We start from the raw sequence: 139,744 nt of genomic DNA on the forward strand, positions 1-139,744 counted from the left end.
TGGTTGTGTCGGTGCTGTTGTTGGTCCTTTAGCTTTGCTCTGCTCTTGGTTGTGTCGGTGCTGTTGTTGGTCCTTTAGCTTTGCTCAGCTCTTGGTTGTGTCGGTGCTGTTGTTGGTCCTTTAGCTTTGCTCTGTCCTTGGTTGTGTCGGTGCTGTTGTTGGTCCTTTAGCTTTGCTCTGTCCTTGGTTGTGTCGGTGCTGTTGTTGGTCCTTTAGCTTTGCTCTGTTCTTGGTTGTGTCGGTGCTGTTGTTGGTCCTTTAGCTTTGCTCTGTTCTTGGTTGTGTCGGTGCTGTTGTTGGTCCTTTAGCTTTGCTCTGTTCTTGGTTGTGTCGGTGCTGTTGTTGGTCCTTTAGCTTTGCTCAGCTCTTGGTTGTGTCGGTGCTGTTGTTGGTCCTTTAGCTTTGCTCTGCTCTTGGTTGTGTCGGTGCTGTTGTTGGTCCTTTAGCTTTGCTCAGCTCTTGGTTGTGTCGGTGCTGTTGTTGGTCCTTTAGCTTTGCTCTGTTCTTGGTTGTGTCGGTGCTGTTGTTGGTCCTTTAGCTTTGCTCTGTTCTTGGTTGTGTCGGTGCTGTTGTTGGTCCTTTAGCTTTGCTCTGTTCTGTTATTGGTTGCACCTTTTTATAGGTAAAAAAAAAAAAAAAAACATCCAAAAGGTTAAAAAAAAAGCATCCTTGTCAAACAACTGCTTTTACTCCTCGTAATTTACACATGCCAGTAAGAACAAGTGTTACACGGTTTTGTTTTCTACCTTGTTTGTACAAATTATTCTTGTCTTTTGCACTTTATTTTACTTTTTGTTGCTGTTTAAAGAGATTTAACTCTAAGTATCCCGTCTCTCAGGGTTCCATACCTGCCTCACGCTCACCTGGCTATACCTGACAAGTTGTTATCTGACTGGAATACCAAGATGGAGGACAGTGGGGGGAAGAAATCGAGTCAGATTGAAGGAGGGGAGGAAGTAATGAAGTCCACCATGATGGAGCACAACACCCTGAAGTGGCTCGGAGAAACGCAGGCAGGTGATCGCATGAGTATTAGGTCAGATCTGTCCCTCCGTGAGGCGTCCAGTTGGACAGAAAGCAAACAAGAGCTGAAGGCAGAGGGGGAGAGGAGAGGGGGAGGGGAAGCAGAAGATAAGGGGGTGGGGCTTACAGGTGAGGGGGTGGGACTGAACCCACACCGGAAGGAGGAGGAAGAGGTAGAAACTGGAGAGAACCACCTGCCAGAGAGAGCAGCTCAGGTGTTCAGTCCAGCACAAACCATCCTCCCCTGCTCCCCCACCACACCCAGAGAGGCTGAGGCATTCTGGGAAATGGAGTCAGAGAAGAGTCCTTTCATGGGTTCTCATGGAGTGGACTACAACCAACATGGCTACGAGTACAAGTGGACCGAAAACAGGCCCTCCGGCAGATGTAAATACACCTGTTTCTCACCTTCCTACGATCTGACTCAGGTTGCGGGACTCTACAGCTGGTAGAGACTCACCTGTCTGTGCTTCACCTGTCTGTGCTTCACCTGTCTCTCATCTGTCTGTTGCAGGCGGCCAGGGCTGCCCTGCCAGGGATACGCTGAAGGTAGGTGTGTCCTTGATGACATCAGCACTCCTCTTCCCCATCCTGGTGTGGGGGGGGTTTGTCTTCCTGCCATTTGATGCCCCCTTGTGTGATGGCGCCCCCCTCAGGCTGGTTTACACTCTGCGCTGCTCCGTGTTCGCTGCTGCCCCCGTCATCCTGGGTGAGTCCCACCTGTCTGTGTCCCACCTGTCTCTGTCCCACCTGTCTGTGTCTCACCTGTCTGTGTCCCACCTGTCTCTGTCTCACCTGTCTGTGTCTCACCTGTCTGTGTCTCACCTGTCTGTGTCCCACCTGTCTCTGTCCCACCTGTCTGTGTCTCACCTGTCTGTGTCCCACCTGTCTCTGTCCCACCTGTCCCACCTGTCTCTGTCTCACCCGTCTGTGTCCCACCTGTCTGTGTCCCACCTGTCTGTGTCCCACCTGTGTGTGTCTCACCTGTCTGTGTCCCACCTGTCTCTGTCCCACCTGTCCCACCTGTCTGTGTCCCACCTGTCTCTGTCCCACCTGTCTGTGTCTCACCTGTCTGTGTCCCACCTGTCTGTGTCCCACCTGTCTCTTTCACCTGTCTCTTTCTCACCTGTCTTTGTCTCACCTGTCTGTGTCCCACCTGTCTCACCTGTCTGTGTCCCACCTGTCCCACCTGTCTGTGTCCCACCTGTCTCTTTCACCTGTCTGTGTCTCACCTGTCTGTGTCCCACCTGTCTCACCTGTCCCACCTGTCTGTGTCCCACCTGTCTCTGTCTCACCTGTCTGTGTCCCACCTGTCTCACCTGTCTGTGTCTCACCTGTCTGTGTCCCACCTGTCTCACCTGTCTCACCTGTCTGTGTCCCACCTGTCTCACCTGTCTCTGTCCCACCTGTCTGTGTCCCACCTGTGTGTGTCTCACCTGTCTGTGTCTCACCTGTCTGTGTCCCACCTGTCTCACCTGTCTGTGTCCCACCTGTCTCACCTGTCTGTGTCTCACCTGTCTGTGTCCCACCTGTCTCACCTGTCTGTGTCCCACCTGTCTCACCTGTCTGTGTCTCACCTGTCTTTGTCTCACCTGTCTGTGTCCCACCTGTCTCACCTGTCTGTGTCCCACCTGTCCCACCTGTCCCACCTGTCTGTGTCTCACCTGTCTGTGTCCCACCTGTCTCACCTGTCTCACCTGTCTGTGTCCCACCTGTCTCACCTGTCTCTGTCCCACCTGTCTGTGTCCCACCTGTGTGTGTCTCACCTGTCTGTGTCTCACCTGTCTGTGTCCCACCTGTCTCACCTGTCTGTGTCCCACCTGTCTCACCTGTCTGTGTCTCACCTGTCTGTGTCCCACCTGTCTCACCTGTCTGTGTCCCACCTGTCTCACCTGTCTGTGTCTCACCTGTCTTTGTCTCACCTGTCTGTGTCCCACCTGTCTCACCTGTCTGTGTCCCACCTGTCCCACCTGTCCCACCTGTCTGTGTCTCACCTGTCTGTGTCCCACCTGTCTCACCTGTCTCACCTGTCTGTGTCCCACCTGTCTCACCTGTCTCTGTCCCACCTGTCTGTGTCCCACCTGTGTGTGTCTCACCTGTCTGTGTCTCACCTGTCTGTGTCCCACCTGTCTCACCTGTCTGTGTCCCACCTGTCCCACCTGTCTGTGTCTCACCTGTCTGTGTCCCACCTGTCTCACCTGTCTGTGTCTCACCTGTCTGTGTCCCACCTGTCTCACCTGTCTGTGTCTCACCTGTCTGTCTCCCACCTGTCTCACCTGTCTGTGTCCCACCTGTCTCACCTGTCCCACCTGTCTCTTTCACCTGCCTCTGTCCCACCTGTCTGTGTCCCACCTGTCTGTGTCTCACCTGTCTCTTTCACCTGTCTCTGTCCCACCTGTCTGTGTCTCATCTGTCTGTGTCCCACCTGTCTCTTTCACCTGTCTGTGTCCCACCTGTCTGTGTCCCACCTAGCTGTGTCTCACCTGGCTGTCTCACCTGTCTGTGTCCCACCTGTCTCACCTGTCTGTGTCTCACCTGTCTCACCTGTCTGTGTCTCAGGTTGGCTTGTGCTCGGTGTCAGCCGGCTGAGGTCAGGTGCGACTCGGCCTCTGTTTGATGATGACATGAAGGAGGTGGAGCTTCAGGAGGTTGCTGTCCACCGGCGCTTCATCTCTGATTCCACCTCCCTGTTCCTGATCTACTTCCTGCAGCTGGTTGTCATGGCGATGTACCTCAGCCAGGATCAGCTGAAGCTCATCCCACTGCTGACCATCCTCTTCGCCTTCGGACGGTGAGATTATCCAGGACAGCAGATACATGATGATCAGATCTATTGATCATGGAAGTGATTGATGATCAGAATGATTGATTATGTAAGCGAATGATGGTCGAGACGAACCCTTTGGCGTGTTTCCTTCCTCTTCAGACTGGCCTACTGGGTGGCGGCAGCCTTTGGCAGCAGCGTTCGTGGTTTTGGTTTCGGCGTCTCCTTCCTGCCCAGCGTTGCCATGACGGTGGCCAACTTTTACTTCATCTTCACTGTGGAGGCGGCGGGCTCCATCTTCAGCCTCTCGCCTCCTCCTGAGGAGGTGCCGACTCCACCCGCCGGCCGACAGAGATTCTGGGGATGAGACCTGATAAATAATCATTAACCAGAGTGAATTTTCTTTGTTTTTATCGTTTTATTGATCAAACCTGAAATCAAAGTTTGATCCAGGTGTAAAGTCTCAGTCTGTCGTAGCCCCCCCTCCTTTATGTTTTTAATGAATTTTAAACTGTTTTTAAAGCCGTTTTCTGTACTTTTTAAACTACTTTCTGCTCTTTTTCTTTATTTGTTGTTGATTTTTGTTAAATATTTAAATTTATATATCAAAAAATTAATTTTGATAAAAACATTTGTAATAAAAGCATAAAATGCATCTGAAATCTTATTCATGTTCTTCTCTCATAACTGACCCAAGAAGATGACATCATTTCCTGTCAGTTGAGCACATGGAAAATGGTGTGATTACGCTTGTTAAACATTTAAATACAAATGTGTGGCTGGAGCTGCAGGTTTGGGGGCTGGAAGTCCTCGTTGCAACAGGTCTGGGTTCTGGTTCTGACCCGTGGCAGGAGCAGTCGATGATATTAACGTGCTGAAACAGCTGCTTTAAAAGAAAAAACTCAGAAAAGGTCACTGAATACATAAATGTTGTGAGGACGCTCCTGTGGTTACTAAGGTTACAACAGCTGGACCCAAGGCAGCTCGGTTCAGTGTCGAGGTGCGAACTTTGGCGCTCGTCTGTGTTCAGGATCTCACCTGTGAGCCTGATTGGTGCTGACGTTTCGCAGTAAGACTGATTGCGTCGCTGCCTGTAACCTTGTTTGTGTTCTTTGTTTGTAGCCAAGCTGGTGAAAGTTCCCAATGATCTCCTCTTAGCCTCTTCTTTTCTCTTTATACATGCTTCCATTAGGTAACATTATCAGACAGCATGGCATAAAGTCCATTGTTATGCTGATGATACTCAGCTGAACTTATCTATGAAACCAGATGAAACCAACAGGTTGGTCAGAATAAAAGCCTGTCTTAAAGACATAAAGACCTGGATGACTCAGAACTTTCTGCTTCTAAATTCAGACCAGCTGAAGTCATTGCTTCAGATAAGATGAGACACCAGGCTGAACAGCAGCAGTCAGAGCCTCAGAGCTTCATGTCTGAAGCAACCAGAGCAGAAGCCTCATCTTCATCCTCACACACAAACATTTCACTGTGTGTTGCCTGGTTGTTCCACAGTTTCTGTACATTTTTATTGTAGCTTAAAATGTTTTCACGATATCAGCAAAAAGCTTCCATCTTGTGTGTTTTAATGAGGTAGAAAGCTGTGTGTCACCGTGGGAACGCTTCTGCAGGAATTCAGCACATCAGTTACCATGGAAACTGTGTTTCCATAATAGCAACAGAGTGTGTGTGTGTTCTGCAGTACTTTATTTTTGACATAAGATGTTGAACCACTGATGACAATGATAACAATAAAAATATATAATAATAATATGAAGAATAACAGGAATTATGATGATAATAATATCAATATTAATAATAGTAATACTGATAATGATCAAATTAATGGGTAATGTCACTAGACTCATCAACCCTTCCAGTATTTATAGCCTTCCGGTCACCTCGGGCAGTTTGTAGTTTATTATTCAATAAAACGCAGACTCAGACTCAGACTCAGACTCAGACTCAGTCTCAGACTCAGACTCAGACTCAGTCTCAGTCTCAGTCTCAGTCTCAGGCTCAGTCTCAGTCCCAGACTCAGACTCAGACTCAGACTCAGACTCAGACTCAGTCTCAGTCTCAGTCTCAGACTCAGTCTCAGACTCAGACTCAGACTCAGTCTCAGTCTCAGACTCAGTCCCAGACTCAGACTCAGTCTCAGACTCAGACTCAGGCTCAGACTCAGTCTCAGTCTCAGTCTCAGACTCAGTCTCAGACTCAGACTCAGACTCAGTCTCAGTCTCAGACTCAGTCCCAGACTCAGACTCAGTCTCAGACTCAGACTCAGTCTCAGACTCAGACTCAGTCTCAGACTCAGTCCCAGACTCAGACTCAGTCTCAGACTCAGACTCAGGCTCAGACTCAGACTCAGACTCAGACTCAGTCTCAGACTCAGTCTCAGTCTCAGTCTCAGTCTCAGACTCAGACTCAGACTCAGACTCAGACTCAGTCTCAGTCTCAGTCTCAGACTCAGACTCAGACTCAGTCTCAGTCTCAGACTCAGACTCAGACTCAGACTCACTCTCAGACTCAGACTCAGACTCAGACTCAGACTCAGACTCAGACTCAGTCTCAGTCTCAGTCTCAGTCTCAGTCTCAGACTCAGACTCAGACTCAGGCTCAGACTCAGTCTCAGTCTCAGTCTCAGACTCAGACTCAGACTCAGACTCAGTCTCAGACTCAGACTCACTGGTGGTTCCATGGCGGCCGAACGGTCATTTGCAGAACATTACCACCGTGCTTGAAGAAGAACTCTAACCCTAACCTCCAGACATCATGAACCTAACTGCATATGAAGGGTCAAAATGGTGCGTATTAAAGTGGAAGTGATGCAGTTAAACATGATTATTTTCTAACTCTAACCAAGGGATTTATTTCCCAAACAGAACCAGGAAGTGTCAGTGTTCTGTGCTGACTTTATCCAGGAAGTAAGATGGAATATATTTAAATGGATTAGTAAAAACAGATGTTAGCCCTCATGTTGGCATAAGAATGTGTGAATTCTTTATATGAGTGAATGGGTGAAAGTGCTTCACCATTGATGTGTGGATGAATGGATGATGGATGAACAGATGGGTGTAGGGATGGACAGACTGATGGATGGAAGAATGGATGGATGAATAAATGGATGGATAGATGATAAATGGATGGATGATAAATGGATGGAAGGATGATAAATGGATGGATGATAAATGGATGGATGGATGATAAATGGATGGATGGATGATAAATGGATGGATGATAAATGGATGGAAGGATGATAAATGGATGGATGATAAATGGATGGATGGATGATAAATGGATGGATGATAAATGGATGGAAGGATGATAAATGGATGGATGATAAATGGATGGATGGATGGATGAATAAATGGATGGATGGATGGATGAATAAATGGATGGATGGAGGATAAATGGATGGATGGATGGATGAATAAATGGATGGATGGATGGATGAATAAATGGATGGATGGATGGATGAATAAATGGATGGATGGATGGATGAATAAATGGATGGATGGATGATAAATGGATGGACGATAAATGGATGGATGATAAATGGATGGATGGATGATAAATGGATGGATGATAAATGGATGGATGATAAATGGATGGATGGATGATAAATGGATGGATGATAAATGGATGGAGGATAAATGGATGGATGATAAATGGATGGATGGATGATAAATGGATGGATGATAAATGGATGGATGGATGATAAATGGATGGATGATAAATGGATGGATGGATTATAAATGGATGGAAGGATGATAAATGGATGGATGGATGATAAATGGATGGATGATAAATGGATGGATGGATGATAAATGGATGGATGTTCCCAGTGAAACAACATAATATGAATTTTTGATCATTAATTGAACATCTTTCAGCCGCTGATTGTCAGCGAATCTCTTCAATAAATCCTCCAACCTTCCATGAACCTCCAGATGAGTTTCTTCCTGGGTGCAGCAGTTTAGATTAGACCGAGTTTCACCCTCAGGATTAATGTGTCCTCTGACTGATTCCATGAGACTTCAAACATTTTATTTCATTGCATTCTTCATCTCCTTCATCATCTCTCTCTGCTGTTTTTATTTCCTTCTCACTGTGATGCTGCTCATCTCACCTGAATCTCTTTAAACCGACATTAAAACAGAAGAAAGCTGATCAGTCAAAGTTAAAAACAGCAGGTTCTGTCACTTTATTAATCGGATGTGCATGAAAATGGTTGAGTGTGTGGGGGGGGGGAGCAGTGGGCCGTGAATCAGCTGGGAGCGCCTCTGACTGAGGAGAAAGCGGAGGAGGAGGAGGAGGAGCAGGAGGAGGAGTGTGGTGCCGCGGCTCCGTCAGTCGGCGGTAAACAGTCCGTAAACAGTCGGTTACCGTCGGTCAGCTGAGGATGAGGAGGATGCTGCTGCTTCAGCTGCGGTAAGAAAAAACGCTTCACCCATCTTCCTCTCCTCTGTCACCGCAGCGACTCACTGCTCCTTCATCTCTCCATCCTCATCGTCAGATGATAACGGGTACGCGCACGCGCCTGTGTGTGTGATTCGTACACTTTCAAGTCGCCAGATGTTTGATGATGGTGATGCAGAAACGCACGGTTCGTGGATTCTCAGTGCGTGCGTGCTAGCGCGTTCAGATTATGCGGACACACGCACGCGAACCTTAACTTCGCGGTCAGTGTGTAAATATAGAAATAAGTGCGTCATAGCAGCGCAGTGACGTAGAGACGGCGAGTCTCCCCGCGCCGCATTCCTCCACAGACGCTTCTATCACCTGGACGGCAGGTGACTGCAGAGGCACGTGACGCCACCGTGATGACTGGTGTTCTAACAGAGGTGGTTCTGTTAAGATGGTCCGTGTGTCTGCTAACAGACCAGAACCAGAACCAGAACCTGCTGTCCGGGTGTTCTGTAAATGTCAGAGTTCTGGAGCAGATTCCTCCAGCTGGTCCTCAGAGCTGAATAAGGTCCGCTGGGCCAGTTCTTGGAAGATGTTTCAGCTCTCATCTGAAAGGCTTTTTCAGTTCTGAACATGCTGATGGGGATTATCAGCAGCAGAGGAACCGCCATGTGAGAGGAGTCGTTCTCACCTGAGAGTTCCTGCCGTGGCTAAAAGAAAACGCAACACTTCAAACCTCTGGATATCCAAACCGGGCCTGGACCAAGCAACACAGAAGAAGAAGAAGATGTGCTGACACCCTGTAGCTCCACCAGTGGCAGGAAGGTCTGAAAAACCTCGAAGGATCTGTTCCCATCACCTCAAACCCAAGATTACCCTCAAGCAGAGACTGAGTGGCGCTGTGCATGATGGGCTTTCCACAGGAGAACCAGAACCCAGAGTCCAGACTCAGCTGAACACATTGAACGCCACATTCTGGTTCCAGAGTCAGAGAAGCATCTACTGGAGGAAGCATCTCAGGCATCACCTTCCAGCCGACCCTCCTCCAGGAGGAGAACAAAACACGCCCTTTCAGACAGGTCAGCACCCCCCCACTGGTCAGCTGATTCTCCCCACCATCCAGTACTGAAGAAGCCTTCCAGCTGAGAGCTGGACCAGGTGTGGATATTTTAATCACATGACCGATCAGCTGTTTCTGTCCTTAAAGAACAATCCTGAGCTTCTCTCTGACATAAAGGAATAATCAGAACTCTGCAGACCTGTCTGAATGTTTCTGTTTGTCTTCTTCCTCTGAGTTTAGTTTGCTGTCAGCGAGCTTCCTGCAGCGCCCCCTGCTGGCCACTGATGATTCATTCTTAACTAGCTGTTTGTATGATGGCACAAACCTTCGCTCCAGATTAGCTTTGAGTATGAACATGTGTCAGAGTTAGAAATAAGGAATTCTGATTTCACTTGTGAGATCGATCTGCAGCAGAGACTCAGACCGTGTTTTACGCTTCCTTTGGCTGAGATATACTGAAGTATATCACTGTGTTTTTCAAGCTTCCCTCAATGCCCTTTAAAGCAACTCCAGAAAAGTTTGTGAACCTTAAAACTATGAGCCCTAAGAGCCTTTTTTAAGTACTGACCTTTGTTCTGCACATTTCTGGGATTGAATTTGCCCGAAGGCGCCTGGAGGCAGAGATGCTGCCACCACAGCGGTTTGCTTTGGATGTGGAAAAGTACAGACCGAGGATGCCAGAGTCAGAACCTGTTTAACTGACCTGTATCTCCTTCCTGAGTGCAGCAGTCCAAAGTGAAGATGACCAGGGTGTGACGACATTTGCTGAAAGGTAGCAAATGTTGGGAGAGAACAGCCTATGGTTTCCCAGCTGACTCTATGACCCTGTGCAGCTATCAGCTGTTGAGCAGCCCGCGAACCGTGCTGGTCTGAGGTCAGTCTGGGCTCCGATCTCTGGTCTGAGGTCAGTCTGGGCTCCGGTCTCTGGTCTGAGGTCAGTCTGGGCTCCGATCTCTGGTCTGAGGTCAGTCTGGGCTCCGGTCTCTGGTCTGAGGTCAGTCTGGGCTCCGGTCTCTGGTCTGAGGTCAGTCTGGGCTCCGATCTCTGGTCTGAGGTCAGTCTGGGCTCCGGTCTCTGGTCTGAGGTCAGTCTGGGCTCCGATCTCTGGTCTGAGGTCAGTCTGGGCTCCGGTCTCTGGTCTGAGGTCAGTCTGGGCTCCGATCTCTGGTCTGAGGTCAGTCTGGGCTCCGATCTCTGGTCTGAGGTCAGTCTGGGCTCCGGTCTCTGGTCTGAGGTCAGTCTGGGCTCCGGTCTCTGGTCTGAGGTCAGTCTGGGCTCCGGTCTCTGGGCTGAGGTCAGTCTGGGCTCCGGTCTCTGGTCTGAGGTCAGTCTGGGCTCCGGTCTCTGGTCTGAGGTCAGTCTGGGCTCCGGTCTCTGGTCTGAGGTCAGTCTGGGCTCCGATCTCTGGTCTGAGGTCAGTCTGGGCTCCGATCTCTGGTCTGAGGTCAGTCTGGGCTCCGATCTCTGGTCTGAGGTCAGTCTGGGCTCCGATCTCTGGTCAGTCTGGGCTCCGATCTCTGGTCTGAGGTCAGTCTGGGCTCCGATCTCTGGTCTGAGGTCAGTCTGGGCTCCGATCTCTGGTCTGAGGTCAGTCTGGGCTCCGATCTCTGGTCTGAGGTCAGTCTGGGCTCCGATCTCTGGTCTGAGGTCAGTCTGGGCTCCGGTCTCTGGTCAGTCTGGGCTCCGATCTCTGGTCTGAGGTCAGTCTGGGCTCCGATCTCTGGTCTGAGGTCAGTCTGGGCTCCGATCTCTGGTCTGAGGTCAGTCTGGGCTCCGGTCTCTGGTCAGTCTGGGCTCCGGTCTCTGGTCAGTCTGGGCTCCGATCTCTGGTCTGAGGTCAGTCTGGGCTCAGATCTCTGGTCTGAGGTCAGTCTGGGCTCCGATCTCTGGTCAGTCTGGGCTCCGGTCTCTGGTCTGAGGTCAGTCTGGGCTCCGGTCTCTGGTCTGAGGTCAGTCTGGGCTCCGGTCTCTGGTCTGAGGTCAGTCTGGGCTCCAATCTCTGGTCTGAGGTCAGTCTGGGCTCCGGTCTCTGGTCTGAGGTCGGTCTGGGCTCCGATCTCTGGTCTGAGGTCAGTCTGGGCTCCGGTCTCTGGTCTGAGGTCAGTCTGGGCTCCGATCTCTGGTCTGAGGTCAGTCTGGGCTCCGATCACTGGTCTGAGGTCAGTCTGGGCTCCGATCTCTGGTCTGAGGTCAGTCTGGGCTCCGATCTCTGGTCTGAGGTCAGTCTGGGCTCCGGTCTCTGGTCTGAGGTCAGTCTGGGCTCCGGTCTCTGGTCTGAGGTCAGTCTGGGCTCCGGTCTCTGGTCTGAGGTCAGTCTGGGCTCCAATCTCTGGTCTGAGGTCAGTCTGGGCTCCGATCTCTGGTCTGAGGTCAGTCTGGGCTCCGGTCTCTGGTCTGAGGTCAGTCTGGGCTCCGGTCTCTGGTCTGAGGTCAGTCTGGGCTCCGATCTCTGGTCTGAGGTCAGTCTGGGCTCTGGTCTGAGGTCAGTCTGGGGTCTGAGGTCAGTCTGGGCTCTGGTCTGAGGTCAGTCTGGGGTCCGATCTCTGGTCTGAGGTCAGTCTGGGCTCCGGTCTCTGGTCTGAGGTCAGTCTGGGCTCCGATCTCTGGTCTGAGGTCAGTCTGGGCTCCGGTCTCTGGTCTGAGGTCAGTCTGGGCTCCGGTCTCTGGTCTGAGGTCAGTCTGGGCTCCGGTCTCTGGTCTGAGGTGCTTGTTGAGTTCGTTCTGTGAGTGAAAAAGATGATGATGACACAAACAGATCCAATTCAGCTGGTTTACTGACAGGGTGGTTCACTTAAAAATGTTCATGGATGAGCTGAAGATGAACGCTTTATGATCCTGTGAGATTACATTCAGACAGATCGGTGTAAACATCCTCATCTGGATTCTTCAGTCTGGGCACAGGTGTCCTCTCTTCTGATTGGTCTTCCTTACCTCAGTACCTAAAACAGTCAATAATAATAACAATAATAATAACGCGATAATAACAAGTTAAAGAACATTTCTCTAACCGTCACTAAGACAAAATTAACTTTGGCACATTATGTGAATAGAATAGAAAAATACTTTATTCATCCCCAGTGGGGGAATTCAAATTAGTGAAGTAGCTCAAAAAAATTAAGATATTTACAAGGATTGTATATTAGAACAATAATAAAAACAATAAATAAATAAACACATTTGAGAAAAATATGTCAGCAGTCCCAGTAAGCTGTCATTACACTGGACACGTGTGTGGAAAGCCCCCGATAAGCCCCCTATAGCCCCGGATACCAACATCACAGCAGCTCTGAGCTAACAGCAGCTATGAGCTAACAGCAGCTATGAGCTAACAGCAGCTCTGAGCTAACAGAGCTATGAGCTAACAGCAGCTATGAGCTAACAGAGCTATGAGCTAACAGCAGCTATGAGCTAACAGAGCTATGAGCTAACAGCAGCTATGAGCTAACAGAGCTCTGAGCTAACAGCAGCTATGAGCTAACAGCAGCTATGAGCTAACAGCAGCTCTGAGCTAACAGAGCTATGAGCTAACAGCAGCTATGAGCTAACAGAGCTATGAGCTAACAGCAGCTATGAGCTAACAGAGCTATGAGCTAACAGCAGCTATGAGCTAACAGCAGCTATGAGCTAACAGAGCTATGAGCTACCAGCAGCTCTGAGCTAACAGAGCTATGAGCTAACAGAGCTATGAGCTAACAGCAGCTATGAGCTAACAGAGCTATGAGCTAACAGCAGCTATGAGCTAACAGCAGCTATGAGCTAACAGCAGCTATGAGCTAACAGCAGCTCTGAGCTAACAGCAACTATGAGCTAACAGCAACTATGAGCTAACAGAGCTATGAGCTAACAGAGCTCTGAGCTAACAGAGCTATGAGCTAACAGCAGCTATGAGCTAACAGAGCTATGAGCTAACAGAGCTATGAGCTAACAGCAGCTATGAGCTAACAGCAGCTCTGAGCTAACAGAGCTATGAGCTAACAGCAGCTCTGAGCTAACAGAGCTATGAGCTAACAGAGCTATGAGCTAACAGCAGCTATGAGCTAACAGCAGCTCTGAGCTAACAGAGCTATGAGCTAACAGAGCTATGAGCTAACAGCAGCTATGAGCTAACAGCAGCTATGAGCTAACAGCAGCTATGAGCTAACAGCAGCTCTGAACTAACAGAGCTATGAGCTAACAGAGCTATGAGCTAACAGCAGCTCTGAGCTAACAGCAGCTCTGAGCTAACAGTGCCACAGTATACATTCATTTATTCATTCATTCTTCTTAAAGTATTGGTGAAATAAAGACAGATAAGGCCTTCTTTAGAGGCTCTATTGCCCTGCTCTCTCCCGTTATATGGATATACACGGATCTCGAGTAAAGGAGATAAACGTATTTTATGCCAGAAATAAGGTCCAGGTTTAAAAAAAAAAAAGTTTTTCTTTACAATGTCCAGTTGTCTATCAGAAACATTACTTTTAACTTTTTTTATTCACAAGTTTGGTAAACACAACAACAGCTGCATCTTCTTCTTCTTTCAGCCTCTTCCTCTATCAGGGGTCGCCACAGCGAGTCGATCTCACATCATTGATTCGGCCCGTGTTTTATGCCGGATGCCCTTTATGACGCAACCATTTATAAGGGCTGGCGAGTGCTCCCCAGTGGGAGGTCAGTCTGGTACAATCTGCACAAAAATGCTAAAAATGAACAACAACCCGAACAGCGCCTCCTGTGGCCATAGGTGATAACTGCATTGATCTGGAACATTCATTTCCAGGTCAACAAAATCAGAATTTCAGCACAAAGCAGTGATTTCCAGCGTGAAAAGTCAGACAGGAGATTGGTGGGTCAGCATGTTATCAATATGTTGGTTTATCATTAAAGTGAGAAAAACGCTGCTGGTGTGTAGATTAGCTCTGCTGACAACATGCTGAGTCAGAGACACTCATATGAACAACCAAAGATATCTTCAAGAAAGTCATTCAGAACAGACTCAGATATCCTGCAACACTAACATAAGTGTCAAACTGTTAAATAAATCATTCATAATTACAAACAAAGGCAAATGGCGGACAGAAACAGCTGAACTCAGTGAGGAGCAGATGGATGGTGGACGGCAGTCCGTAGTTACCGATGTTCGACAAAACTGCCTCAGTCCTACCATCATGTGTGTATTATATACAGTTATATAGAAGCATTGAATATAATAAAAGATAAAACATACGTGTATATATAAAAAGAGAACTTATAATAACACAACACACCTGGTCATGGCTCTTTACTGAAGTTTTACTGAGTGACATTAAGATTATATTAGATAGAAGATTTTATGATTCAAGTACTTCAGCAACAGCTGTTAATAGTTCAGTGCCAATAACCAATTTCAGTTCAATTCAATTCAGCTTTATTTACAAAGTACCAAATAACAGCAACTCTTTCAGAGATAAAGTCCAATTCAAGACAATTAGCATCCAAGTCATTAAATTCCAAATGAGTCCAGTTCATAAAAAAGGAGCCTAGCTGAGGAAACCAACACATCGCACTGAAACTTCTCTCTGATGTGCACGAGGCGACTGTGGAACTAATTCATCTTGTGTTTGTGCTTAATGTTGTGGGGGAACCTGAAGTTTTAGTAAATTTAATGGAATTTTTCGTGACTGAAGCTTTAAAAAGAATAAAACATTTTCTGCATGTTAAAAATGACTCAGAGTTTCATCTTCAGTCCTGAACTCGTGCAACATCCTAGGACCCAAAAATTGAACCAATCAGGAACCCTAACCCTAACCCAATCAGGAACCCTAACCCAATCAGGAACCCTAACCCTAACCCAATCAGGAACCCTAACCCAATCAGGAATCCTAACCCATAACCCAATCAGGAACCCTAACCCCAACCCAATCAGGAACCCTAACCCATAACCCAATCAGGAACCCTAACCCTAACCCAATCAGGAACCCTGACCCATAGCCCAATCAGGAACCCTAACCCTAACCCAATCAGGAACCGTAACCCAATCAGGAACCCTAACCCATAACCCAATCAGGAACCCTAACCCCAACCCAATCAGGAACCCTAACCCCAACCCAATCAGGAACCCTAACCCATAACCCAATCAGGAACCCTAACCCTAACCCAATCAGGAACCCTAACCCATAACCCAATCAGGAACCCTAACCCTAACCCAATCAGGAACCCTGACCCATAGCCCAATCAGGAACCCTAACCCTAACCCAATCAGGAACCGTAACCCAATCAGGAACCCTAACCCCAACCCAATCAGGAACCCTAACCCCAACCCAATCAGGAACCCTAACCCCAACCCAATCAGGAACCCTAACCCATAACCCAATCAGGAACCCTAACCCTAACCCAATCAGGAACCCTGACCCATAGCCCAATCAGGAACCCTAACCCTAACCCAATCAGGAACCGTAACCCAATCAGGAACCCTAACCCATAACCCAATCAGGAACCCTAACCCTGACCCAATCGGGAACCCTAACCCATAACCCCTGACCCAATCAGGAACCGTAACCCATAACCCAATCAGGAACCCTAACCCTGACCCAATCGGGAACCCTAACCCATAACCCCTGACCCAATCAGGAACCCTAACCCATAACCCAATCAGGAACCCTAACCCTGACCCAATCGGGAACCCTAACCCATAACCCAATCAGGAACCCTAACCCATAACCCAATCAGGAACCCTAACCCATAACCCAATCAGGAACCCTAACCCCAACCCAATCAGGAACCCATAACCCAATCAGGAACCCTAACCCTGACCCAATCAGGAACCCTAACCCTGACCCAATCGGGAACCCTAACCCAATCAGGAACGTAAAGAACACAAAACAACAGTAAGAGAACTTTGGAGCTTTTAGGGCTCTGCTTCTGTATAACCTTGTGTGAAGAAACCTCACGGTCCTTGTTCTCAACCCACCACATACCAACATTACAACGTTTCATCCACAGTTCCCTTGCTCAGGTGGACTCATCTCCATGTGTTTTTTTGCAGGTCATGTGATTTATCGTGAAGGATGGTCAGTTATTGTTGAGAGAGCTTCCAGTGGGCAGGAGGTCCGAGGAGAGGCAAAGGATCATGGGAGATGGAGGACCCCTGCAGACCGAGGGGAACGCTCTTCTCAAAGCTGTCTTCCAGGGAAAGCTGAGGCTCACTCGCCTGCTGCTGGAGGGCGGAGCCTACATCAACGAGGGCAACGAGCGCGGAGAGACACCTATCTCCGCCGCCTGTCTAGCAAGCTACGATGACCCTCAGACCCGACAGAAGATGGTTCGCTACCTGCTGGAGAAAGGCGCCGACCCCAACATCCCCGACAAGAGCGGGCGCACGGCACTGATGCATGCCTGCGCCGAGCAGGCGGGGAAGGAGGTGGTGTTGCTGCTGCTGGAAAACGGAGCTGATCCCAGCCTCAAAGACTACTCTGGATCTTCTGCCCTTGTCCATGCCATCAACAGGGGAGACCGCGATACCTTGCAGGTGCTGCTGGACGCGTGTAAGGCCAAAGGTAAAGAGGTGATCATCATCACCACCGACACTTCTCCATCAGGTACCAAGAAGACTAAACAGTACCTCAACGCGCCGCCCTCCCCAGGCATCGTGGACAAACTGTTTCCGGCCTGCATGTCGCCCTCCGAGGTGGAGATCGGCACCTCATCACCTGCAGGAGACAAGGGCAAAGATGAGGAGGGGATCTTCAGTTTTGCACTCACCTCAGCGTTACCTTTACCTTCAGCTCGACCTCCCGGGGAGAAGAGGCCGCCGCCACGCAAGCTGCTGAAGAGGCTGAACTCGGAGCCCTGGGGCCTGGTCGCACCCTCGGTGCTGAGCGGGGTTCCTCAGGACCGGGTTGACCAGGGCCTGGAGGAGGAGAGCACCGGCGACTTTAGCAAGACAATCGCTGAGATGAACGGTCTGTCCATTACAGAACCAGGCAGACCTCTGTTTGCTCGGCGACACAGCATCGAGACCCATGACCCCTGTTCCCCCAAACCCATTGACCGGTCCTGCTCAGAGGACTGTGCAGCCTTGACTGCTCCATCCTGGGCTGACAAGGTCCAGCAGCACCAGATTCTGTACCGAAGAAACACAGCTCCAGAGCCACAGGAGAATGCCACAGGGCCTGGAGTAGTTGTGGCCCGGGTTCTGGCTCACCCCAAACTGACCCGGATGGAGCATTATGAGTCAGACTCCCACCTCTGCCCTGAGTCTATCCCGGGATCCCCTGACTCTGGACGGGTGTCAGTGGAGCGGAGGCGGTACAACGCCTCCCCCCTGTCCCTGATGACCAGTTCTTCCCGGGAATCTCTGGAGAACATCCCTAACTCGGTGTCTCCCATCACCGTGCGCCGGCGTCCTCCAGGGCTCCTGGAACGCCGTGGCTCTGGGACCCTTCTGTTAGACCACATCTCCCACACCAGGCCTGGCTTCCTTCCCCCACTCAATATCAACCCTCAAAGACCCATCCCCGATATCCGAGCCAACGGTAAGCCCACCTCCCCTGTCCACTCAGGGCACAAGATCCTGGTCCCAGTGGCCCCCGCCTCACCCAAGCGGGGCCCCGACTTCAAGATGAAGAAGAAGCTAATGAGGAGACACTCGATGCAGACTGAGCAAATGAAGCAGCTCTCCACCTTCCAGGAGATCCTGGCTGAGAAGGTTGCTGAGTCCAACGGTGATTGATGACTGGAGGAAGCAAAGCATGATGGGTAGCTACAGAGAGTTGTTAGGGAGGTGATTTACTGTGAAGACTCTCTGTCAGATCATCACTGACAAAGTCACTTAAAACCATGCTCTGATCCCTCAGGAGGGCTGCACCAATAAGGAAGTTAGTTTCCTTCATCACAGAGCTCTGTAACATGCAGTTAAAATAATAATAAACTTTATTCTAAACGTTCCAAATCAGCTGTTCAGTCCAGTTTCACATCAGTCGCTCCAATGAAAGGCCACAATAAGTGGAGAGAGATGGGAAGGAATGAGGAAGTCTCTCATCAGCCAAGACTAGTTTTGCTTGTTGTAATTTGGCGCCATATAAATAAAATTTAATTTAATTGAATTCTGAAGGTTTCCATCATCCTTCAGTTCTCAGGTTTTACTGATCAGAACAAAATAAAACCATCTGTTCCTCAGCAGGTGGGAAAACTCAGTAAATACAGCCTCAGATGAACACATATTACACTCTAAGTGAACCCCTGATATTCTGTATTTCCTGATCATAAAACCTGAGAAATGAAAGTTTTGTTCACATGATTTTATGACAACACAAGTTTTCTCTGGATTCACATATTAATTAGCAGCATTTGGATCTTGAGCAGCAACATGGAGGCTTAAGTTGCTCCTGCCAGATTTTATCTTTATTTTTATTTCTTATTGACCTCCAACACGTTATCAGCAGCTGTTTCAGTGGAAGTTTGTGCTTTTATCTCGTTGGTGCAGCTCTCCTCACGTCTCTGAAGGTTTCCTTTCTGATGAACTACAAAATGCTGCCGCCTCTGAACTCAAACCCAATCAAACTCTGGTGAGACTGTACAGAGAAATAATCCCCCTTGTTCGATGTTTACAGATGCACAATTTGCACTGAGGTGGTTTCCATAGTTTCTGTGCTGCACAGTTTTCTGACCCATCTTTTCACTGAGGATGTATTTATTTCAGGTTATTGATAAGCTCCTATTCTGACTGAACAAGTGTGAAACTACCTATTGCACTGGATGTACTCTAATTATCTACTAGTCAATATAATAGTTGGTATGTCTGTGAACCCCTACTCCGACAGTTCAGTGCTGGTCATGTTTCTATATTTTCACAACGTTCACAACCCTGAGATGATATTTCATTCATGTGAAGATAAAGTTGAATCAAATGTTGGTTTATTGTTTCTAAAAATCCAAAGACGCTGTGTGGAGCCCACACCAGCTGAGACTTCCTGCTGCAGTACAATTAAAGGGACAGTCCGACCAGCTGCAGACCCACAGAGAAGCTGGTTTCCTGCTCACATTTCTGACATTTCAGGAGTTTCTGATGATGTCGCAGCAAACAGTAACATTGTTGTTAATAAACGGGTGATAAAGCTGATTCTAATTCTCCTGCAGCTGTCCTGTTTCCTGTCTTACACTGATTGACAGGCGACAAATGAAAGGAAAACCAAGTGTCACCAGGTACTTGGTCACCAGGTACTTGGTCACCAGGTACTTGGTCATCAGGTACTTGGTCACCAGGTATTTGGTCACCAGGTACTTGGTCACCAGGTATTTGGTCACCAGGTATTTGGTCTCCAGGTATTTGGTCACCAGGTATTTGGTCACCAGGTATTTGGTCTCCAGGTATTTGGTCTCCAGGTACTTGGTCACCAGGTATTTGGTCACCAGGTATTTGGTCACCAGGTATTTGGTCACCAGGTATTTGGTCTCCAGGTATTTGGTCTCCAGGTACTTGGTCACCAGGTATTTGGTCACCAGGTACTTGGTCACCAGGTATTTGGTCACCAGGTATTTGGTCACCAGGTATTTGGTCACCAGGTACTTGGTCACCAGGTATTTGGTCACCAGGTACTTGGTCATCAGGTATTTGGTCACCAGGTATTTGGTCACCAGGTATTTGGTCACCAGGTATTTGGTCTCCAGGTATTTGGTCTCCAGGTACTTGGTCACCAGGTATTTGGTCACCAGGTATTTGGTCACCAGGTATTTGGTCACCAGGTATTTGGTCTCCAGGTATTTGGTCTCCAGGTACTTGGTCACCAGGTATTTGGTCACCAGGTACTTGGTCACCAGGTATTTGGTCACCAGGTATTTGGTCTCCAGGTATTTGGTCTCCAGGTACTTGGTCACCAGGTATTTGGTCACCAGGTACTTGGTCACCAGGTATTTGGTCACCAGGTATTTGGTCTCCAGGTATTTGGTCACCAGGTACTTGGTCTCCAGGTATTTGGTCACCAGGTATTTGGTCACCAGGTATTTGGTCTCCAGGTATTTGGTCACCAGGTATTTGGTCACCAGGTATTTGGTCTCCAGGTATTTGGTCTCCAGGTACTTGGTCACCAGGTATTTGGTCACCAGGTACTTGGTCACCAGGTATTTGGTCACCAGGTATTTGGTCACCAGGTATTTGGTCACCAGGTATTTGGTCTCCAGGTATTTGGTCACCAGGTACTTGGTCATCAGGTATTTGGTCACCAGGTATTTGGTCTCCAGGTATTTGGTCTCCAGGTATTTGGTCACCAGGTACTTGGTCACCAGGTATTTGGTCTCCAGGTACTTGGTCACCAGGTATTTGGTCACCAGGTACTTGGTCACCAGGTATTTGGTCACCAGGTATTTGGTCACCAGGTATTTGGTCACCAGGTATTTGGTCACCAGGTATTTGGTCACCAGGTATTTGGTCACCAGGTACTTGGTCATCAGGTATTTGGTCACCAGGTATTTGGTCTCCAGGTATTTGGTCTCCAGGTACTTGGTCACCAGGTATTTGGTCACCAGGTACTTGGTCACCAGGTATTTGGTCACCAGGTATTTGGTCACCAGGTATTTGGTCACCAGGTCGAGCTCCAGAGAAAACTGACTGTCTGTGGAGCTCCAGAGGGATGAAACATGATGGAGGTGGTTGAGGGTAGAAAACGAGGAGAAAAAGAGCAAATAGGTCCCAACATTAAGTCTCGTCTGTGAGTTTCCTCTCAGCTTTTTCATTTAACATTATTAGAATCAGATTAATCAAATTACAACCTTGAACTGGAAAGTGCTTCATTGACACAAGCACACAAACTCCAGGGGCCAGGAGCATATGAACATGAATCAAAATGAGCTCAAACTGACGTGATCAATCAAATCAAGTGATAAGAAAAGGACTCACCCAACAAGTGGCAGGAGGGAGCTACGACTCTCTGTCTCCACTTTAAAGCAGATCTCCTCCCAGAAGCCTCAAACTCCTTGTGAGAGGATCATATTGTTCAAATTACAGTTTAAATCAGCGTGAACATGTGGCAAAAGGAGACATTTTGAGGAAGACTGACTGACGGATGAGTAAAATATAATATATGAAACATGTAAAACACATAAAACCTGGTTTCCATTCCAAGTTTCAGCTGTGGATGAAAGAAGAAGCTTATTGAGACATGGTTTGCACCATAGTGAAATGGGCATAGATACGTGTGTATATATACATATAGATATACTGTATATCACTATATATTCACTCATCTATAGATATATATCTATATAAAGTGTGAAATCAGCAGATAAAGCAATCAGATAATTTTAGAAATAGTGCAAATAGTCCAGGCTGAGGGAGTCCATCGAGTTCAACGGTTCAGGAAACAGGGACAAAGGTCGCTCTCCTCTGGTCCTGCTGAACAGCGAAGCTTTGCAACCAGACATCAGTTGCTCAAAAGCTGGATGAAGAGTAGCAAGGTTTCATCTGACCAGAGTGTGAACAGGAAGTCACATCTCGGCCATGCTAGAACAGACCAGAGGCACTGAGGACTGTCTCTGAGGTGAAGGGGAACCTCAGGAGGTTGTTGGAAGCATCCAGTTCCTTCGGTCTGCTGCAGAACGTCACCACCTCCGGACGTTATAGTTCAGGTGGATCAGGTGAAACATCCAGTAGCTAAGCTGCTAAAGGCCTAGACTGCTGGGGGACCTCCCATGATGCACCTCTCCTCACCCCCCCCCCCCCCTTTTGTTTTCTCATATGACATTATTGTCATTAAGTTGTGTTTCTCAGGTGTCCTTAGAATGATGTTTGTTCCATCTTCTGTCCTTTAAAACCCCCATATTTATATTTATATATATATATTATATATATATATATATGTATATATATATATATATATATATATGTATATATATATATTATATATAATATATTTATATATATACACACACACACACACACACATACACATATATGTGCAAACTTCCTTAAATAGTGACAAAACAGAAGTCCTCCTTGGCACCAAACCCAAAGTCTGTCTCCCTCCCCTCAGGTGAAGCATCTCGGTACTTTAATGGATTTAAGGCACTTTTTTGTTCCATTGTTGGCGTTTCCTGAACGCAGCGGTGTTCCAGCATCATGTGGCGGCAGGACAGCTGCTCATCAGCAGAGGGACGGACAGAAGGTCTCCGGTGGTTAGTTTGAGATTCGCTGTCATTAAAACCTTCAGGAGCCCTTCTAACGGTGTCGGTTTGTTACAGTCACAGGAATAAATCCTGCCACCGGCTCACAGAACCGCTCACACGGACCTCACCTGCTCAGAACCAGAACCTCCCATCAGAACAGTTACTGCCCATGACTCAAACGCCAATAAAGCTTTCATGTTTATTGATCTTATAGAAGTTTCTCTTCAAACATTAATACAGAAACAGACAAAAGTGAAGAACAAACAGAAAGTGACAGGAAATATTTACAGTTCAATAAATGAGGCGTGTGATGTCACTGAGCCCAGGTGAGGGTTCGAGGTAAGAGACTTTACTCCACAGAGGAAACAAAGCTGCTCTATAAATGATGTCACACTCTGCTGGCATCTAATATCTGTGGAAGACTCGTTTTAAAGTGCAGAGACAGAAGGAAAGAAATGGGCTTAGTCTTATAAAAACATGCATAATGTGGTCAGATATCAAAAACAAAGTTAGGAGTGTAGAATAGATGATCCTCTGGTTACATTTTACTGATATAAAACAGTTAAAACCATTAGCACCGAGATAGGGCTGCAGGAAGATGCCTCACTCTGTTTATAATAGTTTAGAGAATAATTACCGAGTGAGACATCAAAACAAAGATAGCAGTGTGGGACAGATGTTCCACTCTGTAGTGAATTCTGAAGCAGACGGCAGCGTCAGGAGTGAAAGTTTAAAGCTTATCTGACATGAACAGAGAGAGCCTCACTGTTGGAGAAGCATTAGGTTAAAACAGACAGAACTGAGAAGTCCGAGTGTTTCTTGGTTCATTTTTTGAAGAACTTCTTGTTGAGAAGGAAGATGAGCAGATTGACATTAACCTTCGCCTTATCGAACATCTTCATCACTGCAACGCCATCATACTGCAGCTGCAGCAGGTCCTGCAAAACAAACAAACGAGCATTTACAGCTCGTGTCTATCTGAGAAACTGGCCCGGTTGGGACCGGTTTCCAGCCTGGTTCCTACCTGATATTTGAGCAGAAATTCCTCCATCTCGACTCCGAGGAACCGAGCTTTGACGTTAAAGCTCCCTTTCTCGGATCCAGGAACGATGTCAAAGACGACGTTCTTGAACCTGAAAGCGGAGGTCATGTGATCTCTTGTTCCATGTTGTCATAGCAACCTATTTATGTGCGAGTTTTTGTTGTGTGTGCGCTCACTGGGTCGCCGGCAGGTCTTCAATCTCCAGCAGAACTCCCTTCTCCTGCAGCCGGGCGGCGCTGTAGCTCAGGGCAGGAAGCCTCTTCTTCCCCTTACCGTCTGCTGCCTTCTTATTGGTCGATTTACTGCAGCACAGACCAATCAAGGTTCAGGCGATCAAAAAAACCCAGCATACATAAACAGCTCAGGGGGGGCAGCAGCTTGTACTCTGTAGAAAGTGGGTAATGTTGGCTGAAGCTCTGGACATATGTAAACTGGTGAGGGTGCTTCCAGTGGTTTAATAATAAAATACATTGTTTTTAAATGAGACCCACTTCTGGACGGGTTCTGAAAAGTCCTGCATAATCAAGCCATGATCCATCGAGTTTCAGTCGGGTAAATGTATGTCGATCTGTACTGAAGAGACTGTATCAATAATCCAACCAGTGAGACAAGAATTAATATTAAAGGTTCTGGTGACTCTATCAGATAAATAACGAGTTTGGGCCCAATTAAAAGCAGGGTTAGCAAACCCTAACCCTGCACCGCTGCCTCAGGCTGACTGGAGAGGCTCCCCCTGAGCAGCACTCGGTCATTTTAAGGCCTTCGCTACAGAGAAGGGAGTCGCCCTCCCCACCTGTACGGCTCTGATGTTCAGACGGTCCCTACCTGTTCGCGGTCAGGTTGTCCAGACAGGAAGTGATGTAATGTCTGTAGTAGTCCACCTGTTCACTGTGGAAGCTGCTCTTCTTCTGCAGGCTGCTGAGAGTCTGACGGAGCTTCAGGAGCTCCACCCCCCGGCACTGACGGTGCAGACGCTGCTGCCGGATGTCCTGAGGAGGAAACACACCTGTTACTGCTCTGCACAGGTCCAGCATGGAGCTCTGGTTCTGACAGCTGAGCAGAACCAGCTCCAGGTAACGGACCGTTTTAAGCACCTGAACGGGTCGCTCAGACCTCATAAAGACAGTGTTGGAGCCCCCCCCCCCGTGCCCTGTGAGGGTCAGACAGCAATGCATTAATGAGGCGGTGCATCACCTTGGCCAGCATCTGCAGGATCTGGTTCTCGGTTCCCGGGGGTCTCAGGACTCCCAGACCCTCCAGGCGACGAAGACTCCGCAGGATCTTCCTCTTCTTCTCCTCTAAACTCAGGTTGCCATTGGCAACAAGCGACTGGTTCCTCTTCATCTTCTCAGGTGTTCGAGCGTCCTGTTGCGCCCGACGCTGCATCAGCCAATCATGGCACACTTCCTGTTGGAAGAGGTCACATGATCATAAAGGTTACAGTGGCAGAAAGCATCAGCTTGTCTTTGACACTGCTCACAAGCTGCGTGTTACCTGGTCAGGAGACGTCTTCGTCTTCAGGATGTCACTCAGAGAGTCACCGGACTGAGTTCTGATGACATCAATGATCAGCTGTTTGGTGCTGGAACATAAAAGATAAATGACCTGAGCAGGTGAAGCCGACTCATCTACCAGAATAGCTGAGGCCGACTCATCTACCTGAGCAGCAGTCCTCTGGCATCTGGTTTGTCGTCTGAGTCACTGAAGATGTCGAACTTGTTGGTGAGAGTCAGAGAAACCTCGACCTTACTGAACTCTGACCCTGGATCAGCTGCTGATGAAGAGTCTCCTGAGGAAGAGGAAGCACAGGTAGCTGTTCACCCCCGTCCTAACACCTGTATACCCGCCCTAACACCTGTATACCCGCCCTAACACCTGTATACCCGCCCTAACACCTGTATATCCGCCCTAACACCTGCATACCCGCCCTAACACCTGCATACCCGCCCTAACACCTGCATACCCGTCCTAACACCTGTATACCCGCCCTAACACCTGCATACCCGTCCTAACACCTGCATACCCGTCCTAACACCTGTATACCCGTCCTAACACCTGTATACCCGTCCTAACACCTGTTATACCCGCCCTAACACCTGTATACCCGTCCTAACACCTGTATACCCGTCCTAACACCTGTATATCCGCCCTAACACCTGTATACCCACCCTAACACCTGTATATCCGCCCTAACACCTGTATACCCACCCTAACACCTGTAATACCCGCCCTAACACCTGCATACCCGCCCTAACACCTGCATACCCGCCCTAACACCTGCATACCCGTCCTAACACCTGCATACCCGTCCTAACACCTGTATACCCGTCCTAACACCTGTATACCCGTCCTAACACCTGTTATACCCGCCCTAACACCTGTATACCCGTCCTAACACCTGTATACCCGCCCTAACACCTGTATATCCGCCCTAACACCTGTATACCCGCCCTAACACCTGTATATCCGCCCTAACACCTGTATACCCACCCTAACACCTGTAATACCCGCCCTAACACCTGCATACCCGCCCTAACACCTGCATACCCGCCCTAACACCTGCATACCCGTCCTAACACCTGCATACCCGTCCTAACACCTGCATACCCGTCCTAACACCTGCATACCCGTCCTAACACCTGCATACCCGCCCTAACACCTGCATACCCGCCCTAACACCTGCATATCCGTCCTAACACCTGTATACCCGCCCTAACACCTGTATACCCATACTAACACCTGCATACCCGTCCTAACACCTGTTATACCCGCCCTAACACCTGTTATACCCGCCCTAACACCTGCATACCCGCCCTAACACCTGCATACCCGTCCTAACACCTGTATACCCGTCCTAACACCTGTATATCCACCCTAACACCTGTAATACCCGCCCTAACACCTGTATACCCGTCCTAACACCTGCATACCCGCCCTAACACCTGCATACCCGTCCTAACACCTGTATACCCGTCCTAACACCTGCATACCCACCCTAACACCTGCATACCCGCCCTAACACCTGCATACCCGCCCTAACACCTGCATATCTGCCCTAACACCTGTAATACCCGCCCTAACACCTGCATACCCGTCCTAACACCTGTATACCCGTCCTAACACCTGCATACCCGTCCTAACACCTGCATACCCGTCCTAACACCTGCATACCCACCCTAACACCTGCATACCCGTCCTAACACCTGCATACCCGCCCTAACACCTGCATATCCGTCCTAACACCTGTTATACCCGCCCTAACACCTGTTATACCCGTCCTAACACCTGCATACCCGCCCTAACACCTGCATACCCGTCCTAACACCTGCATACCCGCCCTAACACCTGCATACCCGCCCTAACACCTGCATACCCGTCCTAACACCTGCATACCCGCCCTAACACCTGCATACCCCCCCTAACATCTGCATACCCGCCCTAACACCTGCATACCCCCCCTAACATCTGCATACCCGTCCTAACACCTGTATATCCGCCCTAACACCTGTTATACCCGTCCTAACAAAACATTCAACAGTGTTAGCTGTAGTACCAACAAGCTCCTGCAGCATTGGAACCGGTCCAAGATCCCTCAAAATGTGTCTGAGGGCATCCGACGGGTCAGGGCACAGAACCTCCTGGTGCTCCAACAACAACTGAAGAGACACAAAGGTCCAGAGGGCACATTAAACCAGATACGAGTCATGGTTCCGGACCGGATCAGGGTACTGGTCTGGGTTGAGCTTTCTCACCTTGTGTGTGTTGAGCAGTTCGCTGACAGAGATGTAGATGACAGGTCTGTTGACGATCAGTAGCTCCGAGTACTCGTCCATGCTGAACCGGTCCTCTGGTTCTGGGACATCACAGACTGACAAAAGGAACCTCCTGACAGACAGAACATCCAGAACCATCAGGTCCACCTCCTTCCATCATCAAACTCAGAAACAAACTGACCTTGTAACACAAAACATTTTGTCCCAGATAAATCTCAGGGTCCTCTGGAACGTTCAGGTGACCTCACCTGAACTTGCTGTGGGTCTGGCTGATGTACTGGTTCAGGACTCGGATGTGGTATCCGTCCCCGTGGAAGTGCTTGTTAGCAGCGGCGTGCTGCAGCATGCGGGCGATGGAGCCCAAGATATGGCGCTGCTCCGGCTGCAGGTTGGAGCCGGCAGAGCGGTCCACCACGTTGAACCCGTCAGGAGCCACGATGGCTGGGTTCATGTAGCGGTAATAGACCAGGTTCCCTACAATCTGAAGGGGAAAATGATCAATGGATCAACCGGGCTGCAACAAGAGAAACAATTTCTGTTTCTGAGGTTCTGCTCAGTTCTTTGAAAAAAATGTCCCAAAGAATCAAAGAATCTCACACTGGCAGCACCAACCATTAGAAATACCTAATCAATACTGATTCAAATACAAGCTGTCAGAGATCCTCTGAACAAGAACCACTGTGGGAGGAGTCCGATTATCTTTGTGTTTAGCGCTCAGATAAACAACACGTAACACGCACAGCCAGCGGGATGCTGGGTGAGTTTACCACGCTGCGTCTGATTGGTCCGTCTTTGTCACTCTGTGACATCACGTTCGTTAATAAGCTCCTCCCCCTCCTCTGTCACAGTGCTCACCTTGTAGAGCTCGTCCTCGCTGGCTGCTGGAAACTTCATCTTCAGGGAGTCCCGGAGCACCTTTGCTGTGTAACGTAGACCATAGCTACAACAAAAAAACAACAAAATAAATACAAACAACACCCTGACAAACACGATGCTCGAGCATAAGGTGGGTTAGAAGTGCACCTGGTATCTACTGGGGGAGGTTGGGGACATGGGATCTGAATGCACCGTGTGTTCAGGACCTGCACGGTGGTTGTCCAGGGATCACCTGAAGCAGCTGACAGGCTTTGATGGTTTCTGAAGCTAAGGCCATGGACAAGGACTTTGGGTTGGCTTCAAGGACATTCTGGCAAACTATTTGACTCAGAAAGAGAAAGCAGCTCCGTCCCAGGTTGTGCTTGTCCTGGGTGGAGCGGACCTGAACTGAGGATATCATTGGCCGGTGGAAGGAGCACTTTGAGATTCTCCTTAATCCAGCCAGCATGTCCTCCACTGAGGAGGCAGAGTCTGAGGACTTGGAGGAAGACACCCTCCACCATGTTAGGGGTACCACAGGGGAAGCCTTTTAACTACCTCCACCATGTTAGGGGTACCACAGGGGAAGCTTTTTAACTACCTCCACCATGTTAGGGGTACCGCAGGGGAAGCTTTAACTACCCCCACCATGTTAGGGGTACCGCAGGGGAAGCTTTTTAACTACCTCCACCATGTTAGGGGTACCACAGGGGAAGCTTTTTAACTACCTCCACCATGTTAGGGGTACCGCAGGGGAAGCTTTTTAACTACCTCCACCATGTTAGGGGTACCACAGGGGAAGCCTTTTAACTACCTCCACCATGTTAGGGGTACCGCAGGGGAAGCTTTTTAACTACCTCCACCATGTTAGGGGTACCACAGGGGAAGCTTTAACTACCTCCACCATGTTAGGGGTACCACAGGGGAAGCTTTTTAACTACCTCCACCATGTTAGGGGTACCACAGGGGAAGCTTTAACTACCTCCACCATGTTAGGGGTACCACAGGGGAAGCTTTTTAACTACCTCCACCATGTTAGGGGTACCGCAGGGGAAGCTTTTTAACTACCTCCACCATGTTAGGGGTACCACAGGGGAAGCCTTTTAACTACCTCCACCATGTTAGGGGTACCGCAGGGGAAGCCTTTTAACTACCTCCACCATGTTAGGGGTACCACAGGGGAAGCCTTTTAACTACCTCCACCATGTTAGGGGTACCACAGGGGAAGCTTTAACTACCTCCACCATGTTAGGGGTACCACAGGGGAAGCTTTAACTACCTCCACCATGTTAGGGGTACCGCAGGGGAAGCTTTTTAACTACCTCCACCATGTTAGGGGTACCACAGGGGAAGCCTTTTAACTACCTCCACCATGTTAGGGGTACCGCAGGGGAAGCTTTAACTACCTCCACCATGTTAGGGGTACCACAGGGGAAGCTTTAACTACCTCCACCATGTTAGGGGTACCGCAGGGGAAGCTTTTTAACTACCTCCACCATGTTAGGGGTACCACAGGGGAAGCCTTTTAACTACCTCCACCATGTTAGGGGTACCGCAGGGGAAGCTTTTTAACTACCTCCACCATGTTAGGGGTACCGCAGGGGAAGCTTTTTAACTACCTCCACCATGTTAGGGGTACCGCAGGGGAAGCTTTTTAACTACCTCCACCATGTTAGGGGTACCGCAGGGGAAGCTTTTTAACTACCTCCACCATGTTAGGGGTACCACAGGGGAAGCTTTTTAACTACCTCCACCATGTTAGGGGTACCACAGGGGAAGCTTTTTAACTACCTCCACCATGTTAGGGGTACCACAGGGGAAGCTTTAACTACCTCCACCATGTTAGGGGTACCACAGGGGAAGCTTTAACTACCTCCACCATGTTAGGGGTACCGCAGGGGAAGCTTTTTAACTACCTCCACCATGTTAGGGGTACCACAGGGGAAGCCTTTTAACTACCTCCACCATGTTAGGGGTACCACAGGGGAAGCTTTTTAACTACCTCCACCATGTTAGGGGTACCGCAGGGGAAGCTTTTTAACTACCTCCACCATGTTAGGGGTACCACTGGGGAAGCCTTTTAACTACCTCCACCATGTTAGGGGTACCGCAGGGGAAGCTTTAACTACCTCCACCATGTTAGGGGTACCGCAGGGGAAGCTTTAACTACCTCCACCATGTTAGGGGTACCACAGGGGAAGCTTTTTTTTTTTTTGGTTGACATCCCTCTTAAATCTGGCATGGAGGTCTGGAACAACACCTGTGGACTGGCAGATTGGGTGGTGGTTCCCATCTTTAGGAAAGGGGACCGGAGAGTGTGTTCCAACTACTGTGGGGGAATCACACTAGTCAGCCTCTCGGGGAAAGTTTACTCCACAGCGGTGGAGAGGTGGCTCCGACCGATTGTTGAAGCTCAGATTCAGGAGGAGCATTGAGGTCTGGAGCAGTAGACCAGATTTTACTCTCTGAGGGAGTTACTGAGGGATCATGGGAGTTTGACCATCCAGTCTACATGTGTTTGTGGACTTGGAGAGAGTTTACGACTGTGTCCCATGAGTAATTCTGTAGGAGATGCTGCAGGTACCATGGGGTACCAGAGTAACTTCTGTGCCTCTCTAGAACCTGTATAACACAGAGGAGTTTTAGCATCTCTGGATCCTGTTGTCAGTAATGGGAACGCATCGGGATCCCCAGGAGGAGCTGGAGAGTGTCGGTGGGGAGAGGGACGGCTGGGTTTCCCTCAGATAAATGGATTAATAGTGTCTGAGTGTATGGATACCTACGGAAGTTTTGGGAGGCTGGAGGTAATGGCCTTGAGGACTCGGTCGGTCAGGTTTTTCAGGTTGATCATGGCGATGTCAATGCGCCTCTGAACTTCAGGATGGGACAGAGCCTCTTTGGGAGAAATCTCATATGGCAGAGTGCTGCACAGACAGGTGAGAAAGGCAGGTGAGGCAATCTGTGACTGACGGTTTTTGCAGATGAATCTATTCAGGTATGGGTGTACCAACCTCTTGTGTCCAGACTGGGTCTCGGTCTGGTTGATCCAGGTCTTGTAGACCTCCACCGGGTCAGTCCTGATACTGAGCATCCGGTCCTGAAGGACATCCTGCAGAGCCGGTCCGAGCGCCTCCCGCAGGGTGTTCTGACCTCGAGCGTGGCGGTAAAAGTTTACCAGCATTTTGATGACGGTGGGATTTCCTGTGACCACATCCTGAGGCTGCTCCACCTTTAGTCTGACCGCAGAGAGCACACAGGTGTGTTCAGATGCACGGTTACATCACAGACCGCAAGACAGACATCACAGCAAGTTACCTGATCTCGTATCTTAGCGCCGCGGTGAACAGCTGCAGCAGCAGGAAGGCCTCCCGCCGGTCGGATCCGTAGTTAAACAGACTGAACACCAACATCTCCATGAAGGAGGTGGAGCGACTCTGAGGCATCAGGAAGATCACCTGAGCCAGGTACAGGGGCTGCGTCTGAAACAGAGGCACGCCATCAGAACTCACCTGCAGCAGGTACAACAGGTGCGAGTCTCACCTGCAGCAGGTACAACAGGTGCGAGTCTCACCTGCAGCATGTACAACAGGTGCGAGTCTCACCTGCAACAGGGAGAACAGGTGCGAGTCTCACCTGCAGCAGGTACAACAGGTGCGAGTCTCACCTGCAGCAGGTACAACAGGTGCGAGTCTCACCTGCAGCAGGTACAACAGGTGCGAGTCTCACCTGCAGCAGGTACAACAGGTGCGAGTCTCACCTGCAGCAGGGAGAACAGGTGCGAGTCTCACCTGCAGCAGGTACAACAGGTGCGAGTCTCACCTGCAGCAGGTACAACAGGTGCGAGTCTCACCTGCAGCAGGTACAACAGGTGCGAGTCTCACCTGCAGCAGGTACAACAGGTGCGAGTCTCACCTGCAGCAGGTACAACAGGTGCGAGTCTCACCTGCAGCAGGTAGAACAGGTGCGAGTCTCACCTGCAGCAGGTACAACAGGTGCGAGTCTCACCTGCAGCAGGTAGAACAGGTGCGAGTCTCACCTGCAGCAGGTACAACAGGTGCGAGTCTCACCTGCAGCAGGTAGAACAGGTGCAAGTCTCACCTGCAGCAGGTAGAACAGGTGCGAGTCTCACCTGCAGCAGGTACAACAGGTGCGAGTCTCACCTGCAGCAGGTAGAACAGGTGCAAGTCTCACCTGCAGCAGGTAGAACAGGTGCGAGTCTCACCTGCAGCAGGTACAACAGGTGCGAGTCTCACCTGCAGCAGGGAGAACAGGTGCGAGTCTCACCTGCAGCAGGGAGAACAGGTGCGAGTCTCACCTGCAGCAGGTACAACAGGTGCGAGTCTCACCTGCAGCAGGGAGAACAGGTGCGAGTCTCACCTGCAGCAGGTACAACAGGTGCGAGTCTCACCTGCAGCAGGTAGAACAGGTGCGAGTCTCACCTGCAGCAGGTAGAACAGGTGCGAGTCTCACCTGCAGCAGGGAGAACAGGTGCGAGTCTCACCTGCAGCAGGTACAACAGGTGCGAGTCTCACCTGCAGCAGGTAGAACAGGTGCGAGTCTCACCTGCAGCAGGGAGAACAGGTGCGAGTCTCACCTGCAGCAGGTAGAACAGGTGCGAGTCTCACCTGCAGCAGGTAGAACAGGTGCGAGTCTCACCTGCAGCAGGTAGAACAGGTGCGAGTCTCACCTGCAGCAGGTAGAACAGGTGCGAGTCTCACCTGCAGCAGGTACAACAGGTGCGAGTCTCACCTGCAGCAGGTACAACAGGTGCGAGTCTCACCTGCAGCAGGTACAACAGGTGCGAGTCTCACCTGCAGCAGGTAGAACAGGTGCGAGTCTCACCTGCAGCAGGTAGAACAGGTGCGAGTCTCACCTGCAGCAGGTACAGCAGGTGCGAGTCTCACCTGCAGCAGGTAGAACAGGTGCGAGTCTCACCTGCAGCAGGTACAACAGGTGCGAGTCTCACCTGCAGCAGGTAGAACAGGTGCGAGTCTCACCTGCAGCAGGTAGAACAGGTGCGAGTCTCACCTGCAGCAGGGAGAACAGGTGCGAGTCTCACCTGCAGCAGGTAGAACAGGTGCGAGTCTCACCTGCAGCAGGGAGAACAGGTGCGAGTCTCACCTGCAGCAGGTAGAACAGGTGCGAGTCTCACCTGCAGCAGGTAGAACAGGTGCGAGTCTCACCTGCAGCAGGGAGAACAGGTGCGAGTCTCACCTGCAGCAGGTAGAACAGGTGCGAGTCTCACCTGCAGCAGGTAGAACAGGTGCTGGTAGGCCTCCAGTCTCTCCCTCCTCTCTCTATTCAAAGCCTTCAGGCCTTTACTTCTCTCTACACCCATCATGTCCGACAGCTGTTCCTTGTTCTTCCTCGTCAGTTTCTTACAGTGAGACACAACTTCCTGTTCAGAGACACAGAAACAGGAACATCTGAGGCGGGCCAGACTCTCAGGACTGGTTCCGGTTCTGCTGGAGAGGTCAGAGATCTTGATATGTTCGTGGTTAAGGTCAGGTCTGGGTCCTAGTACTTGGTACAGGCTCATACCTGCACGGTGGCTCTGTTCCGAACCAGGAGACCGATTTTCAGGTCCATCGTGTCCAGGTCTGCCTCCAGTTGGCGATTGAAGCGAATGCTCCTCACAACCTCCTCTCTGAGACGGAGAAACTCTGCCTCCTCCCTGATGTCACCATCTCCAACATCGAGAAGGTGAAGGAACTTCCTGACCACAGACAGGGGGGGAGTGTCCAAATGCACTGTGACAGGAGGGGGAGGGGCTTATTAATGCACAGGAGCATGATGTCACAGAGTGACAAAGTTAGACCAATCAGACACAGCGTGGTGAACTCACCCAGCATCCTGTACTCATGTCTCGCTCTGTTGGCTCTGAAGAAGGCCTGGATCTTTATGATGGCGTCCACCTGTAAACGGATTATTAAACATCAGAAACAGCAGCAGCTATCCCTTCCTGGTTCTGATGGAGGTTTCTTCCTGGTTCTGGTTCTGATGGAGGTTTCTTCCTGGTTCTGGTTCTGATGGAGGTTTCTTCCTGGTTCTGATGGAGGTTTCTTCCTGGTTCTGATGGAGGTTTCTTCCTGGTTCTGGTTCTGATGGAGGTTTCTTCCTGGTTCTGGTTCTGATGGAGGTTTCTTCCTGGTTCTGATGGAGGTTTCTTCCTGGTTCTGGTGGAGGTTTCTTCCTGGTTCTGGTTCTGATGGAGGTTTCTTCCTGGTTCTGGTTCTGATGGAGGTTTCTTCCTGGTTCTGATGGAGGTTTCTTCTTGGTTCTGATGGAGGTTTCTTCCTGGTTCTGATGGAGGTTTCTTCCTGGTTCTGATGGAGGTTTCTTCCTGGTTCTGGTTCTGATGGAGGTTTCTTCCTGGTTCTGGTTCTGATGGAGGTTTCTTCCTGGTTCTGATGGAGGTTTCTTCCTGGTTCTGATGGAGGTTTCTTCCTGGTTCTGATGGAGGTTTCTTCCTGGTTCTGATGGAGGTTTCTTCCTGGTTCTGATGGAGGTTTCTTCCTGGTTCTGATGGAGGTTTCTTCCTGGTTCTGGTTCTGATGGAGGTTTCTTCCTGGTTCTGGTTCTGATGGAGGTTTCTTCCTGGTTCTGGTTCTGATGGAGGTTTCTTCCTGGTTCTGATGGAGGTTTCTTCCTGGTTCTGATGGAGGTTTCTTCCTGGTTCTGATGGAGGTTTCTTCCTGGTTCTGATGGAGGTTTCTTCCTGGTTCTGGTTCTGATGGAGGTTTCTTCCTGGTTCTGGTTCTGATGGAGGTTTCTGTACTGTTACTGTTTTTGAATTGGCTCGATATGAATGAATTTGAAGTTTTGAATTAATTAATTGGATTTGATTGGATTATGATAACAATTAATCTAATTGGCTTGAATTGCTGCGATGGACTGGCGCCCTGTCCAGGGTAGTCCAGGTGACCCCGCCTTTCGCCCGATGACTGCTGGGAAAGGCTCCACCCCCCCGCTACCCGATTAACGGACTGAATTATAGAAAATGGGTGGATGGCTTGAATTGGACTGCATTATTGAATTGCCTTGAGATGACAATTGTTGTGATTTGGTGCCGATTAAATAAAACTTAATTGAATTCTGTATAAATTGGCTTAATCTGGAATTTAATGAATCTTTGAAGTGTCCTGAGACATTTGTTGTGATCTGGCACATAAATAAAATCGAACTGAATTGTAAGCATGGAGACTGCATCAGAACCTCTCACAGTCCTGGACTCACATTACGTCTGAAGAAACTCAGCCGGGCTCTGTATCTCCTCCTCGCCAACCACATCTTCACAAACGACTGGATCTGTCAGCACAAACATCAAAGGAAGGCGTAAGTTCAGCGATGAATCTGATAAAACCACCAAGTGGAAATGAGTCGCTGCTGATCCTCAACTCTCAACCTTCTGTTCCACCTCAGAGACTCATTTACAGCCCAGCTCTGACTTTCAGGGCAAACTCGTGTCCTTCCACACAAAGACTGTTCGCTGGAGTCGGCAGACGGAGGTCGTCTCCACTGATGGAACAAATTTACTTTACCGTTACCACATCTCTTCTTTCCTCAGACTTTAACCCCTGGATCTATGGCTGGAATTAGATTTAGATCCAACAGAATCAGCTGCCTGTCCTGCAGGACCTCCATCTCATTTTAAATTGTTAAAAAGTTCCTTTAGATCAGATTTAGGGTTGAACTCGCTGATGCGACTCATTACTGTATGAAACAGCTTCCCCTGGGAGGGATCTGAGGAGTTTAACGACTTTAAAACTTTAACCATCTGAGCTGGTCTAAGAGCGTAAATCATCAGCTTATAGAAGCCTCACTTCTTCTCCATCTTCTTATTACCTCAGATCATTTGATTCTAATCTCAGATGTTAAATGAAAAGTTTCTTCTTCAGCGAGTCTTTAAACATGTCTTCTTCTGTGGTGTCTGAGCCTCGTTACCTTGACGACGGCTCTCCAGTTACTGTAGAGGAGCTGCAGCCTCCGTCTGTACGCCCGCTGCTCAGCGAACCTCCTCCACTGCGCCTGAACACAAACGCAGAGTTCAACAGGGCCGGAGCGCACAGGACGGCGTTCCTGTGGCGGTCATGGCGTCTCACCTGGATGAGGATCACAGCAGGTGTCTGACTGACCAGGTAACGCCGCCGAGCCTCCAGGCGCCGCCTGAGCAGGAAGCCCCGACACAGAGCCTGCAGGCGCACAATGAGGGGCTCACTGCTCCGCCAAAGGACGCCGCGGCTGTAGGACGCCGAAACGCTGCTGACAACTTCCTGTAGGGGGACACAAGGTGCTGAGCAGTCAGAAAACGCCACACCTGAGAAACAGCGAGAGACTTCTCTCAGGTGAGCCTCACCTGTATATCCTGCCGGTCAATGAACACAGAGTTCTGTGTGAAGCCGTCGGGTCGCTCCCAGCTTCCCTCCAACCTGTTCAGGTGAAAGTAATGGAAGGATCCATCCTGCAGCCGGACCTGGACCCAGGGGCTCCTGTGGTGACCTGAACACAGTCACCTGGTCAGTCTGCGGCGCACAGAGGGACGCCGTGTGCTCACCTGTGTCTTACCTGAGCGCGTCCTGTGGGCCATCAGGGCAGCGAGCTCTCGCTGATACTCGGCAGCACAGTCGGGTAAAACGCCCCGCAGCTCCACCTCTGGCAGAACCAGAACCCGCAGAGTCTGCTTCGCTCGGTTCTCCTTCACAGCCTGGTTCACCGCAGCCAGGGCCAGGCACACTGCAGGAGGAGAACCAGTCAGTCTCAGTCCTCATGTCGCCGGGTTTGGGCGAACCGAGACGCCGTCATCGGGCGCTCGAAGTTCTGCGGGAGGGAACAAGTCGCTCTGCAGGTCTCCATGCTGGGGGGGGGGGGTGGTTTATAGCCTATAGGTAACAGCCGAATCCTTTGTCTTCAGGTCACAGTTAACAACAGTAACCAACGGCAACCGAGGTGAGCAGCTGGATTTGCAGCTGGAGCTCATCATGAAGAACAAATGCTTGCAAATGTTGAAGCAGGCGACAGAGAAGAGGTTTGTGGGGGGGTCTGTGGCCGAGGCTGAACCTACATCACCGGGTCACCCACTGAGGACCCGGATGAATAAATGCACTCCGATACTTTTAAACGATTCGCCGAGCTGCTGCTGGAAATTACGTTCTGAGCGGACCAACCACAGGCCTCAGGTCCATGTCACGTGTCGTTCCTACGCTTCACCCCCCCCAGGAACTCTTACATTAGTCTATTTTAGGTTAAAAGCAGGAACAGACAAAACTTTTAACCAGTTTTATAAACTCTTTGGTGTCCAGCTGAAGAGGCCTGAGGGACTCTTTCTTCCAGGTGCCCCCCCCCAGCACCAGTTTCTGACACGGGGCCCATTTCAAACCAGGGCTCCAGACTTTTATCCTCGGGTTCACCTGCAGTTTACAGGTTCCCTCTCTTTAAGAACAGCTGCCTGTTTTAGGCAGTATTGTAAGTCGCTTTGGATAAAAGCTTCTGCTAAATACAGAAATGATTAACTAACAATCTGTTTTTATTTGAAGCACAATTCAGTAACGAACTGAAAAGTGTTGGTGGTCCAAGTGCTTCGCTGAGCTGAAATTAAACATTAAATAAAACAATCTAAATCAAAGCCCTGTGATGGCGCCCTGTCCAGGTGACCCGCCTCCCCCCCTGGGATAGGCTCCGCCCCCCGCGACCCGACCGACGGATTCTGAATCTAAACTAAAAGTCTTTTGAACTCCAGTCAGTTACTGCACTGGTTACCAGGAGCAGCAAATACTTTCTTTGAGGCAGCATAAATTCCTAAAATAAATAAAAAGCTAATTTTCGGCGGGCTGGTTGGACGGGTCACAGGAACGGGCTCTAATAATATCATTAGTGCTGTTATTAATAGCTGCTCTGCTGACTGGACCTCGGCCTCTCACCTCTCTGTCTGACACATGTTCAGAAATATCTGGCCAATCAGAGGGGGGCCTTCACCATCTCTGATTGGTTTAGACCACACTATGGCCTATAGTTGAACCAAAGGGAGGCTTTCAGAGACGCTCAGACCTCGAATGGCTGGCCTCAGATTTATTTTTTAGTCACATCATTCAGAAATCAGGTTCCACTCTAGAGTCCTGCAAACATTACAAGATTAAACAGGTTCAGACTCACACTTTAGAGCTTTCTGACTCTGCTGATTGGCCTGCTTCACCACTTCCTGGATATCAGCCAACCACAGCTCAGCTCCTGGGTCTCTGCTCACCTGTTTGGATAAAGGCAGAGTCTTTGACCTCAGGTTTAACCTCTAAACCTCCTGGCTTCACTTCTTCCACCCGTGTTACCTGGGCTTTGTGCTCTCTGGCTTTGGTCAGCAGGGTCAGGTATCTGCAAGTGTTGGCAGGTGAGACCTCCTCCAGTCCACCGGAGGGCAACATCAGGGCAGACGTCAGCTGCTGGAGGTCTCCACTCCTCACAGCCTGGTTTATCAGGCTGACAGCCAGGAGCTCTGAGGTGAAAGGTCACATAGGTAAACAGGTAAATGTGTTAAATCTGATGTCTGCGGTCGAGTGTTCCCATACGTTGGTGTTCGTCCTGCGCCGCCTCGTTCACAGAGTGGATTCCTTCCTGCAGCTGATTCCAGGTCAGCATATCTCTGCCCCTCTGCCGCTTCACTCCAGCCAGAAGCTCAAAATACCTGAATGACAGCGATGTCGTAAACATCTTCAGCTGCTGTGAAACTATCTTACCTGCAGTCCTCTCACCTGTCCAGCATGACGGGGTCCACATCAGAGAGTCCCGCTGAGGGACTGACCAACGAGGAGCTGAACTGCTGCAGGTGTCCCACCTCTAGGGCTTGATTGATGAGAGCGACAGCTGACAGCATCTCCACGGCAACAAACAGCTCCTCCTGCTGCAGCTCTGCCTGCAAAAATGTAACAAAGAATAAAACTGATATAAACACCTGAAATACAGGTGGACACACCTCAGATGCAGCCTGTGTCTCGGGTGCGTTCAGGTGCGTTTACCCGCGTCTCAGGTGCGTTTAGGTGCGTTTACCCGCGTCTCAGGTGCGTTTAGGTGCGTTTACCCGTGCCTCAGGTGCGTTTAGGTGCGTTTACCCGTGCCTCAGGTGCGTTTAGGTGCGTTTACCCGCGCCTCAGGTGCGTTTACCCGCGCCTCGGGTGCGTTTACCCGTGTCTCAGGTGCGTTTACCCGTGTCTCAGGTGCGTTTACCCGTGTCTCGGGTGCGTTTACCCGTGTCTCAGGTGCGTTTAGGTGCGTTTACCCGTGCCTCAGGTGCGTTTAGGTGCGTTTACCCGTGTCTCGGGTGCGTTTACCTGTGTCTCAGGTGCGTTTAGGTGCGTTTACCCGTGTCTCGGGTGCGTTTACCCGTGCCTCGGGTGCGTTTAGGTGCGTTTACCCGTGTCTCGGGTGCGTTTAGGTGCGTTTACCCGTGTCTCGGGTGCGTTTACCTGTGCCTCAGGTGCGTTTAGGTGCGTTTACCCGCGCCTCAGGTGCGTTTACCCGTGTCTCGGGTGCGTTTACCCGTGTCTCGGGTGCGTTTACCCGTGTCTCAGGTGCGTTTAGGTGCGTTTACCCGTGCCTAAGGTGCGTTTACCCGCGCCTCAGGTGCGTTTACCCGTGTCTCAGGTGCGTTTACCCGTGTCTCGGGTGCGTTTACCCGTGTCTCAGGTGCGTTTAGGTGCGTTTACCCGTGCCTCAGGTGCGTTTAGGTGCGTTTACCCGTGTCTCGGGTGCGTTTACCTGTGTCTCAGGTGCGTTTAGGTGCGTTTACCCGTGTCTCGGGTGCGTTTACCCGTGCCTCAGGTGCGTTTAGGTGCGTTTACCCGTGTCTCGGGTGCGTTTAGGTGCTTTTACCTGTGTCTCGGGTGCGTTTACCTGTGCCTCAGGTGCGTTTAGGTGCGTTTACCCGTGTCTCGGGTGCGTTTACCCGTGCCTCGGGTGCGTTTAGGTGCGTTTACCCGTGTCTCGGGTGCGTTTACCCGTGTCTCGGGTGCGTTTAGGTGCGTTTACCCGTGCCTCAGGTGCGTTTAGGTGCGTTTACCCGTGTCTCGGGTGCGTTTACCTGTGTCTCAGGTGCGTTTAGGTGCGTTTACCCGTGTCTCGGGTGCGTTTACCCGTGTCTCGGGTGCGTTTAGGTGCGTTTACCCGTGCCTCAGGTGCGTTTAGGTGCGTTTACCCGTGTCTCGGGTGCGTTTACCTGTGTCTCAGGTGCGTTTAGGTGCGTTTACCCGTGTCTCGGGTGCGTTTACCTGTGCCTCAGGTGCGTTTACCCGCGCCTCGGGTGCGTTTACCTGTGTCTCAGGTGCGTTTACCCGTGCCTCAGGTGCGTTTAGGTGCGTTTACCCGTGCCTCAGGTGCGTTTAGGTGCGTTTACCCGTGTCTCGGGTGCGTTTACCTGTGTCTCAGGTGCGTTTAGGTGCGTTTACCCGTGTCTCGGGTGCGTTTACCCGTGCCTCAGGTGCGTTTAGGTGCGTTTACCCGTGTCTCGGGTGCGTTTAGGTGCGTTTACCCGTGTCTCGGGTGCGTTTACCTGTGCCTCAGGTGCGTTTAGGTGCGTTTACCCGTGTCTCGGGTGCGTTTAGGTGCGTTTACCCGTGCCTCAGGTGCGTTTAGGTGCGTTTACCCGTGTCTCGGGTGCGTTTACCTGTGCCTCAGGTGCGTTTACCCGCGCCTCGGGTGCGTTTACCTGTGTCTCAGGTGCGTTTACCCGTGCCTCAGGTGCGTTTAGGTGCGTTTACCCGCGCCTCGGGTGCGTTTACCTGTGTCTCAGGTGCGTTTAGGTGCGTTTACCCGCGCCTCGGGTGCGTTTACCTGTGTCTCAGGTGCGTTTAGGTGCGTTTACCCGCGCCTCGGGTGCGTTTACCTGTGTCTCAGGTGCGTTTACCCGTGCCTCGGGTGCGTTTACCCGTGTCTCAGGTGCGTTTAGGTGCGTTTACCCGCGCCTCGGGTGCGTTTACCTGTGCCTCAGGTGCGTTTAGGTGCGTTTACCCGCGTCTCGGGTGCGTTTACCCGCGTCTCGGGTGCGTTTACCCGCGTCTCGGGTGCGTTTACCCGTGTCTCGGGTGCGTTTACCCGCGTCTCGGGTGCGTTTAGGTGCGTTTACCCGCGCCTCGGGTGCGTTTACCTGTGCCTCAGGTGCGTTTAGGTGCGTTTACCCGCGTCTCGGGTGCGTTTACCCGCGTCTCGGGTGCGTTTACCCGCGTCTCGGGTGCGTTTACCCGTGTCTCGGGTGCGTTTACCCGTGTCTCAGGTGCGTTTAGGTGCGTTTACCCGCGCCTCGGGTGCGTTTACCTGTGCCTCAGGTGCGTTTAGGTGCGTTTACCCGCGTCTCGGGTGCGTTTACCCGCGTCTCGGGTGCGTTTACCCGCGTCTCGGGTGCGTTTACCCGCGTCTCGGGTGCGTTTACCCGCGTCTCGGGTGCGTTTACCCGCGTCTCGGGTGCGTTTACCCGCGTCTCGGGTGCGTTTACCCGCGTCTCGGGTGCGTTTACCCGCGTCTCGGGTGCGTTTACCCGCGTCTCGGGTGCGTTTACCCGCGTCTCGGGTGCGTTTACCCGCGTCTCAGGTGCGTTTACGCGTGCCTCGGGTGCGTTTACGCGTGCCTCGGGTGCGTTTACCTGTGCCTCAGGTGCGTTTAGGTGCGTTTACCCGTGTCTCGGGTGCGTTTACCCGCGTCTCGGGTGCGTTTACCTGCGTCTCGGGTGCGTTTACCCGTGTCTCGGGTGCGTTTACCCGTGTCTCGGGTGCGTTTACCCGTGTCTCGGGTGCGTTTACCCGTGTCTCGGGTGCGTTTACCCGTGTCTCAGGTGCGTTTACCCGTGTCTCCGGTGCGTTTACCCGCGCCTCGGGTGCGTTTAGGTGCGTTTACCTGTGTCTCGGGTGCGTTTACCCGCGCCTCGGGTGCGTTTAGGTGCGTTTACCTGTGTCTCGGGTGCGTTTACCCGTGTCTCGGGTGCGTTTACCCGTGTCTCAGGTGCGTTTACCCGTGTCTCAGGTGCGTTTACCCGTGTCTCAGGTGCGTTTACCCGCGCCTCGGGTGCGTTTAGGTGCGTTTACCCGCGCCTCGGGTGCGTTTACCCGTGTCTCGGGTGCGTTTACCCGTGTCTCAGGTGCGTTTAGGTGCGTTTACCCGTGCCTCGGGTGCGTTTACCCGTGTCTCGGGTGCGTTTACCCGTGTCTAAGGTGCGTTTAGGTGCGTTTACCCGTGCCTAAGGTGCGTTTACCCGTGTCTCAGGTGCGTTTACCCGTGTCTCAGGTGCGTTTACCCGTGTCTCGGGTGCATTTACCCGCGCCTCGGGTGCGTTTAGGTGCGTTTACCCGTGCCTCGGGTGCGTTTAGGTGCGTTTACCTGTGTCTCAGGTGCTCACCTGTGCGGCCCGTCTCTGCAGCAGCTGCAGCTCTCGGTGGTACAGTGTTGCAGCAGATGGAAAGACTTCAGGCAGCTGCAGGTCAGAGTTCATCAGGCAGCTGACGGTGTGTCGGGGGTCGTTTCCACGCAGCGCCGCATTAACGCTCTGCACCGCCACGTGCACTGAAACGCACACACAGGTTTTACTGGAGCATGTGTGCAGTACTGTGCAGGTGAACAGGTGAAGACAGGAAGTAGCTTACCGTTCCTGGCTCTGTGAGCTTCCCGGTTGGCCACAGAGATACTTTCCTGCAGCTCGACGGGTTCCAGAGGATCGACAGAGCCTTGATCCTGGGTCAGAGGTCAGAGGTCAACGGTCATTATTTCTACATCGCTACATGTTGATGCCTCAAAACTAAATCTGGACGCACAGTCAGTTCCTCCACATTTCCACAAAAGCGTGTTTGTCAGCGAGTCAAATGAAAATCCATTGACTGACCTTTTATACACTTTTTATTAATTCTGTTCTCTCCGGTTTTCCCTAACCCTAAACCCACTGTGGTTAATACCGAGTTCTCAGCTTCAAGCCGGCCAACTCTGAAAATCACAGCAGAACACAGCGAAGTGGGCCGGCTGAGAGCCTTGGCTCAGCTTTGTTTCTACGGTTTTCTGCACCTCGTCTGTGCAAACGTCTCCTTGTGGTTCCTGAAAACAGTCGAACCCGTGGAACAGGGTTAGGACTGTCTGACTGTAGGTAGTAATGTGCAGATTTAAAGCTGAAATCCACAGCTACAGTGGTTGATTTTACTTGTTATGTAAGAAGAATTACCTTAAATACATGTTAATAAGGTTAAAATGAGATTTTTTAGTAAAGCGGACTTTAATCTATCTTAGAATTAATGCATTTTCTCACCATCAGAATTACACGCATTTACAAAAGGAAAGTTAAACACCTGAAGCTGTCACTACACACTTCCTGTACCATATTAGATTACCCCCCCAACCCAGCTGTATAGATACCCTGCAGTGCTCATCATATGCAACAGCATTAAAATGTATTGATCAACCAGCACCAAATGATTCATATGGAACACGTTTAAGTAACAGCAGAAATATGAATTTCCCACACACTGACTGCACTGTGGCGGTTGGTAACGTGCCGCTCGGGGAGGTGTTGTGTGCATTTGTGTACCAGAGCCTTCTGCTGGCGGTCCACTAACAGCTGGTCCAGGTACCAGGGGCCATTGTCAGTACGGAGGCCCCTGAGAGCCAAACAGGCGAGCTGCAGAGCGGAAAGCAGAGAAAGTTCGTCTGCAGCATCCAGAGCTTCATCCACCTGTTCCACCGCCGATCGGACTGAAACACAGACCAATGTGATCAATATTCATCTCAGCTGAGAGGTTTAGGGGCTCGGTCACAGTGGGGGGCCTCTCACCGTTAACAGTGTTGATGTGCTCCTGGATCTCCCTCTGCGTCAGGTACTCCTCGTACATATCTTTGTCCTCCGATTCTCCACGCTGACACACACATTAAAGATAAGAACACACACACCACCCGTGGTCTCTCTGGCCAATCAAAGCTCAGCCTCACCCGGCACACAGCGCTCTCGGCCTTCCTCCTCCGGGCCTTCTGCAGCATCTCCTGGTAGACTCTCATCAGTGCCTCCTGCAAGTCGCTGAGCAGGGCGGCGGGGTTCCTCAGAGCTGCCGCCGTGACGCCCACGTCTCCCCTGTCCACTGCCTCGTTAATGGCGACCACCGCCGCGTGACCTGATGGGAGAGAGCAGAGTCAGAGCTCCTGCAGCCCCGAGCCCACAGCCTATCAGAGCACAGCTCTACCTGCAGCTTCGTCCACTGACAGCTCGTTGGCAAGGATTCCTCCGATCTTGTTAAACGCCGGCATCTGGATGCCATATTTGTCCAGCTCCATCTTCATGTTGTTGATCTCCTCATCTGACAACACACAGGTTCAGGTTCAGGTGAGAACAAGTCTGATTGGTCCACAGGAAACACTCACAAAGCAATCACACTCAGGACGTGAAATCGTCTTCAGATCATTCGATCGTGGTCACTGTCGATCACAGGCGATCCAATCGCCTGAGAGAGTGGGCGCAGTTACGTCAGCTAAAAAACAATCAATCAAACAATCACAGCCTGGCGCTGACATGGCCGGCAGCAAGAAGAAGAGGGAAAGCTAAATCGGCCATTTGGGCACATTGGGTAAGATGTGTGCCTGTGAGGGATCAGGAGACGACAAATTTATTTGGGCACATATGAGTTCATCACCCCTCCGAGGCCGCAAAAATACCCCCAAATATATGCGTGAATTATTTAGCTTGTGGCTAAAAAGAAAGATGCTATAGCACACCACTTGTGGCGCAGAGAAAAGTAAGCAAGCAAGAAGACCCTGGACCCACACCCGACCCTGGACCCGCACCCGACCCTGGACCCGCACCCGACCCTGGACCCGCACCCGACCCTGGAGTCGCACCCGACCCTGGACCCGCACCCGACCCTGGACCCGCACCCGACCCTGGACCCGACCCTGGAGTCGCACCCGACCCTGGACCCGCACCCGACCCTGGAGTCGCACCCGACCCTGGACCCGCACCCGACCCTGGACCCGACCCTGGAGTCGCACCTGGACCCGCACCAGACCCTGGAGTCGCACCCGACCCTGGACCCGCACCCGACCCTGGAGTCGCACCCGACCCTGGACCCGCACCCGACCCAGGACCCGCACCCGACCCTGGACCCGCACCCGACCCTGGACCCGCACCCGACCCTGGACCCGCACCCGACCCTGGACCCGCACCCGACCCTGGACCCGCACCCGACCCTGGACCCGCACCCGACCCTGGACCCGCACCCGACCCTGGACCCGCACCCGACCCTGGACCCGCACCCGACCCTGGACCCGCACCCGACCCTGGACCCGCACCCGACCCTGGACCCGCACCAGACCCTGGAGTCGCACCCGACCCTGGACCCGCACCCGACCCTGGACCCGCACCCGACCCTGGAGCCGCACCCGACCCTGGAGTCGCACCCGACCCTGGACCCGCACCCGACCCTGGACCCGCACCCGACCCTGGACCCGCACCCGACCCTGGAGTCGCACCCGACCCTGGACCCGCACCCGACCCTGGACCCGCACCCGACCCTGGACCCGCACCCGACCCTGGAGTCGCACCCGACCCTGGACCCGCACCCGACCCTGGAGTCGCACCCGACCCTGGAGTCGCACCCGACCCTGGACCCGCACCCGACCCTGGACCCGCACCCGACCCTGGAGTCGCACCCGACCCTGGACCCGCACCCGACCCTGGAGTCGCACCCGACCCTGGACCCGCACCCGACCCTGGACCCGCACCCGACCCTGGACCCGCACCCGACCCTGGACCCGCACCCGACCCTGGAGTCGCACCCGGTCCTGGACCCGCACCCGACCCTGGAGTCGCACCCGACCCTGGACCCGCACCCGACCCTGGAGTCGCACCCGACCCTGGAGTAGCACCCGACCCTGGAGTAGCACCCGACCCTGGAGTAGCACCCGACCCTGGAGTAGCACCCGGTCCTGGACCCGCACCCGACCCTGGACTCACACCAAACACAAAGCGAGCGACGGAAGTGGCCAGTTGCCATTCTTTTCCAATGTACGAGAGCGAAGAGGCGGCAAAAGTGAACGTGGCGGTGAGCGGCGAAGGGAGAGCGGTGAGTGATGCGGAGGGGGCTTAAAGCCCCGATGAATGCTCGGCGCTCCCCGCGGTAAATTCAAAATGGCGGTATCTGTGACAGATTTTGGAATGGTTTGGAAATTATATGGCGCACGGACGATTTTTGTGAAAATTTAAGGCTTTTTGGTGCGCCTTATGGTGCGGAAAACACGGTACTTCAAGATCGCCTTAAAGTTCGCTATTTGAAAAAAAGATGACAATCCTCCCTTCGATCACTGATAGACAATCCGATCGAAAATCACACACTGCCCGTCTCAGGTAGCCTCAGGTGTAGGTGAGCAGCATTTACCTGTGAACTTGACTTTCCCATACAGGTCATGAATCTGTGGAGCCAAACCCAGTCTGTAAAGGTAGAGGCTGCAGAGAGTAGGTAAATACACAGCTGATCAATACTTCTCTCACACACACACAGCTGATCAATACTTCTCTCACACACACACAGGTTATCAATACTTCTCACACACACACACAGGTGATCAATACTTCTCAGCCACACACACACACAGGTGATCAATACTTCTCAGCCACACACACACAAATGATCAATACCTCACACACAGAGGTGATCAGGTGATAAGACAAGTGTACCTGAGCGCATGGATACAGTAAACCGCTCTCGGCATGTTCTTCTTGTCGTAAACGTCTGTAGTTTCTGGATGAAAGATCTAAAAACAACAACAAATTATCACTCTAGATTCAAATTGATCAGCTGATCAAGAATCTGATCAATCAGTTCACTGACGGCTGGCAATCCCAGGATCGTCATGGCATTCCTCCAGTGGTTGATGTTGTCGGTGTGACGAAACTGAAGCCCCATAGCCTGAAATGATCAATGAACAGCCGATTATAGATATCTGAAGGATCAATACGCCATTGATTATCAACATTTGACAAATCAATACTAGCAATAATCCCTGATGATAAACTCTGGAGGGCTGGTTCTGCTGATCAAACTGGTATTAAAGTATTCCAAATCAGTTTAACCTGGTACAAACTAGAATTAAAGGATGCTAAACTAGTTTAATCTGGTTTAATCTGGTACAAACTAGAATTAAAGGATGCTAAACTGGTTTAATCTGGTTTAATCTGGTACACACTAGAATTAAAGGATGCTAAACTGGTTTAATCTGGTACACACTAGAATTAAAGGATGCTAAACTGGTTTAATCTGGTACAAACTAGAATTAAAGGATGCTAAACTGGTTTAATCTGGTACACACTAGAATTAAAGGATGCTAAACTGGTTTAATCTGGTTTAACCTGGTACAAACTAGAATTAAAGGATGCTAAACTGGTTTAATCTGGTACACACTAGAATTAAAGGATGCTAAACTGGTTTAATCTGGTACAAAATAGAATTAAAGGATGCTAAACTGGTTTAATCTGGTACACACTAGAATTAAAGGATGCTAAACTGGTTTAATCTGGTACACACTAGAATTAAAGGATGCTAAACTGGTTTAACCTGGTACACACTAGAATTAAAGGATGCTAAACTGGTTTAATCTGGTACACACTAGAATTAAAGGATGCTAAACTGGTTTAATCTGGTACAAAATAGAATTAAAGGATGCTAAACTGGTTTAATCTGGTACACACTAGAATTAAAGGATGCTAAACTGGTTTAATCTGGTACACACTAGAATTAAAGGATGCTAAACTGGTTTAACCTGGTACACACTAGAATTAAAGGATGCTAAACTGGTTTAATCTGGTTTAATCTGGTACACACTAGAATTAAAGGATGCTAAACTGGTTTAATCTGGTACACACTAGAATTAAAGGATGCTAAACTGGTTTAATCTGGTACACACTAGAATTAAAGGATGCTAAACTGGTTTAATCTGGTACACACTAGAATTAAAGGATGCTAAACTGGTTTAATCTGGTACACACTAGAATTAAAGGATGCTAAACTGGTTTAACCTGGTACACACTAGAATTAAAGGATGCTAAACTGGTTTAATCTGGTTTAATCTGGTACACACTAGAATTAAAGGATGCTAAACTGGTTTAATCTGGTACACACTAGAATTAAAGGATGCTAAACTGGTTTAATCTGGTACACACTAGAATTAAAGGATGCTAAACTGGTTTAATCTGGTACACACTAGAATTAAAGGATGCTAAACTGGTTTAATCTGGTTTAACCTGGTACAAACTAGAATTAAAGGATACTAAACTGGTTTAATCTGGTACACACTAGAATTAAAGGATGCTAAACTGGTTTAATCTGGTACACACTAGAATTAAAGGATGCTAAACTGGTTTAATCTGGTACAAAATAGAATTAAAGGATGCTAAACTGGTTTAATCTGGTACACACTAGAATTAAAGGATGCTAAACTGGTTTAATCTGGTACACACTAGAATTAAAGGATGCTAAACTGGTTTAACCTGGTACAAAATAGAATTAAAGGATGCTAAACTGGTTTAATCTGGTACAAAATAGAATTAAAGGATGCTAAACTGGTTTAATCTGGTACACAATAGAATTAAAGGATGCTAAACTGGTTTAACCTGGTACACACTAGAATTAAAGGATGCTAAACTGGTTTAATCTGGTACACACTAGAATTAAAGGATGCTAAACTGGTTTAATCTGGTACACACTAGAATTAAAGGATGCTAAACTGGTTTAATCTGGTTTAACCTGGTACAAACTAGAATTAAAGGATGCTAAACTGGTTTAATCTGGTACACACTAGAATTAAAGGATGCTAAACTGGTTTAATCTGGTACAAAATAGAATTAAAGGATGCTAAACTGGTTTAATCTGGTACACACTAGAATTAAAGGATGCTAAACTGGTTTAACCTGGTACACACTAGAATTAAAGGATGCTAAACTGGTTTAATCTGGTTTAATCTGGTACACACTAGAATTAAAGGATGCTAAACTGGTTTAATCTGGTACACACGAGAATTAAAGGATGCTAAACTGGTTTAATCTGGTACACACTAGAATTAAAGGATGCTAAACTGGTTTAATCTGGTTTAACCTGGTACAAACTAGAATTAAAGGATGCTAAACTGGTTTAATCTGGTACACACTAGAATTAAAGGATGCTAAACTGGTTTAATCTGGTACACACTAGAATTAAAGGATGCTAAACTGGTTTAATCTGGTACACACTAGAATTAAAGGATGCTAAACTGGTTTAATCTGGTACACACTAGAATTAAAGGATGCTAAACTGGTTTAACTTGGTACAAACTAGAATTAAAGGATGCTAAACTGGTTTAATCTGGTACACACTAGAATTAAAGGATGCTAAACTGGTTTAATCTGGTACACACTAGAATTAAAGGATGCTAAACTGGTTTAATCTGGTACACACTAGAATTAAAGGATGCTAAACTGGTTTAATCTGGTACACACTAGAATTAAAGGATGCTAAACTGGTTTAATCTGGTACAAACTAGAATTAAAGGATGCTAAACTGGTTTAATCTGGTACACACTAGAATTAAAGGATGCTAAACTGGTTTAATCTGGTACAAACTAGAATTAAAGGATGCTAAACTGGTTTAATCTGGTACACACTAGAATTAAAGGATGCTAAACTAGTTTAATCTGGTTTAACCTGGTACAAACTAGAATTAAAGGATGCTAAACTGGTTTAATCTGGTACAAAATAGAATTAAAGGATGCTAAACTGGTTTAATCTGGTACACACTAGAATTAAAGGATGCTAAACTGGTTTAATCTGGTCCACTGCGTTGGATCAGAGCATCTTTTGTGTCACGTCACCTGGTATCGGCGCTGTTCCGGGTCGTAGATTTTCTTCAGGGGTACAGCATTCGGAGCGAAACGATGACCGAGTTTGGCGAGAACGACTCCATTCCTCAGTGCCTCCTCCAGCTCGGTGGGAGTAGGAAGCTCCTCCCCCAGACACGCCTCCATCCACCTGAGCAAGAAGCAGCTTCTGTCAGCAGATGTTGATACAGTTAAACCTGACCCGGTTATGGTTCTGCTCACTGACCTCTTGGCTTCCTCCAACCTGCACAGGTACTGATACGCCACGTTCTGGATCCTCAGCTCATCCATCTGCTCCGCTGTCAGACGTTCATCTACAGTGGGAGGCAGAGCCTTCAGTTATCAGGCCCCTCTCTGTGGAACCAGCTGCCAGTTTGGCTTCAGGAAGCAGACACCCTCTCTACCTTTAAGATCAGGCTGAAACTTTCCTTTCTGATAAAGCTTATAGTTAGGGATGGCTCAGGGGAGCCTGAAACATCCCATAGTTCTGCTGCTATAGACCCAGACTGCAGGTTTCCTTGTGGTTCCCAGAGTTTCTAAAAGCAGAATGGGAGGCAGAGCCTTCAGTTATCAGGCCCCTAAAAGCAGAATGGGAGGCAGAGCCTTCAGTTATCAGGCCCCTAAAAGCAGAATGGGAGGCAGAGCCTTCAGTTATCAGGCCCCTAAAAGCAGAATGGGAGGCAGAGCCTTCAGTTATCAGGCCCCTAAAAGCAGAATGGGAGGCAGAGCCTTCAGTTATCAGGCCCCTAAAAGCAGAATGGGAGGCAGAGCCTTCAGTTATCAGGCCCCTAAAAGCAGAATGGGAGGCAGAGCCTTCAGTTATCAGGCCCCTAAAAGCAGAATGGGAGGCAGAGCCTTCAGTTATCAGGCCCCTAAAAGCAGAATGGGAGGCAGAGCCTTCAGTTATCAGGCCCCTAAAAGCAGAATGGGAGGCAGAGCCTTCAGTTATCAGGCCCCTAAAAGCAGAATGGGGGGCAGAGCCTTCAGTTATCAGGCCCCTAAAAGCAGAATGGGAGGCAGAGCCTTCAGTTATCAGGCCCCTAAAAGCAGAATGGGAGGCAGAGCCTTCAGTTATCAGGCCCCTAAAAGCAGAATGGGAGGCAGAGCCTTCAGTTATCAGGCCCCTCTCTGTGGAACCAGCTGCCAGTTTGGCTTCAGGAAGCAGACACCCTCTCTACCTTTAAGATCAGGCTGAAACTTTCCTTTCTGATAAAGCTTATAGTTAGGGATGGCTCAGGGGAGCCTGAAACATCCCATAGTTCTACAGAACGACCCGTTGAGCTCATACTGTGCCCCAACCCGAACTCAGGTTACTTAACTTTATTGATTGGTGGATATGTTTCAGAACCTGAACCTGGGTGAGAACCTGTTCTCTGCAGTTTGTTTCCTCAGGTTAATGTGACGTGTTATGGAGCTGAAAACGAGTTTTTATTTGGATTTTTTTTTATCCCGTTTTATTTTTGTCCCGTTTGCACTGAGCTACTCTGCTTTCATTCACTTGAACCAAATTTAAAATCTTTTTCAAGTTACTTTACATATCTGAGCAACAGGCAGGAGATCCCACAACATGACAGAATCGCGTGTTTGCGTTTAATCATCGTATTTCATTAATAAAATGCGTAATTTATGACTCACAGCGCGTGTCCGCAGCTGAATCCCCCATGTTGGCCGGCTCAAAATATTCCTCCACCTGCGGGTTATCAAACGTTCTTTGTTTGTCTTGATTAATAAAACTGTCTAAAGTCTCCAAAGGCTCAGTTCGGCCGTGAAAAGCATAAAAATAAAGCTCAGCCGTGAGTTCGCGTCATTCCAACTGTCCGCTGCTCCGAGGTATTTCCTGTCTGAGGTTTGAAAGCTCCCGCCGCTCTCTGATTGGCTGAATTATCAGCCGCTTCTGCTATTGGCCACAATGTTGCAGCGTTGGATTGTGGTTGTTGTTGTTCTTAATTGTTTTGTGGCGTTTGATTGACATTAAAGTTTATGATTACTCAACTGTATCCCCATATTGTGTCGCAGAAACTTAGCTGAAAATAATTTGTTGTACAAATGTCTCTTAGACTATTTTACTGGTTTAAACTTTCTTGGTGTTCCGTGTTACCATAGCAACCGAGACAACCTAAAAGAGCTAGTACAAAGTTAGCTAGCTGTCTATTAGCCAAGTTCAAATATGTTTCCTTCTTGGTTGCAGGTGAACGCGAAGGAGCTGTGACCTCGCCTGGAGGCTGTGAGTGTGACGAGCTGTTAGCAGCTGTAGAATCAGTCTGTGCACCATTAACTGCATCATTTCTGTTTTAATCCCATTGAGAATTATTTTTCTGAATGAAGTTAGAATAAAGAATTGGAAAGCTTAGAATTAGAACCCTGTTTTCTCATTTCAGGTTGATCCGAGCAGCTTCTCTCCTCAGATTACTGATTATTGTCAGTGAGGTAATCATGTTTCAGAGTCAGCTGGACTCCGTTGCTCCTTGTTATTATTGGAAGATTTATTTGTCTTTTTAAGGTCAGGACACCTGAAGAGATTTAAATAACCAACACGTTGATTGTGACCTTATAGCTCCACATTAAATCTGACACCTTCCACTGCATTTACCTGCTTTTATTTAGCAGTAATTCTGAGTGTACTGATCAGGGGAACATGACACAGATCATACATTTGTTCCCTTCTGTGTTTTCAGACTCTATTCAGGTGAGTTGTCCTGCTGTGGATGCTGCATGGCGTCTGATGAGTCTCCACCAGGTGATGAAGAGGTGAAGGTGAGGAGGAGGAAGAGGAAGATGCAGAGGAGGACCACAGACATTGAGGAGTTAACATCTGCTGGTCATAAAGCTCTGCAGGAGCGACGACCGCAGGACGCTGTGAGCTGCTTCAAAGAGGCTCTGAAGACTGCAGCACAGGTGAGAAGGAGGGGTGAGAGGTCGTGGGTCAGAGGTCGCAGACAGGTGACACACACAGGCGAGGGGGTTAGGGGTAGGACACAGAAATATGAGCAGGATCTACAGCAGTCCTCCAGTTACTGTGGAAAATAAATGTCCTGTTATGCTCTGCTGCCCTCAGTTGCAAGACTCCCGGGTCCTCCGGGCCTGCTCCTTTAACCTGGGAGCTGCCTACGTAGAGGTGGGCCGACCTCAGAAAGGTATGGACTTCCTTCAACGGGCTCAGCCCGGTCCAAAGGCAGAACGTCTTCCTGACCTCCAATTTAATCTGGCGCTGGCCCACGATAAACTGGGACAGAACCGTGAGGCCGCTGCCTGCTTCCTGCAGGCCGCTCAGCTGTACAGGTCGCAGGGAGATGGAAGAAGCGAGGGCGACGCCTGCATGGAGATGAGCCGCTGCTACAGCAGAACTGAGGTGGGAATCAGAACCACAGAATTAACATAACCAAACCCTAATCTGGGTGTATCGGATATGTCAGGTGGAACAGGTTTGTCCAATTCAATTCAATTCAGTTTCTATAGCACCAAATCACAACAAATATTATCTCAAGGCACCTCAATAATACAGTCCAATTCATTGTAATCATAATCCAATCAAATCCAATTGATTAAATTAAAACATTTGTCCAATTCATTCATACAGAGCCAATTCAAAAACATTTTTTTCGTTCTAATCCCCGATCCTGAGCTGCACGAGGCGACTGTGGAGAGAAAAAAACTCCCTTTTAACAGGAAGAAACCTCCATCAGAACTGGCAGCTGGTTCCACAGAGAGGGGCCTGATAACTGAAGGCTCTGCCTCCCATTCTGCTTTTAGGGGCCTGATAACTGAAGGCTCTGCCTCCCATTCTGCTTTTAGGGGCCTGATAACTGAAGGCTCTGCCTCCCATTCTGCTTTTAGGGGCCTGATAACTGAAGGCTCTGCCTCCCGTTCTGCTTTTAGGGGCCTGATAACTGAAGGCTCTGCCTCCCATTCTGCTTTTAGGGGCCTGATAACTGAAGGCTCTGCCTCCCATTCTGCTTTTAGGAGCCTGATAACTGAAGGCTCTGCCTCCCATTCTGCTTTTATGGGGCCTGATAACTGAAGGCTCTGCCTCCCATTCTGCTTTTAGGGGCCTGATAACTGAAGGCTCTGCCTCCCATTCTGCTTTTAGGGGCCTGATAACTGAAGGCTCTGCCTCCCATTCTGCTTTTAGGGGCCTGATAACTGAAGGCTCTGCCTCCCATTCTGCTTTTAGGGGCCTGATAACTGAAGGCTCTGCCTCCCATTCTGCTTTTAGGGGCCTGATAACTGAAGGCTCTGCCTCCCATTCTGCTTTTAGAGACTCTGGGAACCACAAGGAAACCTGCAGCCTGAGAGCAAAGTGCTCTGTTGGGGAAATATCCAACTGTGAGATCTTTAAGATGTGATGGAGCTCGGTCATTAAGAGCTGGGATTATTCTTATTCTCTTCTATCAATGATGAATAATAAGCAGTTCTTGCTTTACGAAGGACGTTATTAAACTATCTTTCCAGACTAATTGAGACTCTTCTAAATTAGAGGAACACTATTGTTTCTCCATCTTTCTTGCAGTCTGCTTTAAAGCAGCTGTGGATTATACCGAGGAGCCAACCTCTTCTGAATGGAGCAGCCAGTCCTTGGTTGTCAATTTTTTTGGATGACAAATGAATTCGGACATATTTCTAGAAATGAGAGCTGCTCCTTCTAAAGTGAGATGGATGCCGTTCCTAATCAGACCGGGTTTTCTCCAGAAAGATCTCCTATTATCTCTGTAGCCAGCAGTTTTAAATAGGATTCTATGTCGCCCACTCTGGCCCCTGGAATACATTTGACTGGTCGCTGGTGTCGCTAATGCCACGTTTCTGACTATAGAGCTGCCAATTACCAGGGTTTTCTCCTCAGCGGGTGTGTCGCTGAGTGGGGAAAATCTACTTGAAACGTGGACAGGTTGATGGTGAACCACGGGCTTGACTTTAGGACTATGACTCCTCTTCCTGACAGTCCCAGCCAGCCCGGGGTCCCAGCTGCTCGAGTTCTGCTAAAGGGCGGCTAATTGGGTTAGCTACGCTAGGTGGCTCCACACTGGCTAAAGGGGCCTGGCTCGCTATCGGGTGGATTTCAACAGTACAGAGCCGAGCTTCCAATTCAGATAACCTCACCTCCAAAACTACAAAAAGACTAAATTTGTTACATGTACCATTACCACTAAAGGAGGCAGAGGAGTAACTAAACATCTGACACACGGAGCAGGTGAAAGCAGGAGGTGGAGGAAGAGAACTGGTAGCCATGCTAAGCTAGAGAACCAGACACACCGCTAAAAAGTGAAAATAAACACCAGAGATCTGTAGGAGTGAGTGTTGGAATAGAACTAATAGTGTGTGATAGGGTACAATATGCAAAAATGTGTAACTTATAAGAAGAAACAATTTTTTAAATAATCCGAGAGGAGCAAGAAATTCCACAGAACACAATCAAAGTAACAGAAAGTGATCCAATATGTCTTACCGTAAACCGTCAGAGATTTAACAGGTGTGTCAGGTATGGAAGGTTTAACAGGTGTGTCGGGTATGGAAGGTCTAACAGGTGTGTCAGGTATGAAAGATTCAACAGGTGTGTCAGGTATGGAAGGTCTAACAGGTGTGTCAGGTATGGAAGGTCTAACAGGTGTGTCGGGTATGAAAGATTCAACAGGTGTGTCAGGTATGGAAGGTCTAACAGGTGTGTCAGGTATGGAAGGTCTAACAGGTGTGTCGGGTATGGAAGGTTTAACAGGTGTGTCGGGTATGGAAGGTCTAACAGGTGTGTCAGGTATGGAAGGTCTAACAGGTGTGTCAGGTATGGAAGGTCTAACAGGTGTGTCAGGTATGAAAGATTCAACAGGTGTGTCAGGTATGGAAGGTCTAACAGGTGTGTCAGGTATGGAAGGTCTAACAGGTGTGTCAGGTATGGAAGGTCTAACAGGTGCGTCAGGTATGGAAGGTCTAACAGGTGTGTCAGGTATGAAAGATTCAACAGGTGTGTCAGGTATGGAAGGTCTAACAGGTGTGTCAGGTATGGAAGGTCTAACAGGTGTGTCGGGTATGGAAGGTTTAACAGGTGTGTCGGGTATGGAAGGTCTAACAGGTGTGTCAGGTATGGAAGGTCTAACAGGTGTGTCAGGTATGGAAGGTCTAACAGGTGTGTCAGGTATGGAAGGTCTAACAGGTGTGTCAGGTATGGAAGGTCTAACAGGTGTGTCAGGTATGGAAGGTTTAACAGGTGTGTCAGGTATGGAAGGTTTAACAGGTGTGTCAGGTATGGAAGGTTTAACAGGTGTGTCAGGTATGGAAGGTTTAACAGGTGTGTCAGGTATGGAAGGTTTAACAGGTGTGTCGGGTATGGAAGGTTTAACAGGTGTGTCAGGTATGGAAGGTTTAACAGGTGTGTCAGGTATGGAAGGTTTAACAGGTGTGTCAGGTATGGAAGGTCTAACAGGTGTGTCAGGTATGGAAGGTTTAACAGGTGTGTCAGGTATGGAAGGTTTAACAGGTGTGTCAGGTATGGAAGGTTTAACAGGTGTGTCAGGTATGGAAGGTTTAACAGGTGTGTCAGGTATGGAAGGTTTAACAGGTGTGTCGGGTATGGAAGGTTTAGCAGGTGTGTCAGGTATGGAAGGTCTAACAGGTGTGTCAGGTTTAACAGGTGTGTCAGGTATGGAAGGTTTAACAGGTGTGTCAGGTATGGAAGGTTTAACAGGTGTGTCAGGTTTAACAGGTGTGTCAGGTATGGAAGGTTTAACAGGTGTGTCAGGTATGGAAGGTCTAACAGGTGTGTCGGGTATGGAAGGTCTAACAGGTGTGTCGGGTATGGAAGGTTTAACAGGTGTGTCGGGTATGGAAGGTCTAACAGGTGTGTCAGGTATGGAAGGTTTAACAGGTGTGTCAGGTATGGAAGGTTTAACAGGTGTGTCGGGTATGGAAGGTTTAACAGGTGTGTCAGGTATGGAAGGTCTAACAGGTGTGTCAGGTATGGAAGGTCTAACAGGTGTGTCGGGTATGGAAGGTCTAACAGGTGTGTCAGGTATGGAAGGTTTAACAGGTGTGTCGGGTATGGAAGGTTTAACAGGTGTGTCAGGTATGGAAGGTCTAACAGGTGTGTCAGGTATGGAAGGTTTAACAGGTGTGTCAGGTATGGAAGGTTTAACAGGTGTGTCAGGTATGGAAGGTCTAACAGGTGTGTCGGGTATGGAAGGTCTAACAGGTGTGTCAGGTATGGAAGGTTTAACAGGTGTGTCGGGTATGGAAGGTTTAACAGGTGTGTCGGGTATGGAAGGTCTAACAGGTGTGTCAGGTATGGAAGGTCTAACAGGTGTGTCAGGTATGGAAGGTTTAACAGGTGTGTCAGGTTTAACAAGTGTGTCAGGTATGGAAGGTTTAACAGGTGTGTCAGGTATGGAAGGTCTAACAGGTGTGTCGGGTATGGAAGGTTTAACAGGTGTGTCGGGTATGGAAGGTTTAACAGGTGTGTCGGGTATGGAAGGTTTAACAGGTGTGTCAGGTATGGAAGGTTTAACAGGTGTGTCAGGTATGGAAGGTTTAACAGGTGTGTCAGGTATGGAAGGTTTAACAGGTGTGTCAGGTATGGAAGGTCTAACAGGTGTGTCGGGTATGGAAGGTTTAACAGGTGTGTCGGGTATGGAAGGTTTAACAGGTGTGTCGGGTATGGAAGGTTTAACAGGTGTGTCGGGTATGGAAGGTTTAACAGGTGTGTCGGGTATGGAAGGTTTAACAGGTGTGTCGGGTATGGAAGGTTTAACAGGTGTGTCGGGTATGGAAGGTCTAACAGGTGTGTCGGGTATGGAAGGTCTAACAGGTGTGTCAGGTATGGAAGGTCTAACAGGTGTGTCAGGTATGGAAGGTCTAACAGGTGTGTCAGGTATGGAAGGTTTAACAGGTGTGTCGGGTATGGAAGGTCTAACAGGTGTGTCGGGTATGGAAGGTCTAACAGGTGTGTCAGGTATGGAAGGTCTAACAGGTGTGTCAGGTATGGAAGGTTTAACAGGTGTGTCGGGTATGGAAGGTTTAACAGGTGTGTCAGGTATGGAAGGTCTAACAGGTGTGTCAGGTATGGAAGGTTTAACAGGTGTGTCAGGTATGGAAGGTTTAACAGGTGTGTCAGGTATGGAAGGTCTAACAGGTGTGTCGGGTATGGAAGGTCTAACAGGTGTGTCAGGTATGGAAGGTTTAACAGGTGTGTCGGGTATGGAAGGTTTAACAGGTGTGTCAGGTATGGAAGGTCTAACAGGTGTGTCAGGTATGGAAGGTTTAACAGGTGTGTCAGGTATGGAAGGTCTAACAGGTGTGTCGGGTATGGAAGGTCTAACAGGTGTGTCAGGTATGGAAGGTTTAACAGGTGTGTCGGGTATGGAAGGTTTAACAGGTGTGTCAGGTATGGAAGGTCTAACAGGTGTGTCAGGTATGGAAGGTTTAACAGGTGTGTCAGGTATGGAAGGTCTAACAGGTGTGTCAGGTATGGAAGGTCTAACAGGTGTGTCAGGTATGGAAGGTCTAACAGGTGTGTCAGGTATGGAAGGTCTAACAGGTGTGTCAGGTATGGAAGGTCTAACAGGTGTGTCAGGTATGGAAGGTCTAACAGGTGTGTCAGGTATGGAAGGTCTAACAGGTGTGTCGGGTATGGAAGATTTAACAGGTGTGTCAGGTATGGAAGGTCTAACAGGTGTGTCAGGTATGGAAGGTTTAACAGGTGTGTCAGGTATGGAAGGTTTAACAGGTGTGTCAGGTATGGAAGGTCTAACAGGTGTGTCGGGTATGGAAGGTCTAACAGGTGTGTCAGGTATGGAAGGTTTAACAGGTGTGTCGGGTATGGAAGGTTTAACAGGTGTGTCGGGTATGGAAGGTTTAACAGGTGTGTCAGGTATGGAAGGTCTAACAGGTGTGTCAGGTATGGAAGGTTTAACAGGTGTGTCAGGTATGGAAGGTTTAACAGGTGTGTCAGGTATGGAAGGTCTAACAGGTGTGTCGGGTATGGAAGGTTTAACAGGTGTGTCAGGTATGGAAGGTCTAACAGGTGTGTCAGGTATGGAAGGTTTAACAGGTGTGTCGGGTATGGAAGGTCTAACAGGTGTGTCAGGTATGGAAGGTCTAACAGGTGTGTCAGGTATGGAAGGTTTAACAGGTGTGTCAGGTATGGAAGGTTTAACAGGTGTGTCAGGTATGGAAGGTTTAACAGGTGTGTCGGGTATGGAAGGTCTAACAGGTGTGTCAGGTATGGAAGGTCTAACAGGTGTGTCAGGTATGGAAGGTCTAACAGGTGTGTCAGGTATGGAAGGTCTAACAGGTGTGTCAGGTATGGAAGGTCTAACAGGTGTGTCAGGTATGGAAGGTCTAACAGGTGTGTCAGGTATGGAAGGTTTAACAGGTGTGTCGGGTATGGAAGGTTTAACAGGTGTGTCGGGTATGGAAGGTTTAACAGGTGTGTCAGGTATGGAAGGTCTAACAGGTGTGTCAGGTATGGAAGGTTTAACAGGTGTGTCAGGTATGGAAGGTTTAACAGGTGTGTCAGGTATGGAAGGTCTAACAGGTGTGTCGGGTATGGAAGGTCTAACAGGTGTGTCAGGTATGGAAGGTTTAACAGGTGTGTCGGGTATGGAAGGTCTAACAGGTGTGTCGGGTATGGAAGGTCTAACAGGTGTGTCAGGTATGGAAGGTTTAACAGGTGTGTCGGGTATGGAAGGTTTAACAGGTGTGTCAGGTATGGAAGGTCTAACAGGTGTGTCAGGTATGGAAGGTTTAACAGGTGTGTCAGGTATGGAAGGTCTAACAGGTGTGTCAGGTATGGAAGGTTTAACAGGTGTGTCAGGTATGGAAGGTTTAACAGGTGTGTCAGGTATGGAAGGTTTAACAGGTGTGTCGGGTATGGAAGGTCTAACAGGTGTGTCAGGTATGGAAGGTCTAACAGGTGTGTCAGGTATGGAAGGTCTAACAGGTGTGTCAGGTATGGAAGGTCTAACAGGTGTGTCAGGTATGGAAGGTCTAACAGGTGTGTCAGGTATGGAAGGTCTAACAGGTGTGTCAGGTATGGAAGGTCTAACAGGTGTGTCAGGTATGGAAGGTCTAACAGGTGTGTCAGGTATGGAAGGTCTAACAGGTGTGTCAGGTATGGAAGGTTTAACAGGTGTGTCAGGTTTAACAGGTGTGTCAGGTATGGAAGGTTTAACAGGTGTGTCAGGTATGGAAGGTCTAACAGGTGTGTCAGGTATGGAAGGTTTAACAGGTGTGTCAGGTATGGAAGGTTTAACAGGTGTGTCAGGTATGGAAGGTCTAACAGGTGTGTCAGGTATGGAAGGTTTAACAGGTGTGTCAGGTATGGAAGGTCTAACAGGTGTTCTCTTACATTACAGAACCGGTCTCTTGCGGTTCAGGGTTTCCTGCGAGCAGCAGAAAGTTACAGAGTTTCTTCCATGTTGGATTCTGCAGCTATCGCCCTGAAAGAGGCAGGAAGTCACATGATCCAATCAGATCAGTTCAGTCAGGATGATGTCAGCAGCGTGCTGGACGCCTGTCTGAGTTTGACAGACAGCATCACTGACCTCAGAACTCAGGGTAATCGCCTACTATCAATAGAATCATTGATCCATCAATAGGTTGACCATTGACTCCTGTGATGTTGTCCAGGTGAGCTGTACCTGTCTGTGGGCGTGTTGTACTGCCGGCTCAGGTGCTTCCAGTATGGGGTGGATTGTTTCCAGCGGGCCCTGGGCCCCGCAGCCCAGTGGCCCGGCCTTTTGGCCAAAGTGCTGCACAACCTGGGAGCTGCCCTGAACTCTGTGGGCCGGTTCAGACCTGCTGTGGAGTACCACAGGGTCGCTGCGGGGCTGTACGGTGCGTCACCTGTCCGCTACCTGCCAAAAGTGTTCCTCATCAGAGGTTTATTAATCACAGCTCACATCTACAGGTGCATCTTTTCCTGCAGGCTCGCTGGGTTGCCGCGGTGACCAGGCTCAGTGTTTCAGTAACCTGGCGTTCGCTCGGAGTGAGCTGGGTGATGAAGAGGAGGCAGCGGAGAGCTTCATCCTCGCTCTGCAGGGCTTTAGGGACACAGGTAATTAATTCATGTGAAAAGCAGTTGTCTCCTGTGTTTGCGGTGATCAGGTGTTTTTTACCTGCAGAGGATCACATGGCTGAGGTGCAGGTGTGTGAGTCACTGGCCGAGTGTTACCTGAGGCAAAGGAAGCAGCAGGAAGCTGTTCGGCTCTACAAACGGGCTCTGAGCACCCTGGTTCACTGCAAGGTACCGAATATTCAGTGGTTCCCTGGTTACTGCTGCCAGCCGAGTTTAACCAATCAGATCACAGCATTCTGACCAATCACAGCTTCAGTTCTTCTCTGCAGGAAGGTGGAGGTGTTCAGGATCGACTGGTGGAGCGACTCACTGCAGCTCTGCAGCAGAAACTTACTGTCAGTCCGCAGGTCAGAACACAGCTCCACCCACCACAGCTCCACCCACCACAGCTCCACCCACCACAGCTCATTACTCCACCCACCACAGCTCCACCCACCACAGCTCCACCCACCATAGCTCATTACTCCACCCACCACAGCTCCACCCACCACAGTTCATTACTCCACCCACCACAGCTCATTACTCCACCCACCACAGCACCACCCACCACAGCTCCACCCACCACAGCTCCACCCACCACAGCTCCACCCACCACAGCTCCACCCACCACAGCTCATTACTCCACCCACCACAGCTCATTACTCCACCCACCACAGCTCCACCCACCACAGCTCATTACTCCACCCACCACAGCTCCACCCACCACAGATCATTACTCCACCCACCACAGCTCATTACTCCACCCACCACAGCTCATTACTCCACCCACCACAGCTCCACCCACCACAGCTCATTACTCCACCCACCACAGCTCATTACTCCACCCACCACAGCTCCACCCACCACAGCTCATTACTCCACCCACCACAGCTCATTACTCCACCCACCACAGCTCCACCCACCACAGCTCCACCCACCACAGCTCCACCCACCACAGCTCATTACTCCACCCACCACAGCTCATTACTCCACCCACCACAGCTCATTACTCCACCCACCATATCTCCACCCACCACAGCTCATTACTCCACCCACCATATCTCCACCCACCACAGCTCATTACTCCACCCACCATATCTCCACCCACCACAGCTCATTACTCCACCCACCATATCTCCACCCACTACAGCTCATTACTCCACCCACCACAGCTCATTACTCCACCCACCATATCTCCACCCACCACAGCTCATTACTCCACCCACCATATCTCCACCCACCACAGCTCATTACTCCACCCACCACAGCTCCACCCACCATATCTCCACCCACCACAGCTCATTACTCCACCCACCACAGCTCCACCCACCACAGCTCATTACTCCACCCACCACAGCTCCACCCACCACAGCTCCACCCACCACAGCTCATTACTCCACCTACCACAGCTCCACCCACCACAGCTCATTACTCCACCCACCACAGCTCCACCCACCACAGCTCCACCCACCACAGCTCATTACTCCACCGACCACAGCTCACAGCCCCACCCACTTTTTTCCACTTTCAGATGCCACGCCCACCCAGGCTACGCCCACTCCGCTCACCTGTTGGGCAGCATGTCAGGTAACTGTCATTGTGACAGAGGGAAAGTTCAGAGTTTGGTGAGTAGTTCTGAGCTCATGCACTGACTCCGCCCCCTCACAGAAAGGGTGACATCACACAGAGTCCAGCTGCTGCAGCCAATCAGCAATCAAAGGAACGGAGTGGGGAGGTGCCAGGTAAGTTATCTGTCACCTGTTACTGCACAGGTTGTTTCAACCTGACTGTGTAAGATTTGTCTGTTGTTCTGTGCAGCTACAGAAGACTCAGGTAGAAAGGAAGCATCACCAGGACCACACAGGTAAATTCTGCAGCTCTAAGGGTTTCAGGCGAGCCCGACCCACTGATTTAGAACCAGGTGTTCGTTTAACAGACTGCTGTTAACCAAACTGTTTGTTCTTTTTTCCAGATCAGAAAAGCCACACCACAGTGAGTCAACACACCTGGCTAATACCTGGCACACCTGGCTAAAACCTGGCACACCTGGCTAAAACCTGGCTAAAACCTGACACACCTGGCTAAAACCTGACACACCTGGCTAAAACCTGACACACCTGGCTAAAACCTGGCTAAAACCTGACACACCTGGCTAAAACCTGGCACACCTGGCTAAAACCTGACACACCTGGCTAAAACCTGACACACCTGGCTAAAACCTGACACACCTGGCTAAAACCTGACACACCTGGCTAAAACCTGACACACCTGGCTAAAACCTGACACACCTGGCTAAAACCTGGCACACCTGGCTAAAACCTGGCACACCTGGCTAAAACCTGGCACACCTGGCTAAAACCTGGCACACCTGGCTAAAACCTGGCACACCTGGCTAAAACCTGGCACACCTGGCTAAAACCTGGCACACCTGGCTAAAACCTGGCTAAAACCTGACACACCTGGCTAAAACCTGGCTAAAACCCGGTACACCTGGCTAAAACCCGACACACCTGGCTAAAACCTGGCACACCTGGCTAAAACCTGGCACACCTGGCTAAAACCTGACACACCTGGCTAAAACCTGACACACCTGGCTAAAACCTGACACACCTGGCTAAAACCTGACACACCTGGCTAAAACCTGACACACCTGGCTAAAACCTGGCACACCTGGCTAAAACCTGGCACACCTGGCTAAAACCTGGCACACCTGGCTAAAACCTGGCTAAAACCTGGCACACCTGGACACACCTGGCTAAAACCTGGCACACCTGGCTAAAACCTGGCACACCTGGCTAAAACCTGGCTAAAACCTGACACACCTGGCTAAAACCCGGCACACCTGGCTAAAACCCGACACACTTGGCTAAAACCCGACACACCTGGCTAAAACCTGACACACCTGGCTAAAACCTGACACACCTGGCTAAAACCTGACACACCTGGCTAAAACCTGACACACCTGGCTAAAACCTGACACACCTGGCTAAAACCTGGCTAAAACCTGGTACACCTGGCTAAAACCTGACACACCTGGCTAAAACCTGGCACACCTGGCTAAAACCTAGCTAAAACCTGACACACCTGGCTAAAACCTGACACACCTGGCTAAAACCTGACACACCTGGCTAAAACCTGGCTAAAACCCGGTACACCTGGCTAAAACCTGACACACCTGGCTAAACCCTGGCACACCTGGCTAAAACCTGACACACCTGGCTAAAACCTGGCACACCTGGCTAAAACCTGGCACACCTGGCTAAAACCTGGCACACCTGGCTAAAACCTGACACACCTGGCTAAAACCTGACACACCTGGCTAAAACCTGACACACCTGGCTAAAACCTGACACACCTGGCTAAAACCTGACACACCTGGCTAAAACCTGACACACCTGGCTAAAACCTGACACACCTGGCTAAAACCTGACACACCTGGCTAAAACCTGACACACCTGGCTAAAACCTGGCACACCTGGCTAAAACCTGGCACACCTGGCTAAAACCTGGCTAAAACCTGACACACCTGGCTAAAACCTGGCACACCTGGCTAAAACCTGGCACACCTGGCTAAAACCTGGCACACCTGGCTAAAACCTGGCACACCTGGCTAAAACCTGGCACACCTGGCTAAAACCTGACACACCTGGCTAAAACCCGGCACACCTGGCTAAAACCCGACACACCTGGCTAAAACCTGACACACCTGGCTAAAACCTGACACACCTGGCTAAAACCTGACACACCTGGCTAAAACCTGGCTAAAACCCGGTACACCTGGCTAAAACCTGACACACCTGGCTAAAACCTGGCACACCTGGCTAAAACCTAGCTAAAACCTGACACACCTGGCTAAAACCTGACACACCTGGCTAAAACCTGACACACCTGGCTAAAACCTGGCTAAAACCCGGTACACCTGGCTAAAACCTGACACACCTGGCTAAACCCTGGCACACCTGGCTAAAACCTGACACACCTGGCTAAAACCTGGCACACCTGGCTAAAACCTGGCACACCTGGCTAAAACCTGGCACACCTGGCTAAAACCTGACACACCTGGCTAAAACCTGACACACCTGGCTAAAACCTGACACACCTGGCTAAAACCTGACACACCTGGCTAAAACCTGACACACCTGGCTAAAACCTGACACACCTGGCTAAAACCTGACACACCTGGCTAAAACCTGACACACCTGGCTAAAACCTGACACACCTGGCTAAAACCTGACACACCTGGCTAAAACCTGACACACCTGGCTAAAACCTGGCACACCTGGCTAAAACCTGGCTAAAACCTGACACACCTGGCTAAAACCTGACACACCTGGCTAAAACCTGACACACCTGGCTAAAACCTGACACACCTGGCTAAAACCTGACACACCTGGCTAAAACCTGGCACACCTGGCTAAAACCTGGCACACCTGGCTAAAACCTGGCACACCTGGCTAAAACCTGGCACACCTGGCTAAAACCTGGCACACCTGGCTAAAACCTGGCACACCTGGCTAAAACCTGGCTAAAACCTGACACACCTGGCTAAAACCTGACACACCTGGCTAAAACCTGACACACCTGGCTAAAACCTGACACACCTGGCTAAAACCTGACACACCTGGCTAAAACCTGACACACCTGGCTAAAACCTGACACACCTGGCTAAAACCTGACACACCTGGCTAAAACCTGACACACCTGGCTAAAACCTGACACACCTGGCTAAAACCTGGCACACCTGGCTAAAACCTGGCTAAAACCTGACACACCTGGCTAAAACCTGGCTAAAACCTGACACACCTGGCTAAAACCTGACACACCTGGCTAAAACCTGGCACACCTGGCTAAAACCTGGCACACCTGGCTAAAACCTGGCACACCTGGCTAAAACCTGGCACACCTGGCTAAAACCTGGCTAAAACCTGGCACACCTGGCTAAAACCTGGTACACCTGGCTAAAACCCGGCACACCTGGCTAAAACCTGGCACACCTGGCTAAAACCTGGCACACCTGGCTAAAACCTGGCACACCTGGCTAAAACCTGGCTAAAACCTGGTACACCTGGCTAAAACCCGGCACACCTGGCTAAAACCTGGTGGACGCTGATGATGCATCACACCTCTGAGCAGAATCCTGCTTCTTTTATGATGTCAGAACAGATGTTTGTATATGACAGCTGGAGGAAGTGACTCACCTGTGTGTGTTTCCAGGTGAACGGTGGTTGGACAGAGTGACCCCTCAAACTGACAGGTGACATCTATCAATAAAACTATTTACGACATGTGATGTTACAAAATATTTAGTAAATGTTCATTTTGTAATGTTTTCTTCCAGCGAGGCTTCATTGGCTCAGGAGGCCCAGCACGCCAGCCCAGGTGACATGACGGCGGCGCCCAGGTCCAGGTGGAAGTCGCGGTTTTGTTTGCTAATGTAGCTTTCTCTCCACTGATTGGACAGTTAAAGGACGGCGTGTCACCACCGGTCTGAACTCCAGAGCTGCTTTATGTGTGCGAGGCATTCTGAGGACATGATGATGTCATTTGGCTGTAATCTTTTCAGTGATGTCATAACTTCCAGATCAGAACCACGTGCTGCTGAGTTCTGTCTCTGAAGGTTTTTCCCTTCCTATCACCTCTGATGAGAAATGAAACAGAGACTTCTCTCTTTGCCAGAGAAAAGGTGAAGAAAGACACCTTAACACACTCCCCGGGGGGGTCTCACACTTTGGAGCAGGATGTGGTCTCATTGATAATTAAGAGGCAAATGGTTAATGCAGATTGGACGGCTTGTTGTGGGGGTTTCTCAAGCAGAGACATTGAATTTACCGTTACGGTTCCCACCTGGTCCTGGTTCCTCTGATGCTGTCGTCAGATATTATCGATCCAGGACAGCATGCAAACGTTCTTCAGATTTCTCCCACACCGTATCCAGATGCCAACAGCTGGTAAAAACTGTCCTCAGTTCTGATATCATAAAAACAAACACATCTTTAGTCATTTGAATGTAATCTGTCTCACCTGTAAAGCTCTGACCCGGATCAGTTTTTATTTGATCTGGATCAGTTTTTATTTGACCCGGATCAGTTTTTATTTGATCCGGATCAGACTCTGACTCGGATCAGTTTTTATTTGATCCGGATCAGTTTTTATTTGATCCGGATCAGTTTTTATTTGATCCGGATCAGACTCTGACTCGGATCAGTTTTTATTTGACCCGGATCAGTTTTTATTTGACCCGGATCAGACTCTGACCCGGATCACAGTCTGACTCGGATCAGTTTTTATTTGACCCGGATCAGTTTTTATTTGACCCGGATCACAGTCTGACTCGGATCAGTTTTTATTTGATCTGGATCAGTTTTTATTTGATCTGGATCAGTTTTTATTTGATCCGGATCAGTTTTTATTTGATCTGGATCAGTTTTTATTTGATCCGGATCACAGTCTGACTCGGATCACAGACCCGCAGTGTGTAAGTGATGAGCTGAATGAAGCTGACAGACTGCAGATGTCAGCAGCTTTGCTCCCTGCCAGCTGGTTCTGATGTTTAATTCATCAGAGGCGGGTGGTGCTGATGCAGCAGCTGAGGCTGCGTCGCTCTGCAGCACGTTGCTGTGAGTCTCTGCTGCTCCGAGCAGAAAAGACATCAGCTGACAGGAAACAACAAATAAAGCATCTTTTTTACAAGGTTTTCAGTAGAATCTGATTTGTTCACATCAGGCAGATGTTTGGGGCTCCAGGTCCGATCTGAGCTGCTGCTAAACTGCAGAAGCTGAACCAGGATCAGCTGCAGAAGCATCAACTGAACCAGGATCAGCTGCAGAAGCATCAACTGAACCAGGATCAGCTGCAGAAGCATCAACTGAACCAGGATCAGCTGCAGAAGCATCAACTGAACCAGGATCAGCTGCAGAAGCATCAACTGAACCAGGATCAGCTGCAGAAGCACGCTAACGCGGCTGTAGCCCCGCCCCCGCTGCAGCCTCTAACGCGGCTGTAGCCCCGCCCCCGCTGCAGCCTCTAACGCGGCTGTAGCCCCGCCCCCGCTGCAGCCTCTCTCCACGTTCCTCCTCAGATTTTCTCCTCGGTGTTTCAGATCAGCTGCTGCTGCTCGGGACCCCGAAGTGAATCGGATTGCAGCGGGTTCTGTGAGTCTCTTTGGGTTCTTGAGGTTCTTCAGGGTTCTGAGTGTGTTGGAGTTTGGAGAAACATGAGGAGGAGAGAAGAAGAACAGAGGAGTCCGACCTGAGGAGGAGAACAGAGTCAGAGCTGCTGAGCAGGTAAAAACACTCACTCCTTCACAACAGAAAGCCCGAGCTACACCCGGATCAGAACCGCAGGGACTGTGTGTGTTCAGGAATGCTGCTGGCTTAGCTTCTCTGTGATCTGGACTCACTCTTTTCTAAAGCTCTGGTGTTATCTCTGAGATAAATAGCTGATCTAAAGTGTATCAGAACCAGTTTCACAGGGTTCTGTTGGGTTCCTGCAGGTCGGTTTAATGATGTTTTTACACTCAGACGTACTGCAGTGATACAGGAGAAGTGGTTTCCTGTTTCCTTTTCCTCCCGTTGGAACGAACTCATGTGGTTCATTTCTTTATGATCAGCCAACACCTGAGGACCCGTTAAAGCAGCTGCTTTCCTCGCCATCGCACAGGCGAACTGTGACACCAACGGCGCTTTTAGCCGTTTATATCCCAGCTTTAAGTGCAATGGACTCCCTGCAGCCTCTATCCTAAGCAGTAGGTGTCACCAAGTAAAGTCAAACAGGAAGTTAAGCATTTCGACTCAAACTAACCGCCGATGCGACCGACCTCCAGGTGTGCAGGGTTGCCAGGTAGGGAACAGTTTTCACCCTTTCAGCGATGTGATAAATTTGAGGTTTCCCTTTTACAATCCCATCTTCTTTGTTCTTGCTCCACATTTCAGAGCAGCTGACTGGAAACATCCAACATCTTCTGCCTCTGAGCTGAGTTCCCTTCTGGGAGGAGTTTATGATCATTTCCTTTGTCCCAGTCTCTGGTTTCCTGTCAGTCAGCAGCTGGAACAACTGGTTAAACTATGAAAAAACTCATTATCATATTTAGACTTGTGGAGGTGTTTGTTTTAGAAATATAAATTTAAAGCTGATTCCATCATTATTTCTTCTACTTGATCTGAAAAAGTGACTTCAGTTTCTTTCTGAAATATGTTTTATGAAGCCAGAACGTTCGGCTCTGACATTAAACAGGTAAACAGCAGAATGAATCTGAGGGATGAATCCAGATTCTTATGCCACAGGGTGTAAAATCCAATATGAAGCAGCTCTGAGAGACCTGAGCCTCAGCCAATCAGAAGGGGCAGGCGGGGCCTGCCGCTCTGCAGTCGCAGAGGTACAGGTTGCCAAGGTGACATCATGAATAAACGCAGTCAAGGCCTGCGGCTAAAAATAACCCGAGGCGTCTTTGTGCTGTAACCTAACCTGTGTGTGTGTGAGAGTGTGTTAACCATGTTGTGGGGACCTGCCTGTCCTCCTAACAGCATTATTAGATTGGTCTGAGGAGATCGTTGACAGATCGATGATCGAATTTTGAATGTTTAACTTTGTGATCATTTTTCCTTCACCTTTCTGGACTGAAGGAAAATCACCTCTCTGGTGCGTTTCAGATGAAGTTTCACCTCCTGAAGCAGCTCTGGAATCTCGCCTGGACAGGTGGCTCCATCCTGGTTCTTCTGTGAGTCATCGTCAACTAACTCCTCATTGGAGGGTGGGAATCTGTTGCCATGGAAACCCCTTCACATTTTCAACAGTTTGTGCTTCAACAAGACTTATCTGTGATCTTTACTGCGTGCCAAGGCAGGAAGTTACAATAAGAGCTGATGGACTGTTGGTTGGTAGATAGGACAGCAGACAGACAGGTGAACCATGGCATCCAATCAGTGCTCAGCAGGTGATTCTTCCCCAGTCAAACAGGAACAAACAGAAGCAGGAAAACCTGGTCTTAGCTTACACTGTGTGGGCTTCACCATGATGGATGTCCTCCAGAGGATTGTTAAAACAGGTAGTGGAGGGTTTATAAAAGCCCAGAAACACAACATCAGTGTGAATCTTTTACCTGCATCAAACCAGTCCAGGATGAGCTCTGAAACCTGTTGTCAGGCTGGTGGTGAAGCCTCTGGATATAGTGACAGAGAACAATCTATCAGAGTCAGTGGGTCTACGTGATGAGATGAACTGGATTACAGCTACAGTTGGGTTCTGCTCCTTATCTGAGGGCAGTTATCCTTGGGTTAGGCTTATCTGAGGGCAGTTATCCTTGGGTTAGGCTTATCTGAGGGCAGTTATCCTTGGGTTAGGCTTATCTGAGGGCAGTTATCCTTGGGTCAGGCTTATCTGAGGGTAATTATCCTTGGGTTAGGCTTATCTGAGGGCAGTTATCCTTGGGTTAGGCTTATCTGAGGGCAGTTATCCTTGGGTTAGGCTTATCTGAGGGCAGTTATCCTTGGGTTAGGCTTATCTGAGGGCAGTTATCCTTGGGTTAGGCTTATCTGAGGGCAGTTATCCTTGGGTTAGGCTTATCTGAGGGCAGTTATCCTTGGGTTAGGCTTATCTGAGGGCAGTTATCCTTGGGTTAGGCTTATCTGAGGGCAGTTATCCTTGGGTTAGGCTTATCTGAGGGCAGTTATCCTTGGGTTAGGCTTATCTGAGGGCAGTTATCCTTGGGTTAGGCTTATCTGAGGGCAGTTATCCTTGGGTTAGGCTTATCTGAGGGCAGTTATCCTTGGGTTAGGCTTATCTGAGGGCAGTTATCCTTGGGTTAGGCTTATCTGAGGGCAGTTATCCTTGGGTTAGGCTTATCTGAGGGCAGTTATCCTTGGGTTAGGCTTATCTGAGGGCAGTTATCCTTGGGTTAGGCTTATCTGAGGGTAATTATCCTTGGGTTAGGCTTATCTGAGGGCAGTTATCCTTGGGTTAGGCTTATCTGAGGGCACTTATCCTTGGGTTAGGCTTATCTGAGGGCAGTTATCCTTGGGTTAGGCTTATCTGAGGGCAGTTATCCTTGGGTTAGGCTTATCTGAGGGTAATTATCCTTGGGTTAGGCTTATCTGAGGGCAGTTATCCTTGGGTTAGGCTTATCTGAGGGCAGTTATCCTTGGGTTAGGCTTATCTGAGGGTAATTATCCTTGGGTTAGGCTTATCTGAGGGCAGTTATCCTTGGGTTAGGCTTATCTGAGGGCAGTTATCCTTGGGTTAGGCTTATCTGAGGGCAGTTATCCTTGGGTTAGGCTTATCTGAGGGTAATTATCCTTGGGTTAGGCTTATCTGAGGGCAGTTATCCTTGGGTTAGGCTTATCTGAGGGCAGTTATCCTTGGGTTAGGCTTATCTGAGGGCAGTTATCCTTGGGTCAGGCTTATCTGAGGGTAATTATCCTTGGGTTAGGCTTATCTGAGGGTAATTATCCTTGGGTTAGGCTTATCTGAGGGCAGTTATCCTTGGGTTAGGCTTATCTGAGGGCAGTTATCCTTGGGTTAGGCTTATCTGAGGGCAGTTATCCTTGGGTTAGGCTTATCTGAGGGTAATTATCCTTGGATATATGGCGCTGAATGAATGGAATCACTGGCCCAAAGCATGTCATACCCCGGTACCATAGGTGGCGCTGTCCCCATTTCAGCTATCGCTTATAGAGCCTCTTCCTGTTGACGTCTTCACCGCCAACAGCAACAAACTCAGGCATTCAGAAAGATGGCGAACACAGAGCGAGATGAAGCTGCGTCCCTCTCCATCTGTGATGAGCTGGTTATGGCACAGAGATGCACAACGTTCTCCATCGCCTTGTTTCTTTCTTTCTAACGACAGGAATATCGCCTCCTTCCACTTCCGGGTCATGACCCTGGGGAAAAAATCTGGAGCATGCGCAGAATGCAAAGTCCAGTTCACCATGTGCTTCAACATCTTCATGCATGTTAGGTGTGCGTTTGGATTGAGTTACCTCGGGGGCTTAATCCGATCCGGTTTTCTGTCAGATTAAGGCATGACCCACCATCCATGTTTCCCTCCTGCACCACACCTGATTCAAATGATCAGCTCGTCATCCAGCTCTGCAGTGGCCTGAGAAGGAGCCGTTCATTTGAATCAGGTGTGGTGCAGGAGGGAAACATGGAAAACATGCAGGGCGGTGGGTCATGAGGACCGGAATTGAGAACTGAATAACGCAGTCTTATTGTAATTTAGCCATTAATCCGATCTGATGGCACTCATGTAACCCCACTGAGTTCCAGACGAATTTAAACAGCTTCAAGAAACCCCGTTTCCAGTCTTTGTGTTAAGATAAGCTAACAGTTTCCATCTGTTTCCAGTCTTTGTTCTAACCAAGGCTAACAGTTTCCAGTCTTTGTTCTAACCAAGGCTAACAGTTTCCAGTCTTTGTTCTAACCAAGGCTAACTGTTTCCATCTGTTTCCAGTCTTTGTTCTAACCAAGGCTAACAGTTTCCAGTCTTTGTTCTAACCAAGGCTAACTGTTTCCATCTGTTTCCAGTCTTTATGCTAAGCTAAGCTAAAACATTCCATCTGTTTCCAGTCTTTGTTCTAACCAAGACTAACTGTTTCCATCTGTTTCCAGTCTTTATGCTAAGCTAAGCTAAAACATTCCATCTGTTTCCAGTCTTTGTTCTAACCAAGACTAACTGTTTCCATCTGTTTCCAGTCTTTATGCTAAGCTAAGCTAAAACTTTCCATCTGTTTCCAGTCTTTGTTCTAACCAAGACTAACTGTTTCCATCTGTTTCCAGTCTTTATGCTAAGCTAAGCTAAAACTTTCCATCTGTTTCCAGTCTTTGTTCTAACCAAGACTAACTGTTTCCATCTGTTTCCAGTCTTTATGCTAAGCTAAGCTAAAACTTTCCATCTGTTTCCAGTCTTTGTTCTAACCAAAACTAACTGTTTCCATCTGTTTCCAGTCTTTATGCTAAGTTAAGCTAAAACTTTCCATCTGTTTCCAGTGTTTATGCTAAGCTAACAGTTTTCAAGTGTTTATGCCAATCTAGTCTTTCTGTTTCTCTCTATTTTCAGTTTTTCACTCAGCTCAACCTCTCTTTTTTTTCTCCTTTGCAGGATGTCAGGGAACTTGTCATCAGGAGCTCCCTCCACCAGCTCTGTGACGCCTACTTCCAATATCTCCCACTATCCTCCTCTCTCAAACTGGGAGCCTCCCAGTTTCACCCGGGCGGCTCAGTTTCGAGTCTGCGCAACCTTTGTCCTCTTCCTGTTTGCCGCCTGCAGTAACCTCGCCCTATTGGCCAGTGTGTGGTGTGGGCGTGGCCGTCGGCTGGCTTCTCACCTGCGGCCACTGATGTTAAGCTTGGCGTCAGCCGATCTGATGATGACATTTGTAGTAATGCCTCTGGACGCAGTGTGGAATGTGACGGTGCAGTGGTACGGCGGCAATGTGCTCTGTAAACTCCTGTGCTTCCTGAAGTTGTTCGCCATGCACGCCTCTGCCTTCATCCTCGTTGTCATCAGCCTGGACCGCCAGCACGCCATCATGCACCCGCTGGATGCTTTGAGTGCACACCGCAGGAACCGATTGATGCTGCTGGTGGCCTGGGGCCTGAGCCTGCTGCTTGCATCACCGCAGGTATCATTCTCACAGGTATCATCACCACAGGTGTCATCACCACAGGTGTCATCACCACAGGTGTCATTCTCACAGGTGTACACTGTGTAACCACAGGAAAAGATCCCACATGTGTTGGAGCTGTCGGAGTTCCTCAGGTGTTCAGGCTCAGAGGAAGTAAGGCTGTAAATGTGTCTTCACTGACAGGCTGCTGCATCATTTCATATTTGTGTTGAGAGGCTCGTTCAGGAGTTCCTGTTATTAGAGGAAGCAGCCTGAGTGAATGATGGAGTGTTTGAATTACAGCAGATAAGTGTCTGTCTCACCTGGTTGTTAAATGAGTGTTTGGAGAAGGTTTCTGTCAGCTGACACATGAGTAGAAGACTTAAATCAGGACCAGCCGTAGCGATATCTGACAGCAGAAATCTGCTGTTCTCATGCTGAAGTCGGCTGCTTCTGGGGTCTCAGCTTCACAGATGATAATCAGACTGAGCTCAAGGGCAGGATGGGGAGAGGAGCCATGTTACTGCAGCTGCCCAAATCTGTTTTCAGTTGGTCACATGATCACTCTTCCTGTCAGAGACCCCCTGTGGGTCCCTGCTGCAGCCTCTCAGGCTCCGGTTCAGCTGATCCACGTAAAGGTTCTTGTAGTAAATCCTGACTGGTGGTAAATCCCTGCAGGAATGTTCTGAGGATTAAACGCCTGCAGCCTCCTGCTGTTAGCTCAGGCTAACTACTCCCCTTGGTTTCTGTGAGGAATGCTAACAACGCTAAGAAGGCAGCAGCTGCTCAGCAGCAGGGTTAGACTTAGGGCTGAAACCAGATGCAACCATGTCTCTCTGTCCCTGCAGATCTTCATCTTCAGGACCATCAGCGTGGATTCGGTGGACTTCACTCAGTGCGCGTCTCACGGCAGCTTCAGCCACCGCTGGCAGGAAACGGTGTACAACATGTTCCACTTCATTACGTTATACGTCGTCCCGCTGCTGGTGATGAGCTGCTGCTACAGCCGCATCCTGCTGCACATCCACCTGCAGCTGCTGCGGGACAAAGGTACCTGAACCTCTAACACACCTGCAGCTCTAACACACCTGCAGCTCTAACACACCTGCAGCTCTAACACACCTGAACCTCTAACACACCTGCAGCTCTAACACACCTGCAGCTCTAACACACCTGCAGCTGCAGCTCTAACACACCTGAACCTCTAACACACCTGCAGCTCTAACACACCTGAACCTCTAACACACCTGCAGCTCTAACACACCTGAACCTCTAACACACCTGCAGCTCTAACACACCTGCAGCTCTAACACACCTGAACCTCTAACACACCTGCAGCTCTAACACACCTGCAGCTGCAGCTCTAACACACCTGCAGCTGCAGCTCTAACACACCTGCAGCTCTAACACACCTGCAGCTCTAACACACCTGCAGCTCTAACACACCTGTACCTCTAACACACCTGAACCTCTAACACACCTGCAGCTCTAACACACCTGCAGCTCTAACACACCTGCAGCTCTAACACACCTGCAGCTCTAACAAACCTGAACCTCTAACACACCTGCAGCTCTAACACACCTGCAGCTCTAACACACCTGAACCTCTAACACACCTGCAGCTCTAACACACCTGCAGCTGCAGCTCTAACACACCTGCAGCTGCAGCTCTAACACACCTGCAGCTCTAACACACCTGCAGCTCTAACACACCTGCAGCTCTAACACACCTGTACCTCTAACACACCTGAACCTCTAACACACCTGCAGCTCTAACACACCTGCAGCTCTAACACACCTGCAGCTCTAACACACCTGCAGCTCTAACAAACCTGAACCTCTAACACACCTGCAGCTCTAACACACCTGCAGCTCTAACACACCTGAACCTCTAACACACCTGAACCTCTAACACACCTGTACCTGCGGCTCTAACACACCGGCAGCTGCAGCTCTAACACACCTGAACCTCTAACACACCTGCAGCTCTAACACACCGGCAGCTGCAGCTCTAACACACCTGCAGCTCTAACACACCTGCAGCTCTAACACACCTGCACCTGCAGCTCTAACACACCTGCAGCTCTAACACACCTGCAGCTCTAACACACCTGCAGCTCTAACACACCTGCAGCTCTAACACACCTGAACCTGCAGCTCTAACACACCTGCAGCTCTAACACACCTGCAGCTCTAACACACCTGCCGCTCTAACACACCTGCAGCTCTAACACACCTGAACCTCTAACACACCTGCAGCTCTAACACACCTGAACCTCTAACACACCTGCAGCTCTAACACACCTGCAGCTCTAACACACCTGAACCTCTAACACACCTGCAGCTCTAACACACCTGAACCTCTAACACACCTGCAGCTCTAACACACCTGAACTTCTAACACACCTGCAGCTCTAACACACCTGCAGCTCTAACACACCTGAACCTCTAACACACCTGCAGCTCTAACACACCTGCAGCTCTAACACACCTGAACCTCTAACACACCTGCAGCTCTAACACACCTGCAGCTCTAACACACCTGCGGCTCTAACACACCTGCAGCTCTAACACACCTGCAGCTCTAACACACCTGCAGCTCTAACACACCTGTACCTGAACCTCTAACACACCTGCAGCTCTAACACACCTGTACCTCTAACACACCTGCAGCTCTAACACACCTGCGGCTCTAACACACCTGCAGCTCTAACACACCTGCAGCTCTAACACACCTGCAGCTCTAACACACCTGTACCTGAACCTCTAACACACCTGCAGCTCTAACACACCTGCAACTCTAACACACCTGCAGCTGCAGCTCTAACACACCTGCAGCTCTAACACACCTGCAGCTCTAACACACCTGCAGCTGCAGCTATAACACACCTGCAGCTCTAACACACCTGCAGCTGCAGCTCTAACACACCTGCAGCTCTAACACACCTGCAGCTCTAACACACCTGCAGCTGCAGCTATAACACACCTGCAGCTCTAACACACCTGCAGCTCTAACACACCTGCAGCTCTAACACACCTGAACCTCTAACACACCTGAACCTCTAACACACCTGCGGCTCTAACACACCTGCAGCTGCAGCTCTAACACACCTGCAGCTGCAGCTCTAACACACCTGCGGCTCTAACACACCTGCGGCTCTAACACACCTGAACCTCTAACACACCTGCAGCTCTAACACACCTGCGGCTCTAACACACCTGCAGCTCTAACACACCTGCAGCTCTAACACACCTGCAGCTCTAACACACCTGTACCTGAACCTCTAACACACCTGCAGCTCTAACACACCTGCAACTCTAACACACCTGCAGCTCTAACACACCTGCAGCTCTAACACACCTGCAGCTCTAACACACCTGCAGCTCTAACACACCTGCAGCTCTAACACACCTGCAGCTGCAGCTCTAACACACCTGCAGCTCTAACACACCTGCAGCTCTAACACACCTGCAGCTGCAGCTATAACACACCTGCAGCTCTAACACACCTGCAGCTCTAACACACCTGCAGCTCTAACACACCTGAACCTCTAACACACCTGCAGCTCTAACACACCTGTACCTCTAACACACCTGCAGCTCTAACACACCTGCGGCTCTAACACACCTGCAGCTCTAACACACCTGCAGCTCTAACACACCTGCAGCTCTAACACACCTGTACCTGAACCTCTAACACACCTGCAGCTCTAACACACCTGCAACTCTAACACACCTGCAGCTCTAACACACCTGCAGCTCTAACACACCTGCAGCTGCAGCTATAACACACCTGCAGCTCTAACACACCTGCAGCTCTAACACACCTGCAGCTCTAACACACCTGAACCTCTAACACACCTGAACCTCTAACACACCTGCGGCTCTAACACACCTGCAGCTGCAGCTCTAACACACCTGCGGCTCTAACACACCTGCAGCTCTAACACACCTGCAGCTCTAACACACCTGCAGCTCTAACACACCTGCACCTGCAGCTCTAACACACCTGCAGCTCTAACACACCTGCGGCTCTAACACACCTGCGGCTCTAACACACCTGCGGCTCTAACACACCTGCGGCTCTAACACACCTGCAGCTCTAACACACCTGCAGCTCTAACACACCTGCAGCTGCAGCTCTAACACACCTGCAGCTGCAGCTCTAACACACCTGCAGCTGCAGCTCTAACACACCTGCAGCTCTAACACACCTGCGGCTCTAACACACCTGCGGCTCTAACACACCTGCAGCTCTAACACACCTGAACCTCTAACACACCTGCAGCTCTAACACACCTGCAGCTCTAACACACCTGTAGCTCTAACACACCTGCAGCTCTAACACACCTGCAGCTCTAACACACCTGTAGCTCTAACACACCTGCAGCTCTAACACACCTGCAGCTGCAGCTCTAACACACCTGTAGCTCTAACACACCTGCAGCTCTAACACACCTGCAGCTGCAGCTCTAACACACCTGCAGCTCTAACACACCTGCAGCTCTAACCCACCTGTAGCTCTAACACACCTGCAGCTCTAACACACCTGCAGCTGCAGCTCTAACACACCTGCAGCTCTAACACACCTGCAGCTCTAACACACCTGCAGCTCTAACACACCTGCAGCTCTAACACACCTGCAGCTCTAACACACCTGCAGCTCTAACACACCTGAACCTCTAACACACCTGCAGCTCTAACACACCTGCCGCTCTAACACACCTGCAGCTCTAACACACCTGCAGCTCTAACACACCTGCAGCTCTAACACACCTGCAGCTCTAACACACCTGCGGCTCTAACACACCTGCGGCTCTAACACACCTGCAGCTCTAACACACCTGCAGCTCTAACACACCTGCAGCTGCAGCTCTAACACACCTGTACCTGCGGCTCTAACACACCTGCAGCTCTAACACACCTGCAGCTCTAACACACCTGAACCTCTAACACACCTGCAGCTCTAACACACCTGCAGCTCTAACACACCTGCGGCTCTAACACACCTGCAGCTCTAACACACCTGAACCTCTAACACACCTGCCGCTCTAACACACCTGCCGCTCTAACACACCTGAACCTCTAACACACCTGCAGCTCTAACACACCTGCCGCTCTAACACACCTGCCGCTCTAACACACCTGCAGCTCTAACACACCTGCAGCTCTAACACACCTGCAGCTCTAACACACCTGTACCTGCAGCTCTAACACACCTGAACCTCTAACACACCTGCAGCTCTAACACACCTGAACCTCTAACACACCTGCAGCTCTAACACACCTGCAGCTCTAACACACCTGCCGCTCTAACACACCTGCAGCTCTAACACACCTGCAGCTCTAACACACCTGTACCTGCAGCTCTAACACACCTGCAGCTCTAACACACCTGCAGCTCTAACACACCTGTACCTGAACCTCTAACACACCTGCAGCTCTAACACACCTGCCGCTCTAACACACCTGCCGCTCTAACACACCTGCAGCTCTAACACACCTGCAGCTCTAACACACCTGCCGCTCTAACACACCTGCAGCTCTAACACACCTGCAGCTCTAACACACCTGCAGCTCTAACACACCTGAACCTCTAACACACCTGAACCTCTAACACACCTGCAGCTCTAACACACCTGGATGCACTTACACCTGGACTACACCTGTTTGCAGAGTAACTACATGACATTGCTGAGGTTCTCCTCCCTCTCTCAGCAGGTGAGTCACACCTGCGCCGCAGCGGCACCGACATCATCCCGAAGGCTCGGATGAAGACTCTGAAGATGACGGTGGTCATCGTTCTGTCCTTCGTGGTGTGCTGGACTCCGTACTACCTGCTGGGGATCTGGTACTGGTTCCAGCCCGACATGCTGCGCGTCACACCTGAGTACGTGCACCACGCCCTCTTTGTCTTCGGTAACCTGAACACCTGCTGCGACCCCGTCATTTACGGCTTCTACACGCCGTCCTTCCGGGCCGACCTCGCCGCCTGTTGCCACCGGACGAGGAGCGACGCCTCGCCACGATCTCTGGGCCGACTGTCTGCCAGGCAGGGTCCTCACAGCGGGGAGCAAGAGCCTCAGCGCCAGCCGGAGCACCGGGCCGCCACAGACTGTCATCGACCAATCAGAGGGCAGGAGTGATTACGTTTCGTATTTAAATCTGATTCTGTTAAAAGGATTTTTTACCTCCAGTTTCTCGTTTCCACAGGTTTAATTTCAGATCAGTGAATAAAGGTATTAATCAGAGTTTCAGTGCGTTTATTCTCCGTTTGTGTCTGAAACCTCGACTTTGATAACTTTTAAAGTCTGAATGTGCCGAATGAGTTCAGACCTCAGGGTTAGGTTAGGTTAGGTTAGGGTAGGGGGTAGGTTAGGTTAGGTTAGGGTTAGGTTAGGTTAGGTTAGGTTAGGGTAGGTTAGGTTAGGTTAGGTTAGGGTTAGGGTTAGGTTAGGGTAGGGTAGGTTAGGTTAGGGTAGGGTAGGTTAGGTTAGGGTAGGGGGTAGGTTAGGTTAGGTTAGGGTTAGGTTAGGTTAGGTTAGGGTAGGTTAGGTTAGGTTAGGTTAGGTTAGGGTTAGGGTTAGGTTAGGTTAGGGTAGGGTAGGTTAGGTTAGGGTAGGGTAGGTTAGGTTAGGGTAGGGGGTAGGTTAGGTTAGGGTTAGGGTTAGGTTAGGGTATGTTAGGTTAGGTTAGGGTTAGGTTAGGGTAGGGTAGGTTAGGTTAGGGTAGGGTAGGTTAGGTTAGGGTAGGGGGTAGGTTAGGTTAGGGTTAGGTTAGGTTAGGTTAGGTTAGGGTTAGGTTAGGGTAGGTTAGGTTAGGGTAGGGTAGGTTAGGTTAGGGTAGGGGGTAGGTTAGGTTAGGTTAGGTTAGGTTAGGTTAGGGTAGGGGGTAGGTTAGGTTAGGGTTAGGTTAGGTTAGGTTAGGTTAGGGTAGGTTAGGTTAGGGTAGGGTAGGGGGTAGGTTAGGTTAGGTTAGGTTAGGTTAGGTTAGGTTAGGGTAGGGGTTAGGTTAGGTTAACCCTAACCCTCTGACAGACCAACTGTTTTATTGGGTTAATGTTAGGGTTAGGTTTCAAATTAGCATTATTTAGCTTATTAGCATAGTTTAGCTTATTAGCATAGTTTAGCTTTCACACACTTCATTGGCAACGTTTCGACTGTTGTTTTGTCTTCTTCAGGCCCCTGTTTGCTCCCCTGTGTTACTCCTCTTTCCTTTCGCTTGTCTTTTGTCCTTTGGCTTGTTTTAATTTCCAACTCAATTTAGTTTAGGCACCCCCTTTACTTTGCTTTCACTCAACTATAATTAGGATCAGGGCATGGGTGGGGGGGTGGTTAGGGTTAGGCTAGGTTAACCCTCTGACAGACCAACTGTTTTATTGAGTCAGACTGAGAGCTGTGCTGAAGCTGAGCTGTCAGTGGGATGGAGTTAAAGAGGCTGTTTTTCTTCCTCTGGGTTGTTTAGATAAAACTTCACTGTTTAATTTTGTAACTCAGTATAAAAACTTACAAATTCATTATGTAGAAGGTGTGAGATAAGATATAACCCCAAGATTATAAAATACATGAAACCATCATAATGATAAAAACAGAGCTTCAGTTCTCAGGTTTTACTGATCAGAACAAAATAAAACTTCTGTTCCTCAGCAGGTGTTAAAACTCAGTAAATACAGCCTCAGATCAGCACATATTACACTGAGACAAAACACCGCAGCAGTGACTCGGCCCTCTTCTCTCCAGCTTCAGCTCATTGAGGTTTGCAGCTTTGGTTTCTGCACAGCTCTCTTAAGGTCCCACCACAGCATCTCAGTCAGGCTGAGGTCAGGACTCTGACTGGACCATTGCAACACCTTGATTCTGTTCTTTTTCCCACATTCTGCTGTAGATCTGCTGCTGTGTTTGGGATCTTTGTCCTGTTGATGAGCCAGTTTCAGCCCAGCTTTAGCTGTGGGACAGATGGCCTCACATTTGACTCTAGAATACTTTGGTATCCAGAGGAGTTCATGGTGGACTCAATGACTGCAAGGTGCCCAGGTCCTGTGGCTGCAGAACCAGCCCAGATCATCAGCCCTCCACCACCGTGCTTGACAGCTGGTATGAGGTGTTTGTGCTGATATGCTGTGTTTGGTTTCCTCCAAACGTGCTGCTGTGCATTAGGACCAAACATCTCCACTTTGCTCTGGTCTGTCCAAAGGACATTGTTCCAGAAGTCTTGAGCTTTGTTCAGATGCAGCTTTGCAAACCTAAGCTGTGCTGCCATGTTCTTTTTAGAGAGAAGAGGCTTTCTCCTGCAGCCCTTCCAAACAAGCCATCCTTGTTCAGTCTTTTTCTAACTGTGCTGTCATGACCTTTAACCTTTAGCATGCTAACTGAGGCCTGTAGAGTCTGAGATGTAGCTCTGGGCTTTTTCACCTTGGGGTGACCTTTAACCTTTAACATGCTAACTGAGGCCTGTAGAGTCTGAGATGTATGACCTTTAACCTTTAACCTGCTAACTGAGGCCTGTAGAGTCTGAGATGTAGCTCTGGGCTTTTTCACCTTGGGGTGACCTTTGACCTTTAACATGCTAACTGAGGCCTGTAGAGTCTGAGATGTAGCTCTGGGCTTTTTCACCTTGGGGTGACCTTTAACCTTTAACATGCTAACTGAGGCCTGTAGAGTCTGAGATGTAGCTCTGGGCTTTTTCACCTTGGGGTGAACTTTAACCTTTAACATGCTAACTGAGGCCTGTAGAGTCTGAGATGTAGCTCTGGGCTTCTTCACCTTGGGGTGACCTTTAACCTTTAACATGCTAACTGAGGCCTGTAGAGTCTGAGATGTAGCTCTGGGCTTTTTCACCTTGGGGTGACCTTTAACCTTTAACATGCTAACTGAGGCCTGTAGAGTCTGAGATGTAGCTCTGGGCTTCTTCACCTTGGGGTGACCTTGCTGGGACGTCCACTCCTGGGAAGATTGACAGCTGTCCTGAATGTTTTCCACTTGTGAATAATCTTTCTCTCTGTAGAATGATGGACTCCAGATAGTCTGGAAATGGCCTTATAACCCTTCCCAGACTGATGGGCAGCAGCAGCTGCTTCTCTGAGATCATTGCTGGTGTCTTTCCTCCTTGGCATCGTGTTAAACTGACAGAACTCCTGCTTTTATAGAGCTGCTCACACTGACTGAGGATCAATTAATCAGAGCATTGATCAGTTAATCAGAGCATCGATCAGTTAATCAGAAGCTTTGATCAGTTAATCAGAGCATCGATCAGTTAATCAGAGCATTGATCAGTTAATCAGAGCATCGATCAGTTAATCAGAGCATTGATCAGTTAATCAGAGCATTGATCAGTTAATCTGAGTATTGATCAGTTAATCAGAGCATTGATCAGTTAATCAGAGCATTGATCAGTTAATCAGAGCATTGATCAGTTAATCAGAGCATTGATCAGTTAATCAGAGCATTGATCAGTTTATCTGAGCATTGATCAGTTAATCAGAGCATTGATCAGTTTATCTGAGCATTGATCAGTTAATCAGAGCATTGATCAGTTAATCAGAGCATTGATCAGTTAATCAGAGCATTGATCAGTTAATCAGAGCATTGATCAGTTAGAGCATTGATCAGTTAATCAGAGCATTGATCAGTTAATCAGAGCATTGATCAGCAGCTCCTGGCTGCTGCTCTTAGTTCCTCTTAGTGAGGGTTCACTTAGTTTTTCACACACTGCTTCTGTGTTTTGTCTCAGTTTTTGTTCTACAAATAGTTTCTATAAAGACTTTAACAGCTGCTGAAGAACAGATGTTTCTTATAAATTTCCTGATAATAAAACCTGAGAAATGAAAGATTGTGAACAGTTAAAGGCTTTAAAATTAAATGGAAAAACACAGGAAGGAGAACCATCATAAAAATGTTGTAAAGTGAATGTTATCCTGTTCATGGCTCTTCAAACAGGACAATGCTCTGCTGTTCCAGATGTCTGGAAATGGCTTGAGATATCTGGGCATTAACATCATTAACAGGAGCTTTACCAGGAAAACTTCTGTCTGCTATTTGAGAAAGTCGAGTCAAACACTTCATCTTCAGCAGTGAACTGTTTGGAAAGGAATGTGCTCCCTTACCTGTTTCAGTGTATTCCCCTTTCTCTCCCTAAATCTTTCTTCCAATCTATTGATAAGGTCACTTCATTTATATTGGAGGGGAATAAACGGCTGGAACTGCTGCAGAGGCCTGACCCCAGAGGCCTGACCCCAGAGGCCTGACCCCAGCTGTTATTATTGGGCCTCAAACGTTCAAAAAATCCTGCTCTGGCTCCACACTCCTGATATGGACCGGACCATTTCGACCGCTCTCAGAGCCCTGGGCACCTCCAGCCTTCCCATCTCTACCCTAAATATATGGTTTCAACCACAGCTTCGGGTTCAATAATCTTCTCCTTATAAGTCACATACACAATAATCATATTTTCCTTCCAGCTAGACTCCGGATTTACTCTCTGGCAAAGACAAGACATTTACAGATTTAAAGATATGAATACAAACAGTATTTTTGAATGCTTTGATGACTCAGCCTCTCTCGTTCCGCCACTTCCTTCAACATCATGACCCCAACTTTCCATATTTACCATCACCTTCTGGTCCTGATGATCTGTCAGAAACTAACTTCAGCTCTAAAGGACTTATTTCAAGAATCAATAACTATATCTTTTTTTAAAAATACAACTCTTGCAAAGATCAAGGCAGCTTGGGTGGATGAGCTGGGAGAGGACAGCGCTTTCCTAAGGGTGAATGGCAGCTCTTCATGTGCCAGATTAAGAATAACACAGTTTCAGATCTTACATCACATCCACTACTCCAAAGCAGACTTGCTAAAATACAGCAAGATATATATAAAATACATCTAACACGGATACAAATGCTCCTGCCGACTTCACCCATACGTTTTGGTCGTGCTCAGCCTCAACATCCTATTGGTTTACAGTCTTTATGCAGTTCATACAGCTTCCTGCTCATTAAAAATGTATTTAAAACATGTTGTAAGGTGGGTTTTTACCGGGCCGGAGCGCTCACGACTCTTCTTCTGCTCAGAAAATTACGACCTGAAGTGACTCAGTGACCTCCCTCCATGTTATCTGATCCTCAGGACTTCACTTCACTGATGATTCTGACACAAACTGAGTCTCTGTGTTTCAGTTACAGGGAAGAAGCACTGCACACAGTTTCCTACTTCAATTTTATTTGGTTTTAAGTGTCTAAACAGTGGGGAAAAAGGCAGACAGATACTCAGAATCACATTTAAACAAACAAGGATGAATCTGATACTTTCAGAGCGGTTCAAAAACCTTAAATCTGCTTTTGTTCTGTCGGGTTTAAACAGCACTTTAAAGCTTTGGGGTGCTTTTACTTTTAGAACACATTAATGAATATAAAACGCTTTGAGAGAAAAGAAATCAGAAACATTAAAGCATCACTTTTCTCATTGGTTCTAGCCTTCAATCACTACAAACTCTACATCTTAGTTTTAGTTTCTACAGAGCGTGGACAGCTGAGGTAGTTTGAATTCAAACAGCTTTAAAAATAATCAGGTTTCTCGTAAAGTAACACTGAAGCTCTGTAGCTCGGACATCTCACGCACGGCTTATTGCTAAATATGGCTGCTGTCCATCACGTCTGAGTTTAAGCAGGTTCTAACCTCAGCTGAAAACAACTTTTCTCAATTCTACAAAAACATTTTCTCATCATTCAACTACCAGCAAAAAGAATCAGAAAGAGTCAAACCATATAAAAGCAGGGAGGGGATCAAATGTTAGGAATTACAATATTAGAAGAATTTTCTCTTCGACACCAGAACAAAGTGAAGAAAGCTCTGGAAAAAGAACAGCCAAAATCATCAATAATAAAACACTTTGTTCTGGTTGAGACTTTTACAAACGCTCAGCTCGCATCAGAGCTGAGATGAAGGCAACTAGGAGCTCCGAACGGACCGGACCGGACCGGACCTGCAGCCCTGAGGACAGCGAGGAGGTAGGGGGGGATTCAAGTCCAAAGAAGTCGGACAGGACTCTAAAACAGACAAAATGGCTGTAGCTTCAGACCTGAAGCAGTGCGATGCTCAGTGAGACCAGACCTGAGTTAAGGAGACTCGACGGGTCTGACGGGACTCAACAGGACGCGGTGAGACTCGGTGGGACTCGGTGGGACTTGGTGGGACTCGGTGGGACTCGGTGGGACTCGGTTGGACTCGACAGGACGCGGTGAGACTCGGTGGGACGCGGTGGGACGCGGTGAGACTCGGTGGGACGCGGTGGGACGCGGTGAGACTCGGTGGGACTCGGTGGGACTCGGTGGGACTCGACAGGACGCGGTGAGACTCGGTGGGACTCGGTGGGACGCGGTGGGACGCGGTGAGACTCGGTGGGACGCGGTGGGACGCGGTGAGACTCGGTGGGACGCGGTGGGACACGGTGGGACACGGTGGGACGCGGTGGGACGCGGTGAGACTCGGTGGGACTCGGTGGGACGCGGTGAGACTCGGTGGGACGCGGTGGGACGCGGTGGGACGCGGTGAGACTCGGTGGGACGCGGTGGGACACGGTGGGACGCGGTGAGACTCGGTGGGACGCGGTGGGACACGGTGGGACACGGTGGGACACGGTGGGACGCGGTGAGACTCGGTGGGACTCGGTGGGACGCGGTGGGACGCGGTGAGACTCGGTGGGACGCGGTGGGACACGGTGGGACACGGTGGGACACGGTGGGACACGGTGGGACGCGGTGAGACTCGGTGGGACTCGGTGGGACGCGGTGGGACGCGGTGAGACTCGGTGGGACGCGGTGAGACTCGGTGGGACTCGGTGGGACTCGACAGGACGCGGTGAGACTCGGTGGGACTCGGTGGGACGCGGTGGGACGCGGTGAGACTCGGTGGGACGCGGTGGGACGCGGTGAGACTCGGTGGGACGCGGTGGGACACGGTGGGACACGGTGGGACGCGGTGGGACGCGGTGAGACTCGGTGGGACTCGGTGGGACGCGGTGAGACTCGGTGGGACGCGGTGGGACGCGGTGGGACGCGGTGAGACTCGGTGGGACGCGGTGGGACACGGTGGGACGCGGTGAGACTCGGTGGGACGCGGTGGGACACGGTGGGACGCGGTGAGACTCGGTGGGACTCGGTGGGACGCGGTGGGACGCGGTGGGACGCGGTGGGACTCGGTGAGACTCGGTGAGACTCGGTGAGACTCGGTGAGACTCGGTGGGACTCGGTGAGTAACAGAGAAAAATAAATGTGTGAAGTCAGAAACTGTCCGAGGGTGACGGGGGTCGAAGGCACAGGTGTTATTACAGGTGTTATTACGGGGGGGGTCCTCGGGGGGGTCCTCGGGGGGGTCCTCAGGGGGGGTCGGCAGGTCGCTCGGAGACGGAAGCTTCCAACCACTCTCTCTGTGGCTCTACATACGAACATCTGAGGTAAAGCGAAGGAATCGTTACGGAGCTTTTGGTCAACATGTTTCCACCGTTCATTATTTGGTTCATTATTATCTCATTTAAACTCAGCCGGACTCATGCTACACTATAAGAAAATATATATTCTCCTCCATTTCCCAAAGGCTACATCGGAAATATAAGACATGACAGCGAGAACTTCTTTTGGTTTGTTTGTTCTTCGACTCTGAACAGGAAGCAGAGTGAAAACAAACGTTTTCTTTGGAGGTTTTTCAGCTTGTTTGTCTGAAACTCTACAGGAAGCTGCTGTGAACCGTTCAGCTGCAGGTTCACTCACAGATAGGGTGGAAGCGGTGAGATAAAACATGGCTGCACCATAAAAACATAAGAAAAGGACAGGAAGGGGCCGGCCGCCCCGCACGGAGACGCCAAAATGTCCGAACTGACTCAGCTGACTTCTGCATCAGATCCGTTTCCATGACGACGAGCAGAGGAGCTTCTTCCATCCTCTTAATTCCTCAGCTTTCCTCAGTGTGCTTCAGGAGCCCAAATGTTCAGAACCACCGGGCCCTGGGGGGGGGTCTGATGGGGATTTTTTTAGATACCAAACCTCGAGCAGGTTTTTGGAGCTTGAAGCTGTGATGTTGTCTAAATAAAACTTTCTGCAGAAGTTCAATTATTTCTACACTTATTTTTACCAGTTTTATTGCTTTTAGAAGCACTTAATAAAGGAATAAATTCAGATCTTTTCTGAGCTGGTCTGCAGAGGCGGTTTCTGCTCAGAAGAGTGAATCTTCTGCTTTCTTTCTGTAACTCATGACTGGAGGCCAACATTTTCCTGGAAGGACACGAAGGTGAAGCCCAGGACTGATCTATGGGAGGTGGTCGGACCGTTGCTCTGCTGATGGATTCTGTTGCAGTTTCTAAGACCTTTCAGTCTAAAAACCACCAACAAGGAAGACGAGTGAAACGTTGTGCCGGCTCCCATCTGCAGGCCTGACTCAGTTTCTGTGTGGTGGAAGCTGAAAGAATAAACCTCATTTAGATCCTGAATCTGGTTTTTGAGCCCCTGAAGCAGCACCATAGAAAGCTATTGGAGTTGAGAGAAGTTCAGCGACAGCTGAAGGGAGGTCAGACGGTCGGACATCAGTGGCGGTAAAAACAAGATGGAAGAAATGGTGGGTTGGCCCCAGAGGAGCTTTTGGTTTTGAGGTAGGTTAGCTTGACCAGCAGCAGGAGGCTGACGGTCGCCTGGGAGTCAGGCGAATGGCGTCCAGCCTGAGGTAGCTCTCTTTGGAGGGAAAGAGTTTGGTGAAGGAGTCAGAGGGGGGAGGAAGGAGGGAGGAAAGGAGGGAGGAAAGGAAGGAGTCAGAGGAGGGAGGAAGGAGGGAGGAAAGGAAGGAGTCAGAGGAGGGAGGAAAGGAGGAAAGGAAGGAGGAAAGGAAGGAGTCAGAGGAGGGAGGAAAGGAGGGAGGAAAGGAAGGAGGAAAGGAGGAAGGAAAGGAAGGAGGGGAGGAGGAAAGGAGGAAAGGAAGGAGGAAAGGAGGAAAGGAAGGAGTCAGAGGAGGGAGGAAAGGAGGAAAGGAAGGAGGAAAGGAGGAAAGGAAGGAGGGGAGGAAAGGAAGGAGGAAAGGAGGAAAGGAAGGAGGAAAGGAGGGAGGAAAGGAAGGAGGAAAGGAGGGAGGGGAGGATCCAGTTGACGGTTGCCTTCCTGTAAATCCTGACCTGAAGTGAGCAGCAGAGCCTCTGCTGCCACCTGCTGACCAGAGGAGTCATTTCTGCCTCAGAGGATCACCAGGTTCACCTGTTCAGGTAGCTAACAGAACCAAGATGGATCCTCAGAGAACCTCTGATCAGAGGTTACCTGATAGGACGGGCGGGGTCATGTGACCATTCTGACACGGGGAGTGAAAGGTGGAGTCAGCTTTGGTTTCAGTTGGGACAAAAGATCATGAATATCATGAATTGGTCCTCAGAGGAATCAGATGCTGCGGCGCTCTGCCTGAGACGCACGCCGCTGCGTTTCAGGCTGTGAGGCGGTCAGGAGGCGAGGAGGCGACCGTGGGCTGGGGGGGGGGTTAGGAGGCAGGTGGGGTTTATCCGGTGCCCGGCTCCACCGGCTCCACCGTGACCATCACTGGAGGAGAGGCGGAGTCACATCTCTGTGGGTGGAGCAGAGGAAACATGTGTGAACACCTGCCATGACAGCGAGTTCTGAGGAGGGCGGCGCCGTCAGTTACCTGGCTCAGCTCAATGCTCTCAGGTGGGCCACCTTTAGGACCTCTGACGCCATGGTGGGTGGGCGGAGCCTCCCAGCTGGCTGCCTTCCTGCAGAAAACACTGAGCACAGAGAGGATGATGAAGGTGGGGGTTCTGTAGGGATGAAGCTCAGAAAGGTGAGGGTGATGATGGCGTCTCACCTGCGCCTGTAGCCCAGCAGGAAGAAGAGCAGGCAGCAGAGGATGCAGGCGAGGCCGCTGTGGACGCCGACCAGCAGAGTGGAGGTGGAGCCGTCCGACGGGTCGCAGTTACAGCGCCGACCAGCTGGGAGACAAGCAGCAGGTTAAACTGGTTAAACTGGGAAAACTGGGTAAACTGGGAAAACTGGTTAAACTGGTACCACAGACCAGCTGGGAGACAAGCAGCAGGTTAAACTGGTTAAACTGGTTAAGCTGGTTAAACTGGGTAAACTGGTTAAACGGGCTAAACTGGTTAAACTGGGTAAACTTGTTAAACTTGCTAAACTGGTTAAACGGGCTAAACAGGTTAAATGAGGTAAACAGGTTAAACTGGTTGAATTGGTGCCACAGACCAGCTGAGAGCCAAACAGCAGGTTAAACAGGTTGACCTGGTTAACCTGATTAAACGGATTAAACTGGTTAGACTGGTTAAACAGGTTAAACTGGTTAACCTGGTTAACCTGGTTAAACTGGTTAAACTGGTAAAACTGGTTAAGCTGGTTAAACTGGGTAAAGCTTGTTAAACTTGCTAAACTGGTTAAACGGGCTAAACAGGTTAAATGAGGTAAACAGGTTAAACTGGTTGAATTGGTGCCACAGACCAGCTGAGAGCCAAACAGCAGGTTAAACAGGTTGACCTGGTTAACCTGATTAAACGGATTAAACTGGTTAGACTGGTTAAACGGGTTAAACTGGTTAAACTGGTTAACCTGGTTAACCTGGTTAACCTGGTTAACCTTGTTAACCTTGTTAAACTGGTTAAACTGGTTAAACTGGTTAAGCTGGTTAAACTGGTTAAACTGGTTAAACTGGTTAGCCTGGTTAAATTGGTTAAACTGGTTAGCCGGGTTAAACTGGTTAAACTGGTCACAGACCAGCCCTACCTGCAGCGGCGTCTCCGCCCTCTGACAGCGACACCAGGCGGCGGGTGGGCGGACCGTCTCCATTCCCGTTGAACGCCACCAGCTGGATGTCGTAAACCGCCGCAGGCTCTGCAGGAGGAAAGAAACACTTCCTGTTTACCTTTATGAGGTCAGAATGAGACGTCACCAGGTGAGGTGACACTCCCACAGTCGGATTCACGTAACGCTCGCACTCACCCAGGTGGGAGATGGTGTGAGTGTTGATGTGTGCCGGGAGGATCTCCTGCCCCTGGAAGTCTGGGTTGGAGACCCCGTGGTACTCCAGCCTGAAGCCCTCCAGCTTCCCGGGTTTACCGGGCAGCTCCCAGTACACCTGCATGGCCGTCTGGTTCAGGACTTTGGTGAAGAAGGTGGGAGGAGCAGGAACTGTGGGACAGAGACTGCGGTTAGGGACCAAGCCTTTTTAAACTGACGCCATCTTTTGATCTACTTCCTCAGGTGACATACCGCCCCCCAGCGTGGTGGCGGCGACGCTGTCGGACCGCTGGCTGCCCCCCAGCGCAGAGTAGGCCTTCAGGTACACGGAGTAGGTGGTGGCAGCTTCCAGGTTGTTGAAGTCGTGTTTGAAGGTGTTCTTATCGACGGCCTCCTGCAGCTCGGCGCCATCCGGCTCTGAGGACGCCACGGGAAGCAGAACACAGGTGAGACAACAACAAACACCAACCAGCCCCCAGCCAATCAGAGGTGAACAGCTCCGTCTTCGGGTGAGCTCCTCCCTACCTCCCAGCCGCCTGATGTGCAGCACGTATCCAATGACCTGCTGGCTGAGCCACTCCTCCGGCTGGTCCCAGGTGAGCCGCAGGCTGCTCTGGCTCAGCGCCGCGGCCCGGAGGCCCGTGGGCGCCTCGGGCAGCTCGGGTCCTTGGCTGATGGCGAGGCGCGCGCTGGCCTGGTTGGTGCCGGCGCTGTTCTCTGCGATGCACTGATAGATGGCCTCGTCCTCGGGCGTGATGCGTGTGATGGCGAGCGTCCTGGGGGGAGAATAAGGTGTTCAGTTTCTACAGAACCTAATGCGGACCTTCACACCGGTGCTGTGTGACACTCTTACGTGTTTCCGTTGGTCAGCTTGACGTTGCTGCTGGGACTCAGCAGTTTGCCGTTCTTCAGCCAGATGAGGTGTGGCTCAGGGACGCCGGAGGCGGTGCAGCTGAACACGGCGCTGCCCCCCGCTGGTCTGGAGACGGACTGCGGCCACTGCACGAACTCTGGGGGAGCTGCGGAGCAGAGGAAACAGCTGGAATATTCTTACTGTCAGCTCCACTCTTTCCCACCTGTGGGAGGCGCTGAGGACCTCAGCAGAACCATAAGAACTAAGCCATAAGCTGCTGGGTTTAAAGATGTTTGAGTCGCATTGGAGTGAAAACAGGACCTGAACTCTCGGAGAGAGATTACTTAAAGCTCCATGATGTTTATGTTTCTGTATTTATCAGACGCTTTTATCCAACTTACAAATGAAGATATAACAGCTTTATAAAAAGCTAATAATAAGCTAACAAAAAGCTAACAAAAAGCTAACAATAAGCTCCATAGAAGGAACCCAGGAGTCCGACTCTGTCAGAGGGGACAGAGTAGAGATAGGGTGCAGGCATAGAAGGAAGTGCAGAAAGATAAAGTGCAGAGATAGAGGGGGGAGGGAAGTACAAGGTAAGTGCTGGGATAGGAGATGCTCTCTGAAGAGCTGGGTTTTCAGGAGCTTCTTGAAGATAGACAGGGACGCCCCTGTTCTGGTAGCGCTCGGTAGGTCATTCCACCATCGTGGGACGACACATGAACAGAGTTTGGATTGTCTTAGGCGTGGTGTAGGAGCTGCTAGACGACAATCCTGGGACCAACGGAGGGACCCAGTTGGGACAGAAGCCTTTGCAGGAGCATTCAAGTAGATGGAGCCGTTCCATTAAGCTCTTTGTAGCTAACATCAGGGACTTGGATCTGATGCTAAGGGCAGCCAGAGGAGCTCAATGAACAGAGGGGGGACGTGTTCTTTTAGGCTGATCCAAGACCAGACGCGATGTCATTAGCATCATCACTGATGATGTCACAGAGACTGTGGTCATGGACTGCAGTTTTATCTTTAGGCTTAGAACCAGCTTCACCTGCAGTCTTTCACAGACGTCCTGAAACCAAACCGACAGCTCAGTGTGCGACTGGCCACGACCTCTTCAGACGTTTACATTTTCTGACTCCCTTCTTGGACCAAGGACCAGCTGGGATGGTACCAGGACCTGAGACAGCTTCATCTGAACGTGGTTTAATGTTTAAATGAAGGAACCGAGGAGCACCTGGGGATTATCAGAGATCCAGGCTCATCTTTACCTGAGAGTCACCCAGGACACACCTGTGCATCAGCACCAAACTCCTTCTGTATCTAACAGAGAAACATCAGAGGCCCGTCCTGGAATATTTGGGACGCCAGGTGTAAAAGGTAGAAGGTGTGACTGCAGAGCTTTCAGCTGCTTCTGTCACTTCCTCCTAATCTCATCATCATCATCACTGATGATGTCACAGCTTCCTCCGAGACGTCAGTGTCTCCGGGGAAGCTGTGATCATCCTGCTGATCACTGAAGCTAACTTTAGAATATTCAAAACACACTTTATTGCCTTTGTTCTTTAGGGTAGATGATCACGTTTCGGCTGCTGTAGTTCCATGTTTCACCCAGCAGGGGGCAGCAAACACACATCTGATGAGGACAGAAAAGCAAACTGAAAGTTCCCACGCTGCCTGAGACCCTGAACACTTCATGTTTTTTAATATGAAAGCTCAGCTCAGCTCAGACTGACGGACAGAATCTGCCAGTGTTTTTAAGGAGGAGAACAGTTTAGTTTTATCATGTGACCCAAGCAGCTCAGAGGTGAAGACAGAGCTGTCAATCATCCAAAGTTCCACCTCCAGCGGGAAATATTTCAGTTTTCCTTCAGTTTTCAGCTGAAAACTTCAGTTCAACTGTTGAACTCATTTATTTAATGATAACAGAGGAGGAGCCTGGTGGCACGGATCAGTGTACCAACAGAACTGGTTTACTGGGTCATTCAGAGCGAGCTCTGTTCTGTTCCACCTCTCTGATTCGGTTCTGGCCTGATCTATCAGATGATAACCAGCTGGGAGCCGCTTCATGGAGCCTGAAAGTCAAAAAACTCCTTCTCTGTAACATCTTCAGTCGGCAGGAAGTTCTGGACCGAGTTCTGTTTGTTCTGTGATGAATTCTGATTAAATCTTTGTTCAATATTTAGTCTTAAGATGAATATTTATGTTTATTGGTGTTCAGAGCTGCTTCCTGATGACACTTGAAATACAGAAGAAGAAGGAAAAGCTAGAGAAGAAGACTTCAGGCTACTGTGGCGCCGCAGTGATGTCATCACTTTGTTTCACTGAGACGGATCGTCAGTGTGAGAACTTCATGTGAACTTGAACTTCTTTGTGTTTGTGTTTAAACTCCACTTTGACCTCTGACCCCCACCCCCACAGAGACAGACAGGTGCTGTCTCGCCTCCACCCTCCCCGTCTCCACAGCAACAGAGGGACCCGCACACACACCTCACACGACCTCCCGAAGCCCCGCCCCTTCCACTCTAAATGCAAAGAAGGAGCGGACGGGGAGTCAGAAGTCAAAGCGCGGGGGGGGGGGGGGGGGGGGGCATTTATCACTGTGAGTAAGGGGGGGGCAGAGACTGATGAAGGTGCTGGTGACAGACGGAGTTTCAGAGAGAATAAAGTCCTCATTGTGAAGTGGGACTCTTGTCATGCTAATCCATATTCTAATGAGACACACACACAGTGTCTGAGCCTGTTTGACCTCTGACCCCTCCCCCCTGAGAGAGCAGCAGCAGCTGAGCGTGCCACGCGATCGAAACAAACGCACCCACCAACAGATCAGAATGATCAGGCTGAGAGATGCTGGATCAATAAGTGGCTCCTCACTATCATCTGGAGGAGGAGTCGGGTTCACAACCAGAACCAGAACCAGTTTGCTCTGATCACCTGGTTCAGAACTTCCTCCAGCAGGGTCAGGGGGAGGAGTTACTCTGACCTCCATGTTTAAAAACAGAACCAGTGTCAGGTCCAGTCCAGGTTCAACATTAAGCAAGTGGGCTCAGGTTGGTTCTGTTCTGAACTCGGTCTGGTTCTGTTCAGACGAGGGGCTGCAGGACGACAGAACTTTGAATTCTGTGGAGATAGATTGTCCTTGACAGGTCCAAACTACCTCCACCCACTGAGGCTAACACCGGCCTGATGATTCTGTGGTGGAAACCAAACCGGGTCTCAGAAGATTCTAAAATCGGACCCGAACATTTGCAGAGAAACACAGAACAGATCCTCCGCTCGGTTGTTGTTTACCTTGCACCACGAGCCGCCCGAGCGCTGTTCTTCTGGACCTGCTCCCGGGTCTGTTGGCCGAACAAACATAAACTCCTGAATGCTGCAGAGTCGCATCCGAGATCATCAGGTTCCCCGTTCCCAGAACCTGAACCCCCTCCACCCCGATGGACCGGCCGTCTGTGGGGATCAATACAGGTGATCAGTACAGGTGGTCAGTACAGGTGGTCAGTACAGGTGATCAGTACTGGTGATCAATACAGGTGATCAGTACAGGTGATCAGTACAGGTGATCAGTACAGGTGGTCAGTACAGGTGATCAATACAGATCAGTACAGGTGATCAGTACAGGTGGTCAGTACAGGTGGTTGTTACCAAGGCGACTCCAGGACACGATGGGGCGGGGGTTTCCTGTGGCGATGCATTCCAAGATGGCAGTCTGGTGGACGTTGATGGTGAGGTTCTGGGGACCGGACAGGATGACGGGTTCTTTATAGATCTTGGATCCTGCAACTGGACCAAGATCAAAACCTCATCAATAACAAGATTCAGACAAGTGAAGCCCTCAGTTCGGTCTGTTGGAACCTGCCCTAGGTCAGGTCTGTCAGATCGGGTCTTTCTGCCCTAGGTCAGGTCTGTCAGATCGGGTCTCTTTGCCCTCAGTCAGGTCTGTCAGATCGGGTCTCTCTGCCCTCGGTCAGGTCTGTCAGATCGGGTCTCTCTGCCCTCAGTCAGGTCTGTCAGGTCAGGTCTTTCTGCCCTAGGTCAGGTCTGTCAGGTCGGGTCTCTCTGCCCTCAGTCAGGTCTGTCAGATCGGGTCTTTCTGCCCTAGGTCAGGTCTGTCAGATCGGGTCTCTTTGCCCTCAGTCAGGTCTGTCAGATCGGGTCTCTCTGCCCTCGGTCAGGTCTGTCAGATCGGGTCTCTCTGCCCTCGGTCAGGTCTGTCAGATCGGGTCTCTCTGCCCGTCAGGTCTGTCAGGTCGGGTCTCTCTGCCCTCGGTCAGGTCTGTCAGATCGGGTCTCTCTGCCCTCGGTCAGGTCTGTCAGATCGGGTCTCTCTGCCCGTCAGGTCTGTCAGATCGGGTCTCTCTGCCCTCAGTCAGGTCTGTCAGATCGGGTCTCTCTGCCCTCGGTCAGGTCTGTCAGATCGGGTCTCTCTGCCCGTCAGGTCTGTCAGGTCGGGTCTCTCTGCCCTCGGTCAGGTCTGTCAGATCGGGTCTCTCTGCCCTCAGTCAGGTCTGTCAGGTCGTGTCTCTCTGCCCTCGGTCAGGTCTGTCAGGTCGGGTCTCTCTGCCCTCGGTCAGGTCTGTCAGATCGGGTCTTTCTGCCCTCCAGTTTCATTCTTACCAGTGACAGTCAGCTGGGCTTCGTGGCTGTAGCGTGTGTTTGCAATGTTTGAAGCAACGCAGCGGAACAAGCCGCCGTCAGAGCGTTGAACACCAGTGATCTGCAGCACACCGTTAGGCAGCAGCGTATACCTGCACATAACAAAGTGCCCATCAATAACACATTACCTGCTGAGTAACACCTGAACACTAACAAAGCAGAGGCGGTTTCTCTGATGGTCACGTTACACCAACATTTGGAAACTCACCTGCGATCATCTGTGCTCAGCGGGCGGCGGTCCCTCTGCCAGGTGATACTGGCCTCTGGGATCCCGTTCACCTGGCAGCTGAGTCTGGCCACGCCCCCTTCGTCCACAGCTAGGGACTGTGGGTGAGACAGGAACTTGGGTAGGGCTGTGGAAGGGGAGACTGGTCAGAGTGTTTCACCGATGCGCCGGTTGTGTTTCGTGTGTTTGGCGCTGCGACTCACAGGCGAGCTGCACGCGGGCCTTGCGGCTGATCAGCATGCCGTAGCGGTTCTGCGCGGCGCAGTCGTATTCTCCTGCGTCCGTTTCGTTGCTCTCGCGTCTCTTGGAGAAGTTCCTGATGAGCAGTGTGCCGTTGTTGAGCACCGTCGCCCTGGCGCCTGGCGCCACGGGAACGCCATTATGCCTCCAGGTGACGGAGATAGGGCCCTCCCCCTCCACCTGGCAGTCCAGCATCAGGGGGCGGTCCCTGACTGCAATGACATCACTGGGCTCCGTCAGGAAGGCCAACTCTGAGGCTCCGAGCACACCTGAGGGGAAAGGGAGATCAGAGGCGGAGCCTGACTGGGACGTGATGTCCATCAAGAGATGAAACCTGATCATGGATCAGCCTGACAGTTGGCTGCCTGATCATTTATTGATTATCGTTCTGTTTGATTGACTCATTATTGATTATTGATTTTTGGTTTGTTAGAAACCTGCAATCAAAACTCAGGGCCCCAAAAGACAACTGGAGCGTGACTGATAAACAGGTTTGTTTTGTGCATCATCTTCACATTTAGAACAGAGTCAGGATGAACCGGAAAGCGAATACTTACTATTACTACTATAAGCGAATGCTTACTATTACTACTATAAGCTAATGCTTACTATTACTACTATAAGCTAATGCTTACTATTACTACTATAAGCTAATGCTTACTATTACTACTATAAGCTAATGCTTACTATTACTACTATAAGCTAATGCTTACTATTACTACTATAAGCTAATACTTACTATTACTACTATAAGCTAATACTTACTATTACTACTATAAGCTAATACTTACTATTACTACTATAAGCTAATGCTTACTATTACTACTATAAGCTAATACTTACTATTACTACTATAAGCTAATACTTACTATTACTACTATAAGCTAATACTTACTATTACTACTATAAGCTAATACTTACTATTACTACTATAAGCTAATACTTACTATTACTACTATAAGCTAATACTTACTATTACTACTATAAGCTAATACTTACTATTACTACTATAAGCTAATGCTTACTATTACTACTATAAGCTAATGCTTACTATTACTACTATAAGCTAATACTTACTATTACTACTATAAGCTAATACTTACTATTACTACTATAAGCTAATACTTACTATTACTACTATAAGCTAATGCTTACTATTACTACTATAAGCTAATACTTACTATTACTACTATAAGCTAATGCTTACTATTACTACTATAAGCTAATACTCACTATTACTACTATAAGCTAATACTTACTATTACTACTATAAGCTAATACTTACTATTACTACTATAAGCTAATACTTACTATTACTACTATAAGCTAATGCTTACTATTACTACTATAAGCTAATACTTACTATTACTACTATAAGCTAATACTTACTATTACTACTATAAGCTAATACTTACTATTACTACTATAAGCTAATACTTACTATTACTACTATAAGCTAATACTTACTATTACTACTATAAGCTAATACTTACTATTACTACTATAAGCTAATGCTTACTATTACTACTATAAGCTAATACTCACTATTACTACTATAAGCTAATACTTACTATTACTACTATAAGCTAATACTTACTATTACTACTATAAGCTAATACTCACTATTACTACTATAAGCTAATACTCACTATTACTACTATAAGCTAATACTTACTATTACTACTATAAGCTAATGCTTACTATTACTACTATAAGCTAATACTTACTATTACTACTATAAGCTAATGCTTACTATTACTACTATAAGCTAATACTCACTATTACTACTATAAGCTAATACTTACTATTACTACTATAAGCTAATACTTACTATTACTACTATAAGCTAATACTTACTATTACTACTATAAGCTAATGCTTACTATTACTACTATAAGCTAATACTTACTATTACTACTATAAGCTAATACTTACTATTACTACTATAAGCTAATACTTACTATTACTACTATAAGCTAATACTTACTATTACTACTATAAGCTAATACTTACTATTACTACTATAAGCTAATACTTACTATTACTACTATAAGCTAATACTTACTATTACTACTATAAGCTAATACTTACTATTACTACTATAAGCTAATGCTTACTATTACTACTATAAGCTAATACTCACTATTACTACTATAAGCTAATACTTACTATTACTACTATAAGCTAATACTCACTATTACTACTATAAGCTAATACTTACTATTACTACTATAAGCTAATACTTACTATTACTACTATAAGCTAATGCTTACTATTACTACTATAAGCTAATACTTACTATTACTACTATAAGCTAATACTTACTATTACTACTATAAGCTAATACTTACTATTACTACTATAAGCTAATGCTTACTATTACTACTATAAGCTAATACTTACTGCCAGGATGGCAGCGGCGGTGATGATGATGAAGATGAAGATGGTGAAGATGGTGATGATGATGATGGTGATGATGATGAAGATGAAGATGATGAAGATGGTGGTGATGAAGATGATGAAGATGGTGGTGATGATGATGAAGATGATGAAGATGGCAGAGTTCATTGCTGGTCACAGAAACGGGAGATCTGTTGTCAGGATTCACACACAGAAACCAGTGACATCATAGCCTGAAGGCTCCGCCCCCTGACCATACATCAGTTCTAAAGAGGAGGCTCGGGTTCTGGTTCTGGGTGTCGCTGATGTTCTCGACAGGATAAAATGTGACTGTTTACATGTAGATGAAAGTGGATCTCTGTGGAGTCACAGCTGTGCCACATTTGTCTGATGTAAACGTGCCACAAACCAATCAGAGGCTCAGAAGAAGGCTGCTTTGCTGCTTCCCATCTGGGCTACAAGCTTTAGAGATATTATGCTAATATTAGCCTAGCATAATCAAAGAGATAAACAACTCCACAGCGGTCCAGCTGTCTGAGGTTCTGGGATGCAGTTTGGAGGAAGCAGCCTGATTGATCTAATTGATCTGATTAGTCTGATTGATCTGATCAGTCTGATTGATCTGATCAGTCTGATTGATCTGTGCGTGAAGCTGCACTTGAACTCTGCTGAAGTTTGACTGACAGCTCTATAAAGGCCCTGCCCCCCCCTCCTCAGACACTCAGGCTGAATGAGTCTGCAAACAGATGGGAGGGGGGGGGGTCGTGATCAGGTGACCTCTGACCCTCGAAGTCTCCGCTTTCTGGATGAAGCCCATCTGAGTCCGAGGTTCTGTTGGACTGCTGGTTCTACTCAGACCTGTGCTGGTGGCTGATGTCTTAAGTTCTCTGCAGTCTGTTCTTCTGCTCGGTCAGTGAACGCATCGTTTCTCTTTTTAATTTGAGCTTGGTTGGGGTGACTTTCCCAGCCCCCCCCCATCCCTCAGTGATGATGTTACCATCCTGATCCCAGCCCCCCCCCTTCAGTTCTGGTCCCAGCTGCTCTTTCACAGGACTCTGTGGGAGGAGTCAGGAAGGGTGGATGGCAGCAGGACTCCCCGTGACGTCTGGACCCCCAACAAACCCCCCCCCCCATCTATGGCATGAATGACAACAATAAAGACAACAAAAGTAAATCCAGACACAACAACCCCCCACAAATCCCTAAAATCACAGAACCCTCCAAACACACCAACCCTGCAGCTGTCGGACCCCAAACTAATGTCTGTGGTCAACTTCAAGTTCAGAGGAACAAAAGTCTGGCCTCAAACTGACTTTATCTGCAGCAGTTTGGGTTTTTCGTCTTTAAAACCCAAAACAGGACCTCTGAATCTGAGCAGAACCCAGGTCACAGCTGGGCCCGGTCCGAGCTGCTTCCCCCAAACTGAGTTCATTCTGCAGGCTGCCAGAACCGGGCCGACTTTAAAAAACATCCAGACAAAACCAGGTCCAACCCAATCCAGAAAAGCAGGCTTTGTTCTGGTGAGCATCTGGTTCTGCTCACCTGGACCAGTGGTCCGACTCGGTCCAACCCGGTCCGACCCGGTCCGACCCGGTCCAACCCAGTCCGACTCGGTCCGACCCGGTCCGACCCGGTCCAACCCGGTCCGACCCATCCCCTGAGCTCAGCTGAACCTGCTGCTGATCAGTTTTGGTTTTACTCGGTTCTGTGGTCCTGTTTCTAACTGCTGGGTCCATCCAGTCCACAAACACAGAACCTTGGATCTATCAGCAGATGATGAACAAAGGTGCGGAGGACCCAGAAACCTTCGGGTTCTGAGTGGGGCAGGAAGTCACAGATCCACTACAGATCCTAATCATTCAGCATCTTCATCAGGAGCTGAATGTGTTGGAGACTAAAGATATATATGAATATGATGTAACTATAGAGGGTTCTGGGTCCAACTCCTGGCTGGTTCTGTCTGTGTGAGTCTGCATGTTCTCCTGTATGTGAGGTTCTCTCCGGTTCTCTCCGGTTCTCTCCGGTTCTCTCCGGTTCCACCGTCCTAAAACATGCTGTCAGGTTTTTGGTTTCTCAACCAAACTGTCTTTAGGAGTGAGTGGTTGTTAGTCTCTGGTCCTGTGATGGACTGGTGACCTGTCCAGGTGTTCCACTGCTGTCCAGGTGTTCCACTGCTGTCCAGGTGTTCCACTGCTGTCCAGGTGTTCCACTGCTGTCCAGGTGTTCCACTGCTGTCCAGGTGTTGCTGTCCAGGTGTTCCACTGCTGTCCAGGTGTTCCACTGCTGTCCAGGTGTTCCACTGCTGTCCAGGTGTTGCTGTCCAGGTGTTCCACTGCTGTCCAGGTGTTCCACTGCTGTCCAGGTGTTCCACTGCTGTCCAGGTGTACCATTCCTGTCCAGGTGACCCCCATCTCTCCAGCCCCCCCACAACCCGACCGACAGAATAAGCGGGTAGAAAATGGATGGATGATGTAAATATGTGCATTTATACATATATGAAGTATTTAAGCTGAAGAGCTGCCAGTCAGAGGGTTGGTGGTTCGACTCCCGGCTTCTGAGCCCCCCCCATCTGATCCATCAGAGTGTGAATGTGATCAGCTCCATATAAAGTATATTTACTCTACTTATATCAGTGATGATTCATATCATCATATACTGATGTGTGTGTGTGTGGGGGGGGGTCTCTCTTCATCCTGAGAACTGAGCTCTTCATTATCAAACCACCACCCTCCCTCATTTAAAACACTGGGGGAGCAGACAGACCTCCCCCAGCCTGCCCTCTAAATCCCTGAACCCCCTCGACCCTGCAGACGGGGCCCCTAAGGGTCATAATAGCCCCCCCCCCCCACCCCGTGGTGTGATGTCACACGCCGATTCCAACCGTGAACTTCACGGGTTTCACTGTGACAATGACCCCCCCATAAATCCTTCAGGTCTGAACCCTGAGAACCAGACTGAGAGCCCCCCGCAGGACAGATGTCTCCCTCCCCCTGCTGCTCAGAATGATGTCACTTCCTGTTCAGGTAAGTCACCTGCAGCCAGCACCTGATCAGAGACCAATCAGCTGATCAATAATTTGATGTGGAGTTTACATCTCAGACTGTAAACAAACAAACAAACAAACAAACAAACAAACAAACAAGGACAAAAGCACGGAAAGAGAGAAAAGGTGTAATAAAAACTGAGGGAAGGAAGGCAGCAAGGAAACTATCCCAGAGAGGCAGGTTCAGCTGGACAGGTCCAGAGGGCCAGGGACCAACACTCAGCCCTGCGGACAGTTCAGAGTCTCCAGGTAACCTGACAGCATGTTTTAGGGCGGTGGGACGAAGCCGGAGAACCCGAGAGAACCGGAGAGAACCGGAGAGAACCTGAGAGGAACCGGAGAGAACCCGAGAGGAACCGGAGAGAACCCGAGAGGAACCCGAGAGAACCGGAGAGAACCCAGGCACACACAGGAGAACATGCAGCTCCACACAGACAGAACCAGCCGGGAGTTGAACCTGGAACCTCTGCTGTGAGGCGCTGCTGCTGAGCCCAACTTTTCTGATGAATCAGAAAGTTCTTCTGGATTTTATTCAGTCAGTCAAACATAAAAAGAAAAGCTGATCAGACCTGAGCAGCAGAGTCCCTGCAGCAGCATCCAGCTCCACGCCGTCTTCATCGGGGTCCAGCTCCACGCCGTCTTCATCGGGGTCCAGCTCCACGCCGTCTTCATCGGGGTCCAGCTCCACGCCGTCTTCATCAGGTTCAGATTAAATCCAAAACATCAGCAGCTCACACAGAAACGCTCCTCTTTTCTTCTTCCTTTTCAGAGACACGGAGGTGCTGCTCCAACTCTGGCGTCCTGCTTCAAACTGACTCCACACCAACACCCGGGGGATGGGGTCGGGGCGGGGGCGGGGCCAGAGGGACAGCAGGACGGGGGGAGGGGCTGACAATGACCCTGAGGGGGAGGGGTCACAGCTGAGGTCAGACTGGGAGGGATGTGACTGTGAACTTGTGCTCAGAACAGTCCAGAGGAGCCGGGTTCTGGGTCAGGATGCAGACGGGCTTCGAGTTAAAAGCTGAAACCTTCATGATGATGAAGCCACGAGGAAAAGGAGGGAGGGAGCTGCTCTTCAAAGACTGAAGAAAAAGAGAAGCAAAGAAAGTTCTGGTTCTGATTATATTGCTGCTACGACCTGTGACGTGTTGCTGAACTTTAACCCCTTCGGTGCCCCCCTCTTTCTGCTCCTGGTTGTCATGATGTGCTGAAAAATCTGGGAAAAATACAAATGGATGAACTGATCGGTTATTACCGAGGTGAAACCTTCTCCGCCCAGAGGGCCTGAAACAGTCCTTCAGAGGTTCCTCTCCTGGTTCTGGGACTGCTGGGACTCTGTGTTCTGTTGGTCCAAACTGAGCCGCTCATCTTTAACTGGGATTAAAAAGCCTGATCACATGACTCCACTCTGGTCTTCCCTGAATAAATATTCAGAAAACCGCCGGACGTTGAATAACGTTCTTCAGTCTACCTGCCTCCAGTGGGCGGGGCTAATCCAAAATAGTGGGGGGTGTTCTCTGAAGACAGGCTGTTACCTGTGAAACGGGTACTTTGAAAACACCCCCATTAGCACTTTCCTCCTGATGAAATTAACCACAGACTGTATGAAATTAACACGCCAGAGAAATAATCAGACCAATCAGAACTTAAAGGCTTTAGAGTCATACAGATACACTTCAAATTAAAGCAAATATCTGATTAATTCACCTGTCATAAATTAAACATAACCTACATTAATTTTCATATAGTTTGCTGTGTCATTGATTTATTTAGCTCCTAAAGTATTTGGGTATTTCAAACTATCTCACCTTGATCCAGATTTCGAAAGGAGGAATCAGCTGCTGTGACCGCTCTGACCTGCAGGCGGCGCCGGCGGGCCGCCGTCACTCACTACCGGAGAAGAAGAAGAAACCGTGATGGCGGGCAGCTGGATGTAAACAGAAACTGATCCGCTAAAAACATGAACGTTTATCGGGTTTAAGGTCTGAGGAAAATATGAGACGCAGCAGAGGGAAACACTCGCAGCAGGACAGTTAGTCCCGGGAGCCGGAAACACGCTGAAGGTCAGAGAAAGCCGCTGAGCGTGCTAACAGGCTAACACAGCTAACAGGCTAACAGCAGCTAACAGGCTAACAACAGCGCTGTAAACTAACCGGAAGTGTTGGAGTCCGGAGCCGAGCCTGCGCTGAACGGAACAGGGCAGTACTCTGTGCAGTCTGACCTCAGATCAGGCAGCTTCACATTAAACTGAGTTTGTTTCTCAGAAACTGGTTTCATGATCCTTAGAAAAGATCAAATCTCTGCAGATTTGACTGTTCACCATCACATGATGTAGCTCCACCACACTCCACCTGCCCCATTGTAGGTGTGTTAGTATTACCTGAGCAGAGGTTCCACAGGTGGACCCTGCAGGTCCTGATTGGCCTGAAAGAATACTGCGCACACACACCTTTGTTCTTGTTCTTTGGAAACCATGCACATACCACAGTCCCACATGACGAATCAGCAGGTGACCACCAACAGGAAGTTCTGTGTGTCAGAGTTGGGTCGAGTGGTACCGGACAGAGGAGAAACCACTTGTTAACATAACACAGATAGTCAATCATTCAATCAGAACACTGGTGATCAATATTCCTTCTGACTGCCCACAGATCAATCAGAACCTGCACCGGATCTGTTCTGCATGTTAAACTGAAGAAACACATCAGTCTGACAGTCAGCTGCTGGAGGTCGCTGAGTTTTGTCCTGTTTATCTTGCCAGGATCCAGATACACCTCCAACCACCCCGACCCGGTCCGGGAGGGTCTGGCCTGGTCCTGTCCAGTCTGAGGAGCAGCACTGATGGCAGGTCGTGGGCGTGGCCGCAGGATGCCGGGTTTCTGTGTCGATGCAATCGGCATCAGCAGAGGAGACCCTCTACCTCCATCCATGCAGCAGCCGACACCTGTGTTTCCTGTAAGCTCCGCCCCTTTACTACCTGAACCTCTCCTCCTATGTTTTCCTCTGAGTTTGGCAGCGCTGACAAGTACATGCAGGTGTAGCAACACAGGAAGTCAAATTATGTCAGCTGGTGCATTTTGAAAAAATTACACCTGGAATAAACAAACTAACATCTGAAATAAACAAACTGAAAGCTGAAATAAACAAACTAACATCTGAAATAAACAAACTGAAAGCTGAAATAAACAAACTAACATCTGAAATAAACAAACTGAAAGCTGAAATAAACAAACTGAAAGCTGAAATAAACAAACTAACATCTGAAATAAACAAACCGACAGCTGAAATAAACTAATTGAAAGCTGAAATAAACTAACTGACATCTGAAATAAACTAACTGACAGCTGAAATAAACTAACTGACAGCTGAAATAAACTAACTGAAAGCTGAAATAAACTAACTGAAAGCTGAAATAAACTAACTGAAAGCTGAAATAAACTAACTGAAAGCTGAAATGAATTTACAGCTGAAATAAACTAACTGAAAGCTGAAATAAACTAACTGAAAGCTGAAATAAACTAACTGAAAGCTGAAATGAATTTACAGCTGAAATAAACTAACTGAAAGCTGAAATAAACTAACTGACAGCTGAAATAAACTAACTGAAAGCTGAAATAAACTAACTGACAGCTGAAATAAACTAACTGACAGCTGAAATAAACTAACTGAAAGCTGAAATAAATAAACTGACAGCTGAAATGAATTTACAGCTGAAATAAACAAACTGACAGCTGAAATAAACAAACTGACAGCTGAAATAAACTAACCGACAGCTGAAATAAACTAACTGAAAGCTGAAATAAACTAACTGACAGCTGAAATAAACTAACCGACAGCTGAAATAAACTAACTGACAGCTGAAATAAACTAACCGACAGCTGAAATAAACTAACTGACAGCTGAAATAAACTAACTGACAGCTGAAATAAACTAACTGAAAGCTGAAATAAACTAACTGAAAGCTGAAATAAACTAACTGAAAGCTGAAATAAACAAACTGACAGCTGAAATAAACTAACCGACAGCTGAAATAAACAAACTGACAGCTGAAATAAACTAACCGACAGCTGAAATAAACTAACTGAAAGCTGAAATAAACTAACTGACAGCTGAAATAAACAAACTGACAGCTGAAATGAATTTACAGCTGAAATAAACAAACTGACAGCTGAAATAAACTAACCGACAGCTGAAATAAATAAACTGAAAGCTGAAATAAACTAACTGACAGCTGAAATAAATAAACTGAAAGCTGAAATAAACTAACTGACAGCTGAAATAAACTAACTGACAGCTGAAATAAATAAACTGACAGCTGAAATAAACAAACTGACAGCTGAAATAAACTAACCGACAGCTGAAATAAACTAACTGAAAGCTGAAATAAACTAACTGACAGCTGAAATAAACTAACCGACAGCTGAAATAAACTAACTGAAAGCTGAAATAAACTAACTGACAGCTGAAATGAATTTACAGCTGAAATAAACTAACTGACAGCTGAAATAAACTAACTGAAAGCTGAAATAAACTAACTGACAGCTGAAATAAACTAACTGACAGCTGAAATGAATTTACAGCTGAAATAAATAAACTGACAGCTGAAATAAACAAACTGACAGCTGAAATAAACTAACCGACAGCTGAAATAAACTAACTGAAAGCTGAAATAAACTAACTGACAGCTGAAATAAACTAACCGACAGCTGAAATAAACTAACTGAAAGCTGAAATAAACTAACTGACAGCTGAAATGAATTTACAGCTGAAATAAACTAACTGACAGCTGAAATAAACTAACTGAAAGCTGAAATAAACTAACTGAAAGCTGAAATAAACTAACTGAAAGCTGAAATGAATTTACAGCTGAAATAAACAAACTGACAGCTGAAATAAACTAACCGACAGCTGAAATAAACAAACTGACAGCTGAAATAAACTAACTGAAAGCTGAAATTAATTTACAGCTGAAATAAACTAACTGAAAGCTGAAATAAACTAACTGACAGCTGAAATAAACAAACTGAAAGCTGAAATAAACTAACTGACAGCTGAAATAAACTAACCGACAGCTGAAATAAACTAACTGACAGCTGAAATAAACTAACCGACAGCTGAAATAAACAAACTGACAGCTGAAATAAACTAACCGACAGCTGAAATAAACTAACTGAAAGCTGAAATTAATTTACAGCTGAAATAAACTAACTGAAAGCTGAAATAAACTAACTGAAAGCTGAAATAAACTAACCGACAGCTGAAATAAACAAACTGACAGCTGAAATAAACTAACCGACAGCTGAAATAAACAAACTGACAGCTGAAATAAACTAACTGACAGCTGAAATAAATAAACTGACAGCTGAAATAAACTAACTGACAGCTGAAATTAATTTACAGCTGAAATAAACAAACTGACAGCTGAAATTAATTTACAGCTGAAATAAACAAACTGACAGCTGAAATTAATTTACAGCTGAAATAAACTAACTGACAGCTGAAATAAACTAACCGACAGCTGAAATAAACAAACTGAAAGCTGAAATAAACTAACTGAAAGCTGAAATAAACTAACTGACAGCTGAAATAAACTAACCGACAGCTGAAATAAACAAACTGAAAGCTGAAATAAACTAACTGAAAGCTGAAATAAACTAACTGACAGCTGAAATAAACAAACTGACAGCTGAAATAAACTAACTGACAGCTGAAATAAATAAACTGACAGCTGAAATAAACTAACTGACAGCTGAAATGAATTTACAGCTGAAATAAACAAACTGACAGCTGAAATAAACTAACTGACAGCTGAAATAAACTAACTGAAAGCTGAAATTAATTTACAGCTGAAATAAACTAACTGAAAGCTGAAATAAACTAACCGACAGCTGAAATAAACTAACCGACAGCTGAAATAAACTAACCGACAGCTGAAATAAACAAACTGACAGCTGAAATAAACTAACCGACAGCTGAAATAAACAAACTGACAGCTGAAATAAACTAACTGACAGCTGAAATAAACTAACTGAAAGCTGAAATAAACTAACTGACAGCTGAAATAAACTAACTGAAAGCTGAAATAAACTAACTGACAGCTGAAATAAACTAACCGACAGCTGAAATAAACAAACTGACAGCTGAAATAAACTAACTGACAGCTGAAATAAACTAACCGACAGCTGAAATAAACAAACTGACAGCTGAAATAAACTAACCGACAGCTGAAATAAACTAACTAACAGCTGAAATAAACAAACTGACAGCTGAAATAAACTAACCGACAGCTGAAATAAACTAACCGACAGCTGAAATAAACAAACTGACAGCTGAAATAAACAAACTGAAAGCTGAAATAAACTAACTGAAAGCTGAAATAAACTAACCGACAGCTGAAATAAACAAACTGACAGCTGAAATAAACTAACTAACAGCTGAAATAAACAAACTGAAAGCTGAAATAAACAAACTGACAGCTGAAATAAATAAACTGACAGCTGAAATAAACTAACCGACAGCTGAAATAAACAAACTGACAGCTGAAATAAACTAACCGACAGCTGAAATAAGCTAAATTCAGTGCATTCTGGGACTTGTAGTTGACCCTCCTTATATTGTCCAGGTGATGGAGCAGAAGCCCCTCCCCCTGACAGGTGGGGAGGAGGCGGAGTATCTGTTGGCCCTGAAGCAGGATTTCAGAGGAGCCATGAGGAGTCTGCCGTGCTTCATCCAGCCGGCTGCAGCGCAAAGAGGTCACACACAGAACAACAAACTGATCAATAATTTTTCTGCCACTCATAAATAATCAAAGAAGAGCAGCTGATGGAGCATCAGACGTGTTTTTAAAAGTCTGTGTCCTGTCCAGATGTGGAGCGGTACTCAGATAAATATCACGCCAGCGAGCAGACAGACGGCCTGATGGACTGGACTCCAGGTGAGACTCTTGTAGCCATGGTAACCACACATGATGATGATGGCAGCCTGAGTCCTGATTAGTCCACAGACTGTTACCGGAAACCTGGAGCAGCTGTTGTAATAATTCTGTGTTTTCAACGTTGTTGTTTCAGACCTGAAGAGATTCCCCAAAGAGCTGCGAATCCATGTCAGGAAACCACCCCGAGGTGCTCTGTACTCTGATTACTCTCAGCAGTACTCTGATTACTCTCAGCAGTACTCTGATTACTCTCAGCTGTACTCTGATTACTCTCAGCTGTACTCTGATTACTCTCATCAGTACTCTGATTACTTTGATCTGTACTCTGATTACTTTGATCTGTACTCTGATTACTCTCAGCAGTACTCTGATTACTCTCAGCTGTACTCTGATTACTCTCAGCTGTACTCTGATTACTCTCAGCTGTACTCTGATTACTCTCATCAGTACTCTGATTACTTTGATCTGTACTCTGATTACTTTGATCTGTACTCTGATTACTCTCAGCAGTACTCTGATTACTCTCAGCAGTACTCTGATTACTTTGATCTGTACTCTGATTACTTTGATCTGTACTCTGATTACTCTCAGCAGTACTCTGATTACTCTCAGCAGTACTCTGATTACTTTGATCTGTACTCTGATTACTTTGATCTGTACTCTGATTACTCTCAGCAGTACTCTGATTACTCTCATCAGTACTCTGATTACTTTTATCTGTACTCTGATTACTTTTATCTGTACTCTGATGACTCATCAGTTCTCTGATTACTGTTATCTGTACTCTGATTACTTTGATCTGTACTCTGATTACTCTCAGCAGTACTCTGATTACTCTCAGCAGTACTCTGATTACTCTCAGCTGTACTCTGATTACTCTCAGCAGTTCTGTGATTACTCTCAGCAGTACTCTGATTACTCTCAGCTGTACTCTGATTACTCTCAGCAGTACTCTGATTACTCTCAGCAGTACTCTGATTACTCTCAGCTGTACTCTGATTACTCTCAGCAGTACTCTGATTACTCTCAGCAGTACTCTGATTACTTTGATCTGTACTCTGATTACTTTGATCTGTACTCTGATTACTCTCAGCAGTACTCTGATTACTCTCAGCTGTACTCTGATTACTCTCAGCAGTACTCTGATTACTCTCATCAGTACTCTGATTACTTTTATCTGTACTCTGATTACTTTTATCTGTACTCTGATGACTTTTATCTGTACTCTGATGACTCATCAGTTCTCTGATTACTGTTATCTGTACTCTGATTACTTTGATCTGTACTCTGATTACTCTCAGCTGTACTCTGATTACTCTCAGCTGTACTCTGATTACTTTGATCTCTACTCTGATTACTCTCAGCTGTACTCTGATTACTGTTATCAGTACTCTGATTACTCTCATCAGTACCCTGATTACTCTCAGCTGTACTCTGATTACTCTCATCAGTACTCTGATTACTTTGATCTCTACTCTGATTACTCTCAGCTGTACTCTGATTACTGTTATCAGTACTCTGATTACTCTCATCAGTACCCTGATTACTCTCAGCTGTACTCTGATTACTCTCATCAGTACTCTGATTACTTTTATCTGTACACTGATTACTTTCAGCTGTACTCGGATTACTTTGATCTGTACTCTGATTACTCTCAGCTGTACTCTGATTACTCTCAGCAGTACTCTGATTACTTTTATACGCACTGTGCGTCCTCAGATGCGTTGGTGTCGCTGAGCCGCTCAGACGGAGGTCAGCCTGGTCAGAAGAAGAAGAAGAAGGTCAGAGGGAAGGAGGAGGTGCTGCTCAGGTTGGAGGTGAGCTGGAGTTTGGTTGATTCAGGAGGGAACACCTGCAGGAAGGTAAACTCACCTTCAGCCCAGCAGAAAGCTGTCGAATCTTCACTTAAAGCGAGTCGCAGACGACCTGCGGTCAGCGGCGAGGTCGTCCCAGAGTCACTGATGGAGATGAAATGTGTCCTGACAGACGCTGGAGAAGAAGGAGGAGCAGCAGAGCTCCGAGGAGGAGGAGGGAGAGGAGAAGAAGAAGCAGGAGGAGGAGGAGGCCGAGGGGGAGGAGGGGTATGACGAGGAAGAGTTTGAAGAGGTGAGCAGCCATGTGACCAGTCAGCTGATAGTGTGACATCACTAGCTTTACGTAGGCAGCGGGCTTCCTGTGGCGTCCTTAGGTTCAGGAGGCGGAGCCTCACATATTCAGGTGAGCTGATGCTAAGCCACTGGTCTGCATCCAGCTCACCTGCGGTCAGGTCTGGACTCAGCCTTAGAGGCGGCGGCGGCGTGTAGAAGCGCTGCTCCTCCATAGTCATGTGACACCTCAGGGTGCCGCAGGTGAGAGCAAAGCTCAAGGCTGATTGGATGAAGAGCTTCTGGTATTTAAACAATAAAAGATCATTGATCCGATAAGGGATCAGAGCGGGAGGAACAGCACCACCCGAAAAGAAGAGAAAGATTGTTGTTTCAAGGCATTTTCATACTAACAGGAACAGATTAACAGGTTATTGATCTGTGGTTATTGATCAGCTGATGACAGGACTCTGATCAGCTGATCACCGATCAATTATCATAGATCTGAGGGTTCCTCTGAAAATTGAAACTTTATTGATCAGATGGAGGTTCTAACTCGTCTGTCTGCAGGAGACGGATTACATCATGTCGTACTTCGACAACGGCGAGGAGTTCGGAGGAGACAGCGACGACAACGTGGACGAGGCTGTGTACTGAACCGAAGCCGGTCGGACCCAAGCCGGTCGGACCCAAACCGTCCAGCTGCTGCACGGGAGGTTCTGAGTCGGACAGAACGGGGGAAGAACCGCAGTTTTTAATCTTTTGTACAAACTTTGAACAATTTTATTGTTTCTGTCGTTGAAAAATAAACAGCTTCGTTAAACATCCTGGGTTAGGGTTAGTTAACCCTTAGTTAACCCTTAGTTAACCCTTAGTTAACCCTTAGTTAACCCTAACCACATCCTGTTTGAACACAACTGATACTGTGCTGCCTGACTTAATGAAGTCGAACCAGAACCAGAACCTCAGAGGTTCTCCCTCAGCAGGTTCCCAGTCAGAGGTTATTCTGATGAAGAAACACAAACTTTCTGTAGAGGTTCTGGAGAGGTTCTGGAGAGGTTCTGGCGAGGTTCTGGAGAGGTTCTGTAGAGGTTCTGTAGAGGTTCTGGAGCAGTTCTGGAGAGGTTCTGTACTGGGTGTCTTTGGACCTTTTCACACTGGTCAGAAAACACACAATCACACGTTTACTGGTTGTAACGCCTCACATGGTTCTGGTACTGATGGCACCTCAGGGACAGAAAGGTTCTGCTGACTGGGCTCAGATTTTATTTATAAAGCACCAAATTACAACAAATGTGTTCGCTTCAAAGATAAAGTCCAATTAATTCAATTCCAATTAGTCCCGTTCATACAGAACCAATTAAGTAGAAGTTAAGTGAACAGGTGGGTTCACCATCTGGCCCGGATGCCTCCTGAGAGGAGGCCCTGGATCAGAACCAGAACCCACTGGAGGGATCATACATCCCATCTGACCCGGGAAAGCCTCGGGACCCCCAGGAGGAGCTGGAGAGGGATGGATGGGTTTCCCTGCTGGACCCGTTGGTTCTGAGACCTCAGATAAGAGGAAGATGATGGATGGACCTACATATATCGTATATCTCCACATATATAATGTATTTACATCTATATGTAAATGGGTGGATATTTAATATTCTTACAGATATTTAATATTCTTTCAGATATTTAGTATTTTTACAGATATTTAATATTCTTACAGATATTTAATATTCTTACAGATATTTAATATTTGAACAGATATTTAGTATTTTTACATATATTTAGTATTTTTACAGATATTTAATATTCTTACAGATATTTAATATTCTTACAGATATTTAATATTTTTACAGATATTTAGTATTTGAACAGATATTTAGTATTTTTACAGATATTTAATATTTTTACAGATATTTAATATTCTTACAGATATTTAATATTCTTACAGATATTTAGTATTTTTACAGATATTTAATATTTTTACAGATATTTAATATTTTTACAGATATTTAATATTCTTTCAGATATTTAATATTCTTACAGATATTTAGTATTTGAACAGATATTTAGTATTTTTACAGATATTTAGTATTTGAACAGATATTTAATATTCTTACAGATATTTAATATTCTTTCAGATATTTAATATTCTTACAGATATTTAATATTTTTACAGATATTTAATATTCTTTCAGATATTTAATATTCTTACAGATATTTAGTATTTGAACAGATATTTAGTATTTTTACAGATATTTAGTATTTGAACAGATATTTAATATTCTTACAGATATTTAATATTCTTACAGATATTTAATATTCTTACAGATATTTAATATTTTTACAGATATTTAATATTCTTACAGATATTTAGTATTTTTACAGATATTTAATATTCTTACAGATATTTAATATTTTTACAGATATTTAGTATTTTTTCAGATATTTAATATTTTTTCAGATATTTAATATTTTTTCAGATATTTAGTATTTGAACAGATATTTAATATTCTTACAGATATTTAATATTCTTACAGATATTTAATATTTTTACAGATATTTAATATTCTTACAGATATTTAGTATTTTTACAGATATTTAATATTCTTACAGATATTTAATATTTTTACAGATATTTAGTATTTTTTCAGATATTTAATATTTTTTCAGATATTTAATATTTTTTCAGATATTTAGTATTTGAACAGATATTTAATATTCTTACAGATATTTAATATTCTTTCAGATATTTAATATTCTTACAGATATTTAATATTTTTACAGATATTTAATATTCTTTCAGATATTTAATATTCTTACAGATATTTAGTATTTGAACAGATATTTAGTATTTTTACAGATATTTAGTATTTGAACAGATATTTAATATTCTTACAGATATTTAATATTCTTACAGATATTTAATATTCTTACAGATATTTAATATTTTTACAGATATTTAATATTCTTACAGATATTTAGTATTTTTACAGATATTTAATATTCTTACAGATATTTAATATTTTTACAGATATTTAGTATTTTTTCAGATATTTAATATTTTTTCAGATATTTAATATTTTTTCAGATATTTAATATTCTTACAGATATTTAATATTCTTACAGATATTTAATATTCTTACAGATATTTAATATTTTTACAGATATTTAATATTCTTACAGATATTTAGTATTTTTACAGATATTTAATATTCTTACAGATATTTAGTATTTGAACAGATATTTAATATTCTTACAGATATTTAGTATTCTTACAGATATTTAGTATTTTTACAGACACACGGTGAGGTTAACTCGCTTTAGAACTACACAGAACACACATCACTGCTCATTACAGCTGACTGTCAGCTGTCTGCTCATCTGTTTCCATGGTGACACCCTCTGACCCCGCCCCCCTCCTCCAGCGCAGCACCATCAGTAGGACGGCAGCAACTAGCAGGATGGCGGGAACAGAGAGGGCGTGGACTCTGTGTGAGTGTGAGGACTCCGCCTTCCACCTGACGTCCAGTCGGTTGTCCAGGCTCAGGTGAGACGCCGTGCAGGTGTACACGGGTTTCCCCCGCAGCTCCTCTTCGTCGATCATCAGCGTCTTCCTCACCTGGTAGAGGCCATTCCCGTTGGGCAGCACCACCCCACCGCTCAGTTGGTCTGCGCCCACTGGCTCGCCGTCTCGCTGCAGCGTCAGCTTGATGTGGCGAGGGTAAAAGTCTGTAGCCAGACAGGTGAGCTTAGCCCCGCCCACCACCTGCTTTGTGATGAGGCGGACTCGGGGGCGAACGCGACGCATCACGACCTGTTTCTCGCTGTCCAACAGGTGTCGCAAAGTCCGGGCACAGAATGGCAGGTAGATGTTGGCGTAGAGCGTCTGGACGTACGTCTGCCTCATGGCGTCCCAGTGGAACTGCCAGCTGCCGGCGGCGTAGGTGAAGTGCGTCATGCTGCCAGCTGCCGGCGGCGGCGTAGGTGAAGTGCGTCATGCTGCCAGCTGCCGGCGGCGGCGTAGGTGAAGTGCGTCATGTTGTACTGCAGGCTGTCGGCGTCCTGCCCGTTGGCAGCATCTCTGAACATGATGAACGCCGGCTGGCCGTCAGCCAGCACCTCACAGCCGGTGATTCGCTGCTGAACGTGGACACCTGCGGCCGTCAGGTTCATCTGGTCTTTGGCCAGGTTCAGCCTCTTCCTCATGTTGGAGAACATTTCCTGCAGTATAAACACGCCCTCCTGGCTCACACCAAGCTCCGCCCCCTTCTCCCCTACACTGCCAACCCGTGTCAGCATGTTGATCTGAGAGTCATAGTAACCCACCTGGATGTCATCCAGCATCACAACCGCTGTGAACTCTGGGAAGTGGGTCGGTCCTGAGATGTAGGAGGCCAATACCCACAGCGAGTGTCGCCCCGAGCCTGGCAGGAGCAAAGAATTATGGGTAAGCACGATTGTGTTTATGTCAGCATGAATGAGACCTGGTTGTTCTGTCTGTGGAGGACACCATGAGGGACAGAAACTGCCGTTTCCAGCAGGATTCCAGTACCTGAACTCATCACCGGGTCCACGAGCAGAGCGCCCACCACGAACTGGATAATAAACATATTGATTAATAAGCTGATCGAAGCTGATCGTCTGTTTTCCTCTGTTTCCTTCTTATGACTCTGTTTTACTTTCACTTTATTTTCCGGCTGGAGAACCAATCAGCATCCTGCACAGGGTGTCTCTGGGCAGAGTTCCAGCCAATCAAAAAGGTTTTATTTACAGGTGACAGGTGTGTGTATATGGAGGGAGTGGATGTTTCAACAGAAGGAGTCACATCACATCTTTCTTCTTCTACCAGTTTCCACCCAGATTGATGAGCAGCTCTTCTCTGATTGGATGTTGAGAACAGACACACTGAACTTTAGCAGTTTTACTCCCCAATGCTGCTGGTATTTATTATCATTCTTTGTAGTATTCTAATTTAACTGTGTTTTTATTGTCTTAGTAGTTATTTAACTTACATTTTAGTGGGAAAGAACCTAATTTTACTTCCAAACCCTCAATTAACTGGTTTTACTGCAGTCAATCCCCCCCCCATATGAATCTGTTCCTCCAGTCAGAAACACTCCAGCTATATATATAGATACAGATAGTTACTCTATTGATCCCAGAGGGAAACAGGTTAGCAGTTAGCTGTAAGTTAGCAGTTAGCTGTAAGTTAGCAGTGAGCTGTAAGTTAGCAGTGAGCTGTAAGTTAACAGTTAGCTGTAAGTTAGCAGTTAGCTGTGAGTTAGCATGTAGCTGTAAGTTAACAGTTAGCTGTAAGTTAGCAGTTAGCTGTAAGTTAGCAGTTAGCTGTAAGTTAGCAGTTAGCTATAAGTTAGCAGTTAGCTGCAAGTTGGCAGTTAGCTGTAAGTTAGCAGTTAGCCGTGAGTAAACAGTTAGCTGTAAGTTAGCAGTTAGCTGTAAGTTAGCATGTAGATCTAAGTTAGCAGTTAGCTCTAAATTAGCAGTGTGTTAGCAGTTAGCTGAAAGTTAGCAGTTAGCTGTAAGTTAGCATGTAGATGTAAGTTAGCAGTTAGCTCTAAATTAGCAGTGTGTTAGCAGTTAGCTGAAAGTTAGCAGCAGATGCTAGCAAACAATGCTTTCTCATCAACAGTAAGAAGGAGTTTTACAGCTGCTGGTGGCTTCAGACGCCCTGATAAATGCTCCCAGAAGCAGGAAGAAGCGGTTTTACACAATATGTCTCCTTTAAAGTAAAGAACAGCAGCTGAGCCTGTTCAGATCCACACAGTTCTGATTCTGTTTGATGTCTGTCTGAATGTGTCAAAGAGCAGAAGAAGCGACTCAGTTCTGCTGCTCTGTGGGCTTTATTGAGGCCTCAGATACAGAACCAGGATTCAGACCTGACCCAGTCTGGCTGCAGCCATGTGCTGACCTTTGTCCTGCTTTCTGCCAGAATGAGGAACCCGAGCCGGGGTGGGGGGGGCTGTCGAGCTCAGCTGTAACATGACGACTGTGGATGTGCAGGACGTGTCTCAGCTTCTGCAGAACACAACCAATACACCCGGTTCAACCCGGTTCACCCAGTCTGGCCCAGTTTACACACTTCATCCTGTTTGCCTTCACACATGATAAAGAACCTCTTTGTAGGTTCTGTTTTCTCAGAACTTTCAGAACCATCCTCAGAAACAGAACTTCACCTCAGTTAGACAGCTTAATCAGCCAGAACATTAAAACCAGCTGCACGGCACCCGGTTCTGCTGGTGCTGCTAACACAGTTCTGACTCAGGAGGACATTGATCCCGGACAGCCGGACCGTCCTGGAGTTTCTGGCACCGGGAACCACTGGGATCCTGCAGAGTGAGGCCTCTTTGGATGATGTTCAGCACATTGCCTGGATGTGAGATCGGGTTTGGATCAGGTTTGGATCAGAGTTTGGATCAGGTTTGGATCAGAGTTTGGATCAGATTTGGATCAGGTTTGGATCAGGTTTGGATCAGTTTTGGATCAGTTTTGGATCAGAGTTTGGATCAGGTTTGGATCAGGTTTGGATCAGGTTTGGATCAGAGTTTGGATCAGAGTTTGGATCAGAGTTTGGATCAGAGTTTGGATCAGGTTTGGATCAGGTTTGGATCATAGTTTGGATCAGAGTTTGGATCAGAGTTTGGATCAGATTTGGATCAGGTTTGGATCAGGTTTGGAACAGGTTTGGATCAGAGTTTGGATCAGAGTTTGGATCAGGTTTGGATCAGGTTTGGATCAGAGTTTGGATCAGAGTTTGGATCAGAGTTTGGATCAGGTTTGGATCAGAGTCTGGATCAGGTTTGGATCAGGTTTGGATCATAGTTTGGATCAGAGTTTGGATCAGGTTTGGATCAGGTTTGGAACAGGTTTGGATCAGGTTTGGATCAGAGTTTGGATCAAGTTTGGATCAAGTTTGGATCAGGTTTGGATCAGAGTTTGGATCAGGTTTGGATCAGAGTTTGGATCAGGTTTGGATCAGGTTTGGATCAGAGTTTGGATCAGAGTTTGGATCAGGTTTGGATCAGGTTTGGATCAGAGTTTGGATCAGGTTTGGATCAGGTTTGGATCAGAGTTTGGATCAGGTTTGGATCAGGTTTGGATCAGGTTTGGATCATAGTTTGGATCAGAGTTTGGATCAGAGTTTGGATCAGGTTTGGATCCGGTTTGGATCAGAGTTTGGATCAGGTTTGGATCAGGTTTGGATCAGGTTTGGATCAGAGTTTGGATCAGGTTTGGATCAGAGTTTGGATCAGAGTTTGGATAAGGTTTGGATCAGGTTTGGATCAGGTATGGATCAGAGTTTGGATCAGGTTTGGATCAGGTTTGGATCATAGTTTGGATCAGGTTTGGATCATAGTTTGGATCAGGTTTGGATCATAGTTTGGATCAGAGTTTGGATCAGGTTTGGATCAGAGTTTGGATCAGGTTTGGATCATAGTTTGGATCAGGTTTGGATCAGAGTTTGGATCATAGTTTGGATCAGGTTTGGATCAGAGTTTGGATCAGGTTTGGATCAGGTTTGGATCAGAGTTTGGATCAGGTTTGGATCAGGTTTGGATCAGGTTTGGATCAGGTTTGGATCAGAGTTTGGATCAGAGTTTGGATCAGGTTTGGATCAGGTTTGGATCAGGTTTGGATCAGAGTTTGGATCAGGTTTGGATCAGAGTTTGGATCAGAGTTTGGATCAGGTTTGGATCAGGTTTGGATCAGGTTTGGATCAGGTTTGGATCATAGTTTGGATCAGGTTTGGATCAGAGTTTGGATCAGGTTTGGATCAGAGTTTGGATCAGAGTTTGGATCAGGTTTGGATCAGGTTTGGATCAGGTTTGGATCAGAGTTTGGATCAGAGTTTGGATCAGGTTTGGATCAGGTTTGGATCAGGTTTGGATCAGGTTTGGATCAGAGTTTGGATCAGAGTTTGGATCAGGTTTGGATCAGGTTTGGATCAGAGTTTGGATCAGGTTTGGATCAGGTTTGGATCAGAGTTTGGATCAGAGTTTGGATCAGGTTTGGATCAGGTTTGGATCAGCTTTGGATCAGAGTTTGGATCAGGTTTGGATCAGGTTTGGATCAGGGTTTGGATCAGGGTTTGGATCAGAGTTTGGATCAGGTTTGGATCAGAGTTTGGATCAGAGTTTGGATCAGGTTTGGATCAGGTTTGGATCAGAGTTTGGATCAGAGTTTGGATCAGGTTTGGATCAGGTTTGGATCAGAGTTTGGATCAGGTTTGGATCAGAGTTTGGATCAGAGTTTGGATCAGAGTTTGGATCAGGTTTGGATCAGGTTTGGATCAGAGTTTGGATCAGGTTTGGATCAGGTTTGGATCAGGTTTGGATCAGAGTTTGGATCAGGTTTGGATCAGGTTTGGATCAGAGTTTGGATCAGGTTTGGATCAGAGTTTGGATCAGGTTTGGATCAGAGTTTGGATCAGGTTTGGATCAGAGTTTGGATCAGAGTTTGGATCAGAGTTTGGATCAGGTTTGGATCAGGTTTGGATCAGGTTTGGATCAGAGTTTGGATCAGAGTTTGGATCAGAGTTTGGATCAGGTTTGGATCAGAGTTTGGATCAGGTTTGGATCAGAGTTTGGATCAGAGTTTGGATCAGGTTTGGATCAGGTTTGGATCAGAGTTTGGATCAGGTTTGGATCAGGTTTGGATCAGAGTTTGGATCAGAGTTTGGATCAGGTTTGGATCAGGTTTGGATCATAGTTTGGATCATAGTTTGGATCAGGTTTGGATCAGAGTTTGGATCAGGTTTGGATCAGGTTTGGATCAGAGTTTGGATCAGGTTTGGATCATAGTTTGGATCAGGTTTGGATCAGAGTTTGGATCAGGTTTGGATCAGGTTTGGATCAGGTTTGGATCAGAGTTTGGATCAGGTTTGGATCAGGTTTGGATCAGAGTTTGGATCAGGTTTGGATCAGAGTTTGGATCAGGTTTGGATCAGAGTTTGGATCAGAGTTTGGATCAGGTTTGGATCAGGTTTGGATCAGGTTTGGATCAGGTTTGGATCAGAGTTTGGATCAGAGTTTGGATCAGGTTTGGATCAGGTTTGGATCAGAGTTTGGATCAGGTTTGGATCAGAGTTTGGATCAGAGTTTGGATCAGGTTTGGATCAGGTTTGGATCAGAGTTTGGATCAGGTTTGGATCAGGTTTGGATCAGAGTTTGGATCAGAGTTTGGATCAGGTTTGGATCAGGTTTGGATCAGGTTTGGATCAGAGTTTGGATCAGAGTTTGGATCAGAGTTTGGATCAGGTTTGGATCAGAGTTTGGATCAGAGTTTGGATCAGGTTTGGATCAGGGTTTGGATCAGAGTTTGGATCAGGTTTGGATCAGAGTTTGGATCAGAGTTTGGATCAGGTTTGGATCAGGTTTGGATCAGGTTTGGATCAGAGTTTGGATCAGGTTTGGATCAGAGTTTGGATCAGAGTTTGGATCAGGTTTGGATCAGGTTTGGATCAGGTTTGGATCAGGTTTGGATCATAGTTTGGATCAGGTTTGGATCAGGTTTGGATCAGAGTTTGGATCAGAGTTTGGATCAGGTTTGGATCAGAGTTTGGATCAGGTTTGGATCAGGTTTGGATCAGGTTTGGATCAGAGTTTGGATCAGGTTTTGGATCAGGTTTGGATCAGAGTTTGGATCAGAGTTTGGATCAGGTTTGGATCAGAGTTTGGATCAGGTTTGGATCAGGTTTGGATCAGAGTTTGGATCAGGTTTTGGATCAGGTTTGGATCAGGTTTGGATCAGGTTTGGATCAGGTTTGGATCAGAGTTCTGATCAGGTTTGGATCAGGTTTGGATCAGAGTTTGGATCAGAGTTTGGATCAGGTTTGGATCAGGTTTGGATCAGGTTTGGATCATAGTTTGGATCATAGTTTGGATCAGGTTTGGATCAGAGTTTGGATCAGGTTTGGATCAGGTTTGGATCAGAGTTTGGATCAGGTTTGGATCATAGTTTGGATCAGGTTTGGATCAGAGTTTGGATCAGGTTTGGATCAGGTTTGGATCAGGTTTGGATCATAGTTTGGATCAGGTTTGGATCAGGTTTGGATCATAGTTTGGATCAGGTTTGGATCAGAGTTTGGATCAGAGTTTGGATTAGGTTTGGATCAGGTTTGGATCAGAGTTTGGATCAGAGTTTGGATCAGGTTTGGATCAGGTTTGGATCAGGTTTGGATCAGAGTTTGGATCAGAGTTTGGATCAGGTTTGGATCAGAGTTTGGATCAGATTTGGATCAGGTTTGGATCAGGTTTGGATCAGGTTTGGATCAGGTTTGGATCAGGTTTGGATCATAGTTTGGATCAGGTTTGGATCAGAGTTTGGATCAGAGTTTGGATCAGGTTTGGATCAGAGTTTGGATCAGAGTTTGGATCAGGTTTGGATCAGGTTTGGATCAGAGTTTGGATCAGGTTTGGATCAGAGTTTGGATCAGGTTTGGATCAGAGTTTGGATCAGAGTTTGGATCAGGTTTGGATCAGGTTTGGATCAGGTTTGGATCAGGTTTGGATCAGAGTTTGGATCAGAGTTTGGATCAGGTTTAGATCAGGTTTGGATCAGAGTTTGGATCAGGTTTGGATCAGAGTTTGGATCAGAGTTTGGATCAGGTTTGGATCAGGTTTGGATCAGAGTTTGGATCAGGTTTGGATCAGGTTTGGATCAGAGTTTGGATCAGAGTTTGGATCAGGTTTGGATCAGAGTTTGGATCAGGTTTGGATCAGGTTTGGATCAGGTTTGGATCAGAGTTTGGATCAGGTTTTGGATCAGAGTTTGGATCAGAGTTTGGATCAGGTTTGGATCAGAGTTTGGATCAGGTTTGGATCAGGTTTGGATCAGAGTTTGGATCAGGTTTTGGATCAGGTTTGGATCAGGTTTGGATCAGGTTTGGATCAGAGTTTGGATCAGGTTTGGATCAGGTTTGGATCAGAGTTTGGATCAGAGTTTGGATCAGGTTTGGATCAGGTTTGGATCAGGTTTGGATCATAGTTTGGATCATAGTTTGGATCAGGTTTGGATCAGAGTTTGGATCAGGTTTGGATCAGGTTTGGATCAGGTTTGGATCAGGTTTGGATCATAGTTTGGATCATAGTTTGGATCAGGTTTGGATCAGAGTTTGGATCAGGTTTGGATCAGGTTTGGATCAGAGTTTGGATCAGGTTTGGATCATAGTTTGGATCAGGTTTGGATCAGAGTTTGGATCAGGTTTGGATCAGGTTTGGATCAGGTTTGGATCAGAGTTTGGATCAGAGTTTGGATCAGGTTTGGATCAGGTTTGGATCAGGTTTGGATCATAGTTTGGATCAGGTTTGGATCAGAGTTTGGATCAGGTTTGGATCAGAGTTTGGATCAGAGTTTGGATCAGGTTTGGATCAGGTTTGGATCAGGTTTGGATCAGAGTTTGGATCAGAGTTTGGATCAGGTTTGGATCAGGTTTGGATCAGGTTTGGATCAGAGTTTGGATCAGAGTTTGGATCAGGTTTGGATCAGAGTTTGGATCAGAGTTTGGATCAGGTTTGGATCAGGTTTGGATCAGAGTTTGGATCAGAGTTTGGATCAGGTTTGGATCAGGTTTGGATCAGAGTTTGGATCAGGTTTGGATCAGGTTTGGATCAGGGTTTGGATCAGGGTTTGGATCAGAGTTTGGATCAGGTTTTGATCAGAGTTTGGATCAGAGTTTGGATCAGGTTTGGATCAGGTTTGGATCAGAGTTTGGATCAGAGTTTGGATCAGGTTTGGATCAGGTTTGGATCAGAGTTTGGATCAGGTTTGGATCAGAGTTTGGATCAGAGTTTGGATCAGGTTTGGATCAGGTTTGGATCAGGTTTGGATCAGAGTTTGGATCAGGTTTGGATCAGGTTTGGATCAGGTTTGGATCAGAGTTTGGATCAGGTTTTGATCAGGTTTGGATCAGAGTTTGGATCAGGTTTGGATCAGAGTTTGGATCAGGTTTGGATCAGAGTTTGGATCAGGTTTGGATCAGAGTTTGGATCAGAGTTTGGATCAGAGTTTGGATCAGGTTTGGATCAGGTTTGGATCAGGTTTGGATCAGAGTTTGGATCAGAGTTTGGATCAGGTTTGGATCAGGTTTGGATCAGAGTTTGGATCAGGTTTGGATCAGAGTTTGGATCAGAGTTTGGATCAGGTTTGGATCAGGTTTGGATCAGAGTTTGGATCAGGTTTGGATCAGGTTTGGATCAGAGTTTGGATCAGAGTTTGGATCAGGTTTGGATCAGGTTTGGATCAGGTTTGGATCATAGTTTGGATCATAGTTTGGATCAGGTTTGGATCAGAGTTTGGATCAGGTTTGGATCAGGTTTGGATCAGAGTTTGGATCAGGTTTGGATCATAGTTTGGATCAGGTTTGGATCAGAGTTTGGATCAGGTTTGGATCAGGTTTGGATCAGAGTTTGGATCAGGTTTGGATCAGGTTTGGATCAGAGTTTGGATCAGGTTTGGATCAGAGTTTGGATCAGGTTTGGATCAGAGTTTGGATCAGGTTTGGATCAGAGTTTGGATCAGAGTTTGGATCAGGTTTGGATCAGGTTTGGATCAGGTTTGGATCAGGTTTGGATCAGAGTTTGGATCAGAGTTTGGATCAGAGTTTGGATCAGGTTTGGATCAGGTTTGGATCAGGTTTGGATCAGAGTTTGGATCAGAGTTTGGATCAGGTTTGGATCAGGTTTGGATCAGAGTTTGGATCAGGTTTGGATCAGAGTTTGGATCAGGTTTGGATCAGGTTTGGATCAGAGTTTGGATCAGGTTTGGATCAGGTTTGGATCAGAGTTTGGATCAGGTTTGGATCAGAGTTTGGATCAGGTTTGGATCAGAGTTTGGATCAGGTTTGGATCAGAGTTTGGATCAGAGTTTGGATCAGGTTTGGATCAGGTTTGGATCAGGTTTGGATCAGGTTTGGATCAGAGTTTGGATCAGAGTTTGGATCAGAGTTTGGATCAGGTTTGGATCAGGTTTGGATCAGGTTTGGATCAGAGTTTGGATCAGAGTTTGGATCAGGTTTGGATCAGGTTTGGATCAGAGTTTGGATCAGGTTTGGATCAGAGTTTGGATCAGAGTTTGGATCAGGTTTGGATCAGGTTTGGATCAGAGTTTGGATCAGGTTTGGATCAGGTTTGGATCAGAGTTTGGATCAGAGTTTGGATCAGGTTTGGATCAGGTTTGGATCAGGTTTGGATCAGGTTTGGATCAGAGTTTGGATCAGAGTTTGGATCAGAGTTTGGATCAGGTTTGGATCAGAGTTTGGATCAGAGTTTGGATCAGGTTTGGATCAGGGTTTGGATCAGAGTTTGGATCAGGTTTGGATCAGAGTTTGGATCAGAGTTTGGATCAGGTTTGGATCAGGTTTGGATCAGGTTTGGATCAGAGTTTGGATCAGGTTTGGATCAGAGTTTGGATCAGAGTTTGGATCAGGTTTGGATCAGAGTTTGGATCAGAGTTTGGATCAGGTTTGGATCAGGTTTGGATCAGGTTTGGATCAGGTTTGGATCAGAGTTTGGATCAGGTTTGGATCAGAGTTTGGATCAGGTTTGGATCAGGTTTGGATCAGGTTTGGATCAGAGTTTGGATCAGGTTTTGGATCAGGTTTGGATCAGAGTTTGGATCAGAGTTTGGATCAGGTTTGGATCAGAGTTTGGATCAGGTTTGGATCAGGTTTGGATCAGAGTTTGGATCAGGTTTTGGATCAGGTTTGGATCAGGTTTGGATCAGGTTTGGATCAGGTTTGGATCAGAGTTTGGATCAGGTTTGGATCAGGTTTGGATCAGAGTTTGGATCAGAGTTTGGATCAGGTTTGGATCAGGTTTGGATCAGGTTTGGATCATAGTTTGGATCATAGTTTGGATCAGGTTTGGATCAGAGTTTGGATCAGGTTTGGATCAGGTTTGGATCAGAGTTTGGATCAGGTTTGGATCATAGTTTGGATCAGGTTTGGATCAGAGTTTGGATCAGGTTTGGATCAGGTTTGGATCAGGTTTGGATCAGAGTTTGGATCAGGTTTGGATCAGGTTTGGATCAGGTTTGGATCATAGTTTGGATCAGGTTTGGATCAGAGTTTGGATCAGAGTTTGGATTAGGTTTGGATCAGGTTTGGATCAGAGTTTGGATCAGAGTTTGGATCAGGTTTGGATCAGGTTTGGATCAGGTTTGGATCAGAGTTTGGATCAGAGTTTGGATCAGGTTTGGATCAGAGTTTGGATCAGGTTTGGATCAGAGTTTGGATCAGAGTTTGGATCAGGTTTGGATCAGGTTTGGATCAGGTTTGGATCAGGTTTGGATCAGAGTTTGGATCAGAGTTTGGATCAGGTTTGGATCAGGTTTGGATCAGAGTTTGGATCAGGTTTGGATCAGAGTTTGGATCAGAGTTTGGATCAGGTTTGGATCAGGTTTGGATCAGAGTTTGGATCAGGTTTGGATCAGGTTTGGATCAGAGTTTGGATCAGAGTTTGGATCAGGTTTGGATCAGGTTTGGATCAGGTTTGGATCAGAGTTTGGATCAGAGTTTGGATCAGAGTTTGGATCAGGTTTGGATCAGAGTTTGGATCAGAGTTTGGATCAGGTTTGGATCAGGGTTTGGATCAGAGTTTGGATCAGGTTTGGATCAGAGTTTGGATCAGAGTTTGGATCAGGTTTGGATCAGGTTTGGATCAGGTTTGGATCAGAGTTTGGATCAGGTTTGGATCAGAGTTTGGATCAGAGTTTGGATCAGGTTTGGATCAGGTTTGGATCAGGTTTGGATCATAGTTTGGATCAGGTTTGGATCAGGTTTGGATCAGAGTTTGGATCAGAGTTTGGATCAGGTTTGGATCAGAGTTTGGATCAGGTTTGGATCAGGTTTGGATCAGGTTTGGATCAGAGTTTGGATCAGGTTTTGGATCAGGTTTGGATCAGAGTTTGGATCAGAGTTTGGATCAGGTTTGGATCAGAGTTTGGATCAGGTTTGGATCAGGTTTGGATCAGAGTTTGGATCAGGTTTTGGATCAGGTTTGGATCAGGTTTGGATCAGGTTTGGATCAGGTTTGGATCAGAGTTTGGATCAGGTTTGGATCAGGTTTGGATCAGAGTTTGGATCAGAGTTTGGATCAGGTTTGGATCAGGTTTGGATCAGGTTTGGATCATAGTTTGGATCATAGTTTGGATCAGGTTTGGATCAGAGTTTGGATCAGGTTTGGATCAGGTTTGGATCAGAGTTTGGATCAGGTTTGGATCATAGTTTGGATCAGGTTTGGATCAGAGTTTGGATCAGGTTTGGATCAGGTTTGGATCAGGTTTGGATCAGAGTTTGGATCAGGTTTGGATCAGGTTTGGATCAGGTTTGGATCATAGTTTGGATCAGGTTTGGATCAGAGTTTGGATCAGAGTTTGGATTAGGTTTGGATCAGGTTTGGATCAGAGTTTGGATCAGAGTTTGGATCAGGTTTGGATCAGGTTTGGATCAGGTTTGGATCAGAGTTTGGATCAGAGTTTGGATCAGGTTTGGATCAGAGTTTGGATCAGATTTGGATCAGGTTTGGATCAGGTTTGGATCAGGTTTGGATCATAGTTTGGATCAGGTTTGGATCAGAGTTTGGATCAGAGTTTGGATCAGGTTTGGATCAGAGTTTGGATCAGAGTTTGGATCAGGTTTGGATCAGGTTTGGATCAGGTTTGGATCAGGTTTGGATCAGAGTTTGGATCAGAGTTTGGATCAGGTTTGGATCAGGTTTGGATCAGAGTTTGGATCAGGTTTGGATCAGAGTTTGGATCAGGTTTGGATCAGAGTTTGGATCAGAGTTTGGATCAGGTTTGGATCAGGTTTGGATCAGGTTTGGATCAGGTTTGGATCAGAGTTTGGATCAGAGTTTGGATCAGGTTTGGATCAGGTTTGGATCAGAGTTTGGATCAGGTTTGGATCAGAGTTTGGATCAGAGTTTGGATCAGGTTTGGATCAGGTTTGGATCAGAGTTTGGATCAGGTTTGGATCAGGTTTGGATCAGAGTTTGGATCAGAGTTTGGATCAGGTTTGGATCAGAGTTTGGATCAGGTTTGGATCAGGTTTGGATCAGGTTTGGATCAGAGTTTGGATCAGGTTTTGGATCAGGTTTGGATCAGAGTTTGGATCAGAGTTTGGATCAGGTTTGGATCAGAGTTTGGATCAGGTTTGGATCAGGTTTGGATCAGAGTTTGGATCAGGTTTTGGATCAGGTTTGGATCAGGTTTGGATCAGGTTTGGATCAGGTTTGGATCAGAGTTTGGATCAGGTTTGGATCAGGTTTGGATCAGAGTTTGGATCAGAGTTTGGATCAGGTTTGGATCAGGTTTGGATCAGGTTTGGATCATAGTTTGGATCATAGTTTGGATCAGGTTTGGATCAGAGTTTGGATCAGGTTTGGATCAGGTTTGGATCAGAGTTTGGATCAGGTTTGGATCATAGTTTGGATCAGGTTTGGATCAGAGTTTGGATCAGGTTTGGATCAGAGTTTGGATCAGGTTTGGATCAGAGTTTGGATCAGAGTTTGGATCAGGTTTGGATCAGGTTTGGATCAGGTTTGGATCAGGTTTGGATCAGAGTTTGGATCAGAGTTTGGATCAGGTTTGGATCAGGTTTGGATCAGAGTTTGGATCAGGTTTGGATCAGAGTTTGGATCAGGTTTGGATCAGGTTTGGATCAGAGTTTGGATCAGGTTTGGATCAGGTTTGGATCAGAGTTTGGATCAGAGTTTGGATCAGGTTTGGATCAGGTTTGGATCAGGTTTGGATCATAGTTTGGATCATAGTTTGGATCAGGTTTGGATCAGAGTTTGGATCAGGTTTGGATCAGGTTTGGATCAGAGTTTGGATCAGGTTTGGATCATAGTTTGGATCAGGTTTGGATCAGAGTTTGGATCAGGTTTGGATCAGGTTTGGATCAGGTTTGGATCAGAGTTTGGATCAGGTTTGGATCAGGTTTGGATCAGAGTTTGGATCAGGTTTGGATCAGAGTTTGGATCAGGTTTGGATCAGAGTTTGGATCAGGTTTGGATCAGAGTTTGGATCAGAGTTTGGATCAGGTTTGGATCAGGTTTGGATCAGGTTTGGATCAGGTTTGGATCAGAGTTTGGATCAGAGTTTGGATCAGGTTTGGATCAGGTTTGGATCAGAGTTTGGATCAGGTTTGGATCAGAGTTTGGATCAGAGTTTGGATCAGGTTTGGATCAGGTTTGGATCAGAGTTTGGATCAGGTTTGGATCAGAGTTTGGATCAGAGTTTGGATCAGGTTTGGATCAGGTTTGGATCAGGTTTGGATCAGAGTTTGGATCAGAGTTTGGATCAGAGTTTGGATCAGAGTTTGGATCAGAGTTTGGATCAGGTTTGGATCAGGGTTTGGATCAGAGTTTGGATCAGGTTTGGATCAGAGTTTGGATCAGAGTTTGGATCAGGTTTGGATCAGGTTTGGATCAGGTTTGGATCAGAGTTTGGATCAGGTTTGGATCAGAGTTTGGATCAGAGTTTGGATCAGGTTTGGATCAGGTTTGGATCAGGTTTGGATCAGGTTTGGATCATAGTTTGGATCAGGTTTGGATCAGAGTTTGGATCAGGTTTGGATCAGAGTTTGGATCAGAGTTTGGATCAGGTTTGGATCAGAGTTTGGATCAGGTTTGGATCAGGTTTGGATCAGGTTTGGATCAGAGTTTGGATCAGGTTTTGGATCAGGTTTGGATCAGAGTTTGGATCAGGTTTGGATCAGAGTTTGGATCAGAGTTTGGATCAGGTTTGGATCAGGTTTGGATCAGGTTTGGATCAGAGTTTGGATCAGAGTTTGGATCAGGTTTGGATCAGAGTTTGGATCAGATTTGGATCAGGTTTGGATCAGGTTTGGATCAGGTTTGGATCAGGTTTGGATCAGGTTTGGATCATAGTTTGGATCAGGTTTGGATCAGAGTTTGGATCAGAGTTTGGATCAGAGTTTGGATCAGGTTTGGATCAGAGTTTGGATCAGGTTTGGATCAGGTTTGGATCAGAGTTTGGATCAGGTTTGGATCAGAGTTTGGATCAGAGTTTGGATCAGAGTTTGGATCAGAGTTTGGATCAGGTTTGGATCAGAGTTTGGATCAGGTTTGGATCAGAGTTTGGATCAGGTTTGGATCAGAGTTTGGATCAGAGTTTGGATCAGAGTTTGGATCAGGTTTTGGATCAGGTTTGGATCAGAGTTTGGATCAGGTTTGGATCAGAGTTTGGATCAGGTTTGGATCAGGTTTGGATCAGAGTTTGGATCAGGTTTGGATCAGGTTTGGATCAGAGTTTGGATCAGGTTTGGATCATAGTTTGGATCAGGTTTGGATCAGAGTTTGGATCAGGTTTGGATCAGGTTTGGATCAGAGTTTGGATCAGGTTTGGATCAGGTTTGGATCAGAGTTTGGATCAGGTTTGGATCAGAGTTTGGATCAGGTTTGGATCAGGTTTGGATCATAGTTTGGATCATAGTTTGGATCAGGTTTGAATCGGGTTTGGATCATAGTTTGGATCAGAGTTTGGATCAGGTTTGGATCAGAGTTTGGATCAGGTTTGGATCAGGTTTGGATCAGGTTTGGATCAGAGTTTGGATCAGGTTTGGATCAGGTTTGGATCAGGTTTGGATCAGAGTTTGGATCAGAGTTTGGATCAGGTTTGGATCAGGTTTGGATCAGGTTTGGATCAGGTTTGGATCAGAGTTTGGATCAGAGTTTGGATCAGGTTTGGATCAGGTTTGGATCAGGTTTGGATCAGGTTTGGATCAGAGTTTGGATCAGAGTTTGGATCAGGTTTGGATCAGGTTTGGATCAGGTTTGGATCAGAGTTTGGATCAGGTTTGGATCAGGTTTGGATCAGGTTTGGATCAGGTTTGGATCAGGAACATTTGTCCTGCAGAGTCAGGGGATTCGGTGCCGGTTCTGATTGTTTCTGGACAGAAACCCTAACCCTTTGGACACTTGGAGGTCAGGGAAATGAGTTTGAGCTGCTGGCCGTGTTGTTGTGGTGGTGTGACAGCTGCAGAGGTAGTAAACAACCGGTCAGATTACAGCTCTGAGGTTTGAACTTGGACCTAAATGTAAAACCAGAACCCGACCCGGTTCCAGTAACTCACTGATTCTGTTGGTTAAAACGGGTTCCGTCTGAAAACGCCCACATGAAGGAGGAAGATGCTTTCCAGCCTAACTGAGAATAAAAATAATCTGTTTCCAGAAATTGTTCCAGCTTTCTAAGAAGAGGAAACTGAAGACGAGGCTGAAGCTCAGAGTTCGCTGAAGTAAAAATAAGATCCACCTGTGGGGCTCTGGAACATCTAAATGTGTCCTGGTGATAAAGACACGTTTAGATCTGCTCCTGTCAGAGCTGAACTGGAAACTTTACAAAGCCTCTGTTTTGTTTCAGTAACTTTCCCTGAGAAAGGGGGCGTGGCCTCACATTAGGATCCATTTTACACACAGAGAGCGTCGAACTGTTTCAAAGAATTAAAAACATTTAAAAAGGTTGTTGTGGCCTTCCTGTCCACCTTCTCACCTGCCTCCTTATCCTCAGCTGATCCACATTCATTCAGTAAACGTTCTGTTTGGAATCCCAGGTCACTTTGACCTTTGAGCATGAACCATCAGCAGCATCTGTGACCTCAGCTTGTATTTCTGACCTCAGTCTTTTCAAACAGCAGCTGAACGTCTCTCTGCTGCACACCTGATGCAGGTTTGTGCACGCTGCCGTGCACGCTGCCGTTGTGCACGCTGCCGTGCACGCTGCCGTTGTGCACGCTGCCGTTGTGCACGCTGCCGTTGTGCACGCTGCCGTTGTGCACGCTGCTGTTGTGCATCAGCATTTATTCCTGGACAGACCCACTCCAGATTGTACTGGATTGCATTACAAAACATTTCAAACATTCTGAAACTATGATGACAAATTTATTTCATAGTGCTCTGCTTCCATATGTCAACTAGATTTATATATATGTGTGGAGAAATACGTATGTCCATCCATCATAATCTTCATCTTATCTGAGGTCCGGTCTCAGAACCAACGGGTCCAGCAGATATACCCAGACATCCCTCACCAGCTCCTCCTGGGGGGTCCCGAGGCTTTCCCAGGTCAGATGGGAAATATAATCCCTCCAGTTCTGACCTCCTCCCAGGAGGCATCCTGACCAGAGGAACCACCTCAGCTGAGTCATTTCTATGTGGAGGAGCAGCAGCTCTACTCCGAGTTCCCCCCGGATGGTGAAGCCCCTCCCCCGGATGGTGAAGCCCCTCCCTCCGGATGGTGAAGCCCCTCCCTCCGGATGGTGGAGCTCCTCCCACTCTAAGGCTGAGCCCCGCCCCCCTCTGAAGGAAACTCATTTCAGCCGCTTGTATCCACAACCTCATTCTTCGGGTCAGAATTCCTAATTTAATTTCTATGCTTAGGTTTTTATAGGCATTTTCTTTGTGTAGCAGTGGTTCTTCAAGCAAGTTAGAGAGTTACAAGGGATTTTACAACAGTGAATGCAATTGGCTGCAGCAATTTATTGAAATTTAAGTGATACATGTGTTCAAATACAAATCACAAGTCTAAACAGCGCTAAATTTGGCTGAATTTGAAAAGGTATAAGTGGTAAAATGGAGAGAAACCTCTTCTTGGTGAGCTGAGCCAAATGATCCGGCTCACTAAAAAGAGCCGAAATTCCCATCACTAGTCTGCAACAGCCAATCTGATATTTTACGGTCAGTGTTTGACAGCGTCTCAGCGCGACGGGGGGGGCTGACCTTCAGCCAATCAAATGGCAGCATATCTTGTTGCCATGCAGGTTACACTGAACTGTGCGACGAGATGGCATGTAAATAGTATAGAAAATAGTTCTCTACAAATGCTTAATACTACGAATGAGTTTGTGAAAAATATTATATTTAAAGCATTATGTAAAAAAAATTATATTAGAATATTATCAAAAATATTGGTAGGGACAAGTCAAACTTTGTCTTCCCCAAACTTCGGCTGTGACTTGTCCCTATGGTCTCTATGCAAACTTACGCCCTTGCTGGGAACCACAAGGAAACCTGCAGCCTGAGAGCAAAGTGCTCTGTTGGGGAAATATCCAACTGTGAGATCTTTAAGATGTGATGGAGCTCGGTCATTAAGAGCTTTATATGTGAGGAGAAGAACCTTAAATTCTATTCTGAATCTAACAGGGAGCCAATGAAGAGAAGCTAAAACTGGAGAAACATGATCTCTGTCCTAGAAACCTGTTTTATATGAGAGTCAGAGAACAGATCCTGGTCAGAAATAACTCCAAGGTTCCTCACTGTAGGACTAGAAGCCAAGGAAATACCATCTAGAGTAATTATATAACTAGATAATTTCTCCCTGAAGCGCTCAGGTCCAAAGAGAACAACTTCAGTTTTGTCTCAATTTAAAAGCAGACAGTTCTGAGTCATCCAGGTCTTTATGTCTTTAAGACAGGCTTGTAGTCTGACCAACCTGTTGGTTTAATCTGGTTTCATAGATAAGTACAGCTGAGTATCATCAGCATAACAATGGAAATGTATGCCATGCTGTCTGATAATGTTACCTAATGGAAGCATGTATAAAGTAAAAAGAATCGGTCCAAGCACAGAACCCTGAGGAACTCCATGACTTACTCCAACGTGTGAGGAAGATTCTTCATTTACAAGAACAAACTGGAATCTATCAGATAAATATGACTTAAACCAGCCTAATGCAGTTCCTTTAATCCCAATAACATGTTCAAGTCTCTGTAACAGAATGCTGTGATCGATCGTATCAAATGCAGCACTGAGATCCAACAGGACAAGAAACAAGTTCGCTATCAGAAGCTAACAGGAGGTCATTGGTAACTTTCACCAGTGCTGTTTCTGTGCTATGATGCACTCTGAATTATTTATAAATTATCATTTATTTTACTGTTTTTTTACTCTCTACAGTGTTCTGTAACTGCTCATCTGTGAAAAGTGCTTTACTTACTTAACTCTAATCAATAATCATTTATGTTCTCCTGCTTTCAGCCTTTTTAAGGTTTTATTCAAATCTATGGAAGTCATACTGAACTGAGGAAAAATAAGTTCACGTGCACATGAACACGCACGTGCACATGAACACGCACGTGCACATGAACACGCACACTGTTAGGATACAAACAGCAGTCGAGGGAGCAAAAAAAATCCCACTTAGATTAAAAGATGTCAGGTGTTTATTGGTGGAATAAAAAAATAAAAATCTCTTATTTACAGAATATTTACAGCTGTAGTTTCCTGTTTTCACGGTTTTGCTGAGTCACTGAGCTCAGTTTTCGGTCTTTCATGGAAATGGGGAATGATGGACAGGCCAGAGGATGCGAGCTCAGGCTCCGCCCTCACCAGTGACTCCCCTCACGCCAACCAACGGCGCCCTCTTCCTGTGCGTCCTCAGAATACCTGAACAACCTGAGGAGGGTAAATGACATCCTGGTCCACCTGAAGAACAAGACGACACTGATGATTACCTGGAAGTCGCTTTGGATAAAAGCGTCTGCTGAATGCATAAACATAAACATAAACATAAATATGAACATGAACATAAACACAAACATAAACATAAATATGAACATGAACATAAACACAAACATAAACATAAACACAAACATAAACACAAACATAAACATAAACAAACACAAATATGAACACAAACATGAACATGAACATAAACACGAACATAAACACAAACATAAACATAAACACAAACATAAACACGAACATAAACATGAACATAAAGGGGTAACTGTCTCACCTCACTGTAGGCGGGGGGAGGGGGCAAGCCGACCTCAGGTGCTCTCATGATGAGCCCTTCATCATCATCCTCAGCGCCGTCGTAGTCGTGGAGCAGTGGCGTTCGGGGGCCGTCGACCCTCAGGTCCCTGTGTATGTTGCTGTAGCTCGGGGGGGCCGAGGGGAAGGAGGCCCAGCTGCTGGTGGACCCGACCTGGCTGCTCATGCTGCTGGTTCTGCTGCCAACGCCGCTGAAAGGGACGGTCCCGATCACCAGAGGCAGCTCCATTGTCAGCTTCTCACTGCCAGGGATGTGCAGGTAGATCTGGGGGGGGGGGGCATCCAGACTTTTTATTCTCTTTCCCTCTTCTCACATCTGAAACCTCTGACACCAGCCTCTGACCCACTCTGATGACATCACCTCTAACACCAGCTGACCCACTCTGATGACATCACCTTTAACACCAGGCCTCTGACCCACTCTGATGACATCACATCTAACACCAGGCCTCTGACCCACTCTGATGACATCATCTCTAACACCAGCCTCTGACCCACTCTGATGACATCATCTCTAACACCAGCCTCTGACCCACTCTGATGACATCACATCTAACACCAGCCTCTGACCCATGCTGATGACATCACATCTAACACCAGCCTCTGACCCACTCTGATGACATCACATCTAACTCGAGCTTTGAAGTCCACAGAATCTCATCATCTGGCATCAAGTCGGTGTTAATCTTTTTTCTCAGTTATGTTATTGACCTGTCCTGATGACATCATCCATGACTCACCATGAGGGCGTAGTCCACCTTGATGATGTCACAGCCGAGCAGCGTGGGCTTCAGTTTGGGGACCCTGATGGTCCTCCCCTGCCACATGTCGCACATCCCAGAGATGATGGGGTTCCCTCGAACCGCCGACAGTTTCTGGCGCAGCATCTGAAGCGAAGCAAACGGACGTCAGACCCGCCGCCCAGCCCTGAATGTCTTAACGCCAGCGTGGAGGGCGCTCACCTTCGTGTGGCCGTTGATGACGTACACGTGTTTGGCGATGATGCTGGCCTTCGGCACCACGATGCGGGAGCAGGTGTTCTCGAACTTGGCGTTGATGCTGATGTCTTCGCCCTCACAGAACCCCTTCCTGTCAATCTGAGCGCTGATGGACACCTGGCCGTCAGGTATGAACATGCAGGTGACCTTCTTCTGCTTGGAGGCTGCCGCTGGAGCCTGGAGGAGGAGGTCAGCTGTTATTTTTGTACTTTACTTTCACGCTCCGTCCTGACAGTTTTAAACCACCAAACAGAACTCTACTCTCCCACAGAGAACTCTGCTCCTGAAGAGCTCATCTGGGGTAAAGCTGCTCCTTCACCTGTAGCCAAACATGGCTGCATAAAACAGGTGGAGGTTCTTAAAGGGGCGGAGCTAAATGGCTTCTTCAAGCAGGGAAACTCGCCTTCAGCTGCTTCTTCTTCATGTTTGAGGACATTTTTATCTCTAAAAACCCTTGGCTTTGAGCTGCCGGGTCACGGTTAGAACCTGAGTTCTGGGGTTCGTACCAGCAGGTCCGCTTGGTTCACATCCAGCGGCTCCTCCACCTCGAACTCCCGCTCGCACTGCAAAGCATGCTGGGAAGGCCGCTGCAGCTCCGCCCGCACGTAGTAACGCACCGACCCAAACTTTCCTTTGTAGGACGACACCAGGCGGCTGGAAGCAGAACAGAGTGGCGTCAGCAGGCTGATCAATAAGTGATCAGTTATCAGCTGGAGGCTCAGGGACTCACCCGGGGGGGGGCAGCTCGAAGCCGAACTGGAAGCTGAAAGATTTCCCAGCTGGAAGCAGGAAGCAGCCGTCAGCGTCTGAGGCAGAGAGGCAGCTGATCAGTCTGAGAAACAGATGCTGGGCTAAATCAGCCACAGTATTGATCCTCCAGCTGAACAACCCAAACTGATCAATTATTTGATTTCATGATCAGTTTCTCAATCAACTAGTCATTAAAAACAAAACACATGAACAGCAGATCATGTTATTGATTACTGGATAATTGAAGCTGAAACTGACCCTCAGTCAGATGCTGATCACTGTGATTGATCTCTGTCCCTGACTTATTGACTCACCTCTGCTCAGCGCCTCCTCCAGCCGCAGCTCCTCCTCGTACTTCAGATACTCCACCTCCTGGCTGCGGTCCCGGTTCTTCCCGCCGCGCCTCTCCACGCGGGCGCAGCCGGCGGCGGTGACCCGGAGCCCGGACAGCCTGCAGGGCGTGTCCGCCTCCAGCTGCACGGAGCCGGACAGTTTGTCCCCGCTGCTGTAGAAGGCGCGGCCGGGATCCGAGAACTGCAGCCGGAACACCCGGAGCTTGTTGGCGGAGGACAGGACCATGATGAGCTGGAGCCGGTTCTGAAGTTCTTTTATCAAGAATTGAGTGAATTAAACCCGCAAAAGTAATTTCGTTGTAAAATGAGTCTGAAGCGTTTGATGAATCAATGATGAATGAATCAATAATCAGCAGGTGGAGACCGATCAGCTGATCTGCAGGAAGCCTGAGGCTAGATGTTTCTGACAGGAATCAGACGGAGGTCTGCTTTATACCTCAGGGTCAGGGGGGGTCCGTTACCCGCACAACGAGCAGCACGTGCGCACGGCGTGGACACACCGAACCCTCTTCATGGAGCTCTGTGATTGGCCAGCCCTGGCTGTCAGCCAATCAGAGCGCTGAGAGGGCGCGTGGACAGTCTGGCGGCGGAGCCTGGAGCTGGCGGGCCATAAATGACAGTAGCTCATCAGAATAGAAACAGTTCTACTGTAAACACCCGGGCAGCTGTCAGACACGCGCACGCACGCGCGCCCACTGGGTCATCTGGAAAACATCAGAAAACAACAACAGCATCAGGTTTCATGTTCCATCAGAGCAGTGTTATTCACCTCCAACAGGTGCGCGTGCTGATCATCACAGGCCGTTTCCAGCAGGTGTTCAGCTGCACACTTCCTGCAAATAAAGCTCTCAGCTGATCAGCAAACAGGTGCTTCTGAGAAATCTGCTCAGCCTGAACCTCTCAGGGACACCTGGAACCTGCAAACACTGGTCTGATCCAGCAGCTTCAGCAGCACCGAGTAAAACTAAGTGAACCCCTGATCCAGCAGCTTCAGCAGCACCGAGTAAAACTAAGTGAACCCCTGATCCAGCAGCTTCAGCAGCACCGAGTAAAACTAAGTGAACCCCTGAGCCAGCAGCTTCAGCAGCACCGAGTAAAACTAAGTGAACCCCTGAGCCTGGAGTTAGCCGTTGGCTGCCAGCGGTCTCTTCTTATTGCAGCCAACCTTTTATTCCGCCGGTCTACATCCTTTGGGATGGAATAAAACTGCATTTCGGGGTTTCTTTGTCGCCTGCTTTCACAGCCAACAGCACAACATGTTCCTGGCATCTTTCAAATAACGTCAACTTTCGGTCTGTCACTGATTTTCCTCCTACTCCACTTGTTCTGGTAACGCTGTAATTTGTCATCTGAGTGCTGCGGGCGTGAAAATCCAGTGGCTGCACAACCCGGAGTTAGCTGCCCAACCGGGAGTTAGCTGCCCAACCCGGAGTTAGCTGCACAACCCGGAGTTAGCTGCCCAACCGGGAGTTAGCTGCGCAACCCGGAGTTAGCTGCGCAACCCGGAGTTAGCTGCGCAACCCGGAGTTAGCTGCCCAACCCGGAGTTAGCTGCCCAACCGGGAGTTAGCTGCGCAACCCGGAGTTAGCTGCGCAACCCGGAGTTAGCTGCGCAACCCGGAGTTAGCTGCGCAACCGGGAGTTAGCTGCGCAACCCGGAGTTAGCTGCGCAACCCGGAGTTAGCTGCGCAACCGGGAGTTAGCTGCGCAACCCGGAGTTAGCTGCGCAACCGGGAGTTAGCTGCGCAACCGGGAGTTAGCTGCGCAACCCGGAGTTAGCTGCGCAACCGGGAGTTAGCTGCGCAACCCGGAGTTAGCTGCGCAACCGGGAGTTAGCTGCGCAACCCGGAGTTAGCTGCGCAACCGGGAGTTAGCTGCGCAACCCGGAGTTAGCTGCGCAACCGGGAGTTAGCTGCGCAACCGGGAGTTAGCTGCGCAACCCGGAGTTAGCTGCGCAACCGGGAGTTAGCTGCGCAACCGGGAGTTAGCTGCGCAACCCGGAGTTAGCTGCGCAACCCGGAGTTAGCTGCGCAACCCGGAGTTAGCTGCGCAACCCGGAGTTAGCTGCGCAACCGGGAGTTAGCTGCGCAACCCGGAGTTAGCTGCGCAACCGGGAGTTAGCTGCGCAACCCGGAGTTAGCTCCTTCAGTAGAGGACTCCTCTCACTCAGATGCAACCCTTTGGTCTTTACACTTTATAACGCTTCCCTCTGAGAGTCAGACACCTCGTCTCTCCACTGACAATCACTTTGTTCACTTTTTGTTTATCATTAAACTGTAAACTGAATATTTAAATTGTTATTTTTATATATTTGTATATTTTGTTCTAAATAGATGTTGTTTGTTTAGTTTTCGTGTTGTTTGTGTCGTGTTTGCTATTTGCTGATGTGTGACTTTTCTGACCTCGTCTAGTTTCTATTATCTAATATTATCTAATATTACTAATCTTATATAATGCTAATCTTATTTTTATTCCTTTACCAACTGTTTATAAAAGAAAAAACTCCAAAACAGCAAATGTTTCAGGAAGCGTTTTTATTACAGGAAGTGAAGCAGGTAAAGGTGTCAGCAGCCAATCAGCAGCCTCCTGCACACCAGACAACAGATTAATCAAGTGATCCAATTCACAGGTGCTGTAATCAGGTGAGATGTTGCCATGGATACTGTGAGTCTGTAGTAAATCCAAGTTTCCGTTGGTCTGTTTTAACCCGAATGCGTGATAAATGAAGCGTTCTCTAAGTTTAACAAAGCAATGATCGGTTAAATAAAGCAGCAGCAGCAGCGTGTCAGGATGAGCTGTGAGGGAAACAGACTCAGACTGAACCCGGTTCAGGTGCAGGGAAACAGACTCGGACTGAACCTGGTTCAGGTGCAGGGAAACAGACTCGGACTGAACCCGGTTCAGGTGCAGGGAAACAGACTCAGACTGAACCTGGTTCAGGTGCAGGGAAACAGACTCGGACTGAACCCGGTTCAGGTGCAGGGAAACAGGCTGACTGAACCCGGTTCAGGTGCAGGGAAACAGACTCGGACTGAACCCGGTTCAGGTGCAGGGAAACAGACTCGGACTGAACCCGGTTCAGGTGCAGGGAAACAGACTCGGACTGAACCCGGTTCAGGTGCAGGGAAACAGACTCAGACTCGGACTGAACCGGGTTCAGGTGCAGGGAAACAGACTCAGACTGAACCTGGTTCAGGTGCAGGGAAACAGACTCAGACTGAACCTGGTTCAGGTGCAGGGAAACAGACTCGGACTGAACCTGGTTCAGGTGCAGGGAAACAGACTCGGACTGAACCTGGTTCAGGTGCAGGGAAACAGACTCAGACTGAACCCGGTTCAGGTGCAGGGAAACAGACTCAGACTCAGACTGAACCCGGTTCAGGTGCAGGGAAACAGGCTCGGACTGAACCCGGTTCAGGTGCAGGGAAACAGACTCAGACTCGGACTGAACCTGGTTCAGGTGCAGGGAAACAGACTCAGACTCGGACTGAACCCGGTTCAGGTGCAGGGAAACAGGCTCGGACTGAACCCGGTTCAGGTGCAGGGAAACGGACTCAGACTCAGACTGAACCTGGTTCAGGTGCAGGGAAACAGACTCGGACTCGGACTGAACCCGGTTCAGGTGCAGGGAAACAGACTCAGACTGAACCCGGTTCAGGTGCAGGGAAACAGACTCAGACTGAACCCGGTTCAGGTGCAGGGAAACAGACTCGGACTGAACCTGGTTCAGGTGCAGGGAAACAGACTCAGACTCGGACTGAACCCGGTTCAGGTGCAGGGAAACGGACTCAGACTGAACCTGGTTCAGGTGCAGGGAAACGGACTCGGACTCGGACTGAACCCGGTTCAGGTGCAGGGAAACAGACTCAGACTGAACCCGGTTCAGGTGCAGG

General features: G+C 48.0%; 9 protein-coding genes across 11 annotated transcripts; 5 read left to right on the forward strand and 4 right to left on the reverse strand.

The window, feature by feature from the left end:
- Window positions 1–844: 844 nt before the first annotated feature.
- On the forward strand, window positions 845–4,178 carry tmem79b (transmembrane protein 79b). Its single transcript, XM_072393199.1, has 4 exons — window positions 845–1,410; window positions 1,538–1,732; window positions 3,583–3,814; window positions 3,950–4,178. Exons 1-4 carry the CDS (start codon window positions 906–908, stop codon window positions 4,152–4,154), a joined length of 1,137 nt encoding a protein of 378 aa, XP_072249300.1. The 5' UTR covers window positions 845–905; the 3' UTR covers window positions 4,155–4,178.
- Window positions 4,179–8,104: 3,926 nt separating this feature from the next.
- Window positions 8,105–19,321, forward strand: LOC140315858 (ankyrin repeat domain-containing protein 34A). Its single transcript, XM_072393447.1, has 2 exons — window positions 8,105–8,218; window positions 16,255–19,321. Exon 2 carries the CDS (start codon window positions 16,339–16,341, stop codon window positions 17,938–17,940), a length of 1,602 nt encoding a protein of 533 aa, XP_072249548.1. The 5' UTR covers window positions 8,105–8,218; window positions 16,255–16,338; the 3' UTR covers window positions 17,941–19,321.
- Window positions 19,322–22,552: 3,231 nt separating this feature from the next.
- On the reverse strand, window positions 22,553–51,712 carry iqgap3 (IQ motif containing GTPase activating protein 3). The gene is made up of 38 exons (XM_072393410.1): window positions 51,516–51,712; window positions 50,107–50,194; window positions 49,875–50,031; window positions 46,865–46,942; window positions 46,711–46,787; window positions 46,412–46,479; window positions 44,225–44,338; window positions 43,977–44,155; window positions 43,822–43,903; window positions 43,579–43,742; window positions 42,650–42,737; window positions 42,406–42,569; window positions 38,777–38,937; window positions 38,594–38,709; window positions 38,357–38,520; window positions 38,187–38,277; window positions 36,603–36,770; window positions 36,394–36,536; window positions 36,140–36,310; window positions 35,982–36,065; window positions 35,274–35,345; window positions 33,883–33,952; window positions 33,579–33,787; window positions 33,283–33,435; window positions 31,353–31,516; window positions 31,049–31,273; window positions 30,821–30,961; window positions 28,038–28,122; window positions 27,431–27,663; window positions 27,162–27,294; window positions 26,963–27,065; window positions 25,069–25,198; window positions 24,904–24,991; window positions 24,604–24,816; window positions 24,235–24,398; window positions 23,586–23,711; window positions 23,392–23,500; window positions 22,553–23,305 (listed from the first exon to the last, which is right to left on the reverse strand). The coding sequence occupies exons 1-38, from the start codon at window positions 51,541–51,543 to the stop codon at window positions 23,192–23,194; spliced, it is 4,917 nt and encodes a 1,638-aa protein (XP_072249511.1). The 5' UTR covers window positions 51,544–51,712; the 3' UTR covers window positions 22,553–23,191.
- An 845-nt stretch (window positions 51,713–52,557) lies between these two features.
- LOC140315838 (tetratricopeptide repeat protein 24) lies at window positions 52,558–66,948 on the forward strand. The gene is made up of 13 exons (XM_072393411.1): window positions 52,558–52,775; window positions 52,936–53,229; window positions 60,215–60,416; window positions 60,489–60,695; window positions 60,787–60,915; window positions 60,983–61,104; window positions 61,206–61,283; window positions 62,447–62,502; window positions 62,584–62,657; window positions 62,734–62,779; window positions 62,888–62,907; window positions 66,130–66,169; window positions 66,254–66,948. The coding sequence occupies exons 1-13, from the start codon at window positions 52,593–52,595 to the stop codon at window positions 66,351–66,353; spliced, it is 1,551 nt and encodes a 516-aa protein (XP_072249512.1). The 5' UTR covers window positions 52,558–52,592; the 3' UTR covers window positions 66,354–66,948.
- A 958-nt stretch (window positions 66,949–67,906) lies between these two features.
- On the forward strand, window positions 67,907–79,760 carry gnrhr1 (gonadotropin releasing hormone receptor 1). Of its 2 annotated transcripts, XM_072393412.1 has the most exons (5): window positions 67,907–68,198; window positions 69,564–69,631; window positions 73,010–73,532; window positions 74,363–74,564; window positions 79,233–79,760. In XM_072393412.1, exons 2-5 carry the CDS (start codon window positions 69,564–69,566, stop codon window positions 79,658–79,660), a joined length of 1,221 nt encoding a protein of 406 aa, XP_072249513.1. In that variant the 5' UTR covers window positions 67,907–68,198; the 3' UTR covers window positions 79,661–79,760. The 2 variants fall into 2 exon arrangements, with proteins under 2 accessions (XP_072249513.1, XP_072249514.1); XM_072393413.1 differs by lacking the exon at window positions 69,564–69,631 and having other exon boundaries at window positions 67,908–68,198.
- A 9,275-nt stretch (window positions 79,761–89,035) lies between these two features.
- Window positions 89,036–96,806, reverse strand: LOC140315789 (immunoglobulin superfamily DCC subclass member 3-like). The gene is made up of 13 exons (XM_072393370.1): window positions 96,449–96,806; window positions 96,228–96,372; window positions 95,981–96,111; window positions 95,009–95,146; window positions 94,655–94,813; window positions 91,370–91,535; window positions 91,042–91,292; window positions 90,769–90,933; window positions 90,499–90,687; window positions 90,274–90,390; window positions 89,360–89,483; window positions 89,180–89,312; window positions 89,036–89,101 (listed from the first exon to the last, which is right to left on the reverse strand). The coding sequence occupies exons 1-13, from the start codon at window positions 96,804–96,806 to the stop codon at window positions 89,036–89,038; spliced, it is 2,142 nt and encodes a 713-aa protein (XP_072249471.1).
- A 7,022-nt stretch (window positions 96,807–103,828) lies between these two features.
- polr3glb (RNA polymerase III subunit GL b) lies at window positions 103,829–111,762 on the forward strand. The gene is made up of 8 exons (XM_072393414.1): window positions 103,829–103,991; window positions 104,690–104,883; window positions 108,551–108,680; window positions 108,794–108,862; window positions 108,996–109,049; window positions 110,582–110,679; window positions 110,849–110,968; window positions 111,517–111,762. The coding sequence occupies exons 2-8, from the start codon at window positions 104,770–104,772 to the stop codon at window positions 111,601–111,603; spliced, it is 672 nt and encodes a 223-aa protein (XP_072249515.1). The 5' UTR covers window positions 103,829–103,991; window positions 104,690–104,769; the 3' UTR covers window positions 111,604–111,762.
- Window positions 111,763–114,224: 2,462 nt separating this feature from the next.
- Window positions 114,225–115,580, reverse strand: LOC140315589 (class I histocompatibility antigen, Gogo-B*0101 alpha chain-like). Its single transcript, XM_072393200.1, has 3 exons — window positions 115,496–115,580; window positions 114,907–115,367; window positions 114,225–114,829 (listed from the first exon to the last, which is right to left on the reverse strand). Exons 1-3 carry the CDS (start codon window positions 115,551–115,553, stop codon window positions 114,296–114,298), a joined length of 1,053 nt encoding a protein of 350 aa, XP_072249301.1. The 5' UTR covers window positions 115,554–115,580; the 3' UTR covers window positions 114,225–114,295.
- Window positions 115,581–133,120: 17,540 nt separating this feature from the next.
- LOC140315841 (thioredoxin-interacting protein-like) lies at window positions 133,121–136,267 on the reverse strand. 2 transcript variants are annotated; one of them, XM_072393416.1, is made up of 7 exons: window positions 135,814–136,267; window positions 135,480–135,528; window positions 135,256–135,403; window positions 134,714–134,926; window positions 134,492–134,638; window positions 133,714–134,016; window positions 133,121–133,400 (listed from the first exon to the last, which is right to left on the reverse strand). In XM_072393416.1, the coding sequence occupies exons 1-7, from the start codon at window positions 136,076–136,078 to the stop codon at window positions 133,353–133,355; spliced, it is 1,173 nt and encodes a 390-aa protein (XP_072249517.1). In that variant the 5' UTR covers window positions 136,079–136,267; the 3' UTR covers window positions 133,121–133,352. The 2 variants fall into 2 exon arrangements, with proteins under 2 accessions (XP_072249517.1, XP_072249516.1); XM_072393415.1 differs by having other exon boundaries at window positions 135,480–135,555.
- Window positions 136,268–139,744: the final 3,477 nt, after the last annotated feature.

The sequence above is a fragment of the Leuresthes tenuis genome, unplaced genomic scaffold, assembly GCF_036924035.1.
Source record: "Leuresthes tenuis unplaced genomic scaffold, fLeuTen1.0.hap1 SCAF_10, whole genome shotgun sequence".
NCBI lineage: Eukaryota > Metazoa > Chordata > Actinopteri > Atheriniformes > Atherinopsidae > Leuresthes > Leuresthes tenuis.

Coding starts and splice junctions, on each gene's coding strand:
- LOC140315838 (XM_072393411.1), top strand. CDS start 52,593: ATGGCGTCTGATGAGTCTCCACCAGGTGATGAAGAGGTGAAGGTGAGG. Junction 60,417..60,488: donor CACTGACCTCAGAACTCAGG/GTAATCGCCTAC, acceptor GATGTTGTCCAG/GTGAGCTGTACCTGTCTGTG. Junction 60,696..60,786: donor GGTCGCTGCGGGGCTGTACG/GTGCGTCACCTG, acceptor CTTTTCCTGCAG/GCTCGCTGGGTTGCCGCGGT.
- polr3glb (XM_072393414.1), top strand. CDS start 104,770: ATGGCAGGTCGTGGGCGTGGCCGCAGGATGCCGGGTTTCTGTGTCGAT. Junction 104,884..108,550: donor AGCCGACACCTGTGTTTCCT/GTAAGCTCCGCC, acceptor TATATTGTCCAG/GTGATGGAGCAGAAGCCCCT. Junction 110,969..111,516: donor ACGAGGAAGAGTTTGAAGAG/GTGAGCAGCCAT, acceptor GTCTGTCTGCAG/GAGACGGATTACATCATGTC.
- gnrhr1 (XM_072393412.1), top strand. CDS start 69,564: ATGAAGTTTCACCTCCTGAAGCAGCTCTGGAATCTCGCCTGGACAGGT. Junction 73,533..74,362: donor TGCTGCTTGCATCACCGCAG/GTATCATTCTCA, acceptor CTGTCCCTGCAG/ATCTTCATCTTCAGGACCAT. Junction 74,565..79,232: donor GCAGCTGCTGCGGGACAAAG/GTACCTGAACCT, acceptor TCCCTCTCTCAG/CAGGTGAGTCACACCTGCGC.
- LOC140315841 (XM_072393415.1), bottom strand. CDS start 136,078: ATGGTCCTGTCCTCCGCCAACAAGCTCCGGGTGTTCCGGCTGCAGTTC. Junction 135,404..135,479: donor TTCGAGCTGCCCCCCCCCGG/GTGAGTCCCTGA, acceptor TTCTGCTTCCAG/CCGCCTGGTGTCGTCCTACA. Junction 133,401..133,713: donor CTCCCCCCGCCTACAGTGAG/GTGAGACAGTTA, acceptor CTTGTTCTTCAG/GTGGACCAGGATGTCATTTA.
- tmem79b (XM_072393199.1), top strand. CDS start 906: ATGGAGGACAGTGGGGGGAAGAAATCGAGTCAGATTGAAGGAGGGGAG. Junction 1,411..1,537: donor AAACAGGCCCTCCGGCAGAT/GTAAATACACCT, acceptor TGTCTGTTGCAG/GCGGCCAGGGCTGCCCTGCC. Junction 1,733..3,582: donor TGCTGCCCCCGTCATCCTGG/GTGAGTCCCACC, acceptor TCTGTGTCTCAG/GTTGGCTTGTGCTCGGTGTC.
- LOC140315589 (XM_072393200.1), bottom strand. CDS start 115,553: ATGTTTATTATCCAGTTCGTGGTGGGCGCTCTGCTCGTGGACCCGGTG. Junction 115,368..115,495: donor GGACCCGGTGATGAGTTCAG/GTACTGGAATCC, acceptor TGCTCCTGCCAG/GCTCGGGGCGACACTCGCTG. Junction 114,830..114,906: donor TACGCCGCCGCCGGCAGCTG/GCAGCATGACGC, acceptor ACGTACGTCCAG/ACGCTCTACGCCAACATCTA.
- LOC140315789 (XM_072393370.1), bottom strand. CDS start 96,806: ATGGACATCACGTCCCAGTCAGGCTCCGCCTCTGATCTCCCTTTCCCC. Junction 96,373..96,448: donor GGCCCGCGTGCAGCTCGCCT/GTGAGTCGCAGC, acceptor CCCCTTCCACAG/CCCTACCCAAGTTCCTGTCT. Junction 89,313..89,359: donor CTGCTGGGCTACAGGCGCAG/GTGAGACGCCAT, acceptor TCATCCCTACAG/AACCCCCACCTTCATCATCC.
- iqgap3 (XM_072393410.1), bottom strand. CDS start 51,543: ATGGGGGATTCAGCTGCGGACACGCGCT. Junction 36,771..38,186: donor GAGTCAGAAAGCTCTAAAGT/GTGAGTCTGAAC, acceptor CTCCTCCTGCAG/TGTGCCTGGCCCTGGCTGCG. Junction 28,123..30,820: donor TCCAGCCTCCCAAAACTTCC/GTAGGTATCCAT, acceptor TTTTTGTTGTAG/CTATGGTCTACGTTACACAG.
- LOC140315858 (XM_072393447.1), top strand. CDS start 16,339: ATGGGAGATGGAGGACCCCTGCAGACCGAGGGGAACGCTCTTCTCAAA.